Source organism: Biomphalaria glabrata, chromosome 6 (assembly GCF_947242115.1).
Source record: "Biomphalaria glabrata chromosome 6, xgBioGlab47.1, whole genome shotgun sequence".
Classification (NCBI taxonomy): domain Eukaryota; kingdom Metazoa; phylum Mollusca; class Gastropoda; family Planorbidae; genus Biomphalaria; species Biomphalaria glabrata.
This window is the reverse complement of record NC_074716.1, coordinates 28,382,120-28,500,114: the sequence shown is the minus strand read 5'-3', so window position 1 is coordinate 28,500,114 and position 117,995 is coordinate 28,382,120. Positions and strand designations below refer to the sequence as shown.

Here is a 117,995-nt window from a genome sequence, read left to right as displayed (position 1 = left end):
ACCTAATTCCAAGAGCGTATTCAAGAGAGGTTACACATTTCTACCAGTGGCGGGGCTCCAATAATAAAGTGCAGTGAATAGTCATCTGCCGCAATTGAAAAACACTTAATGTGGCTCAAAAAATATGGCTAAGAAAGATTTTAGGAGTCAGTTATAGAGATCGGGTCTAAATCAAGGAAATCCTATGCCGAACTGGGAGTCGACCCCTTAGTAAGATTGTGACAGAGCGTCGCATGGGGTTTGCGGGACATGTTTTCCGACAAAATGAATTACGCATAATAAGAGATGCGATGACATATAGTACAATTTGGCTCCACACAATCATGAAGGTCCTCAGAGCAGGTGGGAAGAGGCTCCAGACATTACCAGTGACAGATGTTTGTGGAAACAGCTTGACGGCAAATGCGCCGAACGGCACGGGAGGGTCTAAGTCAATAAGAATAGCACATTAGGTTTTTGAAAAAAAACTTTTAAATAGCAGGAAAATGCACTGTAGATACCTCAGAATATGCATTTTGCTGCTTTCAATACCAGATATTGTGCTTGGCGGCGGGGCTCCGCCCCGCGCTGGGGGAGCTCCTTGCGCTCCCCTAGACACCCTTGCTAGCAATGGAGGGGAGTCTAAAATTTTTCCACTAACTCCAGGAAGAACCTATGTTAGGCACAATAAGCGTCTTCCGAAAGAATGAAGGGGCAGAATGTAATAAAGATTATGTACACACACATACATACATATAAATATTTTTTTCCGCCGGGAAGGGGGGGGGGCGGAAAAAATACCCCCCTATGAAAAAAAATCCTGGCTACGCCCGTGCTGTACAGTATTGCTTATAAAGACAGTTAAGAGTTCTCTTTGTCTGATAGCAAACAACGGCTTGGATGTGAATTTGTTTTATGAAATAAATTCCTGTTAGTAAAATTAGAGATATCGATTTCTATTGTTATAATTCCAACCCACCAGAAAACACAATTAATTTGTGCCTTGTATTTGCGTTAACTATAAGGGATTGTTATAGTCATTAAATGTCGCAAAGTGAAAATTACTGGTTAGGAAAACAAAAATAATATTGGCAAAGATTAAAATTTTCTGCCCGAGAAATTAATTGAGAATTATCAACATTTAAAAGCAATCGATATAATTATTTTTGACAGTTATTAAAGGGAAACAACACAAAGTGATAAATGACTCATTTCGCTGGGTCTCTACCTTATAATTAATTTTAAATACAACAAGTACAATCATAAAGGATGAAGTAAATATTGTGTAATACTCACATGTCATAGAGATTCAGATGGGTTTTTACTTTTATTAGTTCATATTTAAACATTTAGCATATAAACAAAATAAGTTAGCCGTAAAACTGAGGGAGGTATTTTCTATAAAAACATCAACGTTCATTAGTACTCGAGTTTGCACGGTGTTTACACTATAGTTTACATTCACAGAGTCGCTAATTAATGCTGACAACGCTAAGAAGGGATTGAGAGATGGACCAGGACTTTATTTTTGTGTAGGCAGGTCCAGAGTTTTTATCTTTCCATTCCAATCACTTAGTATTTATTGTAGAAGTGTTTTATCGGACGTTTTGATACTATTGAGGAAGTATCAAGTGTATAACACATTTGGAGGATTTAGTTAGTTCAAATAAAACAGTTAGTAGAAAAGTATTGTGCTTTAGACAATGGCAGGAAACATAAGTAGATCATTGGAAACAACAGACAGCATTCTGTCAGATGAACAATACACTATAACAGAGGGAACACTTTGTTTAGTCCGCGGTACTCTGGCCTGCCTGGGCGTGGCAGCAAATATTGTTAACGTCAAAACATTTATGGCCATGGGGCTCAAGGATGCTATGACCATCTGCTTCTTATCCCTGTCGTTGTCGGACCTGGGCTATCTCCTGACCGTCATCTGCAGGGCAGCCTCCTTCGCTTTCATGACTGCCGAATCGTTGTCGCAGTTCTGTGTTTGGTTTCCAGTTGAGCCGTACGGAGTGTACATCTACTTCGGGCACGCTGGGAGGATACCGTACATCATGTCCAATATTACCACAACGTTTCTTGCCGTGGTCAGGTGTCTGTGTGTGGCCAAACCTTTGCTCTTTAAAAACATGTTCGGAAAAAGGATAACTCTGATTGTCTTGACCGTCTCGGTAACATTCTCTGTAGTGAGTTACCTTCCCGTGCTCGTTTACATGGGCATGACATCTCAGAATGTTCCCGGAAGTAACGTCACAAGGCCTACGCTGTGGATATCCCCCAAGAGAGAAGAGGTCAAAGATGTGGTGTGGGCCATGCGGGACGCTTTCGTTCCTTTCGCGTCACAGGTCATTATTTTGATCTGTCTTCTTGTTCTGACATCCAGACTCAGGTCAGCGTACATCTTTCGACAGAAGCTCACCATTCGCGCCTTGGTTCCTGAACGTCCTAAATCAACAGATAGGCTGGAAAGCGGAAGTGGGGTTCCTTGCACAGAGATCAAAGGTCTAGGAGGTAAGGATCTCCAGGTTGTCCAGCAGGTGGTGCTCATTTCTGTGGTCTACGTCTTCTGTAACACACCCACCATATTGGTCAATTTTGCAGGTGTGATAGAGCCGCAGTTCTCCATAGAGAAGCTATACAAGAACCTGTACCTGACGGTGACTGGCGTCAAACACCTATGTCAGACAATCAATGCCAGTTTTAACATCTTTATCTACAGCAGGTATAATTCTAAGTATAGAAAGACGCTTCTGTCAAACTAACTTTTTCATATGTTTAGTGTTTTTAAATTACATTGCAACAAATATTTAGCTACAAGATTTTTCCTACATCTAAAGGGTGGTTATCGAGTCTAAGATTATAGAAAAAGCAGCATTTCATGTGGCATAGAAAACCCCACTTAGGCTTACACATTGAGCCAAATAAAATGCAAGGCTGTTTTCTTCAAGGAGGTAATTAAGATTGTATTATAAAACAGTGCATTTTGATGTATACAAATAAATAGACTATTAACGAAGTCACATCTTGAAATATCAGAACTTTGAAGGATGCAAGTCCTTGTGGTCTTTGCCCTCAATATGCAGGAACAGATAATTCAGATATATGGCTGTATTTTGGAACATTGCTTTTCATTTGGTCAATTTGCTTTGAAAAGGTGATTAAAAAATTATTCAAAGTGTCTTCCCATTAAATTTATTATATTTTTAAATCTCTATCTTTGGCCATCAAAAAAAAAATTGAAGGTAATTTTGTTAGTGCTTTTACTTTCAATGTGTATCTGGCTCAGCGAATACATCGTGAAAATCACACAAAAATGAACGTAATTAATACCATGATTACTCATTACACTAATTATTCCAGCATTGATCACTATGATAAATATACAGTGGAACAAAACTTAACAAATAATTACTTTTTGAAAAGATGCTTAGACTTATTGAATAAATTGTGGATTCATGTTAAAATAATGGCATATTTTGTTCCAATCATGGTTGCATATTTTTTCTTGACTTTTTAAATAGGCGAAACCTCATTTCCTAAATGATTTTAATTTAAGCAAAAAATATCTTTTTTTATATATATATTTATTTTTTTAATGGAAGTTTTTGCTTTGCCCGTCATTTTGCTGTGCTGTTATCACTACTGCTGGCACGTACAATGTTCTAACTCATTGACTACAATGTCGACATAGGATTAATACTATCTTTTTTAAAATTCAACACAGGACTAATATTGACTACAAGATCCACAATGGACAAACATTGACTACAATGTCGACATAAGATTAATAATATCTTTTTTTAAATTCAACAAAGGACTAATATTGACTAAAAGATCCACAATGGACAAACATTGACTGCAATGTCCACACTGGACTAAAATTGACTATATTGTGACGCTGGGCTAATATTGACTACATTGTGATGCTGGTCTAATACTGACTACAATGTCCACATACTGGACTAATATTGACTACATTGTCCACACTGGACTAAAATTGACTACATTGTGATGCTGGTCTAATACTGACTACAATGTCCACTCTGGACTAATATTGACTACATTGTGATGCTGGTCTAATACTGACTACAATGTCCACATACTGGACTAATATTGACTGTCACAGATGCCATAATAGAATTATTTGTACATTTCACATTTAAAAGAAATATAAACCCTTACTGAGCCTCAGGAATTACCCCACAAATTTAGACCCTTGACAGCACCTCAGGTTTTTCCCAAGACGTGATTATGATGTTTTAAATCTATTGGTTGATTTGAAATTAAACAAAGACATTTTTTAAAAAAGAGTTAGCGCCAGAGAATTGGCGAGAGTAGAGAGAAGGCCAGTCGATAAAATATGTTCATAGTAATCAGTCGGTCTTCTAAGAGCTCTGTTTTAAAAGCCTTTGTGGTATTTTGTATTGATTGATCTGTAACTTGTACATAAGCTGTACTTACGTTTTATATTTAAATAAAGTTCCAGAGTTGTGTTTTTACAAAGAATCTTTTATTGTGATTCCTAGATCGTCATTTATTCAACTATTTTTAATTCAAGTAAAATCCCCGGCATCACAACACATTGTGACATCTTGCATGTAAAGTGTTGTGACATATTTGGCACTCTCCGACTAATAAAAGTTTATGGACAACTTTTAACGAAATTTATTCAAGATCTAGGACCAATTTCTAAACTCTTCAAAGGAACTTCATTCTTATTTAACGGAGGACAGAATTTCTGTGTTTAACAGGTCAGTTGGTTATCGATAATTCTTTTATAAAGATTTTCGTTAGAGTTACGTCTAACTCACGAAATATCTTATTATATGTAATTGGCAAAAGGAATAAGACCAATATACATAATAACTGGCATTATTAAAAGACCAGTAAATCAAATAACTGGCATTAAAAAAAGACCAGTAAAGTAAATAACTGGCATTATAAAAAAGACCAGTAAAGCAAATAACTGGCAATATAAAAGACCAGTAAAGCAAATAACTGGCATTATAAAGAAGACCAGTAAATAATCATTTGTCTGGCACAAAGTAAACAGAAGACCAGATTTAACCAACTGTTAAACCAGAAAAAAAAAAGTACTCGGCTCAATAGATCTATATATCAATCATACGACTCCAGTAACTACAAGTTTACTGTCAAGAATTTATTAGCAAATTGAGGCTTCAAGAACTTTGTCACTATATTATTATTATATCTGAGATAAAGCCAAAATCCAGATATTGAACATTTTGCTCCAATACAAGAAACTAACAAAAAAATTAAATATGGCTTCCGGTTCTAGAACACAACGACTCTTCGAATTGATAGAATTAGCCAAAGAAAAGCAAATTCCAAAGCCAGACCAGTGGGCAGAGAAACAAGAAGAGAAAGAATATCAAGAGCAAGAATCTGAAAAACAAAGGCAAGAATCTGAAAAACAAAGGCAAGAATCTGAAAAACGCATGCAATTAGAAGAAAAAAAATTACAAGACGCCGAAAAACAAAGGCAAGACGCCGAGAAACAAAGGCAACATGAAAAAGAAAAAATGGAATTCGAAAAACAAAAGAAAGAAAATAAAGAAAGCATTCCAACTCAAGGTCACTCAAATATATTTGACAAATACAGATTAATTAACAAAATATCGGCTTTCAACGAAAACATTGACAATATGGACTCGTATCTCATAAGATTTGAAGAAATAGCTACAACATCCGGTCTACCTGAAGCACATTGGTCGAGCTCACTCCTCACCCTTTTGACTGGCAAAGCTGTCAACATTTGCTCACAACTGTCCATCAATGAACGCAGCACTTACTCTGATATCAAGGAAGCTCTACTGCGCCAATACGGAGCAACTTCAGCCAACTATAGAAAGAAATTCTATAATGAAAGGCCACAGCAAAATGATGATCCTCAAATTTTTGTAGCTAATATGTCAATGTGGTTTGATAGATGGGTATCCATGGCCAAAATAGAAGAAAATTACCAAGCTCTTCGTCAACGTATTATTATCGACAACATCACCCATGCTCACTCAGAAGATATTCAATCCTACATTATAGAGAGAAATCCTACTGATATCCAGACATTAACCAAGATCATCAGACAATATAAAGCAGCCTATCCAAACAAGTCAGTCAAACCATCTGTTGAAGAAAATTTTGTCTGCTTTGCTCAAGACAAAAATGCAAGATATAAGTCAGATGACAAAATTAAATGCAACAAATGTCATAAACTAGGGCATTTCACATCTCAATGCCGCAGCAGAACCACAGAATGTTCATATTGCCATAAAAAGGGTCACCAAACTCATGAATGTTGGAAAAAACAGGCAGTCTCCAAAAATCAAAATTTTGATAGACCCACATCACCAACTCAAAGATACAGCAATAGAGAGCAATACAATCTCAACAAAGCACCTGGAAACAATAAACCAGATAACAAATCTCGCTACAGAAGTCATTCACAGGACTCCAGACCACAATATATGCCAAACAGAAGCTCATATAACAGAAGCTATTACAATGAGCATTCAACTATGACAGTCATTGCAAAGTCCAATGGTCTCAAATTTTATCCAGGCTTTGTAGGAGACAAGAAGGTGGAAGTTCTTCGTGACACCGGAAGCACGTCCACATTAGTACATGAACGCTTCGTACACGCAAACCGTTTCACAGGCAACCACGTCCAAGCCACTGCATTCAACGGAACTGTCAGCAAGTTACCTGAAGCCATCATTTATGTTACTACACCATTCTTCAGTGGTCAAACAAAAGCATTAGTAACACCCAATCTACCAGTGGACCTAATCATTGGAAACATAGAAGGAGTTAAAGAATGCACTCCTCAAGAACTTACTGAATGGACAAATGCCATAGAGCAAGGTCAAAAATGTTTGGCAGTAATTACAAGATCCATGTCCAGACAACAAGAACATTTGGCACCTGAACAGGTTAGCCAAAATAATCACATGGCTACCTCAGTTACTCAAGTTATGCAGAATGCAACAGAACCAGTTACTAGTCCAGTAGCCAGCAACAATCAGGAACATTCAACATGGACACCCCCAGTTACATCAAGCCCATCCCTACCGGTCATAAGTCCACCTCCAATTCCCGAATGTCCATTGTTGAACTTTGAAGAACAAGACGACATGCCCAGAGTCTCTACCAATGTTACAAGAACTCTAACTGGTCAAACTGAAGTCCATCAAGACAAGTCATATTTCACACATGATGACTTCAAAGAAGAACAGAAACGAGATCCAACATTGAAAATACTTTATCAGAAGGCTCAAGCAAACAAACAGCTGAATCTACCAAATAAACCATATTTTCAAGATGGCTTCCTGGTGAAGAATGCCATGCATAAAGACAATACCATTCAGCAAATAATAGTGCCACAGAAATACAGGAAAGAAATACTGGCAACAGGACATAACATTCCACACGCCAGCCATATGGGTGTAGTCAAAACTAAAGCCAGAATCCTCAAAGAATTTTATTGGCCAAGTATCATTAAAGACGTCAAGAAATACGTGAAGTCATGTCATATTTGCCAAGTCAAAGGACCTAAGAACAACAAATCACAGGCACCTATTCAAGATATGGAATTGACAGACAAGCCATTCCAAAAAGTCTCAGTTGATTTGATTGGTCCCATGCCAGTAGCTTCAGCAAGAAACCATCGTTATGTCCTGACATTGATTGACACATGTACAAGATGGACAGAAGCAGTACCTCTAGTCAACATTACAGCGCTTGACATCACCAGAGCTTTGTCAGAGATATTTTCCAGAATTGGTTTCCCAGAAGTTATCCTCTCTGACAGAGGCACACAGTTCACAGCTGACATTACCAAAGACTTCATGAACATGTACCACATCAAGATGAAGTTCACAACGCCCTACCATCCCCAAAGCAACGGGCTTTGCGAACGATTCAACGGTACTTTGAAGAGGTGCATTTCAAAAATAGCACACGACAATCCGCAGAATTGGGACTTATTGCTACCAGCAGCTCTGTTTGCATACAGAGAAAGTCCTCAAGAAACCACAGGATTCTCACCTTTCGAGATGGTTTATGGCGCCAACCCACGAGGACCGATGGCAATCCTCAAAGAAGCTCAATCTCATCAGAAACCAAGACAGCGTTTCAACATGTCCAAGATACCAGAAACATAGTCATATCTGCATGTGAAAAAGCAAATGAAGCCACAGCCATTGCAAACTCTAATACCAGAATGAGAGTCAATAGAAACAGAACACTGAAACAATTTGAACCAGGAGATAAAGTATGTCTGCTACTACCAGACAAAAGCAACAGACTATTCATCAAATGGCAAGGTCTATTCCCCATACTCAGAAAGATAACAGATGTTGACTATGAGATAGACATACGCAACAAAAAGAAAATCTATCACGTCAACATATTACAAAAATATAACACAATAACGGTAGGTACCACAGGCCCAGAACAAAATGAAAGAGCCATATCATGTCTTGCAGTCATACCAGAAGAAGATGAAAACGACACGTCCGAATTTGACGACATCAATATGCCACAAACAACTACCAAACAAACTGAATTTTGGCAAGACATCAAACTCAATTCAATGACACCGCAAAAGCAGAAAGAACTGACTACCATTCTCAAAGAAAATTCAGACATATTTACAGATGTTCCAGGCAAAACGTCAATTGCGGAACACAATATAATACTTACTGATTCCAAGCCTACAAAAGCAAGACCTTACCCATTACCAGTACACTACAGAGACTTTCTTAAACAAGAAATTAACCAACTATTAGAGCAAGGAATCATTGAACATTCCAACTCTCCATATGCTGCACCAATAGTTCTTGTCAAACGGAAGCAAACGACAACTCCAAGAATGTGTGTCGACTTCAGACAGTTGAATAAAATAACCCAACTCGACTCATATCCTATGCCAAATCCTGAAGATCTTATGACCAAATTTTCAGAGGCAAAGTTCTTCACCAAAATAGACCTGTCCAGAGGTTATTACCAAATACCAGTCAGACAAGAATGCAAACAGTTTACGGCATTCACCACAGCTTATGGACTATTCCATTTCAACTTCATGCCATTTGGTCTAGTCAACGCCAGCAGCACCTTTAATAGAGCCATTCACAGCATACTAGGCAATCGCTCTGACACAGTGTCATATATAGACGACATTTGCATATTCCATAAGACATGGAACGAACACATCAAAGGACTACAAGAAGTTTTCAGCATACTGAAACAACATGGTTTTACCATAAAGCCTAGTAAGGTAGAACTAGCCATGTCAGAAATATCCTTCCTGGGTTATAAAGTCAGCTACAATTCGCTGAGACCACAAGAGAACATTATTCAACGCATACTAGACATCAAAGTCCCCACCAGTAAAAAGCAAGTGAGAAGTATTTTGGGTCTGTGTAATTTCTACAGACATTTCATACCAGGTTACACAGCACTCATAGCTCCATTGATTGAACTCACTAAGAAAGGACAACCAACGAAGATTCCGTGGTCTACAAAGTTATATACCACTATTGAGAACATTAAAGCTGAATTCTCAAGAGACACTATTCTCAAACTTCCGAATCCAGAGAAGCAATTTTACCTCGCCACAGATGCTTCATCTTCAGCTATAGGTGCATGCCTAATGCAGAGATACCAAGACACTTCACAGAAATGCCAAGAGACTTTGCACCCAGTATTTTTCATCAGCAGGAAGTTGTCAACAGCTGAAACCAGATACTCAACCATCGAACGTGAATGTCTAGCCATTGTATGGGCCATAGCCAAGTTCTCCAGATATCTACTAGGTGCTCATTTCACACTCCTAACTGATCATGCACCACTAGCATTTCTGAACTCAAAGAAGTTAGCGAACAGTCGTTTAACTCGTTGGAGTCTACAACTCACAGACTACCAATTTGAGGTCAAGACAATTCCTGGACGTGAGAATGTCTTCGCTGACACACTTTCCAGATGTATTTAATTCTTTACATAATTGTGTATATATTTTTCTTCCACAGGTGTAGTATATCAGTTTTGTATTGTCATATTTTAATTTCATCATAAAGCACCATGAAGAGAAGTAACTTATTCAATTCAAGATTTAATTTATTCAAGTATTATGCTTTGTACAACTTTTGATATTGTTCATGACAAGCATTGTCTCATTTTCATAACCACTTGAATAGTGTCACCAATAATTTTATTCTCATATACCTGACACTGCATTTACATTTTTTTTTATTGTTATCTCCAAGCTGACTTTATTTTTCAGAGCATTGTCATATGTTACCTAAACCATTTTTCTATAATTTCATGTATGGTATCTTGTGTATATTTAAATATTTTTAGTACATATGAGCATTTCTATTACCATACAAATGCTAAATGGAGGGGGGGGGGTAATATGTCACAGATGCCATTATAGAATTATTTGTACATTTCACATTTAAAAGAAATATAAACCCTTACTGAGCCTCAGGAATTACCCCACAAATTTAGACCCTTGACAGCACCTCAGGTTTTTCCCAAGACGTGATTATGATGTTTTAATTCTATTGGTTGATTTGAAATTAAACAAAGACATTTTTTAAAAAAGAGTTAGGGCCAGAGAATTGGCGAGAGTAGAGAGAAGGCCAGTCGATAAAATATTTTCATAGTAATCAGTCGGTCTTCTAGGAGCTCTGTTTTAAAAGCCTTTGTGGTATTTTGTATTGATTGATCTGTAACTTGTACATAAGCTGTACTTACGTTTTATATTTAAATAAAGTTCCAGAGTTGTGTTTTTACAAAGAATCTTTTATTGTGATTCCTAGATCGTCATTTATTCAACTATTTTTAATTCAAGTAAAATCCCCGGCATCACAACACATTGTGACATCTTGCATGTAAAGTGTTGTGACATTGACTACATTGTGATGCTGGTCTAACACTGACTACAATGTCCACATACTGGACTAATATTGACTACAGTGTGATGCTGGTCTAATACTGACTACAATGTCCACATACTGGACTAATATTGACTTTAGTTAATGAAATTATATTTTACAAACATCCATCTTAGATCGAAGTTACATACCTATAATAAATCCGCACACACACCCACACACACAAGAAAATTATAAATTACTATCGATGCAAATTTACATAACTCCAGTTGGCTTTAAAATAAGTTATTGCTGAGGAAACCTAACGCATTCTTTCTTAACTAAAGCCTTGGACAACTAAACAATTTTTAAGATCGAAGCCACAGCGGTTAAATTTACCAAAAATGATTTTTTATACGCAATTATTACAAACTATATGTCTGACAGCCGTGATTTTTATGTCTAAAGCACAAAACAATAATTTCTTACGCTTAATTAATTTTGAAATTTCTACACAAATGTAGATTTTTTAGGTAATTATCGGAGTAAATGTGAGGAATTATACTTAGATCAGTGGTCATTGTGATTATCAATTTTTTTTCCATCTGTATGAAAGCATGTGTATAGAACAATTTAAAACGATTAGATCTACAATAAGTCCTCTAGTAGATCTAGATCTACAATAAGTCCTCTAGTAGATCTAGATCTACAATAAGTCCTCTAGTAGATCTAGATCTACAATAAGTCCTCTATTAGATCTAGATCTACAATAAGTCCTCTATTAGATCTAGATCTACAATAAGTCCTCTATTAGATCTAGGTCTACAATAAGCCCTCTATTAGATCTAGGTCTACAATAAGCCCTCTATTAGATCTAGGTCTACAATAAGCCCTCTAGTAGATCTAGGTCTACAATAAGCCCTCTAGTAGATCTAGGTCTACAATAAGCCCTCTAGTAGATCTAGATCTACAATAAGCCCTCTAGTAGATCTAGATCTACAATAAGTCCTCTAGTAGATCTAGATCTACAATAAGTCCTCTATTAGATCTAGATCTACAATAAGTCCTCTATTAGATCTAGGTCTACAATAAGCCCTCTATTAGATCTAGGTCTACAATAAGCCCTCTATTAGATCTAGGTCTACAATAAGCCCTCTATTAGATCTAGGTCTACAATAAGCCCTCTATTAGATCTAGGTCTACAATAAGCCCTCTATTAGATCTAGGTCTACAATAAGCCCTCTATTAGATCTAGGTCTACAATAAGCCCTCTATTAGATCTAGGTCTACAATAAGCCCTCTATTAGATCTAGGTCTACAATAAGCCCTCTATTAGATCTAGATCTACAATAAGCCATCTATTAGATCTAGATCTACAATAAGCCCTCTATTAGATCTAGATCTACAATAAGCCCTCTATTAGATCTAGATCTACAATAAGCCCTCTATTAGATCTAGATCTACAATAAGCCCTCTATTAGATCTAGATCTACAATAAGCCCTCTATTAGATCTAGATCTACAATAAGCCCTCTATTAGATCTAGATCTACAATAAGCCCTCTATTAGATCTAGATCTAAAATAAGCCCTCTATTAGATCTAGATCTACTATAAGCCCTCTATTAGATCTAGATCTAAAATAAGCCCTCTATTAGATCTAGATCTACAATAAGCCCTCTATTAGATCTAGATCTACAATAAGCTCTCTATTAGATCTAGATCTACAATAAGTCCTCTATTAGATCTATTCTGTGCTTTGCTAGCTTTAAGATTAAAGACTGCAGAAAAAAAAAGGTTACGAAGATATTATGTGTGGAAACACAATCTCAAAATCGGCCCCCGAAGTGGTCCATCAAGGCAGGTAAAGAGGCAGATTTCAATATTTTCAGAAAGAACATCAGAATGAAGTTCAATCAAAGACAAATGACAGAGGAGAATGGAGAAAGAAGGTTGACTGATCTTGTGTGGTGCCCCAGCAGTCCAGCAGAGCAAAGGATAGGTGAAAGTAAATGTGAAGTTAGATGTGAACCAGGCCTAACTGATGTCTTATAATGAATATCCAATGATCTAGTTGTTTTGTAAAGGGTCAATCTCTTATTCTTTAAGGTTACATTGCCGTTAAAAATATAGAAAAATTCATCTCAATAGTTCAGTTATAGTGCTGCAGTTCGTGCAAAAATATAAAGAACTACTTATTAATTGTTGTTGTCGGATATTCACTATCTTTTCTAGTTTACGAGATCTAAACGGGACGGACGGACGAAAAGACATTGCACACAAAACTAATAGCGTCTTTTCCCCTTTCGGGGGCCGCTAAAAAAAGTAGAACTAACTAAAGGTCGATGAATCGGAGGATGCTTAAAAAGTTAAAGCGTGTCATTGTAATAAAAAATGTGTGAAAGTGGTTGTCTTCGTGTGTGTGAGGTGGGATGACAGTGGAAAAATAATATTAGATTGAATTATTGAGAAGCCAAAGAAAAGTCAGATATTGTACGTAGGGCTTACTTTTTTTTGTCATTGGCGGCAGGGTGGAGAGATTAGTAACAGTGATACTATAATTCACGGGTCATGTGTGCGTGCATGTGTCGCGGAAACGTTATAAAGAGGATCTTTCCAAACCAAGTCAAAAGTCTATGTCGGAGAAATTACGATGGGTATATTTAAAAAAAAAAAATGGGGATCCAGAAAAAAGAGAGAGAGAAGGACAGAGAAAGAGAGAGAAGGAAAGAACAAGAAAGCGAGCCTTAAAATTTCATTATAACAGATATTTTACGTGGTAATGAGTATGTTAGGGGATCGTTTATTTGTGGACCGTGTATTGAGATAAAAAAAAATGAGTACGATGTTTCGGTCATTATGAACAAAATAAAGCTTGGAAGCAAATCAATGGGGGGGGGGGCGTAGTAGTTGGTGTGTGTACTGATAGTTCCTTATAGAGTTCACTTGTTTATTCTCAATTTAAAATTTCTAGGCAAGTTTTAAGTAAACAATGCCCAGACACAATTCAAACAGTTTAGACTATTACAAAGTATGTAGATATCACTGAGATAGTGACCACTTGCTGAAGTACTTGATAGTCCTTGACACTTGGTGTTGAAGTATTTTCTATTTGTTGTCTTTTGAAAGCAGTTCTCCCATCTTTAAATGAGAAAGCGAGGTCACTGTGCTGCAGTGTACTCCCGACCTCAAAGATGCTGATGATGATCTGGTTGACAAACGGCATCACATCATCACGATATACCCAAACCACCTTGATGACCAGTTGTCTATTCGGCGACACCCATAGGGAAAGTCTTGTGGCGTTGATGAGGGCGCTGTATTGTGGGGACATGTCAATAAAGTCCAATACTGGGAGATAGCTTATTACCGAGAAGACTCCGAAGGTGATGAGAAGATAAACGGTCAGTTTGACCCCGAACATGTTTTTAAACAAAATCGGCTTAGCCACACAGAGGCACCTCGCCACGGCCAAATATGTTATGGTCAAATTCGAAAGTATGTATGGCATTCTCGAGACGTGGCCGGAATAAATGTACACGCCATTGGGCTCAATAGTGAAACTCAAGGTGTATTTGGAGGAGGTCTCAAACACCATGCAGAAGAAGGAAGCAGCGATGCTAAAAGTGGAAACTTCATAGGCGAGGTCGGAGGCTGAGAACACCAGAAGCGAAGTAGTCATTCTGTAGTTAACACCAATTTTTACAAAAATGTAAATATTAGCAACTTTACCCAGGGTTCCAAGAAATGCCAGTGTAACCCTTAGAGAGCACATTACTCCATTTAGATTATATTCAACAAAAATAATCTCATCAAGTATACCAATACAAATTTGACAAATTTCTTCGTAAAAATAATGGAATTTTTTTTTTATAAATATAAGGTTTATAAAATTTGGTAACAAGAAATATTTGTCGTTTCACTTGTCAAACAAAACTTTAAAAATTAAGTTTAGATATTTCAAATGCAATGTCACGAGTTTAAAAAGTGAGTTTCTCTTCTTGGAGATCCCTAAAGGAACCAACATAAAAAGTGAGTTTCTCTTCTTGGAGATCCCTAAAGGAACCAACATAAAATCTTTGCAACTTACTTTTAAATTATTTATTTCTGAACAATTAGATCTGTTGATACAAAGATATGATCAGAACGTAGTGCATCAAATTTGATCTTTCTAAAGTGTTGTACTTCTAGTCACGTTACTAAGACACTTGTGTGATGTTTTATATTTGTGACAACATAGTTTCAGTAACATATGCCTGCAGTGTGGTTTGAACATGGAGTCGGTCCTAGTAAAACCATTTTTTAGTTCTATTTAGCAGATACAACTGATGTCGAGTGAATAATTAATAAAGCATGTTAGAATATTTTAATACCATGGTACATCAATAGTTCTTGATAATGATACACTTTTCTAATGATTAAACTTGCAATGTATCTGTAGTGTGAATCATATTTTGTTGAGGTATTAGTCTAATTACAAAAAATGGTTGGGAGTTTGGTTTTTAGTTGTTTTTTTTAGTCCTTAGGGCTTTAATGATTTTGTAATGATTTTTTAATAACTAAGGGGGTTAATGAAACACAGTTTTTATTTATGTAATTAGATTACATTAACTCCCTTAAGTGCATTAGTTCATCCAGTCACATTGATGCCCCTGGCACACGCTATAAGAGATCTGACGATGAGAGTGTTTTAGGAAACGATAATTGCATCAAATGTCAGAGATATATATTGAAAGCATAACATCATCAAATACAGCTTTCAATATAGCCTACCAGGGATTAATTTTTTGGAGCATGGATTAAGTTTTATGCTTTTTCTTTTCTTTTACAATAAATCTATAATAATTAATAAATTAAAATAAATATAATAAAAAGGATGTTGTTGACGGTCTATTTTGTTGGTGATTCTATATGTTAATGGTGCATGCGAGTTCATAGAAGACACACCAACAGAATGAATCAAGAATATACTTGATCACGCAGGCTGATAACTTCAACAATTTAATGAACAATAAAAAGGGCACAGTCCTCTGTCGTCGCTAGCCTAGCGTCGTCCTCCAAGGCGTATTGTCCGTTACTCTTCTCGTTCGTAATCCTGCTCTTTTATTATTCATCACATCACTTAGGAAAAACCCGATTAACCTCAACTTCTACGCATCTTGTGTCATTACAATGTACAGTGCGCTATTGAAATTTTGTGTGCGAGACATTCTGCTAATGTCAGAATTTTAATGTTTTCTACCAATGTAGGCTACTCTGACAAAATTATTATATATCACTGTGTTTCAACATACTTCAATCACACTATTATACTATTAAAAGCTCAGGACATTTACATAATGTATTTTTTAACGGGCCTATTTTTTTTACTGTGGCAATTTCAGAAGCTCATAAATGTTTTTTTGTGTTTTTTTTGCTTAAGTAAATATACAATCTTGCTTTGCTTTTCTACTGGTCAGTTTTATTAATTGCATTGAACACTTAAAAGAATCATTGTTAAACAAGTAGAGTTGATAGATTTGTGCATGAGACCATGTCAGGAAACACAAGTAGATCATTGGAAACAATAGACAGCATTCTGTCAGATGAACAATACACCATAACAGAGGGAACACTTTGTTTAGTTCGCGGTACTCTGGCCTGCCTGGGCGTGGCAGCAAATATTGTTAACGTCAAAACATTTATGGCCATGGGGCTCAAGGATGCTATGACCATCTGCTTCTTGTCTCTATCGTTGTCGGACCTGGGCTATCTCCTGACCGTCATCTGCAGGGCAGCCTCCTTCGCTTTCATGACTGCCGAATCGTTGTCGCAATTCTGTGTTTGGTTTCCAGTTGAGCCGTACGGAGTGTACATCTACTTCGGGCACGCTGGGAGGATACCGTACATCATGTCCAATATTACCACAACGTTTCTTGCCGTGGTCAGGTGTCTGTGTGTGGCCAAACCTTTGCTCTTTAAAAACATGTTCGGAAAAAGGATAACTCTGATTGTCTTGACCGTCTCGGTAACATTCTCTGTTGTGAGTTACCTTCCCGTGCTCGTTTACATGGGCATGACATCTCAGAATGTTCCCGGAAGTAACGTCACAAGGCCTACTCTGTGGATATCCCCCAAGAGAGAAGAGGTCAAAGATGTGGTGTGGGCCATGCGGGACGCTTTCGTTCCTTTCGCGTCACAGGTCATTATTTTGATCTGTCTTCTTGTTCTGACATCCAGACTCAGGTCAGCGTACATCTTTCGACAGAAGCTCACCATTCGTGGCTTGGTTCCTGAACGTCCTAAATCAACAGATAGGCTGGAAAGCGGAAGTGGGGTTCTTTGCACAGAGATCAAAGGTCTAGGAGGTAAGGACCTACAGGTTGTCCAGCAGGTGGTGCTCATTTCTGTGGTCTACGTCTTCTGTAACACACCTACCATATTGGTCAATTTTGCAGGTGTGATAGAGCCGCAGTTCTCCATAGAGAAGCTATACAAGAACCTGTACTTGACGGTGACTGGCGTCAAACACCTATGTCAGACAATCAATGCCAGTTTTAACATCTTTATCTACAGCAGGTATAATTCTAAGTATAGAAAGACGCTTCTGTCAAACTAACTTTTTCATATTGTTTTTTTATTACTCATTTATAAAGCCATTACAAGTACCAGGGGAGGGGAGGTCGATGTATTTTTTTCTTCATCAGGACTGTGTACATATTTTTCTTGTCAAAAAAAATATAAATATTTTGCTGTTGGCCTATATAGGTCGCTTTAAATCCTAGTGGAATTACATTAGTCCTTATGTGTGTCTTTCTTGTAATGGATAGAATTTATTTTAAAGTGCCAAATATTTTGACCGCTTGCTCAGATATCTTTAATATTAACCAGTGGCGTCAATCATATTGTTGTCACAGGGTGCGAACATTTCGTAGCCCCTCTTCCCCCCCCCCCCCAAAAAAAAAAAACAAAAAAAAAACGTTTCCAGTTAAATGTCTTGTAATATTTATAACCATATATACAGGAGATATGTGTTTGCGATGAGTGATTTATACAAAAACCTAGCTACGCATCGATTTATTTCCGTTTTTTATGGTGTAGTATTAATAATAAAATAACCAATTTATTATAGATATAAACATTTTATTTAACTTGGAAAGAGTTTTTTTCTTTACCGTTCTGACCTTACGTGACTTTCGCATAGATCAAATTTATTCGAGTTTAGCTTTGGTATCAGTTAGTCAAAAGTTCATTAAACCTCCAGCCTGCAAAATCTCTTGTGTATTTTTAATTTCATCTAGTGCATATATATACAATATCACAGCATGAAATACTACTTTAACATAACTAAGTATTTCTCTAGTGCAGCCTTCCAAGACTAAGAAAAAAAATACGTTTTCGATATTATGGGTTCTCTGACTCCTACGGAAAACAGGTTTGTAAGTAGGATTACTTTATCTTCACCCTAAATCTTACAATGCATAAATCGTGTGCGCACTTCACATTTATGTGTGTTTTAGAGTCATTACTCGGAAACATACTAGTTAAATAGTTAATATATCTAGATAGACATGCATCTATGTATTGCTAGGTAAAGCTTTTTGTTCATTTCTTTTACTTTAATGTATACATTAAAAGCAGGTAAAAAAACACGCATTTTTAATTCCATCAATAAAACATTAGTTGTTAGCATGAGTTGATCCCCAGTGTTCCTCTTCTTCCAATTGTAATAGTAATACTGGTTGTAAGTTAACAAATGTATTACTTCACACCTAAATAAGCTTCTTAATAGTATGTCAGTTTAACCCTTTAGGTGTCCGAACCCGGTCATGCTACCCTGCCTCATAGTGGCGCCAGGGTGGAAACGATCGTAGGAGGAAACGATTGAGCTAAAGGGTAGCAAAACAAGACTTCCGTGTGTGTGTGTGGAGGGTGCCTAGGGGGTGCGAGAGCATCATCATTGCACTGTGCGGAGTTGTAAAAAAGCTCCCACAACCTTGTCACAATCCAGGCGCCGTTCCTCAAGGGGCCGTTGCATACATGGCGTGTCCTGCACGGTTAGCCTGGTATAGAAAAGGAAAATGGCAGGGGTCCCTGTGCATGCCTTCTCTGGCCGCGAGTCTGACACCCCGCCAGACAGAACAGTGTACACTGTTCCCATTCAGGCCAGTGAAAGGAAGCTCTTGTTCACTTTTGCTGGCCTGGAGTTCCAAGAGCCGAACGCTCAACTCTACCTGACAGTTTCAAGAAGAAGGTATCCGAAAATCATATTTGGCACTGACATATATTATCTGAAGTTTAAATTGTTCCATGTATTAAATAGCTTAGTGCATTATAAATCAGGCCCTGATTGGACAGTATTTCTAAAGAGCTAACGATAGATAATGACGTGGCTCAAGGTTCTCTTAGTTTTGAAGATCACGATCCATGATCAAATCATTCAAATGTTTCAGAAACATATATTGTTAATATAGAATTGAATGACTTTTGCATATAGTCAACTAGACATATGTTACCCGCGACCCGCGGGTCTTTATTTGCGCATTACTTTCGATATTGTCACTGAGAGTGTTTTGTAAACAATTAAACGAAATAATAATGTAATAAGTAAAGCGAGTGTGTCAATGTAAAAATAGTGTGAATGAAGCGATCAAATCAGAATAGCTAATAGACTTAAATCCATTTGTTCAAATTAAAACATTTGCTTGTAGGCCTACATATATTTGATTAAAATTTGAGACGAATAGACTTAATTTTGTATGTTCATGTGTTACAGTATAAAGTAGATCTTTAGGTAGACATAGATCTAAATCTACACTAATCTAGAGGCTTGTATAGAGTTCATTCTGTGTTGCGCATGCTTGACCTTTTTTCATGAATAAATATAGGCCTATCTCAACACGGATACGCAGCTTTATTTAGCGAACAGCGAACGAATGTATTAAAAATGCTTTAGAAAAACAAATTTGAATGCTAATTTGATTAAAATATGAAATGAATGGACAATAATTAGTATGTTTATTGTTAAAGCATAAAACTATCTTTGCGAAAAGAAGTTTTATCATCTTAGAGTTCAATAAGAGTTTTAGACCTAGGCCTAGGAATAGACTCAGTAGAGAGATGTGTTAATCACTGTTAATGTGTAACCATTTGGTAATGTCTAATGAAAGGATGTTCGCCAGACAATACCCGCGGCCTGCGGGCCTAAGTTTGTGTTTACTAATCTAGTGGATTGGATTTAGATGTATGTTAAACTTAACTAATGATCCTTTCAAGTTTTTTCTCTTTCGCTACGAAAATAAAATTAGGTTTGCGAAAATGGGATTACCCGAAGCCGATACATTCATATCTATTAAAAACGAAAAGAGCGATAGCTTTGTTAAATGAATGGGATTATAAAGTGAACAATTAAACGAAATAATTTTAGTACGCGATTCATGAATGAATATAGATCTAGGCCTTTAACTCGGCTTCGCAGCTTTCGTAAATAAATGTAGCTTTAGAAAACCAAATTTGAATGTTTATTTGATCAAAATATGAAATGAATGGACTTTAATTAATATGTTTATGTGTTTAAGTATAAAACTATCTGTGCGAAGAGAAGTTTTATCATCTTAGAGTTGAATTAGAGTTTTAGATCTAGGGATGGGATTATAAAGTAAACAATTAAACGAATTAATATTTAGTACGCGATTCATTACGGAATTGTCTAATGAAAGAATGTTCGTCAGGAAATCTGTAATCACAGATATAAGGAACTAATTAATGTAAAAAATGCTTTTGAAACACAAAATTGAAGGTTAATTTTATTATATAATGAAATCAATGGATCTTCTTTTGTCTTTTCATGTGTCAAAGTAAAAATTTATATGCGCAAAGTGTATTTCTTAAAATGAGATCTAGGTCTAAATCCTTTCTATCTTTTCTCATGTCAACATTGTAGACATGGCCTAGATTCATAAAATACTATAGCTGTAATAGAGTCGGACTACTATATTTTTTTTTAGGGTCTTAAGTTTGTTTTAGTGCTACAATACATACACTACGGTCTAAGTTGGTACCCAAGGAACATTCCTGCCTAGTTTTATCAAGATTGGTCAAGCGGTTTTGATGTCTATAAGTAACATACATCCATACATACACCACACATTCTACTTTATAATATAGATAACTTCCATATAGTATTTTAAACTAGGACTAAATCTGCTTTATTTATCTTTATTGGAAATTTGTTATGATTAAATTTTTTTTTCAATTATAAAGAAACCAACAAAGTTCTCATGAGGAGAATAGATAAAGCACACACAGTTTACAGTACGCCTATATATTTTAAATGGCTCTTTCTTACAAGTAGATTTGTTTTGTTTCTGTATTTAGAGTTCAACCTTTGCCTATTGATATTTTTCTCTTCGGACACTTGATGTACATAGTTGATGACCCAACGCTGGGGAGGGGGGAGGGGAAACTTCTGACTGATAAACTACTCAAAGTAGATCACATTAAGAAGTTTACATTGGTGAGTCCAGTTTTGGCCTCCGCTACTAGATTAACGTATACAAAACCAAAAGAAAACTATGATTTTCTAATTACTAATTGTATTTGTGACAATAATTTGAATTATAAAATATATAACCACAAATACATAATAACATTCACATTCCGGCTGTGGATCAATCACTCAATTATAAATACAATAGAAAAAAAAACAATTCAGAGAAATACAAGGAAGTTTCCTTATTATTATTATTATTATTATTACATGCAAAACAAATGTGGCAGTTGCATTCAAATCTGCACATCTGCACATTTATGTCATATAAAACTAAATTCAAAAGAGAAGCGATTTGAAATGTAAGAAAAAATAATTTCCCACTCGCCTTTTTCTCCAAATAATATCCCCATTGTATTTAAATGAAAAGACAATAGAAAAGTGTTAACAAATATTGAAAGTACACTCATAACGGACCTTTAAGAGACGATATAATGAACTATAGAATATGTTAAGCTTTCCTAATGTCATTACTTTCACTTCATTAGTGTATAGATCAGTGATGTCTACATATTTTATAAATATATATAGGTCTGTTTGTTGGAACAGTTTGGAGTTTGTTTGTTTTTTCATCCTGGCCAATGCACCTTGAAGCTATAAAAGGAAAGACTTCAGCTGAAAGGACAGGTGACGGACATCAGGGATTTGAACCCGTATCGTTTATCATAAGATCCCGAGCTCAAAGTCCACAGCTGTCTTGCCACCTATATTCGTGTGAGACGCTAGAAAGATACATCAGGAACATCCTCAATCGTTACAAAGTTAGGCTGTGAAGGTAGACTCTTGGTAACGTTGGAATAAAGAATGAAACTTCTGAGAAGTATTTTATCATTTCGTGTTTGTGCTTGGCGTGACTGTGTTAGATTATCTCATTCGCAACATCCACTCATAAATAGGCTAGATGCAAGAAGTTTGCTTGGCCATTAGGAATTTAAAAATTTATTTTCAGTCCAAACATAATCCTTTATTTGTTAACGTTAGTTGACCTCAAGTGCTCTGAACTGACCACTCCGTTCCCAATCCCAAGTATCTCTCACTTGATGTCTGGAGAAATGCAGTTTACAAAGCTTACATCAACTATCTCTCTTAGAAAGTGTGTACAGGTTATTTCTGGCACACTCATTCTCGGATCATGTTAAAATTTCGCACAGTTATTCATTGGCATAAATAAGACATAAATCAATAAACAAAATTAATTAACCAATTAGTCAGTTAATTACTAGCCATTTATTATTTTGTTTGATACCTACAAGGGAAGTTGATCCTTCAGCATTCACAGATATGTCTAAATATGTAGGTTTTGGTCCTCTTTGCTAATTGTACACATTATTTCTCCCTCACTCATTCTCTGATCAACTGAAACTTTAAATAATTATTTATAGTTAACAAAAACATGAATTAATAAAAAAAAACAATTAATCAATTAATTATTGGTAAGTAATTATGTTGAAAGATATTTAATAAGAGAAATAACGTCTAGAATATTATTATATTGTTGTAAATTTGAAGTTTCTCCACTTAGATAAGCATTGCTTTACAAAAAAATGTTTATGTTTTGTTCGTTTCATTTTTCTAATGCTTTTGTTTGAAATGAAAAAGTTATTCCATTGTAAACTAAATAGATCTCTTTTTTAGCGGCCCCCAAAAGGGAAAAAGACGCTATTAGTTTTGTGTGGCCTGTCTGTCCGTCCGTTTGTCCGTTCGTCCCGTTTAGATCTCAGAAACTAAAAGAGAAAATGAAAATCAGACAACGGCTACTTTTTTCTTTTCCGAAAGTGAACCCTTTAATTTTTAAAGTTACATATGTAAGCAGAAAAAAATACACTTTTAAATTAAAAACTTCAGGGGAGGTAATTTTTTTTAAAGGTCACAGACTTATTCATTAATAACTCAAGCTTCATTTATAGATTCGGGCATTGGTACAAAAATTTGCATCTAAGGAAACAATGGAAAAAATGTGAACCGATCATTGTAAAATATATTTTCCATTTATTAGCTAAGTCATTGAATAAAATATTGATTGAAATGCTGTTTTTAAAAAAGAATTTTGGTAGGAACTTCGTTTTAATTACAAGTTAAAACGAAAACAAACTCCTTTTATAGCGCGCAGTTTTATACACTTGTCAGTCTAAATAAAACTAAATAAAGCCCAGATCTAGATATATTTATAATATATATAAATGTATTAATAATTTGAACAAAATATTAATTATTAAGGCAATAACTTATCTTTTGACAGCTTAGGGGTGCAGCTTTATTTATAATGTAAACAGTAGTATCACATTAAGAAGTGAATCGGATACGGACAGTATGGTAGGCCTACATTATTACCCGGTACCTAAAGGCCTACTATTCCTGATCATAACATTGGCCTAGGTCTAGTAATTTTAAGATTAAATGTATAAAGTCATACAAATTCTAGTCTAGATCTAGATTCTTTATCAAGATTCTAGATCTAGATCTAGTTCTAGATGTAGACCTATTTATATTTCTAGAACTAGACCTAGATCTAGTTTTAGACCTAGACTTAGATCTATTTCTAGATCTAGACTTAGATCTAGTTCTAGATCCAAATCTAGTTTTAGATTCAAGATCTAGAACTAGGCCTAGATCTAGCTAGATCGAGATCTAGTTTCTATGACAAAAGACAATGAAGATATTAATTTTTATTTAGCGAGGGGAATGTCTGGTCCAAGTAGAGCTACTCCAAGTCTTTCAAGTCATTTCTTGCTAGCTCACTACCGAACTAATATAGGTCAGGAATTTGTTTGTGTTGCCTATTTCTAAATCTTTTTCAGTTTCTTTATTACATGTAACATGTTATTAATTTTGAATGTATGGATAAGGTTAATAATAATAATTATTATTACTAAAAAATATATAAGTGTGCACTAAATGAATATATGGAGATGCTGTGGCTGAAGGGTAAAGCACTTGGTCTATGTTCGAATCCTCGTGAAGACTCTACGTTGACAACGTCGGCGACCGATTTTGAGTTTGTGTTCCCACACAAACTGTCTTTGTAACCTTGTTTTGTTATAACAGGAGATTATATACAAGAATAAAATAGAGGTGCGCTCTTTAGTTAAGGAGGCTAATTTAACAGTGACCAAGGTGTAAGCGGTCTGTAATGATCCGTTCTGTTTCCAAATCATTCTGGCGGATTTGTTAAGTACAATCACTACAGTCTTTAGTCTTGTTATGCTAGATAGTAGACCATGTGATTAAAACAGAAACGTGTGTGTGTGTCGCTCTCTAGGTTTAGGAGAATGCAAGTTTCTACATGTGTGCCGCTCTCTAGGTTTAGGAGAATATAGTTTCTAGGTCAAACATTGGAAGTCAACAAAATCAACTTGCTGACAGCCTACATACAATTACATGCATAAATAACCAATAAATGTATATAAAAAACATTTTTTCATATCAGTCAACAGTGTCCTATTACAAATCATATATCAACTCACTCTGTCGGTCTGTCAGGGTAGATTCTTTTACATGCCACTTCCCGTTTTAGGATCACGATAAAATATTGCACAATTATTCATTTTCGAGTACAAAACACAAATCAATCCAAAACTTAACAAATTAGTTAATCAAATAGTGGTAAATTAATTAATTTTGTTTAATGTAGAAAAAGGTAAGGTAAATCTACTTTCAAATCTAGGTATATAACAGCAAATAAAACGGTCGTCTCCCTTCATTCAATACAAATGTTTTTTGTTTTTTTTTAAGTATTTTTGTATATTTTGCTTGTTTTATTTTATACTTATGTAGCAAACGCTTTTTATCATTGCTCCTGAAATAACAAAACTGAAACAAAATGCCTCACTTCTAGAGCTATAGTGAGTCAATTTACCAATATCTTCAGCGAAAAAAAATAAGCTAGAAATCTTTGAAGACATTGACACTCTATATAGACATCTACATTTGAAAATGTGAAAGTCAATTACACTAAAACAAATGAAGACCGGCATGTCACTGTAGACAATGAAAGTTTGAGGGAGAAATGAGTTCATGTTCCAGTGAAACAATGTTTTCAAAGCCTACATTGTCTTTCGAGTTTGTTTTGTTTTTAGTTCAAGATCTCCACATAATTTAATTACAAACAAAATAAAAAATCTCCCTCATACACTAGTGACAGAAGTAGCAGGGTGAATCATTCAAAGCATATCTTGCAAAATTGAGATCAATATTAGGCATGTCGAGTAGTCGGATCTTGAGAGTTAAAAAAATCTATTTTTGAAGCTGTAACAGAAATAATTGCGACAATGTGTTAATTATACTGACATTTCAGACTCCATTGTTTTCGTTATTCTAATGTCTTTACCTATATTCAGACAGTTTTTCAGAGTCTAATTTTAATTAGTAGCTGTAATTAGTGTTGTTCCTCTTCCTACTCCAAGTTTGTCATTGTTTTACTTCTTCTATTGTTTTACATAACTGATAATTACAGGAATACTGTTTTTAACCTTTAACAACCATACACTATTGACTGAATGAACATATTCTAATTTATAAAATATTGATTGGTTCTCTTTAATTCATTAAATTACAAAAAAAAGTCAATTTTTCAAACAAAAATTAACATCACACAAAATAAAATCATTGCTACTATTTAGTATCTAATAGTTTTAGAGGGAACAATAAGAGGACTTCCCCATATTTAGAATGCACCATCACTAAGACTAAGACTAAGACTAAGACTAAGACTAAGACTGCTTTATTGATCCTTACGGAAATTTGTTGTGCAGAAGACACAGTATGGAATATCTAGTTTAATTAATAATCAATTGTTAAAACTAAAATTGTAAATTTGTACAAAGCTCTATTTGCTTTAGAACCTGTCCACGAAACAGTTTCGTAGTTTAGCTATGTGAAATACACCCAATAATCTACCATGCAGAGAAGTAGGTTAGTAGCAGATAGAAGTATTTGGTTGACATTTGTTTATTTTATTTTAACCTTTATTCTAACAAGTTTACTTCTTATATGCGTCCTCTCTGACTAGACAGAAAAGTCGTATATACATGTACGTGTTCTACACACACGGAATCGCAGGCGTTCCTTCACAATATGGACTAAACATATTTTCACACCAATTCTGTTTCTTTAATAACGTTATGATCTTTGTTAAAAATATGCTGGTTTAATGGAACTAATGTTGCAAGGGTTATCTGTTTTATTTTAATTGTCAATGTTTATCTAAAGTGTCGTGTGGCCAGCTTTAGGACAACCGGTTTTATTTTCACCAACCAATGTCATTCGCCACAAAAATAAACCGGAGTACTACGAGTACTATAAATAGAAGTAAATTACGTATTCAAAGAATTCCTTTGTGACTTTCATAAAGACAAAGATTTTTTTAGTGCTGTTGAAACCATGACAACCTGTTAACCGACTATTCTGCACAGTGCACTATGGGTCGATGCTACGCGTGTCAGCGGCGTGTCACATTTCAAGAAATGTATATGTCCCTCATCGATGGCTGAAAAAAACAACTTAACCTTAAAAAGAAAAACTTAATAGAATCAACACTGTTAAACTTAGTTTTCATGAATTTCATAAAACTTCATTTCTTATCAATATTAAAGGAGAAAAGTTTTTTTCTAACACGACTCGATCTCGGGCTCTCTTGCTTCCAGACAATTGGTCTATCGCCCAAGCTAGACTATTGTAATAAAATGAATTGTATATGATCGTTTAAAATGCTCATCTAAATGTTCAAGTTACTCTCAGAGTTGCATTCACTAAGTCATGGATCACATTGAAAGCATCTACACTTTAACTTCTGCAGATATTCTAATCACAGACGAGGAGTATGTAGTCATTGAAAGCATTCTCTGCGCAGCTCGTGGCGCATTGGCTGTGCTCGGTGTGTTTGGTAATATCATCAACATCAAGACATTTATGTCCATGGGACTTAAGGATGGACTGAGTATTTCCTTCACGTTTCTGGCCTTCTCTGATATCCTGTATTTGTCCACGGTCATAGCCAGGGCAGTTTCGTTTGTTTTTACAACTTTAGAGACGAGGTCAAGCTTTCAGACCTTGTTTCCAATCGAGCCCTACGGACTGTACATCTTTACTGGGCATGCAGGACGTTTACCTTATGTCCTGTCAAACTTGACCACTACGTTTCTAGCAGTGGCTCGGTGTTTGTGCGTGGCCAGACCACTTCAGTTCAAAACGAGGTTTAGCAGAAAGACGACAGTAATGATCTTATTTTTGTTTTTCTGTTTTTCCTTGGCAAGTTACCTCCCCGTGACAACGTTTATGGGCATAAGTTTACAGTATTTTTCTAAACTTAACGTGACCAGGGAGGCATTGTGGGTCTCGTCCAATACAGAGTGGATGGACATCCTTTGGGCCATACGTGACGCTTTTATCCCATTCACAAGTCAGTTGATCATCTTCCTGTGTTTTATCATAATGGCCAACTGCCTTCGAGCGTCCCACTCATTTCGACGGAAGCACGACCTAAACTATTCCAACAAACCTACGATCTGTACAACTAATTGCGTTATTTCTGGTTTTGGAAACGGAAACCGGACGAAGAATTTCAGCCGGAAAGACATTCAGATCGTCCGTCAGATTTCGTTGATCTGCGTGGTCTATGTCGTCTGCAACACCCCAACTGTCCTGATTAACCTGGCCAGGGTGTATGTGCCCCAGTTCACCTTAGAGAAACTCTACCATAACGTCTACTACACTGCCACTGGGTTCAAGCACCTGTTCCAGACTGTCAACGCCAGTTTCACCATCATCATCTACCTCACATACAACACGAAGTTCAGGCAGACACAGAGCAATAGATGTTTTGCCTGAAGGCAACTCTAGATTCTATGAAGGTTAATAGTAGATTTTAAGATTTGATGATTTTATCTAGATAAAAAATTATACATGTCATTTATTTCTAAAACAAATGTCAAATAAGATAAACGTTGTTTATATGTCCTATATGAAGCTGTTAGTGGTATTTAACTTCTTATTCTATTTACTTTTCGTAATGCTTCATTATTGCAATTAGTCTTTCCACTGAGCTTGACCTAATCAAATTATTATATGAACAGTCCAGTTCATTATTGCTACATAATGAGGATGTGACGATCGTCACGTGAGCTTTGCGGGACATACCCTCCGACAAAATGAATAATGCATACCAAGAGTTGCGATGACATGGAGGCCAATACGAGGAAAGCGCAAACAGAGAAGTCATCGTCGCGTATAAGTTGGCGCCACACTTTCATAGGAGCAGACACCAGGTGAAAAGAAACTCCAGACATTGCCAGTGACAGATCTTTGTGGAGACAGCTTGCCGCCCAATGCCACAAACGGTGCGGGCAGATCTAAGTCTAAGCAAGTCTAAGTAAGTAAGTAAGGTAAGTCTAAGTACCGAGACGGCGCGCAAAATGTTTATACACGTCTTTTTATTTCCCTCGACGCTGAACTAAATACCGAGATAAATTCCAGTTGTGTGCTGGGATAACCGCTGAAAATGTGTTCGAAGCATTCAAAATTAAATGACACAATCCATGCGTAATTTAAGATAATTATATTTTTGAAATTACAAAGGTAAAACTAGAGTTATCACTGTGTGGCCATTAAGGAGTTTACTCCCATAAACTTCTACATAAACTGTACAATGTCTAGGTAATATACTAAAGCTCTTTTCGGAATACACGCCCAGTGTTGACCTATTTGAACCCATGAAGAGTTTGCAAGCTTATAGGAGATATTGTTTTGAAAAAAAGAAACATTTTGGTAAAGCTGTGTTTCCTTTGAGTTTTCTGTAGCCGACCTTCTTTTGTTTCTTTTGGTGTTTTGAAATAAAATTAGAAAATCGATTTCATATTGTTCTCAAATATATGTGTGGATACATTAAATATCGACGGACCTTAATGTTTTACATTAGGCAAAGAAATCTTTCCTGTTTCTTGTACTATACAAATATAAAATCTTAACCAACAAATTAACCAATGGTCTGCTGACTATTGAAATTTGAGAAAAAAATGCATACGAGGAGATGAAAGTAAATAATTTTTTTTTACTTGCCCTTGTCTCTATGTGATTTGCATGGCAAAACATACTTTTATTATGAAGTTCAAATTAATTTTGAAATTTAAAAAAAATGTTTTATTGACCATGTTGGACAAGTGTATGGTGGACTTCCAACAAAAGACAAATAATATTTCTTTACAGTCGTAACTAGTAACTAGTATTAGCAAAACGATCCTCAATATGTCAACTGAAGTCAAGAAGAAGTCCTATCCTCAGATATATAGATATATATATACATGTATATATATATTTGAAAGACTTTTAAAATGTGGCCTGTATATTTAACTATTGTAACAGGATCCTGTTTTTACATAACATTTCTATCTTTGAAGTATTACTTGCAAATCTTTAAATCGGCTCACAAGTCTCTAACTATCATTTCATGTAAAAAAAGAACAAAAATGACTATACTTGTATAATATTAGGTTCTAGTGTAATAATGAGTAGTAGAAATTAAATGGGTATTTAAAATCTTGTAACTATTTGACAGTTTACGTATATATTTGGGAACTAATTAATTGACCTCACAATGAAAACCTTGGTTTGACCGTTATAGTTTCTTCAAAATATAATAGTCTTTAAATTTGGCTTGCTTCTTTCATTTTGCACACGACTATAGCGGAAATTCCCGCACTCGACTGTTTCCTTGTATTCAGTTCAGAGTTGGATACAGAGACTTACAAGAACATGTTGCGCACCGTTTTATGTAGCAATCCTGAGCTGGACGGCTGATACAGAAGAACTTGATTAGGCAAAGCTCACTAGAAAAGACTCCTTGCAATAGTAAAGCACTGCAAGCAATAAATAGAATGGAATATTATAGGCAACCACCAGCTTTATAAAGGAGGAATTGATTTATATAAAGATAAACTTGAATCCTTAATAATTACAAGAACAAATTATTAAGAAGTGTACTTGAAATAAATAACCGATATGATGATGACAGCGTGTTATATTCTTTCTGTCCAAGTATCTTGATGTGTTTTATTTATCACCATAGCAGTATAAGGCTTATTGAGTGATCCAGATCTTTCTTTTTCCCCTTACAAATTATCGGTACGCAAATGTCAAAAAAAATAGGCTGACTTTAATAGATAACTTTCATTTAGGGATAATAATCTAGAGGCTGCTCTTTCAAGTGAAAGGGTAACAATTAGACGATTCTGCAGAAAAGTTGTTTGGCGTATACTTTGTCGCTTACCGATACTTGCTCAATGAGAGAATGCTAGGTTATTGAGCACTAGTGGTTGGATTCTAAAACTATACTTCAAGATTTAATTATAAGATGTGTACGTAAATAAGAGAAGGTAAAAAAAAAATTGACAAACGAAACCAACTATAAAAGAGAACCTATCTTTGATCTTGCCTGTATTATTCTAATGGATCGTTGATTGTTGGATGTAGATTGTTGGATCGTTGATTGTTGGATCGTTGATTGTTGGATGTAGATTGAACTAAAACGTCTTCTTCATAGAATTGTATCATGATTGCTATTATAATAATCATTATCATCGATTTCATAAGTTCACGAACATATTTGTACTATTGTTGTCGGTACTTTATCAGATTGTGATCTCAATTCTTAGAATACACATCACTAAGCTTGTATACATGCCTAAGTTTGTTTGTTTATGTATGTTTTAACAAACGAGGTAGACCTAAGACTATCTGAGCTCTTGTCGTGTCTTGATGAAGTAAAACGAAATAGAAAGCTATAATGGCGTTAAATATTTCAATTCCAGTATCGAGAACATTGCTGTCAGACTTTGCTACCACTAGAGACCTCTTGAGTGACAAAGACTACATCATTGTTGAGGGTGTAATCACTGTTCTTAGCGTTGCTCTCGCCTTTGTTGGAGTACTTGGCAACGCCGTCAGTATAATTACATTTGTCTCCATGGCGTCTAAAGATGGGGTGACCGTGACCTTCCTGTTTACGGCGGCCGCAGATTTAATTTATCTAGTTACCGTTATCGCCATGGGCGTATCGTTCTTGCTTTTATCCGTGGAGGTTATATCTGGATATACCATCTGGTTTCCAGTTGAGCCGTATGGAGTTTATGGGTTTTTGGCCATGTCTGGACGATATCCCTACGAGGCTTCCAATCTGGCCACGACTTGTCTGTCTGTCGCGCGATGCCTGTGCGTGGCTAAACCACTACTGTATCGGAGTTCTTTTACCGGGAATGCGGCTTTGTGTATCACTCTAATATTTTCAGTCTTTTCCATAGCCTGCTTTACGCCGGTCTTGGCGCTCATGGAAATGAAGGTCCAATACAGCAATTACATTAATGCTTCAAGGCCCTCCATGTGGATCTCCCCTACAAGGGAGACGGTAAAGGATGTCATCTGGACCGTCACAGACGCCTTCATTCCTATCGCAACACAGGTCATTATCGCCTTCTGTGTTGTCGTCATGAACAGAAGTCTGAAATTGGCAAGCGAATTCAGACAAAAAAGTTACTCCGGCTTGACACGAAGATGTAAATCCTCAAAACACTTCGCAGTGGCACGCCATTCTCATGCAATAACAAATTCAACTTACCCCAATCAACGTGAAGCAGCAGGTAAACTCATGAGCGGGAAAGATCTGCAAGTCGTCCAGCAAGTCCTTCTTATCTCTGTTATATACATCATCAGCAACACGCCAATCATCATCATCAACTTTGCCGGCATGTACAACAAGGAGTTTGCCCTGCAGAGGACGTACCATAATCTGTTCCTGTCAACGATTGGGGTGAAGCATTTGTTTCAAACAATCAACAGCAGTTTTAACATCTTCATCTACTTCAAATATAATACCAAATTTAGACACACGCTACTACAAGTGCGAGGTACTCCTTAAAGTATAACACTGTGTATGTTTAATGTATTAACAAAATGTGTGTTTAAAATGAAGTCTATTTGAAATTGTTATGGGTAATTTACAATATTTGACTTTGGTCTAAGCTGATTGGATTACCCTATTGACATTATACCAGTACTGAATGGCAGTGTATTTGGTTGATATTAGTTGGACAGTATAAACTTTGTATCTCAGAGGCTTAGAATGGTTTGAATATTACATCATGAAATCCAATATTTAAAGATATTCTCTCCTACCAAAAGAAAGATTCATTCATTAAAATTGTACCAGTCGGCGTCGGCATTTTCTTATATTTCAATTTCTTTCCGAATAACGTTGGGCTATAAGTGTCTACGTCTACTGACAAAGATGCTAGCTAAAGTATCTTAGGTTAATAATTAAATTTGATATGTTGCTACCATAAAACAAGTAAATTACCATTCTTGGTATGATATAAAAGATAGATCGTTTCTTATTAGTCACATGATATAAAAATAAACTCCAAGACCAGAAGATTGACAGGGCCCTTAAGAAATTAATATATCTACTCAGAAAAACAACTTTTATAAAACACGAGCAGATACCTGTGCTGCAGTTGAAACTACCTGTAATAGTGTATGTGCAAACACTTCTTAGGACTACCAGCCTTCTGGTCTGCCTGCACTGTAACGCCCACAATACACACACACACACACTACTTTTAAATGGAAACACTGGACCTACACAGACAGAAACTACAGAGTTCTTAGGCCGTTGTATCTTCTAATGGAACGACTGACCCTACACAGACAGAAACTACAGAGTTCTTAGCCCCATGTATCTTCTAATGGAACGACTGACCCTACACAGACAGAAACTACAGAGTTATTAGGCCCATGTATCTTCTAATGGAACGACTGACCCTACACAGACAGAAACTACAGAGTTCTTAGCCCCATGTATCTTCTAATGGAACGACTGACCCTACACAGACAGAAACTACAGAGTATTAGGCCCATGTATCTTCTAATGGAACGACTGACCCTACACAGACAGAAACTACAGAGTTCTTAGGCCCATGTATCTTCTAATGGAACGACTGACCCTACAGACAGAAACCACAGAGTTCTTAGACTCTTGGATTACAAATAGCGTATTGTCTGGTTAGTTGGGCATTAATGTATTTTGACTTATTGCAACAGCATTTACAATGGCATCGCATAGTTATTGTTTCGTCCCTCAGGCGTTGTATATTTGCAGGTACTAATGCAGACAGACCCACATTTTAAACAGTAAATGAAAGACGTCCTGAGCGTGCCTGCGGAACAGTTTGAAGGAAGAAACGCAACAATTTACAATTTAGACCAAAACTCTTTACACATGTAGAGATGCACCTTATAAAGAATAACTTATCTCCACAAATCGTATTAGACAACTCCAAACACACACACACAAAGACACACATTTAATAGGTCATTATATTCATTGTGACATTCTTTTTTACAAAGGTTATATCAACTCATTTTGTCTGTGTCTGTCTGGCAAAAAGTTTTTACACGTTATTTTTCCTACACCCAATCTCGGATCAACCTGAAATTTTGCACAATTATTTTTTTTTACCCGGCAACAAAAGAGTCAATAAAAAAAAAAAAACCAATTATTGGTAATAAATTACTTTGTTTGGTATCTCAAACATGGGAATGAAATAGTACTTGACTGAAGTGTTGGTATAAGCCGAATTAGTTCCCTTCATATAATGCTGCCGTCTCAAGTCTCAGGCTTAGTGAACCCAAACATGAACTAGAAACAAGAGTTAACTAGACCAGGGGTGGGCAACCTTTATGTATCGAGGGCCCCATTAAAAAAAGTTTGGGAATGGCGGGCCGCATATATATATATATATATATATATATATATATATATATATATATATATATATATATATATACCTTATAAAGATACGCTAGCTAAGTGTGTAGAATGCCTTTTAACTGATATTTACACTGTATTATAGTCACGTTTCTTTCTACTTTTGTAACAAGAGTTACCAATTTTTGAAAACAATTTTACGATTTTAAAAAATTGCTGTTGTCTTTAAATATCCCAATATCCCCACAACTCTACAGTTGTACTTAATGTGTGCAGTATTTGACTTCTTACACTCGTGCATTATGTTCCGGAACTACGAATCTATCTTACTAGTTGTTACTCCCTGTGACTGCGGTCAAATTACAGTCAGTCAACATTGACCAGTGATTATACTTGTTTAGTTTCCACAAAAGAAAGCTTGCTCACTGAATGAGACAAAATATGTTCCGGAAGTCAATTGTCGGAACGAGCAAAACCTGCCCTTCAGAGAATGCTGACCATGTCCTTCAATTTAGTTTGCTAAATCAAGAGACCCGAACAAGACTCTTTAAAGACTATTCGGAGAACTGCCAGTTCTGGAAACCACTGCGCGGTTCATCTCAGATATAGAATTGCTGATCTGAACCCTCCAACATGTAAATTGAGAACGAAGAGGAAGAACAGATGTATGTGTAGTGTGTACTCAAATAGTGTGAACAGCGGCAAATTTTTTAAAGTGTGGAAATACAGCTTCTGGCACCCATAAGCCTTGTTTGAAAAGATTTAACAAGCATTTGCATTTCATATATGTAAACAACCAATTGCAAAAGTACATATAAAAAACATGAAATCTGTCTTCCACTCTTCATTAGAAGTATTGGTAACAAAGTCACAGTCAATATCCTTCAAGTAACATAACAGCTTCTTCCTTGAGAATGTATAACTCATTTTACTTTTCCATGCTAAGCTAGCGGATGCATTTTATTATTTTCTTTATAAATCGGTACTACCCGTGGTTTATGTACCTAGCTCTATTGAGTTTGATTATTGTTATTGTAGATATAATTTAATGTTAAAACTTTATGCTGCTTTGTGCAAACTTTCCTGTTAAGAGTTCATGGTTGAGAATTTTTTTTTATTTAAAAAAATATTTTTCTCAAAGATCAAGCTATATCAGTTATTACACTTGCAATCTTGTTCCAAGCCTACCCAACACTCAGAAAGTGTGTCTTGAATCGAGTGTAATGATGTATAGCCAATAAGCATAATCTTCGTTTACTTAAAACTTTTATAATGTGACAGTTTCAATAATTTATATAGATATTATTTTTGATATTTGCATTTTTATATGTATATACTGTGGGCACACCTGATTTCTATAGGTGTCGGCGGGCCGCATAAAACACTTCGGCGGGCCGCATGTGGCCTGCGGGCCGTAATTTGCCCACCCCTGAACTAGACAATGTCCATGTTCTTAAAATCTGAACTAGTGTAGTGATCATTGTGTTGGCTTGAGAAACCAGAGAAGGCTTTAGCTGAAAAGTTCGAATTCAGGTCATTCCTTTTTGTGTTAATTTTTTTTTTATAAATGCTTTTTTAGTGTTTGTCTAGAGTCTAGATCTATCACACATTTAATTACATGACGGATTCAAACTTATTGATACAAGTACGCTTACTATATGCTTTGTTGGGTTTTTTTTAAAGTATTTTTTACGTTTTTCTTGTTTTTTATTTTAGTTTATATTTTTTATTTAGACCCCCCCCCCCGAAAAAAATCCTGGTTCGCCCATGACACACACACACACACACAAGCTGACCTGGACACCAAGAAATTTTGACACACTAGAATAGATCAGTTCACAACACACAACAAGAAACATAAATACACACCACTACCTACATTATCAGTCAGTGATTAGGACCAAGAATTCTATATTACAGAAGATAAAGGAAGACACTCTATAAGTTTTTTTTTCTTAATGTGTATTTCGGAAACTGTCACGTAAATGAAAATAAATGTCCTAATACCTCAGTGTAACTCACAGTTTCTTTGTATCTTTTTTTTTGGTCGCATTTAAAATGTTTGAATGTGTGAGTTGTCTTTTTTTTTTTATAGTTTTTAAATTTTTATTGAAATTTTCAAAAACGTTTAAAGGTACTTGTAGTACTTCACGTCACTAAGAAGACCAAGTTGCAAGGTGCAACACATGCCAGCTGCTGTACTCTATGCCTGTGAAGGCAAATTGGCGCCTTAGTTGATATTTATAGCTCTTCCGCGAAAGGGAAAGGGGCGCTTATGTTAAGCTCACCAAAAAATATCGCTCTAGGATATGGGCTCATCTCTCCATATGGATTACATGAAAATAGTGCCTCAACACAGAATCTTGACTATGGATTTAAAGTAAGTCCCTCTAGTATTGACGCCCGTCTTCGATACAAGAACAAAAGAAACATGCTCACTGTGTGGATGATTTAAAAAAAAAAGATGACAAACTTGTTAATAGAAAATTAGTCTGTATAAATAAGTTGTTCATATTAATTATGACACAGAATGGCACATCAAACATGAAACCATTCACATAAGTCATTAACGGTTTAAGGCTAAGATTTAAATTTGTTATGTGATTACAAGGACATTTATATATATATATATATATATATATATATATATATATATATATATATATATATATATATATATATATATATATATATATAACAACATTTCATAAAATAAAACAGACACAATACACAAAGGAGCTGACGAGATTCTAAGCAGCATAACAAACATTTGGTATATTATGAACAGCGATAACTGACAGAAAACTAAAACATTTCTGAACAGAAAAAAAACAACACGAAAAAATGCTTTAACATTGACGTCATATAAAGTTGTAAAAAATAAAAGCATTGTCCTACAGCTGGTACACAAACAGAAATGTGTACAGTACAACATGATATCTTGGTTTTAAGAAAATAAGAATCAAAGTGAGAGTTATTTGATTTAAATTTCATTCAAACCTTATTTTTAAAAAAGCAGTCTATCCTGAAAACAATAAAAACAAGGTTACAAAAGACAGTTTGTGCGGAAACACAAACTTAAAATCGGCCCCCGAAAAGGTCCATCCAGGCAGGCTTCAATATTTTCAGAAAGAACATGCAAATGAAATTATATCAAAGACAAATGAGAGATAAGAATGGAGAAAGAAGGTTAACAGATCTTATGTAGTGCCCCAACGGTCCCGCAGATCAAAGGATAGGTGAAAGTGAATGTAAAGTTAGATGGGAACCTGGCCTAAGTAGTTCCCCTTTTAGACCTTGTGGTCTATAGGACAGATGATGTAAAGTTCATCTGTTTTTGTGGCCTACGATTAGCGAAGGTGTCATGTAGCCAGCACAACGACCAACCGCCTATACTTTTCCCCAACTAATGTCACGTACCCATTAGAGCTGAGTGGACTCAGAGGCGCCCAAAGATTCCAAAGTTGAAAATCCCAGTCTTCACCAGGATTTGAACCCGGACCCCCAGTTCGGAAGCCAAGCGCTTTACCGCTCAGCCACCGCGCTTCCCTTGGCCTAACTGATGTCTTATAATTGATCCAATTGTTTTGAAAAGGCTCAATCTCTCATTCGAATCCTTAAAAAAAAAATAAAAAAAAAAAAAAAATTCCGCAACAACATTAATGTCTATTAAAAAATTAGGTTTATAAGATTACTATTCATTTTAAATTAGGTCTAACTTATAGTGCATACTAATTAGCTTTTTCTCTTTAAAAAACTGCTTGCATAACTGATTTTAAAAATTAGAGTTTTCTCTTTCAGAAAAAAAAAGTAGCCGTTACATCAGAACTTTGAATGGTCTAAAATATTGTGATGTCGGATTTTCAATATCTTTTCTAGTTTACGAGATCTAAACGGGACGGACGGACAGACGGACAGACATTTTGCACAAAACTAATAGCGTCTTTTCCCCTTTCGGGGGCCGCTAAAAATCAGTTTAAAAAATAATGTTAAGTTGTTTTCTTGAATATTCAGGGATTCACCATTTACAGAGGATTGAATATGTTCAGCTGAGCTACATTTAAGTTTTAAAGAGGATTGAATATGTTCAGCTGAACTACATTTACCATTTACAGAGGATTGAATATGTTCAGCTGAACTACATTTACCATTTACAGAGGATTGAATATGTTCAGCTGAGCTACATTTAAGTTTTAAAGAGGATTGAATATGTTCAGCTGAGCTACATTTAAGTTTTAAAGAGGATTGAATATGTTCAGCTGAACTACATTTACCATTTACAGAGGATTGAATATGTTCAGCTGAGCTACATTTAAGTTTTAAAGAGGATTGAATATGTTCAGCTGAGCAACATTTAAGTTTTAAAGAGGATTGAATATGTTCAGCTGAACTACATTTACCATTTACAGAGGATTGAATATGTTCAGCTGAGCTACATTTAAGTTTTAAAGAGGATTGAATATGTTCAGCTGAACTACATTTACCATTCTCCGTGTGTCAATTCAAACTATCTGGTAACGTTTGAATAGAACACCTAAACGTGCTGGTTTACAAAGCCTTCTACAGCAGACAGAATACGTGACGTTGTCCAGATATGGTAGACATTCTATAGCAGACAGAATACGTGACGTTGTCCAGATATGGTAGACATTCTATAGCAGACAGAATACGTGACGTTGTCCAGATATGGTAGACATTCTATAGCAGACAGAATACGTGACGTTGTCCAGATATGGTAGACATTCTATAGCAGACAGAATACTTGACGTTGTCCAGATATGGTAGACATTCTATAGCATACAGAATACGTGACGTTGTCCAGATATGGTAGACATTCTATAGCAGACAGAATACGTGACGTTGTCCAGATATGGTAGACATTCTAATGTCAATGATGTCTAAGTGGTAGACATGTCAGCGTTCGTGGCTAGCAACTATGGTGTGTGTGTGTGTATAGCTTATATAAAGTTCAGCTAATGACATTACAAACATTTGTGCTATTGTTATAAGGTGTAACACATTTAATTTCAACTAAAGTTTTTTTTTAAATTTTTTCCACAGTACTAATAAACGTATTTTCATTCTGAATATCAAGATGAGATTCAGTGTCATATGAAGCACGAGCAGGCTTAAGATCACATGCACGTTAAGTCACGTGCAAGTCTTCCGAAAGGTTTTGTTAAAAGTTCAATACTTGTTTTTAAATCCTCTTTTTTTTTTACTTCCTACTATTTCAAAGCTGACCAAAGAATGACAGTATATTTATTTTAGCGAAAAAAAATAGTTTAATCATTTTATGAACTTCTGAAATTGTCACAGTAAAAGTATAGGTCCATTATAAACATATTCTAACAAAATATGTTGATCTTTATATAGTAGTACTGTCAATAACGCACGGGCACGAGGTATCCAAACATAGTAGCATAGGGTCACTTCGTCGGGATATATTGAGAGAACGTATTTGAACTCTAGAAGTAAATCGTGTACACAAAAACTAACGAGCACATTGTACATCGTGAGTCTATCAGTTGGAGTATATTTCATTGTTCTTAAACTAAATTGCCATTCGATGTATTGTAATACAGTACTTTGTATAAAGTAAAAGAAAATATTGAAGTTATACATTACACAGAGATTTGAACGTTATGTATATATTTGCTGATTAACTCAGTGAGTGCCCTATACGCTAAGAAGCCATTCAAAGATGTATTTGATTAACAATCATACTCACAATTTATAGCGATGATAATCCTAGAAACTATTAAGTAATTATCGTTGCTTACAAGTGTCATGAAATACGACCATTGTCGGATGTGACAAGTGTCATAGGCATCATAATTGCTGGACGATTTAAAAGCTTGGAAGGGAGTTAATGCTGTTAAATTACAGAGATTAAAACCGATTTTCATTAACTCCCCTAGTCATCTAGTTTTTAAAACATATTAAAGTGCGAAGGAAGAGATTTAAACAAAAAAGATATTCGCCTGCCATTTTATCTAATTGGATATTAAACTCGAGACATGTTTTACTAATACGTGATCATTTTGATGATAGAGGAGTATATGTCATTATTACTATTCTAGTTTATTATAAGACATTTCAAATGTTCTGATCACTGGCTGCTGTTTTTAAATGGTTGCAATTAAATATAAACAAAGGTTGGCTTTTATTTCTCATTCACTAAATGTTCTAGAGTTGGCGTCTGTCGTGAAACTAGTTTGTTATATACACAGCTCTATATAATACATGGTTCATGATCAAAAGTACAGTACTTTTAACAAGTAAAGTAGATGTCCTTTTAGTATACAAGTATCAACAAACGGGAAAAAGCAGTAGATATATACATTTTGAGTTGGCATGGTATGAATAGCACACAATCGACAAGAAAATAAGTCACGTGTAAAACAAAAGAAAAACATAACACACGCCACATGACAACACATAACACACGCCACATGACAACACATAACACACGCCACATGACAACACATAACACATGTCACATGACAACATTTAGAAATATTGACACTCGTTCTTCAGATAGTTTTTTGCTTATCGTCACGCTTTCATTGTCCGAACAAAAGCTCGATTCTTAAATACCTTAACTATTTATCACAACGATGTCCAGTGTTATTTTGCCAAGCAATTCTTCCAATGTTGTCGGTATTCCTGATGAAATTATTACCGATGAACAATACAATCTAATAGAAGGAGTAATGTGTGCTATACGGGGTACCCTGGCTTTTCTTGGAACTCTGGGAAACGTTGTCAATATTTACACGTTTGTAAAGATGGGTCTCAAAGACGGAATGACTATTTCACTTCTAGCACTCTCCATCTCGGACCTCGCCTATGACGTTGCCACTTTTAGCATGGCTGCTTCCTTCTTTTGCATGATGCTCGAGACCTTCTCCAAGTACAACTTCTGGTTCAAAATAGAGCCCTATGGCGTGTACATTTATTCCGGCCATGTCTCGAGAATGCCATACATACTTTCGAATTTGACCACAACATATTTGGCCGTGGCGAGGTGCCTCTGTGTGGCTAAGCCGATTTCGTTTAAAAACATGTTCGGGGTCAAACTGACCGTCTATCTTCTCATCACCTTCGGAGTCTTCTCGGTAATAAGCTATGTCCCCGTATTGGTCTACATGGACATGTCCCCGCAGTACAGCGCCCTCATCAACGCCACAAGAGTTTCCCTGTGGGTGTCGCCAAAAAGACAGCTGGTCATCAACGTCGTTTGGGTATATCGTGACGCTGTGCTGCCGTTCCTCACCCAGATCATCATCAGCATCTCTGTGTTCATCATGATCTGGAGTTTGAAAGCCGCATTCCAGTTTCGTCAGGCCCATTCCGAATGCACTGCTAACCACAGCACTGTGGCCTCGCTGACTAATCTCTCGTACCGAAGGGAGAACGGCTGTCAGGAAATACGAGACAGAAAAAGTTCCAAACTAAGTGGCAAGGACTATCAAGTACTTCAACAAGTGGTCACTATCTCTGTGATCTACATAGTTTGCAATATTCCAACAGTCGCTTGTAACTGTACCTCAGTTATTGAGCCAAGGTTCTCTATCATCAGGCTTTATAAAAACTTATATTTAATAGTCAACGGAACGAAACACCTGTTTCAATCGATTAACTCCAGCGTACACATAATGATCTATTTGAAATACAACTCGAAGTTTAGAAAAACTCTCTTTAGGTCATAAAACTTTTGTATTCAATGATTCTTAAAAACTGAACATTTTGAGGTACTATATTATATGTGTGCGTGCGTGTGTGATGTATGTGTTTGTGGTGTGTGTGTGTGTGTTTATACGTCACTTGTCAGTGTGTAGGTAGACTTATCTTTCTATCGTCCGAAACCTAAAAGCTAAATGCAATTAAATGTCTTTACGATTAACAAATAAAGAAACACCATTCAATGGTATACTAGGGCACGCATACTGTGAAATGGCAAACATGCTATGTCTAAAAGTAACTTAAGTATAGTTTCTGGGCAAGAAGAGTGAAGAGCCTATGTAGCGTTCTTTTCCGGGAAGGAAGGTCTTTGTAATGTGGCCATAAATTTTCAGTTTGGGTCTTCTTGACATTGTTTAGCAGGTCGTAGTGGGGCCCAGACGTTGCGATCCTGTTTGTGATGCAGTTTTTAGGTGATACCTAGCTTCCTTCTATTACATCTCAATTTCATTGTTAGCTTCCTCCTCTCTAGTTCTTAAGTTAGTGTCCAAGATTTGCAAGCATATAAGAATGTGGCCAAGACCAAGGAGCGCATCAGTCTGATTGATTATACCTTTGCCCTTTCAAATTGTTTTGAGCTATGCAAGTGCTGCTGTAGATTGTGTATATCTGGCCAGTAGTTCAGGTTTGATTCCTTCATAGAAACGTTAGTTTTGAGGTATTTAAAACTACTGACACTTGCTAGCTTTCGTCTCCAAAACTGATGTCCTGCTTAAAGCACTGAACTATTAGTCATAAGTTTAGTTTTTCTACATTGATTTGCATATCATATGATGCGGAAGTCTTGTATAGGCGCATCAACAAGATCTTCTTCTGTTCTTGCCAGACCATCTATGTTGTCCGCAAAGAGCAAGCTAGTTATTCTTTTTCCTCCAATGTTTACTGTACATCCGTAGCCCTCAAGATCATCTGCCATAATCCTTTCAATGAAGATATTGAAATGAGTTGTTGAAAGTAGGCAGCCTTGTCTCAATCCAACAGTTGTTTTAAACCATTAGCTTTCCTTTTGAGGTCACATGTGGCTTTTGTAAGACACCCCCGCTATCTCTTTCGGCAGCCATTAACAGCCATATGTTCTAAATTCAAGACCGCTCCCATATCCCATTCAGTGCATGAAAAAAAAAGTTCCCATTTCAGACCTTGCGGTGAGGTTAAGGTCAACTATTTCTTTAGCATGAAAAGGATCTATAAATTCACTGTAACCATTTTTTTTTATTTCTGGATAAAGCGTGAAGTAATATGGATTCTATCTCTACTTACCAATTGTTAGATCTTGTCTGATCTAGATTAGAATCGATGGCTTCTAGAAAATGAGCAGTATGTACCTTCACAATTTTCATTGTCGCATCGCACGAGTCACACACTATCAAGGAATAACTTTTTTTATAGGTAAGTTATACTGAAGCTTGTATTTTGTTTAGTGGAGATGTTAACAATAAGCTAAACAATGTCAAGGACTCTAAATTGAACTTTATTTGAACTTTAATGTTACCAACTTAAAAAAAATCTACAAACGGAAGACGTGTTTATGTAGTGCCAAAAAAAAAGAACAAAAATTATCCTACAACTAAAAGCAAAAACAACTTCTCAACACTTCAGAAATTTTGTACAACAGATATACTAAAAATCATGCTATTTATAGTTTTGCTTCTTTGTACGAAAATCTGCGGTATAGAATCCGTCTGGCAAAATTTGCATATTTTAAACATATCTGTCTTTTTTTAAATCAATAGTGGATAACATTCAACCCCTTCCAGATTATATGCCTGATGAATAAACTAAATTTTTGTGGTTAAAATAAACCTTAAAGCATCTTTAACGTTTCATTTTTTCAATTCATCAATTAAAGCCGTAATTTATTAAAGCATGATTGCAATTGAAAACAAAGGATAACTGTTTCTGAAGAATGTTACATGCATAGATTATGTGAAATACGAATATTATGTGCTTTGAATATTGCATTAGTTCAAGGAGAGAACTGTCCTATTAAATTGTTTTATCAGCTAGGACTAAGATCCAGCAAAGGGAGACGAGTCAGGCAACAGTTTTCTCGATACCTACTGCTGTACTTCCAGTAAATGGCGATGTTGATACTTGTGTTGATCACCTGGAACGTGTAGTTAACTCCGATGACAGTCAGGTAAAAGTTATTCAAAGGCTTACGGAAACCAAATGTTTGTACCGAGACGGAAATTAGGCTGATGAGTATCTCTGGCATGTCACAGATGATGACCACAATGGACATAAAAACCATTTGCTGAATAGCTCTACGTTCTTTTCCGGAAAGACTTTTTAATTTGGCTTTATCAGACGCTTGTTCTGATGCAAAGGAATTAGATTGACTATGTATTGTCAATACTGAAGCTTTTGGGAATGGACTGAGAGACTGCAAGCCAAGACGAAAGTTTACGGAAGTCTTCAGTTTTTTACTCATGTGAAGCACGCAGCAAACTATCACAACCTGACTGGACAATGGCAGAGACGTGTTTCTGACGATCCCAGTGATGACTCTGACCTGTTCTCTTCCAGGGGACACCCAAAAACTTAACCGCGTGGAGTTGACCCGCGGATCAAACAGTGAACTTAGCGTCATGGTCATCAACAAGGGAACATAGCTACCAACTGAAATAATCGTTACAAAACTAAGGACCAAAATTGACCTGGAAGTAGTAAACATGTGTCTAAATTGTAAAGGCGTTGACACACACATGCAACGCGCAAAAGATAAAAATGTGGTCGTCAGAACGACCATCGTATACAAAAGTCGTGCCACGTGACCGAAGTAAAGATATAAGCCAAAAGGCTCCACTGGAAACCAAGTGAAGAACTGTGTAGAGTACTCAACAATAAAAAGTCCGTAGGCAACGCTCCTCAAAAAGATTATTAGAACATGAAAAAGTTCAATGCCAGCTAGTAATGTCATGGACAGAGAAAATCCATCTTTGATGCCCATGGAGATAAATGTCATGATGTTGATGGTATTTCCGAAAATGCCCCAAACTGAAATGACAGCTCGTGCACCACTTAGAATGCCTTCAAACATCACAAACTGATGAAATGTCAAAACATCATCACTACTTTTGGGGACGTTTTCTGCAGAAACATTTCCGAACCATGATACAATTTGAGACGATGCCATTTATGCAAATTTTTTTTTAAATTGTTGAAATTATTCCCATCCTAAAATGACTGTAAAAATCTATTAGATGGATAAAGAATCAAAAAAATTTCAATTGTTCAGTTTTATAGAAATCTGTATTTTTCGAATCGTTAGCTTTACAACATGTCACATAGAAGGATATAGTTAAGATTACAATCAATAATCTATCTTAACATGGCAACAATGGTTTGCAAAAGACATGTTTGAGAACAGTTTGTAATTGTATACATATAGATGTAAAAACAAATGTCTTGAGTCCCACTATTTACAATAAATACACATGTTTACTGTTGTCATAGATCAATCTTGTTCTTTCCTTAAATTTATGCATCTTGAAGTACAAAAAAATGCTTCGATCTGAAAAAAAAACAACGCTTGTTTGTGTATGCGTGTGCGCATTGGTTTATTTTTTGGGTTGAAAATCAATACCATTTGCCGTTCTGTCTGTTTGAAATTCATTAGAAAAATTCTTAGACTCTTGTTAATTTTTTTTTAACCTATGTGAATAAAAACATTTTTCTAAAATCTAAAAACAACAAAGTATGAACAATTAGATTTTTTTGCTTCAAACTCTCATGTGAATTAGAGATTGTCAACAGATTGGGATGTCACGTTGTCCTAAAGATAGAGAAAACACTTCCCATGAGACGATCAATACTAGAGGAAACTATTCATTCTACAGGCTTATTCAGATTTATACATTTGGAATGCAGGACTTCAGACATTGGTTTACACACAATGGAAGAAAAACAAGGAAATTTTTCAAAGAACTTACACAGTTGGAAGAATCTCACTTCGGTTTTGATGTCTATTATAATGCAGAAATAACAAAATTTAGTGGTAATATAAGTTTGAATTGAAGCTGCGAATTTCTAAGAAGTATCATAATATAAAAGTACTTCAGGCAGGAGGATTTTGTCACGTTGCATGAAGTATTATAGTACCGCAGCGAGTTAGTAAAAAAAAAAACACGCAAAATAAAAAAACGTTTTTTAAACAAAATACTTATCTAAGGGGAAGAACAACAAAGATCCCTGTCATATATCCCAAAACTGCGGGAATAAGCTCCCTCTTTCTATATAATGCAGAATAAATTAATTACCACTAATTGATTTACTGATTGGTTAATTTTTGTGTTTGATTCAAGAATTGTCATCGACTTTGAATACTTATTTATAAAATTTCAACTTGATCCGAGAATGTGAACTGGAAAAAAAAAACGTGTACAAAACATATCACCTTATTTATCGGGTTGTACAAACGGATGACAGTGTGCGGGTTATTCAATGGTACGGGGTTTATAATTCATTTATTTTTTACTCATAAACATTGTATAACGGATACTATGTACATACTGGTGGGACTTTAAACCTCCTAGAGTTAGATGTGTTATTGTGAAGTCTACATTAGAAAGCTTTCTGAACAGTATCATTCTAAAGCTCAAGAAAACAAATAGTACTGATGATAGTACTTTATGTACCGGTAGTTTACGACAAGGCATGCTTTGCCCATGCGAGATCTAAAAGGGTGCGATTTGTACGATTTGGTTTTTATGTATTTTGTAATTTGTGCGGGGTTTACGCGCATACGGGTTATACAATTGCGAAAATACGATAAGGGAAAGAACTCCAGAAATACAGCCACATTTCTCAATAAATTCATTTGTTTCCATTTTCGATAATAATAATAATAATAATAATAATAATAATAATAATAATAATAATAATGAATTTTGTTTCCCTTTAATGAAACTCAACCCTGGCTTCGCCAGAGAATGAATACTCGCTCTTTTATAATAATAATAATAATAATAATAATAATGATAATAATAATAATAACAATAATAATAATAATAATAATAATTATTATTATTATTATTATAATTATTTATAATAATAATAATGTTGTCGACAAATGCCGAAAATGTGGAGTCGATTGAAAACATTATGGCAGGATGTCCAGCCCTATCAGAATCAGCCTACCTAAGTCGCCATAACCAAGTTGCAAAGTTAATACCAACACCTGGCTTTGACGCACTATTTGATCGGTAAGGACACTCCTCCTTATTATAAATACTTGCCACAAGAGGCTCTCAAGTCTACTGAACATCTGCTGTACTGGAATAGGTCTATTTTGACCGACAAAACTGTAGATTTCAATCGCCCGGATCTTCTGTTCGTTGATAAAAAAGAAAAAAAAACGCTACCATTATCGACATCGCCGTACCACTGTCTCATAATTTAAGAAAAACTGAGATAGAAAAACAAAGAAAATATGGGAACCTAGGCTTGGAGATTAAGCGTCTATGGAAATTGTCAAAAATAACAATATACCCCATTGTTATATCAATCGAGGGGATAATAACAACTGACCTCACAGACATCTTCAAGGCCCTTAACATTCCTAGGAACATCCTCGTTGCCTGTCAGAGGGCGGTACTGCTGCAGACCTGCCACATCACCAGAAAATTTCTCAGTGAAAACTGTTAAAGGGACTACGATAAATTTTGTTTCTCTTTAGCGAAACTCGACCCTGTCAGCGCCAGAGAATGACTACTCGTTCATTTCTAACATAATAATAATAATAATCTTTATTTTCCGGAAGGAAATTTGTCTTACAATTTGTGCATTACACTAAACAAAACATTGTAACTAGACACAACAAAATGTGCATTCACACCAGACTCACTCATAATTTACATGTGAAAAGTTTATATCAAATTGTTTCTATTTAATAATCTGATTGCCAGGGGAACAAAAGAGTGTTTATGTCTGTTTGTTTTTGCTATCGGTGACTTGTATCTCTTTTGTGATGGTAAAATAAAAAAAAAAAAAAAATTTTTTTAGAGTTTTTTTTTTTTTTATGTTTGTCTCAAACAGCTGCCCAAATGGGGTTTGTTTCTTGCCAATGACTTTACCAGCAGCATTTAGGATTCTATGGAGTTTATTTTTATTTTTAATGTTCATATTGTCATACCAGGCAGTCATATTAAAACTTAGAATATTGCAGATGTGAGTGTGATAAAACATAGCAAAGGCCTTTTCGCTAACATTAAACGAGGACAGTTTTCTCAGTAACCGTAATCTTTGCTGCCCTTTTTTGCTGATATAATCTGTATTTGCAGCGAAATTTAGTTTCGTGTCTAGGATAGTACCAAGGTATTTAAAAGTTTGCACTATTTCAATAGTCTCTCCAGCTACAGAAACAATATCATTTTCCTTCTTTTCCCTACGAAAATCGATTATCATTTCTTTGTTTCTACATTCTACATTTAATAAAAAATTATCTTTACATTATTTTTCAATGTGTTCTATTTCTCTGAAATATTCATTTACGTCTGAGCTCTCTGAGAGCAGGGCAAGAAGGGCTGCATCATCAGCGAATTTTGTGAAGGAGCAAAAAGGACTATCGGATTGAAAATCATTGGTGTACAAAATGAACCAAGATGGCGATGTCACAACCCCCTGGGGCGTCCCTGTGTTAAATATGCGTGCATTTAATATTACATTTTTTACCCTAACCCTATGAGGTTTTTGGGTCAAAAATTCATTAGCCCATAGTATTATAATCTAATCTTCAACTCTTTCATTTTTTCAATAAGTAAATGAAGTTGTATGGTATTAAAAGCTGATGAGAAATCAATAAAGAACAATCTTATATAAGTGTTAGGTAAGTCTAGATGTTTGTAGACACAATTTTAAAAAAATCTTTACCCTTTTGGTAAGCAAATTGTAAAGAATCCAACTTACTACAAATATCATTTAGAAGAAACATTTTAACCAGTTTTTCTAAACATTTAGACATAATGGAAATAAGAAATAAGTGAAACAGGTCTAAAGTCATTCATTTCCTTTCGTTTGGAAACCTTTGGCACAGGTACAATTATAGAAGACTTCCACATAGATGGTATCTCGTGGTTTAGTAAAGAAGTGGAAAAAATCTCTAGGAAAGGTTCAGCTAGTGGTTCAGCACATTCTTTTAAGATTTGCCCAGCAGTTTTCATTGGGTTGACATTTTGAAAATGTTGTAAAATGTTTGTTTGTAAAATGTTTTACATGTTTCGGATGTTCCTTCAGAGTTGAAGATAGTTTACTTCCTAGTCCAAACCTCTCACTGGGCGACGGGGGATGGGAGCGGGCAGGGTTTGAACCCTCGACCGTCGATAAATCCGAACGACAGTCCAGCGCGCAAACCGCACGACCAGGCAGCCATCCTAGCCATGTTGCAGACTTGCTCTTTAGTAATTGCTAATTCTAAACAGTTGTTAACTTTGACATCTTCCAGTGCATTGAGTTTTAGATAATCAAAATCGTTAGTATCGAAACGGCAATAGAAATCATGTAGCTCGTTGGATAATGTTTTGTCGTCTCTTGTAGCGAGATTATTTTTACTTTTGACTTGCGCTCCTGACATTTTGTTCATAATACCCCACGACCGTCTCATGTCACTTGTCTAAATCGAGTCCTCCAGCTTGGTGTGGTAGTTTCTCCTCTCTCGAGAGCGACGTTCAGATTACGTTGTGCTATTTTCCTTTTCTGTCTGTCGCCACTTATAGATGCTCTTTTCTTTTTGATGATTTCCCATTTTATTTTTGCAGTGACCCATAGTTTATTGTCGGGGTATATCTTGATACTCTTAGTACTGTTACACATGTTTTCACAGAATTTGATGTAATTCGTCACTGCTTCGACCCATTCTTCCAGATTTGAAGTGGTCTCTTTAAACAATTCCAGTCGGTGCAATCTAGACATCCCTGTAGTTTGAGAATGTTGTCTCGAGTCCATTCTTGTACGGTTTTCTAATTGACTTTGCCCTCTTTAAGTTTCGTGCAGTAAGTAGGCAGCAGTTGTATTGTTTTGTGGTCCGATGATCCTAGTGGTGGCTTTTCACGAGATGTGAATGCTCCTTTGATGTTACAGTAACTTAAGTCCAGAGTTCTGTTCTCTCTTGTTGGACATGAGATGTGTTGGTAGAAGGTGGATATGTCAACCTTTAAGGTGCATTTATTAAAATCACCCAGTATAACTACTGGTGCGTCCGGTGACCTTGTCTGAAACTCATGCACTACGTCAGCGATGATTCGAGCTGCAACCTCCGTCTTGGCTGTAGGCGGAACATAAACCAGGACAATGTATATTACACAAAAGTCTCGTGGCAAATAAAAAGGTCTAAATGAGAGCGCCAGTAGTTCTAGATCAGGACAGCACATCCTCTTTTTAACTGTTTAGTTGGTACAGTACTTGATGTTGATGTCCACATACATCCCCCCACCTTTCTTCTTCTTAGACTCAGCCGTTCTGTCAGATCTAGCACAAGAGAAACCATCAATAGCAATAGGCTGTCATTGTCATCCTCCTCTAACCATGTCTCTGTAAACGCCATTATACAACTTTTCCTAAAAACGTGGTCGTAACATGCATGAGCACATATCTCATCCACTTTGTTTCTAATTGAGCGGACGTTAGCTAAAACTATCGTAGGAAGTGGTGGGCGAAAACCTCTTCTTCTCAGCCTTTGAAGTAGTCCTCCTTTTTTCCCCTTTTTTCCTTGTACTAACAGAGGAAGGGTACAGACAATTTATATGTGCATAACATGGTGCAAGAGGCTTCCTCTTTGAACGAAGTTTGAGGAGTTGATCTTTTCTATAATGGATAGATCTAGGACTAGACCAGCCGCCATCTTGGGTCGTTATTTTTTTCTTTTATTTATATTATAGAATAAGTAAAGTTGAACAAATCTAGATCTAGCAACACATGTAATGTAAATACTCATTGTGGAGCCCACCTTGAAAGGCAGAAGTCATCATCTACAGAACTAATAACAAAGAAACATCCAAAATGCATCCATCAAAGCAATAATACAATTCAATTTGAAAGCACAAATTGCATGTCGCCACAGTGCAGAGCCATTTTGGACAACCAAATCGAATTACTTGACTAGTCTTAGTTTCTCATATTGATTCATGTTTTGTTAGAGACAACGAATAATTGTGTAAAGTTTAAATTTGATCTGATAATGGGTGTTTGACAAATGACGTGTAAAATAAATAGTACCAGACAAACAGACAGAGAGAGAGATGATATAAAGAAATGATGTAATCATCTAGAAATGTCTCCATGGGAGAATGTTAAAGGAAAATGAGGCCAAATAACGAGGTCGTAAGTCGTTTTTCAATTATCATTAATTATGTGCCATTGTTTGTTGCTTACGATACAATGTAATAAAGTGGATAGCTTATTGTCAGTCCCTTCTACCTGAGTACTTATATGATTTAAACAAGTGATTTAAGTTTCATGTGAAATTATATTCCTTGATTGAGCTTAAAGATATTTCACTATAACAACTTAATTTCAGCTCTGCGTTTCTTTAGAATGCTACTGAATTGCCACCTCCGAAACAGCTCAAATTAATCAAATGAACAACGCAATTCTCAAATAAAAAAAGTGACTGTATTAGATTGCCTCCACAAAATTAGAAGTTAGTTCTATGTTTGTTTGTTGTTTTTTTAATCCTGCTTAGTTCTAATTACATAGAGTTTGTGGAACAAAATCTAATCTTCCAAAATAGAGAAGGAGGTTAAAGAAAATCGTAAAAACGATAATTACTAACAGTAATTAACGGAACTGGAAAAATCTAACTGCACCATGTATGATTAATAGTATGTTTCGTTACTATCTAGTTTTCTGACAAAAACATGAGATGGTGTTTCATGTATCTACTTGCCGAGATTGGTGTCAAGTCCTTGATGTAAAAATGGTTTCCTAAATAGATCTTCGAATACACTAGCATATTTTTTTAACGTCTAAATCCTTAACTTAAATGTGCTAATTTAAAAATATTTATTTAAATAAAAAATAATAATATGAGAAAAACACACTATGTTTTAAATAAATTTATAAACTTATTTGAAATGAGAATATCCAATACCGTGAAGACATTCTTCTCTGAAATTGGCTGATCTCTTAAAGGTTTGTTTTTAATCATTAATGTCTTGTGTCCAGCACATAAAGTTTAGATAGGCAACAGTTGTGTCTGTATCTACTGCTGTAGTTCCAGTAGATGATTATGTTGATGCTCGTATTGACCACCTGGAACACGTGATTGACCCCGATGACCGCCAGGTAAATGTTATTAAGAGACTTACGAAAACCAAAAGTTGGTTCCAAGACTGAAGCCAGGCTGATGAGTATCTCGGGGAGGTCACAGACGATGACTACAATACACATTACAACCATTTGCTGAATGACTCGTCTCTCTTTACCTGTCAGGACATTTGCTTTAGTTTTATCGGACGCTAATTTTGGAGTTTTCAGTCTAGTTAATACGGTTGCTTTTGTTGATTGGCTGAATCCTTGCGGGTAGAGACGAAAGTTTAGGGACCTCTGAAGTTTTTTACTCATGTGAAGCACGCAGCAAACTATCACAACCTGAGTGGACACAGGAAGTGTCGCGTTTCTGGCAATCCAAGTGATGATTCTGACTTGTTCTCTTCCTGCAGTGACCCAGAAAATGACCCTCGTAGAATTGATCCGAGAGTCGTATTGTAACTCCATGGACATAGTCATCAGTAGTGGAGTGTAGCTTCCGACAGAAATAATAATCGCAAGAAAAGTGACACATATTGACTTTGAAACGGTGAACATGCTCTTGAATTGTAACGGTCTCGAGAGACACATGCATCTGGCAAAGGATAAGAACATCGTAGTCAACACGACCGTAGTATAAGGAAGTCGAGCCACGTGACCAAAGTAAAGATAAAGACCAAAAGGCTCCACCGGAAACCACGTGACGAACTGTGTAGAGTACTCAACAATAAACAATCCGTAAGCCACACTCCTCATAAAGATGACAATGACATGAACAAGTTCAATGCCAGCTAGTAATGTCATAGACAGAGAGAATCCATCTTTGTTGCCCATGGAGATGTATGTCAGGATGTTGATTGTGTTTCCAAAAATGCCTAAAAGTGAAATGACAGCTCGTGCTGCATTTAGTATTCCTTCAAACATCACAAACTGATGAAATGTCAAAACATCGCTTCCTGTTTTGATGATGCTTTCTGTAGAATTGTTATAGCCCCAGGAGGAATTTTGGGAATATTCCATATTTTATATATAAATTTAAGTTTAATTTATACGATTTTATTCAACATACTTTGTCTAAACGCTCGCAGAACAATTTTCGTTTCATTAAAAAAATCATTTTTTAAGTTTAAGATTTGAAGATGAAACCTCATTTTTATCGAAGCTTAAAAACGAATATTACTCAATTAAAGAAAACAAAATCCTATTAAAGAGTTCAATATTTTGTTTTAAACTGAGTGTAATTCTAATGGATTGCTATCATTCACAAGGACTCTAGTTCTTCCTTGTACTCACTGCTTCTTGTCTTGTACTGCCACAGTAAGAGAAATAAATACTCAATCTGAACAATACTTGTCTGTGTATGCGAAACAGTGATTTTCTTTTTTTTAATGCAGGTTTGTTGTTGTTGTTTGTTTGTTGGAATACAGTATTATCTTTTGTTTTTTAGATTTTTTTTTCGTCGATAACTTTTGTTTTAAGAAACAATTTTAAAACCTAGAACAACAAAATATGAATAATTTGGACTTGTTCAGCTTCTCATTGGACCTAGAGAGTCAACAATGGAAATATGATTTTGGTTTCAGCCTTCTAGATTTTAAATGGGATTGGTACTTAGGTACTGGAGCACCGGTAACTAGAGCTAATCAATAATGTCATGTGTGGTTTACTTTAAAACCAATAAAGATGAGTCTGTACTAGATAACGTTTTATTGACTAGGTGTGACTTGTAGGATTAAAATGTCAATATTTAATGAAACTAATGTAAATTTAAGCTGAAATCACGAGGTCAATATTTAAACTCTTCATCGTGATTCAGTCCCGAGACCCGAACACAAAATATAAAAAGACAAGGAACAGGTTGTTGGGATTATCTAAATGTTTCTGATGTCAGCACCTACAAGACGGATCTAAGTATATATGTAGAATTAAGATATACGTATGTAACTATAACCAGTGCTTTTTTTTTGTAAAAAAAATAGGTGTCGGTACTCAGTGATTAGTTGCCGGTACTCAGTGATTAGGTGCCGGTATTCAGTAGTTTATTGCCTAACTTTTAACTACTAAAAATTAATAATATACGATAAAATACAAGAAAAGTCATATTTTGTTTTAAAAAAAGTGCTGGTACGGTGCGTACCGTCACAAAAAAAAAAGTCCTGACTATAACTATTTATTTACCAAATACCACTGACTGATGGATCACAAAATCTCTGAAACTGTCGCACGTATCCACATGGAGGCCGGGGAAGAAGTCAAAGTGCTAGTAAAATGAACGGGCCCAAAATATGAGAGCGTGTATGTGTTGGGGGCGCATTTTTGAAGCAAGTCTTTCCAAATCAAGTCAAAAGTTTATTTGGGAGAACTTACCACATTAATTGTTGTCACAGAACGAGACAGCTAGTGGTCACTTTCAAAGTCGGTGGATACACATTTGAGACCAAAAAAAAATTCGCTGCCGAGGACACACGTAAACAGCAAAAGAGAATCTAAACGACCACTGATGGACAACGGTTATGTCTGCCCAGAATGTGGTAAAATATGTTGGTCGCACAAGGGGTTGCGGAGATATCCTCGTTCTTCGTTTATCTTTTGACTTTTTTTTTAAGGAAACCTCAGAATTTGCGCTATTCAGTTTTAGCTTTATCATCATAGGAATCCTTGGGCTTTATGCCTCTTTTCTTTGCCTCTTTTTGGGGCTTTATATGCCTCTTTTGACTTACATTAGATCCTAATATCTCTTTTCGAAATATATAAACACAATGTAATATTTACATTTGTATAGACTTAATTTTCTAGTTTTATAAATGATTTGTAAAATTTACATAATAATTACTAATTATTTAAAAATGCAATTAATTCCTAAATTCTGTTTTTATAAACAAAACATTAATCGCCATAATTATTTATATATATCTTTTACTCCTTTATATTTTTGTAAAGTCAGGAGATGCTAAAGGAGACATAATCTTATTGCGAGGTTTGCAATGAAATAATTAACAATAGGCACTGTGAGTTTTAAGAATGAGGTATTCTGGTATTGTATTTGTATTTGTTAAGTTATGATTAATCACTGAAGATCAGGGGTTCTCAACCTGTGGATGCGCGACCCTCTTGGGGGGTCGATTGACGATTTGTATGATGTAATTATTTATTTTTATTATTATTATTTGGCCTCCTTGAGTCGTAGAACGACTATGGTTCATCTCAGAGCACACTTCCTCGTGTGGCTGTGGAGCCCTATTTCGGAGAGACACTCCCGTCCAAAAGGTTAAGGTGGCTTTTGCTTCGGTGGTAGAGGAGCTGGCCGTTTTTCACTGTCTCTCTCCATCTGGTGCGGTCTAGAGCTATGTCTTCCCAATGGTCATTATTGATGTTCACTGATTTGAGGTACCGTTTTATTACATCTATGTAACAAAGGTGAGGGCGACCAGTTTTTCTTGTGCCAGTCGCGAGTTGTCCATAGAGGATGACTTTTGGGATGCGCTTGTCCTCCATCCGGCGAACATGTCCAAGCCAGAGCAAACAGCGTAGTCTGAGGGCTGTAAAGATGCTGTGAATATCTGATTGCATACTTTTTCTTTCCATGTGATTTTCAAGAACCTACGGAGACATCTCAAATGGAATGAGTTCAGTTTTTTCTCTTGCTTTGCGTAGGTGGTCCATGATTCACTGCCATACAGCAGTGTACCCATAACGCATGCCTTGTAGACTTCCATTTTGGTCACCGTAGTTAGCTTATGGTTTTCCCAAACTCTTGTCCTGAGTCTAGCGAAGGTCGAGGCAGCCTTCCCTATGCGTTTTTTTTAATCTCCTCTTCTAGAGATAGATCATCTTTAATTGTGGATCACAGATTGCAGAATTCGTATATTGTAATATAGTATATTATAGTGTAAGAATGTAGTTTACTATTTTCCCGATTACTGCCCGTGCTCCGTCATACTTTTGAAATGTGCCTATAAGTATGCAACATGGAGTGAATAGTAATAAGGTGACTTCCAGTCTAGAGACTAACAAGGAATGCAGTGTTTTCCCAAGACTACGCAGGCACGCAGCTCCAGTTGCGACCTACATACCTTGCCACATCCATTGCAGACATAACCATTGTCCGCCGGTGGTCTTAAAAACGTTTTCCTGTGGCACCATGGAATATGGAAAATAAGAAATAGATAAGTAAATAGGTGAAAGGTCAAAAATTCATTTATTTGTAATGTGATGATATGGAGAAATATCTATTTGAAGAATAAAGTTTCGGCAATGCACATCAGATACTTCTATGAAATGTCCATTTTATAACTAAAGGAAAGTTACTTAAGCTTATGAATGAAAATAGTTTTGCGGTTTAGGGGGAGGGGGAACTGATCGACACAGAGTGGGTAATTGTAAAAAGGGGTCGCCGAGCTAAAAAGGTTACTAGTACTGTAATTTAGTAGGCAAACGCATCAAGAAAAATCTCGTACTAAAATCGCATTTCTAACGAGCGCCCTTCTAAGCCGTGAGTAAGCAGGGCCTAATTTACGTAGCTGGAGACCCCAGGCTGAGCTTAATCTTTATTAAGGCCTGTACACGTTTTCAAATACACTTAATCATATCAGAGGCTTATCTAGGCTATTTGATACTTAATGCGCCAGAGCCTTTCAATGATCTCATAGGAACATAAAAACAAAATAAAACGCAGAACATTTTTTTAAACAGACGTGTGTTTCAGTGTTTACATGTGATGTGACACTTGCTTACTGGTTATAAAAAAACAATTTTCATTTTCATTTATGTTCTATTAAAAAGAATGAAGTTATGTATGCATATATATTATAAACTATTCTGAAACACTATCCTGCTATTCATATATCTACGACATTCATAAATACTGTCATAGAGGGATAGGAACATTTAACCTTAAATATCACCTCATAATGGCTGAACAGCACGTCAATAGAAACCAATAGATGTTGTCTTTGGTTTTTCATTATCAAGATAAGCTTTTTGCTGTGTCATTAAATAGCTTTGTTCAGTAAGTGACCTACATTTGTTTATGTAGTACACAGTCGACCTTTTGATGCCAACACAGCTGTTGATGTGTCATCCATGATGTGTCGTTTTACTTTCATTGTATTCTTAGCCTTGGGTTGCCCGTACAATGCAGAATTTACTGACTATTTCGGACAGTCGAGGCTAGTCTACGAATGGACGACAGTGGACTTCGTGTGGCCGTCATCAAACGACAGATCTGAAGCTTTGAGAAGTGGCAGTTTTATACCTGAGCGAAATCTTATTGCTGGGATTAAGGTAAATCTCTGTGTACAGTGTAATCCCGAAAGGAAATCTTATTGCTGGGGTTAAGGTAAATCTATGTGTACAGTGTAATGCCGAGAGGAAATCTTATTGCTGGGGTTAAGGTAAATCTATGTGTACAGTGTAATCCCGAGAGGAAATCTTATTGCTGGGATTAAGGTAAATCTCTGTGTACAGTGTAATCCCGAGAGGAAATCTTATTGCTGGGGTTAAGGTAAATCTATGTGTACAGTGTAATCCCGAGAGGAAATCTTATTGCTGGGGTTAAGGTAAATCTATGTGTACAGTGTAATCCCGAGAGGAAATCTTATTGCTGGGGTTAAGGTAAATCTATGTGTACAGTGTAATCCCGAGAGGAAATCTTATTGCTGGAGTTAAGGTAAATCTATGTGTACAGTGTAATCCCGAGAGGAAATCTTATTGCTGGGGTTAAGGTAAATCTATGTGTACAGTGTAATCCCGAGAGGAAATCTTATTGCTGGGGTTAAGGTAAATCTATGTGTACAGTGTAATCCCGAAAGGAAATCTTATTGCTATGGTTAAGGTAAATCTATGTGTATAGTGTAATCCCGAGAGGAAATCTTATTGCTGGGATTAAGGTAAATCTCTGTGTACAGTGTAATCCCGAGAGGAAATCGCCTGACCTCTTCAGTTCCAAAGATTTTCTATCAAACAAGGGGAAATGATTGTATGCAGTTACTAAAATTTGATTGCAACTTATTATATTTGTTTTATATATTTGTTTAGAGCTTAATCATAAAACAAAAAGCAGAACTGTTACCGTCTCTGGTTGAGTTTTATGATCTTCAAATTGTCTCTAAAATTGTATTTATTATACACATTATATAATGTTCAAAAAATATAGACTCTCTATATGACGTTTCTTTTCTTCACTCAATCGTTCTTACCCACTTTGGAAATATTAGGATATCTTTACTCAGTCTTCTTCTATCTACTGTCACTATGTTGTGGACACGATTAATGCTGCTTATCTTTATGCGAAACTGTAGACTCCATGAAAAACAGAAGTCTCAATAATAAACTGCATTTATACTTTGTAAAGGAAATCTGTGTAGAGTTAATTTGAAACTAACCACCTTCTATTTTCATAAGCACTTTTCTGACACAGTGATTAGTGTGTTAGCTTGAGGAGGCTTGCGCTCCGAGTTCCAATTCAAGACGTTCACATTTTTTTTTTATTTTATAAATGCATTTAAAGGCGATCGGATCGATGATGTGGAAGCAGATCTGCAACAGTTTGGGGTTAGGGCGTGGAGACGAGGGGCCCGGGAGAGATCGGAATGGAAGGATGTGTTGAAGCAGGCGCCGGAGCCCTCCATGTGCTGCGGCGCCACTGGGACGGATGGATTTAAGGGCGATCACGCTAACACTCACGAGTGATACCCCTTCTTTCTTCTCCACCTCTTTTCCCAAATGATACTGACAAGTGATAGAATCATAGCGCATTGAGAAAAGCTAAAAGCAAGAAATAGCGCTAATCAAAAACAATTGATTTTTAAGAATATTCTAATCCCATAGATTTATTATTGTTAGTATACATCTATTAAAAATTTAATTACATGACTGATTCAAACTAATTAACTTAATTATAACATATAGTAGCGATGTTTTTTATTTAAAGTACTTTTAAAAATATTTTCTTGTAATTTTTGACAGGTGTACAAGGATACAATATATCTGACCATACCTCGTTGGAGATGGGTATCAGGACAACCAGCTACTTTGACCAAAGTCGTTGAGATAGGCGGTCAGGCCAAACTTGAACCCTATCCCAGCTGGGCTGAGCAAAAAGTGGGTGACTGCAATGCACTCCAGTACGTCCAGAGCATGGAAGTGGACACCAATACAGGACTTATGTACGTCATTGACACAGGCAGGGTCGGCATACGCGGGAACGAGACCACGTCGACAAGGTGTCCGGCTAAGATTGTCGTGTTCAACCTTGAAACTGACCAGAAGGTGAGCAGCTACGAGCTCCCGGAGAGTTTCGTGAGCAGCGATAACTTCCTCAACGACATCGTCCTGCAGTACGTCAATGGCAAGGTCAAGTACGCCTACATGAGTGACGTGATTGAAGGCCGCCTTCACGTCTTCGATTTCGACACCCTTATGGGTCGCAATTTCGAGGATCAAAGTATGAAGCCAGAGCCAAATAACGGAACCTTGATTCGCGTTAATGGCGTAGACTATAATTACAGAGCTGGCCTGGACGGCATTGCAATGTCCTATGACTTTAAATACATTTACTATTGCCCTCTTGGCGGGTATAATGTGTACCAGCTGCCTACAGCGTCACTGACTTCTGCTGAAACTCCAAAGCCCAGATTGCTGGGCAGGAAAATCTCGCAAAGCGACGGACTGACCTACGGGATAGATAGGCTCTACTATGGAGCCCTGGGGCTTAACGCTGTCTATTTCTGGTCGCTGGGTCACGCCATGCGCGTCCAGGGTCTTCCGGCGGACAAGGTCGTCATGGAGCAGCAGAGCGAGGTGGTTCGCGGTGACATGGACAAGCAATGGCCGGACACGTTTGCTTGGGATGACCAGGGCTACCTCTACTTTGTGTCAAACAGGCTGCAACTGTTCAATAGCAACACGATGGACTTTAGTGGGCATGACAGAAGTAACATGAGAGTCTGGAAAGTCTGGGTGAATGACACAAGCTATTTATACCAGGCGAAATTTCGAACAGAGCAGTCCATTGTTGGTTAGTTCTGTAAGTCACTATGAGATTATGTGTTGAATAGATCAACGAATTTTACTTGACTGCCTAATCGTCCTCGTATTTTAAAGTTCTTAATAGTGGCCTACAGAACTAGACGTTTGTAGAAGTGGAGTTTTAGACTCATTCTTTTTTTTATTTTTTAATATTATTTGATTGACTAATTGTATTGAAAATAATAAAATAAATATTTGACTGTTTTAAAATAGCTCCTTTTTTTTTATTAAAGAGCATGTTGTGTATGTCTGTTCTTGTTGTGAACTGATCTGTTCTTATGTGTCAAAACGTCTTGGTGTCCAGGTCAGCTTGTGTGTGTGTGTGTACAGTGTTATCGTGAATTGTTTTGTCATTCTTGTTCAATAAAGCCTAGGATCAAGACAAGTCTTCTTGTAGTGTTTCATTAGGTTACTACAGAGCCTTCAATTATTATTTTTTTTAAATCTTAATTTAAATAATATTGGTTCACACAAAGCGTTGATACAAATCTCTTAGTGTATAGCACACTCCACTATTTACGTAGAGAGATATAGCAGAGGTCATGATGCTAAATGTAAGAACAGTGACGGCTTATATCAGACTATCTTATCTTCTAATAAAATACAGACGTTACTTTACAAAAGAAGATGATAACTTCCTAAGCGTCATGCATTTAGTCATGCATGTCATCCAATCAGGGCCGGTCTTAGGCCACTGCAACCTATGCGGTCGCAGTGGGCCCCGCACTTTCATAGGCCCCGCGCGATGTGAATTCTAGGTGTAATTTATTAAATTAAACCATTTTAACTTATTATTAAAGGGTTCCTGAAATTCTCCTGAAAGTATAAAATACAACAAAAAGTCATGAAAATGTCCTGAGATTATTAAAATCTTCTGAAAACTGATGCAAATCTTAAAACAGACAAAATTGTCATTTCGATGTGTCATTCAATATGGAAAACGCCAATCCTACTTGCGATTCAAAAAATGGCATTGTCAGCTTTCATTTAATAAAAATGTAGATATAATAATAAGGCGAATTTTAACCAAAATAAGAACAAATATTTAATTTACTTCAATAGTCACTGGCATACAAATAAAGATCTAAATCTATCTCAACCGCTTAAAAAAACAAAAACAAAAGCGATATTTTGCGAATCGATAGTAAATCTAAAAGGCAGATTTGAATGTTTATCGGATTTTTGTTGGAAAACTACCATCTATTGTAGATGGCTCGTAAAGTTAATTTTTAGTAAAGTATGAATAAAATGCAAAGACGAATTTATTTTCTAATTCAAAATCTTAATTTTCACATTATCCTTATCACAACCCAAATTAGGCCCCACGCACTCCGTTTCGCATAGGGCCCCGCAACCTGTAGGACCGGCCCTGCATCCAATGACCTAAATTCTGTCACGTATCTGGTTTTCCTGGCTAGCTCAGGCAAACCATTCTATGCTCTAATAGCACTAGGGAAGAAGGAGCATTTATACAAATTTGTCCTAGCCTATGGAACGAGGAATGTGCCTTTATAGGACTGAAATAATGCGCAAAGTGACGACAGAGCTGAGACGAAACCATTTATGAAGAAAACATAAGAATAGTCCAAATGAAATGAATTGTTTAATACAGAAGTAAACCAAGACACTAGATCTAAGAGATAGATGATTGGAAGCTGACCATTACATTTTTTAAACATTATATATCAAAGAGAAAAACTCTTTTGTGTTGACAAGTAAACTGTCGTAGTATTTACAAACATGTTGAATACAATCTTGATATTGGCGAACAATTCAGTCTGCTGTAGAAACATTCAGTAAACGAATTTGAATGAATTTGTGAATTTCCGCCAAGATAATTTAATTGAACTGTTCTGTGTATTGTTCTGTTAGAAAGCTGTAGAAAGATGTGACTAAGTTTGTTGAGCCAGGTAGAAGTTTTGTCTATATCTGCTGCTGTATTTCCAGTAGATGATTATGTTAACACTGGAGTTGATTGACTGGAACACGTGGTTGAGCCCGATGACCGCCAGGTAAATATTATTGAGAGGCTTAAGGAAGGCGAACGTTGGCACCAGAACTGAAGCTAAGCTGATAAGTATCTCCGGGACTTCGCAGGCGATGACCACAATGGACATAACAACCATTTGTTGAATGGCTCTTCTCTCTTTACCGGCCATGTCTTGGACTTTAGTTTCATTGGACGCTAGATTGGAGACCAGTGTATCAGTGCTGGAAGTTTTTTCTTTACTATAATTTGGGGACTGTATGGTTTGGTGGAAGGATTGGGATTTAAGTCTAAAAAGAGCTGATTCCATGAGTCTCTTACTCATGTAGATGACGCAGCTGACTATGGCAACCAAAGTGGACACAGGCAGTACAGCATTCCTCACGATCCAAGTGATGGCTCCGACTTGCTCTCTTGCAGGCGTGAGGTACAGTCTAAACCTGGTGTAGTTGACTTGTGGGTCAAACTGCAAGGTCATGCTCATAGTCAGGAGCATCGGCATATAGCTTCCAACTGTAGTCGCAATAATCAGACACACGATCACAGCGGACTTCGTAGCCATGAACATGTCCTTGAAGTGTAAAGGCCTTGACACGCACATGCATCGAGCGAAGGATAAGAATGTGGTGTTCACCACAGCCATAGAGTAAAATATTCGAGCCACGTGACCAATGTAAAAATATATGCCAAAAGGCTCAACCGGAAACCACGTGATGAAATGTGTTGCGTACTCAACAATAAAAAATGCGTAAGCAACACTCCTTAAGAAGATAATAATGAGGTGAAATATTTCCATTCCAGCTAGTAATGTCATGGAGAGAGAGAAACCATCTTTGATGCCCATGGAGATGAATGTCAAAATGTTGATGGTATTTCCAAAAATGCCTAAAACTGAAATGACAGCACGCGCTGCACTTAGAATTCCTTCAAACAACACTAACTGATTAAAAGTCAGAATATCAGAAGTAGATTCCTCTTGAATCACTATGGAGTTATTTGACATTGTAAACGTTAAATTTAGTTATATTTTAGTTTCACAGTTTTAGATTTAAAACTAATAATTATCAATTTTGTAAAAAATTTTTTCAACTGTATTTTTTTGTAAGTATTTTTTTACCAATTTAAAATTTACCTGCTGGGTATCAGACATCAGGCATAGAAAACTAATGAGTTTTGTACTTCTACAAGTCTACACCTTTGCTATAAAAAAAGATAGGAAGAGATGAAAGCTGAGCTGATTTGGTCCTTTTGTAAGTCATGACTTTCAAAGTCATCCTTCAAGTTACAGTGGAGGGGGCACAAACAAAGGGTCATCCAAAGAAAAACTGACTGGACAACGTCTAAGAATGGCCCGTTTCTCTCTTGATAACCTACTAAGAATGGCTTCTGGCCAGAGTGCGGGTAATTATTTAGGCACAGCAAGAAAGTCATGGGGCAGCTAAGATGAGATGATTTACTTTTCTCTAAAGTAAGTATCTAACAGCTGACCTAGAACTCTGTCTATTAGCTTTGCCAACAAGTCAGTAAACAATGGTAAGGATCAAAAGGATAAGTTCCAAAATGCACCACGTTTCCATTTGTCAACAAGTTCTACTGATCCATGCTTAGTGTTAGTACTAAACCTTGTTGGACCTGTTCAGTTCTACACATTTAAAACGAAAGAGAATAAGTGATTGATTTTATGTATTGATTCGATAGATAAAGAAAATGTCAACATTGAAGACTTGTCATGCAGTTGTTCTTTCGTTTAGTCAACAGTGCAGAGAGCCGTACAAACAGAGAGAAACAAACGTGTCATTGCTTTTCAGACTCGTCACTGTCATTATGATTGTATTATCTAATGGGAGTGAATAGAATTTGAAAATCATTGATAAAACAATGTCTATCCCTAATTGTCGCATGCACCTAACCCATATTTGTGTAACATGTAGTCGCAAGGAACCAGGGAGTGTAAAAAAAAGTCATAATCTAATTTTGTTTTTATTTCGTAAGATTGATTTCTAAGTTTGGATTAGAATAACAGAACAAATCAATAGTGTGCAACTGAAAAAGAAACTCTTTTCTTGGTCAATTTCATTTACTAATGGGTTGGAAATAATATTTATTTGTGTGGCAATCTTGAAAACACATGCAAAATTAAATTTTTTTAAAAAGATAAATATTTGAGGCTTTTAGATATTACTCACATATTCTAGAATTAAAGAAAAAAATATTGGGGTAGAAATAGAATCAAAATATGGATTTGCCAGTAAACTGTAGCGGAACAAAATAATACCGACCTATTTAAGAATCAGAGGTAGGACTTGAATACCTAGTACATAATCTGATGACGTAGATCTAAATACAAGAAAACAATTTCCTTTTTTTATCCACTAAAATTTCTTTAAAGATAAAACTTGATTTACTGTGCAGTAGAAAAAGTTGTTACTTCTTTATTTTTAATCTAACAATGACTTTACTATTCAAATCAGTAGATCTATCGAAAGGACGAGATCTTACACTTGCATGTAAGGTGAAGTCAATGGCTGTACTCCCTGTAGACATGGCTTTAAATTATACGTTGTTGTTTTTTGGTTTGTTTGTTAATTTTACCACTGTTTTTTATTTTTTGGTCTTGACTAGAGTTAGAATACTGTTGAAAGGTTACAGAAATTGTTTACATCCTATGACAACTTTTGGCTACACTAATAATTCCAATGGGTCTTTTGTTATCTTTTGTCATCGGTCATGGATGGATGTCAATCTCTTTAGAAGTGAAGTGTCTTAGGAGACACATTAATAGGGAGGAGGTAGGTAGATTTTTGAAACAAAATGTCGAATAGGGCCAAATAGTTCTTAGTATAAAGTTTATCATATAAGGACTACTTTGGAAATGGAGTACTCCTATAGCTTGTTTCTATTTTATATGTATAAAAGGTTAAAATAGAAATTAACATATTTTTATTTTGTTTTAGTTATTTATTTATTTATCGTTTTTATTTTATTATTCTCTATTTGTATTTATTTTTTCCTAGATGTTGTTTTATTCAGTTACCGTTCTTTGCTCAGGACCTTTTGGTTAGATTTTCAAAAAGGTAAATAGCAGCTTTACGGGAATTGCCACAATTGGATTAAATGAGGGGAACTAAGATAAAGATTCCAGTGTAAAGTTTGAGTTTCAAGTTCCAGTGCAAATATTATGTAGATCTCACAAACACGTTGGTTAGTAGGAATTCTTTGATTGGACACCTAAAGATGACCTGCCATTCGGGATCTCAGTCAACTTGAAATAGTTAACTTAGAGAACACTGTTGTCAGATGTGAAAGTTAATATGAAATAATGAATATGAAATGCAGACATGTCTTGTTTTATGACAATACTATCAACTCTTTGACCAACGAAATGCAAAGCAATTTTTTTATAAATTTATCAAAAGTGAAATTTTCTATTATCCTAGTATTTATAAGATCTTCAAGTCTAGTACAATGAACTATATCACTTATTGCAGATGAATGTAATAGTCTTATGAAACTCTCTTACCTTACAGGTGTCTACTGCTCAACAGATTATGTCGACCCAGACAACAGTTTGGTCTGAATCTGCTGCTGTATTTCCAGTAGATATTTATACTGAGACTAGTTTGGACAGCTTGGAGAGCGTGGTTGATTCCTATGACCGACATGTAAATGTTATTAAGTGGTTGAAGGAAACCGAAAGATGTTTCGCAATATGAAGTGAATGAAATCAGTATCCCAGGAACCTCTGAGACGATCACAACAAGGGACATAACCAACATTTGCTGAATAGCTCTTTTCGCCCTTTCCCTGTCAGAAGCTTGTTAGTGGATCCATATGAGGCTAGTTTTGAGGCATTCATCTTTCTATTCAAACTTTTTTTAGGATATCTTTGAGGTTTCATAACTTGGCGAAAAGGTTGAGATTTAAAACGAAAAATAACAGAATGCGTGAGACTTTTACTGGTGAGAAATACGCAACTAACGGTAGCACCCAGAGAAGACACTAGAAGGGTTACATTCATGCATCTTCAGATGCTCGTTCTGACTTGTTCTGTAGACGGGGTGATCCATTTAACAAATCTGGTGTCATTGATTTGCGGGTCATTCTGTAGGACTAGGATAATTATGTTCAATGACGAAATAAGAAATCCAAGTGAAGCAAGTATCATTAGACACAGAGCTGCAACGGATTTTGAAACTGTGAACTTCTTTTTAAAATGTAACGGCCTTGACACACTCATGCATTGAGCAAAAGACAAAAATGAGGTCATCAGAACAGACGTCGAATAAAGTGGTCTGGCTACCAACTAAAACATACAACTCCAAAAGGCTCAAGCGGAAACAACAAGTGATGAAGTGCGTAGAGTACTGAATTCTAAAATCTCCGTAAGGGGAGGTATCCCTGAAAATCTTATTTTTGTTATTTCTAAAGCTAGGCCTTTGAAATTTGTTATGGTAAAATATAATGATATTCTAAAATAAATAAGGCTAAAAAAAAAGCTTTTTGAATGATGGTTGCCATGGTAACGGCGGCCATATTGTTTATTGTATACAAATTAAAACTCTGAATTTTGTAAAAACTATTGATCAGAAATACATTAAATTGAATTAAAAGATAAGAAAAAAAGGATCCTCTAATTGGTACAGTGCTGGAACTGAAGATATAAGTATGTTAAATTTTTTTAATAAATAAAAATTAAAAATACTTTTTAATAAAAAAGTTCTTAAGTCACAAAATTGACATGTGACCCAAATTAGTGACAATAACATTGTTTCGAATATCGAATATTCTATACACACAGTATTGTATTGACAATGTATTGTAAAGACACAATGTACCGCAATAACAATGCATCCAAGAACTAGCCTAGACATTTAACTACTAATAAGCTGCTATTTTGTTTTAGGAGAATCTCCAATGCTGATCACTTCGTAGTGGCCTAGAATCAGATCACTCTTCAAACCTTTCAGTCGTGTGAATCTCTATGGTCATGTTGCAAAAGTGTCTGGTCCCTGCTTTTCACTACTACAGTAGGTGATGCCCCTTGTTCAAGTGGTGTTTGTCATACTGTATAAACTTTGAGGGATGCTCGTCCGTCTTTTATATAGTCATTATTTATTTTTATTTCTTGATTGCATATAATAGATATTTTAATGCCATAGGTAATTGACACATGTTTTTTTTGAAAAATTAATAGTTTAATTTTTATGAATTTTCATTTTTTAAACTATATTTTTGTCATTATTTTTCAGATAATATGATTTTTTTTTCATGAATATTATTAGACATAGTGAAAATGTTTGCTTTCTATCCTATGGTATACTATCAATAAACTACATGTGAAAAATTAACTTATACAGAGCTAATGATTTTGATATTATTGCGGACAACATGCACATAAAAACACATTTTGAGAAAAACGCGTTTTTCAATGAAATATTTATTACATATGTCGCTACCTGGTTTTGGCTGTAGGCGTAGCGGCGTGGGTGTGTCCGTGTGTTGTAGGTACCTCTTCTGGTACGACTATAATACTCCTCTTAACGATGTACTTTATTAGACGCACTAGATTTGCAAGTGCGCAACATTACTAATATACTAAGGTCTCCAATGACAACATTTATAATTACTGATGAACACACTGGTAGCAGACTCAACGTTTATTATATATAGGATAAATTACAGAAAATACTGGCGACTTCAGCCGTCACAAAATATACACCAATAAATACTGGCTGTCCATGCCATGTGGAATAAGTAATCACATCAATGAAATGTTCAAAATATAAGTCCGAAGAAAAACTCTCAAGTTAACATTAAATCAGATTCATTAAGGTACATATTACAGACAGAGAAAATCGTACATCCACTCTCTGCTGGAGTTCTTTACTAACTAACTTTGACCCTTATTTCAGAGTCCTTTAACTTATTTACATAACCTCGTGCTTGCCCGCACGGAATGTTACAATAGGTGACTGCGTGTCACTTCATGTCACAGAGGTTCTAAAACTGGACTGTGACATACGCCCCACACTCCAAAAAGATTTTTGACCAAAAATCTTTGACAAATATATTCCACATTAATATTACTGTACAAATCTATATGAGCTTAGTCCATTATTCTATCAAGTGCTGTAAGTTCACTTCAATTGCTCATATCATCTTATATAATCTTAGTAATTATGTATAACATCATATAGATTACTGAGTCCAAAAAAAATCATTTATATACTTAATTCACTGAGAGCAAAATCACTGAAATATCACACTAATTGTAATGAAAAGTACCTCCATCAAGTGTTAACAAACTTTATGCATACATTTGTACTGAAAAAAAAATTTGTACAAACAATCACATGCTACTCAATATAAAAAAGAAAAAATATACAAGTTATTCCACATCCAATGTTTTACTATAATTGTAGGTGCACAACATTATCAATGTGTATCATTTGACACACTGAGTAAATTTACTCAAAATGATTACAGAAAAAAAATTTCATATTTATTTACAACTGTGATGTGCTGTGTCAAAATATTATTCTAAGTTTTGCCATCATCAAGAAAAAGAAAAAAAAAAATTTTAGATACATGTCAATCCAGTTCAAGGTTGACCTTGCATAAGACTACTATAAATAGTCTGAGTGTAGTATTGAAGTACAATAGTAAACAAATTTCCATGTTTATAAACATTCATTGTAGTATTCAGGTGTGTAAAAAATTTGAGACAATATTTACATCTGTGAGTTGTTATGAAAAAAAATTTCAGGTCAACAGTTCAAGTAGTTCACTGTTGTTTACATCTCATTGTTTACATTGCTGTGCACAATCAGTAATGAAATACAATATATACACACAAAATAAACACATCTGGTATTTGTCATATTACAAGTTGACAATAAAATACAATGAGTAGAAAATAGATGATCTGTTATTGATCATAAGCATAAATGTCATCATGACCCAAAAGAAAATAAAGTGTAACAATAAAGTGTCATAACTTATTTTAAAAATGTGTAGAATGTTAATTTAACTTAGTTGACTACTACTACTTGTTTCTAAGTGTTTTGTACTGCTTATTTACTCTGTCAGAATGTCCTGGCTAATGTGTTTAATGTCATTATTTTCACTTGTTTCATTTTCATGTATTATGTATCTGGATAAAAAGTCAGCTATTACATTTTCATGTCCTGGAATGCTTTCTAAATCAAATTTGTAATCTGAGAGAATGAGTGTCCATCTGTTTATCCTGTCATTTTTTAGATCTTTTCTTTTTAGTGCCAGTAATGGTTTGTGATCACACTTAATGCTAAAAAATCTACCTAACAAGTAATTCTTGAGTTTTACAACTGACCATACAATGGCTAATAATTCTTTCTCAATCACTGAGTATTTTTTTTCTGTTTCAGACAGTGTTCTACTGATGTGTACTATTGGCTTAAAAAATGACTCTCTTTGCTGTAGTAAGCATGCCCCAATACCAGTGTTGGAGGCATCAGTGTATAGTGATAGTGTTGATGTTGGGTCAATACTGGCTAATTCTAGTTTCTCATTAAATTTATCTTTTAAGTTGCTTAATGCTAGTCTACTTTTTTCATCTATACAAATTGTGTTTCCATGCTTCTTTTTAGTAAATTCAACAAGGGGCTCAATTATCTGTGCATAATTTGGAATAAACTTTCTATAAAAGTTGCAAAGTCCTAATAATGATCTCATGTCTTTCTTAGTCCTAGGTTCTTTTATGTTTTTAATCTTTGTTAGGTTTGTTTCAGTGGGTGTAATTTTGTCATTGGTAATGCAGTATCCTAAGAATTGGATTTCAGGCTTAGCTAGGTTTAATTTCTTGGGGGCTAATGTCATGTTGTGTGTTCTTAGTCTTGAAAATATTTGCTCTAGTACATGAATGTGTTCCTGTTGTGAGTTGGTGAAAACACAAATGTCATCTACATAAGACAATACATTATTTATGCCTTCTAATAATTTTGACATGCATTTCTGAAATGTGGCTGTACTATTTATTAAGCCGAATGGCATGACATTCCAGACATAGATACCTTCTAGGCCTGGCATAGTGCATTTGAATGCTGTATATTCCTTAGAGTCAGGGTCCATTTTAATCTGCCAGAAGCCTCTGTTTAAGTCCATTGTTGTGAATAGGGATGATTTACTTAAAGTTGTAATTATGCTGTCAGTGTCTGGTAGGGGTTCTGGGTCTATGACTGTGCATTTATTTATTTCTCTAAAGTCACAGCAGATTCTTACTCCACTGTCTTTCTTTTTTACAATGACCATGGGTGATGCATATTTACATGTTTCTGATCTCTCTATCTTCCCATCTTTAATTAAGTTGGTCATTTCTGTTCTAACTAAGTCCTCATATGCTTTGGGGATACTATAGGCTTTTGTCTTAGTTGGTAGTGCTTTGTTGAGTTTTATTGTGTGTTCTATCAGATTGGTACATCCTAGCTTTTGTGTAATTACATCACTATATTTAACTGTCAAGTTCTGTAACATATCATTTTCAATGTTTGGACTACTGTTGTGTGTGGTGTTTATGGTGCTTACTATATGTTCTTGTATGTTGTGTTTGGTTTCTACATCAGGTTCAATTATATCTGTGTCAGTTATTTGTCTCTTATCCAATTTTACAAGTTTGTCAATATTGAGTTTGCATTCTCTACCATCTTTATCAATGATGTACACTTTGTTATTAATTCTCTCTATAACTTTAAATGGTCCCTCATTCTTATCTTTACAGTGTTTGTTTTCTATCTTAACAAAAACTTGGTCACCTACATTTAGTGTTCTTAGTTTTCTATTTCTGTTTTTTATTTTCCTATGCCTTTCTAGATTTTTGTCCATGTTTATCTCTGCTAGTTTTATTCCTTGTCTAAGCTGTTGTTTGGTCTGAATTATCCAAGGATGGTACTGTTCTATGTTTTCTAAGTCTAACATGTTGTCAGCCCATAACTCTAACGGTCCTTTAGGTTTTCTGTTAAATACAAGCTCATAGGGGCTGAATTTGGTGGTTTCATGGATGCTAGTGTTGTAGGCAAATATAGCATAGCTAAGAGTCTGGTCCCAGGTACTCATTGAGTCTCTTTCTAGCTTATATATCATCTGTTTTACAGTTCTATTCCATTTTTCTATGACTCCATTTCCCTGTGGTGAGTAGATAGTGCTATGGACTAGGCGGATGTTAGTCATTTCTGCAAATGCTTGGTTAAGGTGGGACTTAAAGTTTGATGCATTGTCTGACAGTAACTTATTAGGGAATCCAAATTTTAGAAAAAGTGTTTTTAAACAATTACATATGTCAATAGCCTTTATATCTTTTAGAGGAAATGCCTCTGCCCATCTAGTGGACATGTCAATGATACCCAGAATATATTTATTCCCTTTACTGCTGGTTGTTAGGGGTCCCATTATGTCCATGGCAATTTTGTCCCAAAAATAGTGAGATTTATCTGATTTCTCTAATGGGGCTCTAGTTACTGTTTTTTGTTTGGCACATTCTGTGCAACTGTTTACATAGTTCTTAATGTCCTTTCCCATCTTTGGCCAGAAGAATTTGTTGGCTATCTTAGCATATACTTTCTTTTTTCCTAAGTGTCCTGCTGTGGGGTCATCATGTGCCATATTTAATATTTTAGCTCTTAAAGTTTTAGGGATTAGTATTTGAAGTCTAGTACAGTTTTCTTTCCTGTTATATCTAATGGCTAAGTTGTTTATTTCTATATGGTGGTTATTTAAATTTATCTTGTTATAATCTTTGCTTAAGAGGTCTTGTATTGTGGTGTCATTTTTCTGCATATCTATTAGTTCCTCCCTAGTTATACCTATTTCATTGAGTAATACAGTGGGGCATTCTATTTCTGGTGTTATTTTTTTATGTGATCTGGTTTGAGCTAATAGTGCCTCATGTTTAAATAGGGAATATTTTTGTCTATCTTCCGCCCATTGCATAACTTCTTCTAGTGTTGGATCTTTTACACCATCTACATTGCCTATTATTAGATCTTGTGCTGGGGTGTCCATGACTATGGCTTCTAGTTCTCCTGTAATCCAGGGTGATTCTATTAGGACTTTAGCGGTCTTGCAAATATCGAATTTTTGTATATTTGCATAGGTCACTTTTACTGTATCTTCTAGATACTGTCCTGGTTCGACTAAAGAGGCTTTAACTATTATTGCCGTGGCTCCACTGTCGCGAATTGATCCTACTTCTTTAGAATTAACATAGGATGGAAAGACTTTTATTTTGGACTTATTTGCTTGCATGTAGGCTACATTTTCCTCTCTATGGGTGTTGGTGTTATTGCCACTGTTGTTTCTATTGTTTCCTCTATTGTAGTTGTTTGGGTGGTTGTTTGTGTGGTAGTTATATTGGTCCCTTCTGGATTGCCTGTTTCTGTTATAGCTATTGTGTTGGTAACTGTTTGCAAAACTTCTTCTTTCATTGGGACTTGCACTCTGGTGTAGTCTATGTGGTCTATTATTGTAATTATTGTTGTTTTGTTTGTAGCTGTTTGGGTTGTAGAAACTAGTGTAGCTTCTGTATCTGTAATTGTTATTGTAGTTTATAGGAGCTTTGCATTGGTTTTTTACATGACCTTTTCTCCCACAATTGAAACAAGTCTTGGTGTTGGACCATTTGAATTTGTCATTGTTGTTGTTGTTGAATGTTGTTGCTGTGGCTACTAGTTGGTGTAGGTCTCTTTTGTCAATCGTGTGTCCAGGGTGACTGTCTTTAAATAGATTTAGATTCGTTATCAGTTCAGTCTCTGTCTTGATCTTTTTTTCTTTAAGGAAAGTAAAAACTAAGTCTGTCACGTTGTTGAGGACATTGTCAATTAGTAGCATGTCTAGGATTTGTGTCGGGTCTTTGATGTCACATTTTGCTAGCTCTAACCATTTTATCATGTTGGTCCTCATGTCGAATATTATTCTGTTGAAGTCCCCATCTTTTTTCAATTTAGTGTCCCTGAATAGCTTACGATAGAAATCTGAGTTTTTTCCAAAGTGTTCTAGTAATCTAGTCTTTACTGCTGCATAGTCTTTCTTTTGGTCTACAGTTAGAGTGGAAATGATGTTGAGGGGTTCTCCGGACAAATTTGCTAGTAGGTGTTTGGCCATGTCCTCATTGTTAAGACTATAGGTTGAGGCTATATGCTCAAATTGGACTAAATAGTTTTCAAGTGTTTCATCTTTTGCATTATATTTGTGGAATTTAGAGATGAATGGCTTTGTTGTAGACTGTTGGGTATTGATGTTGGGATTTGTTTTGGCAGCTTCTAGTTCTAGTTCTTTTTGTCTAGTTTCTAGTTCTTTTAATGTTTTCTGATGAGCTCTTTCAGCAGCTCTTTCTTCCCTATCTTTATCCTTTTCAGCCCTATCACTAATTTGTTTCTTTTCTTCCCTTTCTTCCCTTTCTTTCCTTTCAGCCTTTTCTAATTCTTTTTTGATAAATTCCTTTTTCTCATCCCCTTCTAGTTCCATGATTTTCACTAGCTCTAATATTTTGTCATAGGACGACATGTTTAATGCTTTGTGTAGTTAGTTAAGTGAGAAAAGAAAAATGTACTGTGTTATACTTGTCAATACAATGTGTGTCAATTATTTAACATGTGTATATTACACAATAATATAATAAATTCAATCAATGGTTACAATGTAATGAAAGAATGTAGTGATAATTGTCCAATGTATAGATCTAGATCAAAATTTACTCAGTTGCTCAATTATAAACCATTCAAATTCAATATTCACAAATATCAATATATGTTATACATGTGTGCTGTTGTGCCAGAGTAAAATAGTAAAAATGTAAATTAGTAAGAGAAAGAAAAATATATGTACAGTATAAGTAAAAAGGACAAACACAGAAACAATATAGAGAACAACACAGTCTGCTTTTAAAGAAATTAATAAAAAGTAGAAATGTGACAAGAGAGATACAGATATGTGGATACAGGACTTTTAAACAAACAACAATATAGATACAGATTAAGTACACTGACAGAAATACAAACAAGACTCAACAGCTAAATAAATATTTTCCCACTATATTCTATGACCTCCGTACCAACAAGGAGAGCCTCAAACGCATTGGGCCTTATAGAGGTTAGAGAACAAATAGGATAGACCCTAATAGATCCTATTGTTATGATAGTTCATACAATAGTCCCTCTCCAGCCACCCTTAAAAGAACACTTAGAAAAATGAAATCAAAATATGGCTCCAAAATGCCAAGAGTTATCAATTACTAACTCTACTAACAATCAAGTTTAATTACTGCTACATCAAGGCAAAATCCATGTACTTTATAATCATATGCATGTATTTAATTTGTTAATAGTGACTTACAGACTCTTTTCTTGTCGACTAGTGTAGTTTAATCCTCTTATAGCTCGGGTAGTTCGCTAATAATCCATGTATAGGTAATCCAATTTAAGAATGATAATCCATGTCCATGTATACTATAAGTAATCCAATTTAAGAATAATAATCCATGTATAAGTAATCCAATTTAAGAATACACGTTACTATGAGCATTAAAGTGGTGGAAGAAAAATAATCCAGTTCAATGCCATAAGATGGCTCAAATGCTCAAATGCTCTGTCAAGTAATCTAAAATAATAATCCACGATGATTGGGAAGATCACAAGTAGGTACGACCATATCAAGGTGCGAGTGTGCCAATGATGAATAGTGGCGAGCACTCTAGTGATGAAGCGGTGTATCTGTGATTAGTGTCATCAAGCGATGTCTTGACTGGTATGGCTCTTTCTTTCAGACGACATCTGTAGCTCTAGATAGGAATCGAGTCGTCTTCTGTTTCACACCGGACAGGTGTCAGAGGTAGATCTAGGAATAGGGTTGGCGTTGAATGGATCTCAGGATGCAGGTGTTACTTGAATGGATCTTGTGGGCAGGCTGGATTTCGTACTTGTTTAGTTAGCCGCCATCTTGAAAAAAGTACCGGTCTAACGTGTAGTCTTGCGCTGTTTACTATAGAGGCGATTGAGATCCTTTTAAGACTCCTCTACTGGTCACCAAAGGCCAAATGTCACCTATGTTGTAGGTCCATACTGGCTACCAAACTGGCCACCAAATGTCGCTACCTGGTTTTGGCTGTAGGCGTAGCGGCGTGGGTGTGTCCGTGTGTTGTAGGTACCTCTTCTGGTACGACTATAATACTCCTCTTAACGATGTACTTTATTAGACGCACTAGATTTGCAAGTGCGCAACATTACTAATATACTAAGGTCTCCAATGACAACATTTATAATTACTGATGAACACACTGGTAGCAGACTCAACGTTTATTATATATAGGATAAATTACAGAAAATACTGGCGACTTCAGCCGTCACAAAATATACACCAATAAATACTGGCTGTCCATGCCATGTGGAATAAGTAATCACATCAATGAAATGTTCAAAATATAAGTCCGAAGAAAAACTCTCAAGTTAACATTAAATCAGATTCATTAAGGTACATATTACAGACAGAGAAAATCGTACATCCACTCTCTGCTGGAGTTCTTTACTAACTAACTTTGACCCTTATTTCAGAGTCCTTTAACTTATTTACATAACCTCGTGCTTGCCCGCACGGAATGTTACAATAGGTGACTGCGTGTCACTTCATGTCACAGAGGTTCTAAAACTGGACTGTGACAACATACACCAAAAAAAAAGAAAAGGAATTTCTACATGAAACAAAATAAAAGTGAATAAGAAAAGAGCTATTGATGTCAATGACCTGATTGATCGGTTAGGCCTTCTAGTACCTCTGTCCGGTGCTGTTGCTCAATTCTTTTTTTTCCCCACGTTTTTGTCTCCTGAACACCAATGTAATTGATCTTTTTCTGACAAGCTGTAGTTTAACATTTTGTTGTTGTTGCTTTCTTTCACTAAAAGAAATGTTCTTTGTTGCCCAGGGAATTCAAAATGTTTCCAAAACTGATTTGATGCCAACAGGTTCATTATTGAAGGTTAAAAGCAGCGAGGAATGTCACAGCCCTAACGGGTAACAAATTCTGTTTTGGGGCATATTTGTTGAATGAGGAAATGGCACGATTCATTGAGATTTTGAATTCCCATAATAGAACATGTTTTAACAGTTCTGTGTCTTTTAATCTTTGCATTATAGGAAATACAAGTTTTCCTATTTTTGATGTGATGGCCTGATTATGTTTTTTGTATGGCTGCTTTAGTTCTTCCGAGCTCTTAAAGTGACAACAAGATGTAGTGCTAGTAGGACACAACCTGTGACTGTGATCTCATCATATGAAAAAATGAGCCCATAACAACCAGCTTCATTTTTTGAATGTCAGGAGAATTTTGGCGCAGAGCTTTAGAATAGTAGTTAGTTATTTTTCCATTTTTGGCTTTGTGAGCCTATAATTTAGCTCTTTTTTATTTGACATTTTTAAATTGTTCAAAGCAATTCAGTTCAAAGTATTCTTTTTGAGAAATGTGGTTAATGCAGTCCTCTTTCAAGATTTCTACATCATATCTTGAGTTTGTAATGGCAGATGAATGCGATGAATCACCATCACACAGCATTGTACAATAAACAAGTTTTCTGGATACCACAGTGCGAAAAAAAATGTTGGATGCTGCAGCGGCCTCCGTTGCATTTGCTGAGCCACTGATTTTTTTTTTTTTGCACATATGCTTAGAGGCATCAAAATTTTGTTCTATAGAGTTTGTATCACAAACATGGCAATAATTTGATAGCACTTTAGCTTCAAGAAAAAGTCCAGTCTCAAAATCAATAACTGTGTCGATTTCTGAATGAGATGAGTTGTGCCCCTTTTGTGCCATGTCCCATCAAAAGAAATTGTAATAACAGGAAAGCCTGTGGTTTTTATCCTAACATCTGAAGTTAATTGCTGTGAAATTTTTCTTTCATGCACAAAAGCAGAGGCGCGGTGGCGAAGTGAAAGCTCTTGGCTTCCGAAGTGGAGGTCCCGGGCTCGAATCCTGATGAAGACTACAATTTTTACTTTTGGGATCTTTAGGGCGCCCATGAGTCCACCCAGCCTTAATGTACACCTGACATTCGTTGGGAGAAAGTAAATATGTTGGTAGTTGTGCTGGCTACAACATCTTTGTTAATCGTGGGCCACAGAAATAGGTTACATCATCTGCCCTATAGATCCCAAGGTCTGAAAGAGGAACTTTATTTACAACAATAACAACTAGTTATACATGCCTCACCAGCGTTAACTATAGCCGCATTGACTTTGTTAGCTAAGATTGTTTTAGGTATTTCTGTGCATGCAGGGCATGCTCTTTAATCTACAAAACGTATCAATTTTAGCAAAGGAGATTCCACATTCTTTTAATGCAGTGACAGCATGGGTGTTAACGTTATTCTTTTTTGAGGTCCAGTCTGACCACAAATGCGTTTGACATTTGGGCACTGGATTTTAAGCAAATGAGCCTTAACTTTTTATTTTATTATGTTCTTATTAAAGCAATGTAGACAACACAACTTGGAGACCATTGTGGTCAACTGCATTGAATTTATCATGACGAACATGAAATCTTCAGGCTGCTTCTAATTGCTGTTGTCTGTGTTAGTCACTGCTGTTAGGGATATTTTTCGTTCAGCTGCACTTGCAGGCTGCATTGTTGCTGCTTCAGAAATTGTAGCTCCAGTTGTATCCAAAACAAAGCTGCAAACAAGAAAAAGATTAAAAAAATAATTTCTTCTTTTAAAAACAAAAATTCAATAGTCTGGAAGTACACTTGTCATATATAAAGCAGGCTCTTAAAATCTATGTACAGCATGAAGATTATTTACATTTTATAAGTCTTGAGAATGCAGTTTGGGAATAATATATTATATTTATCATCAAAGTAAAATAGTCTAGAAACATTAAAGCATGTACTTATATTTAACTATATATATATATATATATCTAAAAACATGTCACGTGCAATGTAGGCATAGGATGTAGATCTAGATCTGTACTGAAATACAAAGACTAAGTTTAAGTGGGTACATAATCTAGATCTAATGTGAACTACGCAAGATCAACCTTAATATGCTTTTAATCCAGATCCCCCAAAAATATAGATCTTTAAGTTTGCAATCATCTTAATCTCCATAGATGTGGTCATATGATAAACACGTCAAAGATTGATGAAGGTTTGTCACTTTGTGTCAGCACAAGCTGGACTAGATCTAGTAAAGAAACAAAACAACAAACTCTAGCCTAGACCTACACTTACATTTCTATAGTGATGGGCAAAAGTTAACTAAAAAGTTGCTAACTTTTAGTTTAACTAAAAAAAATTAGTTAAGGCCAAAGTTTAATTAAAAAAAAAAGTTTAGTTAAAATCCTAGTTTAATTATTATTTTTTAGTTACAAACTAAAAAGTTTAATTACAAATTTTAAAAACTTTTTTAACATACATACCAATAAATACTTAGAACTATGTAATTTGGAGAATATATATAATGGATAATAGAGAGGAGAATAAACTAGAGGGTGCACAGGTCACTAGAAAGCCTTTTGACCTTTACCCTATAATGGTCGCTATTCCCGCCAATTCAAGGTATTTGAAAGGCGAGAAAAATAAACGTGTTCATTATATTTCTAGCAAGTTTCGCTGCTTGATAAATCCTGATAATTCCTTGCCTCTATAGATCTACATTTTGCTGCTTTTTATTAAATACCAGTGTGTTCCTGTATAGCTGCAGGAAAAAGAATTTTGCTTTACTATAGATCTAAAAGAAATGTCGACCCTTTTTTATTTTAAAATTTTACTAGATAGATCTAGAGTTAGAGCAGTGTTTCTCAAACTGTGTGCCGCGGCACACTAGTGTGCCGCCGAAGATTTGCTGGTGTGCCGCGGGAGTTTTCAGAACGCCACCCGTGTAGCGTTACACAGGTCTACCAACTATTAAATTTTTATTTTACGTTGCGATGATATCCTCATTTGCAAGGACCAGTAATAGTAGTGGATCGCTCCATCTTGACGGAAAGGGGTGCTAGCTATTCAGGTTTTGGATATGTCCATTATACATAATATATTATTATAATGACTCAAATGTTGGCCTCCTTAGCAGACGCACAGCACTGACAGCAGTTCTTGAATTGGTAACGACAATAATAAGCGATATGTTTCATGTAAATTGTTTAGGTGTATTCTAATAATAACAAATATGCATTATTCATTGTTATCCATGAAGAAATACGGTAGCAAGAATGAAACTGCGAAAGTGTTAAATGAAAAGCAATGGACCAAACGAAGGTACAAAGATTAATCGGATATGTTTTCATAAACTTTCATATCTTCTGGACCTGAAATTCTGTTTGATCTGCAATGCAACTCTGTCGAATGAGACGCTTGTTCCAAGCAAATTGAAGAGGCACTTGAAAACAAAACATGCAGCAGTAAAAGCGCAACCGAAGGAATACTTTGAAAATATCTGGGCTCAACAAAATAAACAAGCTAAGAAACTTACGAACTACCTAAAGCTGCTAGAAAAGGGATTGATTGCAAGTCTCAGTTATAAGCAAAACGCAAGAAAGCATACACAGAGACTGAATCAGTCATTGCACCAGCTTTAGCAATAGTTGTTGAAACTATCCTTGGACCCGATGCCGCCGAAAAAGTTAAAAAAGTTCCTTTGTCAAATGATAGTATCTCGCGCAGACTTATCGTCAGATTTACAAGATCAAATCTGCGAACACTGACGATGAAGTGTCTCTGCTGTGGTCTCTTCAAGTTGATGAATCCACTGACGTTAGCGGCAAAGCCCAGCTGCTAGCTTTTATTCGGTTCATAAAGGATGAAAAATGTGTCAATGAATTCTTATTTTGCAAAGACTTACCAACTACGACCAAAGGCGAAGATATTTTCAAAGTGGTGAACGAAAACATTTTGCTATTCAATCTACAGTGGAGAAAAACTGTGTCAGTGTCCTTCCAAGCAGGGAAATAGAAAGGGATTCGTCACTTTTGTGCGTCAAGAAAATCCAAATGAATTAGTTGTTCACTGCATGATCCACAGAGAAGCTCTTGCCTTCAAATCTTTGCCGAAAGATTTGATGTCTGTTCTGGATCAAGTGATTGAAGTTGTAAACTCAGAGCTTTGCGAAGCAATGGATTCAGACTACAAATGTCTCCTGTAACACACTAACATTCGATGACTCTCCAGGGGAAAAAGTGTTAAAGCGTCCAACTCAAGGCTGAGCTAATTTTATTCTTGGAGGCTGAAAAAAAAGACTTAGGATTTTCTATTCATGACGAGATCTGGTGGGTTAAGGTGACACTTCTCTCTGATTTATTTGACAAATTAAATTCATTGAATTTAAGTCTTCAAGGACCATCGGAAACCATCATCACTGCATCCTCAAAACTGAAGTCATTTGGTGAAAAAAATGTCTTTGTGGCAAAGTAAGATCTTGAAAGGTGTCTTCGCTTCTCCTACTTACAATGAATGTGCTTCAACTAAAGAAATTATCCCAGAAATGCTGTACACTTTGACACACCTGCAGTCAGAATTGCAGCATTACTTACAAACAGCTTGAAGTAATGAGTATGGATGGGTCAGCTATACATTTGGAAACAATGAAGCTACAAATCTTACAACTGAAGAAGAAGAGCAACTCATTGATTTAAAAAAAACGATGCAGTTCTTAAGTCAAGTTTTGCCGAGAAAAGCCTGGATGTGTTTTGGATTTCAATCAACAAGTTATATCCTGCAATCAGTTTAAAAGCAATCAAAATAATTCTTCATTTGCATCTTCATGGTTTTGTGAGTTTGGATTTTCAGCACTGACTGAAATCAAGTCTACGAAAAGAGAGAGACTTCTTGCAATAGACGATGAAATGCGAGCTTGTTTGTCGACTTTGGAGCCTCGATTAGATCGCATTTGCTCTCAAAAACAGGCACACCCTTCACATTAAATGTAATACTTAAAAACAGGTCAAATCTTTTTTTTTTTCTTTTTATTATAAAGTAACTATTGCTCTTCGTGGTGTGCCGCGAAATTTTTGTAGTTTTTTTAGTGTGCCGGCAGACAAAAAAGTTTGAGAAACACTGAGTTAGAGTCTAGTGACAGTCTAGTCTATTAGTATTAGTCTATTACTACTATTAGATCTATAGTCATAGTAGTCTATATTTAATTATTTTAGTCTCTTAGTCTTAAGTAGAGTCTAACTCTTAGTAGTCTTAGATCTAGATGTAAATTTAAAATTATAAGTCAATAATATTAAATATAGTATTATAGATCTATTAATTAAAATCTATATTTTTATTACTTTACTTTATTAGACTAGATCTATTAGTTTAGAGGTTCTACTATTCTAGAATTAGAGTCTAGATTAGATCTAGATATATCTAGATTACTTATTATACTAAGATCTAAGATGCATAGATGATAGATCTATAATAACTGTAATACTAATAATAGTCGTCACTATACTAGATCTAATACTAAATTAACTAAATCTAGACTAGATCTACATCTACTTCTATTATAATTATACTTATATCTACTATCTAGATCTATTAGATCTAGTATTATCTACTAGAGTAGATCTAGATCAGGAACAGAAACTTGGCTGCATCCTGAAATTTATAATGCAGAAATTTTCAATAGTAATTATGAAATTTTTAGAAAAGATAGGGCTGATAATCATGGAGGAGTTCTTTTAGCAATAAAAAACACTCTTATAGCAGAAGAAATTACCTTACCTAACTCAAAAAATGTAGAATCAACATTTTGTAAAATTAATACCACCTCAACATCCCTAATAATAGGCAGCATTTACAGACCACCAAATTCTAGTTTAGAATACATGCAGGAACTATGTAATCAGATTACTACACTTAAAGAGACAAATAAAAATGCAGTTTTTTGGATTATGGGTGATTTCAACCTACCTGATATAAATTGGAAAACACTAACCATAGATAAACACCAAAACCTTAAGGACATAAATGAGCTTTTCATAGAAACTTTACACAACCTAAGTTTAGATCAAATCATTAAAAAGCCAACTAGATTAAACAACACATTAGATCTCTTCTTAACCAACAGACCTGGATTAGTAGTTGATTATGAAATTATCCCTGGTCTATCAGACCATGAGATCATAAAAATACACAGTCAGATAAAAGCAGTAGCCAATACAAAACCCAAAAGAAAAATCTTACTCTGGAATAAATGTAACCTAACACAACTACACCAAGCTGCACTAAACTTTCAACAAACATTCTTATTAGAAAAAGACATTAACCAACCAGTCGATGACCTCTGGAATTTCATTAAAAACCATCTTAAAAGCATAATAGAAAATCATATACCAACTAAATACACATCAAACAAAATAAATAAATGCTGGTTTAATAATAGACTAAAGAAGCTTTGTAAACAGAAGGAAAACCTCTATAGAAAATTTAAAGAAACTAATGCAGAAAGAGTTTACAAAAAGTATATAAAAATTAAACACTTAACCCAAAAAGTAAGCAGACAGCTGCAGAGTGAATACATAAACAATGTAATATCTAAAGATAACAACAAAAACCTATGGTCATACATTAAGTCTAAGAAAATGGAAACAACAGGCATAGCGCCATTAAAAGATGAACATAACATAATACATAATGATAATGAAACTAAAGCAAACATTCTAAACAAATACTTTGCATCAGCATTCTCAGCCCCAGGAGACAAAGACATATTACTGAATTTGAACCAAGTAGACAACATAGAAGATATAGTAGTACAAGAAAATGGAATTCAAAAACTATTAGCCAACACCAAACCAAATAAAGCTTCTGGACCTGATGGTATTCCAGCTAGATTACTCAAAGAACTAAGTAATGAGCTAGCCCCAGTGTTCAAAATACTCTTTCAGGCTTCACTTAACCAGGGCAGAGTACCAAAGGACTGGAAAGAAGCTAATGTCACCCCCCTATTTAAAAAAGGAGAAAAATCTGACCCAGGGAACTACAGACCAGTATCACTTACCAGCATCACATGTAAAATCCTAGAACACATAATATGTAGCAACATCATAAACCACTTAGACAAACATAATGTCCTCACACCATACCAACATGGCTTTAGGAAATATAGATCATGTGAAACACAACTAATAGGTCTAATTGATGATTTTTCAAAAGGTTTAGATAATAGTGAACAAATAGATGCTATCTTACTAGATTTTTCTAAGGCTTTTGACAAAGTTCACCACCATAGTTTGCTTAAAAAATTAAAATATTTCGGCATTAATGGTCCACTGCATCAGTGGATTAAAGACTTTCTGATAGGGAGAGAACAAACTGTAATAATAAATGGCTCTAAATCAACACCGATAACAGTAAACTCAGGTGTACCTCAAGGTACAGTCTTGGGTCCACTACTATTTTTAATTTACATAAATGATTTACCAAATTGCATTAGTTCAGGAACAAAAGTCAGATTATTTGCAGACGATTGCATAATATATAGAACAATAAAAACAACACAAGACACAGATATTTTACAAAGAGAATTAGATGAATTACAGAAATGGGAATCAAATTGGAGCATGTCTTTCCACCCAGAAAAATGTCAGTTGTTAAGAGTAACAAAAAAACTAAAACAAATTAATTCCACTTATCTTATTCATGGCAAACCAGTATCACAGACTAAAAACGCAAAATACCTAGGTGTTATAATAAATGAAAAACTATCATGGAATCCACATATTGATGAAACTACAAAAAAATCAAACAAAGCATTAGGATTTATTAAAAGAAATTTCTATAAATCAAATAAGAACATAAAACTAAAATGTTACTTAACCTTGGTTAGGCCAATAATAGAATATGCATCCTCCGTTTGGGACCCCTCAACTCAAGAAAACATTAAGAAACTGGAACAGACACAAAATAGAGCAGTGAGATTCATAACAAACGAATATTCACATTTGACTAGAGTAACACCTTTAGTAAAATCACTAAATTTAGAAAGCCTTCAGGACAGAAGGCTCAAAAGTAAAGTAGCAGTCATACATAAAACACTGAACCATAATCTTCAAATACAAAAACAAAATTTAATAAAATACTCTGAAAGACACAAAGATAAAGGCACATTCCTCGTCCCATATGCTAGGACAAATTTGTACAAATACTCCTTCTTCCCTAGTGCTATTAGAGCATGGAATGGGTTGCCTGAGCTAGCCAGGAAAACCAGTGACTTGGCAGAATTTAAGTCATTGGTTAATATGCATGACTAAATGCATGACGCGTAGGACGTAATCATCTTCTTTTTTGAAGTAACGTCTGTATTATATAAGATAAGATAAGATAAGAGTATATAGATCTAAATACCCATATCTAGTTATAATCATAATTATTATAATCTAAAATCTCTAGATCTAGAGTTATTAAGATATATACTAGACTTTATATTTTAGATCTACATCTAGTAGTAGTAGTAGTAATTAGTATTTCTTAGATTATTTTTAGATTAAAATTATAATTATTTGATCTAGGTCTAGTAGCTAGATCTAATTCTAGATCTAGATTATATTTCTGATCATTTCGTTTGTAGAAGATATTAGATCCAGAATATTCTAGAATCAAGAGTTAGTTAGAGAGTCAACATGCAGTTTTATCATTACTTCTAAAGGTAACTTGTATTAGAACTTGGACAATTACTTCTAATTTCTTTCTATCTAATTTCTTTCTAAAATAGTATCATTCTAGTGATTCTATTAAGATCTACATCTAGATCTATCTCATAAAGACATTTAAATCTTTTTTCATGTGCACAAATAAATGTTTATTACATTTTGCTTAAGAGATTGGTTGTGCTTTATATTTTTCATGTTTGGCTGTTTCGTCCTTAAAAAAGGTCAAAATAGTTAGTAAAAGTTTAACTAAAGTTTCTTAGTTTAGTTTAACTAATTTTTTCAATTTGTGATTAACTAAAAGTTTAATTACTTCTTTTTAGTTCAAACTTAGTTTTAGTTTAACTAAAAAAAAATAGTTTAGTTCCCATCACTACATTTCTAATTATGCATTTATCTTTGAAGCATGTCGTCCTCTGGGCTTACAGGGACGTTTTTTTCCTTCTCAAACATATAACCTTGGCATCTCTGGGTTTCAAATAATCGAGTGAAGAAGTAATAGAGGCCTTCCAAATGTTTACAGAAGTAAGACCGGTTCAAGTCATGTGCGCATGCGTGTAAATTTTGTAGCCAACGAAACTTTTTCAATACCCATGCGTGGATGTACAGTTACCACAGTAGCATTTATAGTGCGCATGTGTTAATAGGGCATTGTCTGTGTAGTAGTGACGTATTTAAAAGTTTCTTGTCGTACGAGTTATATATTGAAAGGGATATCATGCAAACAAACGGAACTACAAAGGTAGACCCTTGTTTCGATATAATCTATTAGAAATGAGCTTGTACGTTAGTTTATTAACTTTAGCTTACAAAATGTTGATTTCTTTTAAAATACAAAATTGATGTATAAAACACAGTTTTTATAATATTCTGTTAGAGAATACGTATTCAGCACATTTTAAACTATTAAAATCAATTGATTTAAAAATATCTTTATTTTTTTAACCATCACTCCTGTAGCCGTGGCACGTGAACATAAACCATGTGTTAGCAAAGGGTTATAAAATGTTGCAAGGCTCTTAGTTGATGATGTATTGTTATGGGTTTAGAATGTTGATCGGGAAAATGACGAGACTAGTTTAGACGGAACTAGGGAATGATGGGAAATTAACAAAATAAGGAATTATGGGAAGATGACGGTTAAGTAAAAACTCACTCTTTAGCAAGCAAGACGTTAGTTGTGTTTTAGAACATTAGGACTGTGACTGTGCTCTATTATTGTATATTAAATAATATTTCTTAAGTTTATAAAGTTTTATCAAGTTTTTCATGGACTTTAGGAAAACAACGACAACAATGTTTAAATGTACAACTTTTAATTGAAAACAACCTAGTTTCTGAAGAAAGGGATTTTATGTACTAAATGTCTGTTTCATTGACATTGTGTATATCTGTATGTTGTTAGTATTTTAGCATTATTCTCCTAGCAATTGAACACAGGGGCAGAAGACTGTGTTGGTAGTGTAATGTAGACCGCAGGCAGACAACGGCTTTTTATGTGCAAAATGCTGAAAAATATGCAGGTCGGGTAGTTTGCATAATAATGTGAAACACTGAACTCATCCTTAATCTTCAGAATTAAAGACATTGCCATTATTATTATTATTATTATTATTATTATTATGTTAGAAATGAATGAGTAGTCATTCTCTGGCGCTGCCAGGGTCGAGTTTCGCTAAAGAGAAACAAAATTCATCGTAGTCATTTTAACAGTTTCCACTGAGGAATTTTCTGGTGATGTGGCAGGTCTGCAGCAGTACCACTCTCTGACAGGCAACGAAGATGTTCCTAGGAATGTTAAGGGCCTTGAAGGTGTCTGTGAGGTCAGTTGTTATTATCCCCTCGGTTGATATAACAATGGGGTATATTGTTATTTTGGACAATTTCCATAGACGCTTAATCTTCAAGCCTAGGTTCCCATATTTTCTTTGTTTTTCTATCTCAGTTTTTCTTAAATTATGAGACAGTGGTACGGCGATGTCGATAATGGTAGTGTTTTTTTTTCTTTTTTATCAACGAACAGAAGATCCGGGCGATTGAAATCTACCGTTTTGTCGGTCAGAATAGGCCTATCCCAGTACAGCAGATGTTCAGTAGACTCGAGAACCTCTTGCGGAGAGTATTTATAATAAGGTGGAGTGTCCTTACCGATCAATTTGTACGTCAAAGCCAGGTGTTGGTGTATTAACTTTGCAACTTGGTTATGGCGACCTAGGTAGGCTGATTCTGATAGGGCTGGACATCCTGCCATAATGTGTTCAATCGACTCGCCCACATTTCCACATTTTCGGCATTTGTCGACAACATTGAGTTTCAGGATATGTTTCTCGTAATTTTTTGTCCTGATTACTCTGTCCTGAATTGCTGTAACAAAGCCTTCTGTTTCAGGTAGAGATGACCTGCTTTGAGCCATGTTAAGGAAGCAGCCTTGTCGATGTTGTTCTCATGTAATGAAGCCGGAAATTTTTTCTTCCCATTGGCGAATCTCATGCCCTACGTCGTCCAAACCGATAATGACATCAGCATTGTGTAGGTTCAGAGGGGTTGCATCGGAGTCGTATTTCCGTAGGAAGGAAACCAATTTGTTGCTGGAGGCGAGCAGTTTTGATCGTATTTTTAAAACTTGCATCTTACACAATTTGAAGATGTTCTGCAATCCACGACCCCCATCCTTCCTGGGCAGGTATAACCTTATGGTGGATGACTTGGGGTGTAGGCATCAAAACTTGATTAGTAATTTTCTAGTGAGTCTGTCAATGTCATGTAGGTCGGTGTCAGTGCATTTGATCACACCGAACGTGTAAAGGAGCACTGGGACGGCCCAGCTGTTTATTGCAGTGATGATTACTGCCAGACAGTTTGGTGTTGAGGATTTTATTAACTCTTTGCCTATATTTACCAAGAAAGTCCTCTTTTAATTTCTTATGGTTTATCTTGGCATTCTGGTTTATTCCAAGATGCCACACTTATCCAGGCCAAAAGACACACAGATATCGTCACTAAAGCATTTTACCGTTTTGATTAAGGTGTGTAATTTTTGCTCGGTTTCTGCATATAGCTTTAGATCATCCATGTATAATAAGTGGGACACACATTTTGTACATTTAGTGTCAACCCTAAAACCGTTTGTAGAGTCTTGGAGTAATGTAGATAGAGTATTAATCACTAGGCAGAACCAGAGTGGAGATAGTGAGATATACCTCTTCTTATGTGCACAGAACCTAGTTTATCACGATTAAGGTGCAGGTTTATCTTCCAATTATTCATACAGATTTTCAATAGTTGTTTTATTCTTGGGTTGATTCTATGAATATCCAGGGTTGTTAATAGCCAATCATGCGGAACTGAATCGAAAGCTTTTTTGTAGTCGATGTAACACATGTGTAAATTTCTCTTTCTTCTATTAGCTTGATAATACCATCTATAGTTAGCTGTACCTTACAGCCCATCGACTCTTCAATGCAACCTTGTTGTTCCTCTGCTAGTAGCTTATGGGCAGAACAAAATTTATACATTTTACTTTTTAAAAGTGAAGTTAATAGTTTATACACCACTGACAGACAAGTGATAGGGCGATAGTTCGATGGTTGGTTCGGATCCCCTTTTTTGGGGAGGAGAGATGTTCTCCCTTCAGTGAGTTTTAACAGCATTGAAGACGGTTCTGATATAAGCTCGTTAAAACTTGATGTTAGTGGTGCATGTACGGCCGTAAGTTTTTTCAGCCAAAAGTTGTGTATATTGTCCGGTCCAGGAGCAGTCCAGTTGTGGGTTTTTGATATAGCTGCTGAGACTTCCTCAGCTGTGAAATCCTCATCAGGCATTTCTGGTATTAGGTTGTTTTTAGTTTAGATTTCCTCGATCCAGTCAGCCTGCACATTGTAATGTAGCGGGTCGGACCAAAGCGCCGCCCAGTAGTCGGTAAAGGAGCCGTGTTTAGTGCTATCAATGGTTTGAATTTTGTCAGCACCATTATCAGTTAGTTTACGAAAGAACTGTTTTCTTATGTGCCTAAATAAAGCGTTATGCTCCTTTCTTTTGGTGGTTTCGTTGTAGCGCTTTAACCTAGCTCCCTTTAGTTTAGCTTTCTGTCTCAGAGTGCGTGGCATTCATACTCTGGCGCTGCCAGTGTCGAATTTCGTTAAAGAGAAACATAATTCATTGTAGTCTCCCTTTAACAGTGTCTAATGAGAAATGTTCTGGTGATGTGGTAGGCCTGCAGCAGTACCTGACAGGTAACGAGAGTCTTCTTAGGAATGTCAAATGTCTTGAAGGTATCTGTCAGGTCAGTTGTCATGATCCCGTCGGTTGATATAACAATGGGGTATAGTGTTATTTTAGATAACTTCCATAAACCGTTTATCTCCAAGCCTAGGTTCCCATATTTTTATGTTTTTTTCAAATTTCAGTTTTTCTTAAATTATGAGACAGTGGTATGGCGATGTCAATAATGACAGCGTTTTTTTGTTGTTGTTTTTTGTCATCAATAAACATCAGATCCGGGTGATTAAAATCTACTGTTTTTCAGTCAAAATAGGTCTATTCCAGTGTAATAAGTGATTAGCAGACTCATGAGTTTGAGAAAATTGGTATTTGTAATAGAAAGAATTCTTTTTATTAATCTAATTATGTATCAAAGCCAAGTGTTGCTGTATTAATTTTGCAACTTGGTTATGGCGACCTAGGTAGGCAGATTGTGATAGGCTGAACATCCCGCCATTATGTGTTCACTTGACTCACCCACATTTCCACATTTCCACATTTTCCCATTTCCACATTTCCACATTTTCACATTTCCACATTTCCACATTTTCACATTTCCACATTTCCACATTTTCACATTTCCACATTTCCACATTTTCACATTTCCACATTTCCACATTTTCACATTTCCACATTTTCACATTTCCACATTTCCACATTTTCACATTTTCACATTTTCACATTTCCACATTTCCACATTTTCACATTTCCACATTTCCACATTTTCACATTTTCGACATGTGTCAACAACATAGTGTTTTAGAATATGTTTCTCGTCATTTTATTTCCTAATTACTCTGTAACAAAGCCGTCTGGTTCAGGGTCGAGATGACCTGCTTTAAGCTTGTCAGGGGCTGTCAGAGGGAATATTTTACTTCTTTGTTGATATTGTGATATGAACGAGTTATATCCCTTCGTTTAGATCCCTAGGTATGAATGTGACCAGTATACACGTGATGGTCTTGAGTGTGTTCGTTTTGTCGTTCTATTAACACTCAGTGATTCAGGCAGTTACTTTTGGAGATGAGTAGAGAGAGGAATACAGGAAATAGTGTATTTTGAGACTTAAAATGTCTTAGTCATTATGTTCATACATGGATGTATTCAGTGATAACTATTGGTATGGCCAGCGGCATATGGCTGAATATTATTATTATTATTGATTCTACTCTTTATGTTCATTAAATCAAATGTCTGTATCGGCCTTTTTTTTTGGTGTATCGTAACGACTTGTTAAAGCTGTAAGTGAATTACAGTTCAAGCTTCACGCCGCGCAACCGCAAATGTATAACCTACGCCAATGTCAACCAGTAAGACAGTGCATTATTACAAGCAATAGGACGAGACATGATGGTAGCTACAACTCAAGTTCAATCCAAGTTCTAGTTTTCCCAAGTACCCCTTGAGCTAAGTAAAAAATACATGACAGAGCCATGCTAAGGAAGCAGCTTTGTAATTTCATCATGCAATAAAGCCGTCAATGTTCCGTGTTATCTTTCTCCATTTGTGACTCTCATGCTCTGCATCGTCCAAACCAACATTAACAACAGCATTGTTTAGGTTCAGAGGAGTTGCTTCGAAGTCGTATTAGCTTAGAAAGGAAACTAGTTATTATTATTATTATGTTAGAAACGAACGAGTAGTCATTCTCTGGCGCTGCCAGGGTCGACTTTCGCTAAAGAGAAACAAAATTCATCGTAGTCCCTTTATCAGTTTCCACTGAGCAATTTTCTGATGATGTGACAGGTCTGCAGCAGTACCGCCCTCTAACAGGCAACGAGAATGTTCCTAGGAATGTTAGGGGCCTTAAAGGTATCTGTGAGGTCATTTGTTTTTATCTCCTCGGTTGATATACTTGCTTTTGTAAATACCATTAAGATTTCGTAATTTTTTAACATAATACTTTATCTGTTCATTAAATTGCTAAACTTTCGCATGGGTTGTTAAGTAGTGTCAGTTCACTTAGTGTTAACATTAAGAGTGTTCTTGTTGAACAATTGCCGATGATTTACTGTCAAGTTGACTAACATTTATTCGGTGCTCGTACTTCTGTATGTTACTACCTTTTGGTTCCTGCTTTATACTGTTCAGGGTGGGGATACGGGACCGTGATATCATACCCTATCTAAACAAATAGTCCCCCCCCCCCGACAGCAAATACTCGGTAATTATTATGATTATTATTATTATTATTATTTTTATTGTTACTATTATTATTATAATAATATGTTGTGCTATGTTTGTGTTCTGCTTGCCCTGGGTCTAGCAAAATATGTAGGTCACAGCGGTGGCTGCGTAGCCACGGGGAATACTGCATTTATCATTAATCTTCTAACACGAAGACAAACCTTATTATTATTTGTAGTGTAACTGAGTTGATTTTCTGCGTGCGTCCAGCGTGTCTGAAGGTCATGGCCATTGTTGTGTTTCATGTCCAGTGTGTGTGTGTATATACTGCATCAGTGGTATGCTAGACGTGCTGGTTTCATTCACTGTTTACTGTAGTCTAATTTTGTCGAATAAAGCCATGTTATTGGTATTCTAGTCGTTATCATTTCATTACAATTTATTCGACAAAATTATGTATCTGGATTAGTGTTGGATTCCTTAATCTACAATGGATAAATTACTCAGACCGAAAGAGTTGGACATTGATCCTAATGCTCCTCTGGCCTCAGAAAAATGGACTCACTGGTATGACACATTTCAGAATTTTCTTTCGTCCATCAAGGATATTAACGAAGACTTTAAACTAAAGTTGTTGAAGAATCACGTATCTGCTACGGTTTATATGCTCATCAGTGATGTATCGTCCTATTCGATGGCCATAGACACACTCAAGACTACTTATATTAAGGTAAAGAATGACATTTTTGCTAGACATTTGGTTGCTACATGTAAACAGCAGCCGGGCCAAACGGTAGAGTCCTTTATGCTAAAGTTGCGAAGCCTGGCCCGGGACTGTGACTTTAAAGAAGTAACTGCTGAACAGCACAGAGACATTTGCATTAGAGACGCCTTCATAACGGGTCTGGCATCCAACACTATTAGACAGCGGTTACTGGAAAAGACATCTCTTACTCTACAAAGCGCTTCTGACGAAGCTAGAGTGTTAGAAACAGCGACAAAGCATGCTCAGGCTTACAATTCAACGAACGAAATCTCCTGTGGGGCAATGAAAACACCAACAAGCTCCCATCTAGAAACATACATTTCTAATGAAGACCAGGAATTAAATGCCATTAAGTCGCTATGCTACTTTTGTGGTAGGAGGAGACACTCTAGAACTGAATGCCCTGCTCGAAATGCATTATGTCATCAGTGCGGTAAAAAGGGGCACTTCCAAACTGTTTGTAAATCAAGTAAAACAACAGCCAACAAAGCTGACAGCAAAATATCACTGACCAGTGTGATAACTCCATGTACCTTGTCATCAACGCATTTCTCTGGGCTTACACAGTCTACGGCACAAGTGAACGTCAACGGGTTGCTGTTGCAAGCTCTCATAGACACTGGCAGCTGTGAAAGCTACATATCAGAAGCCATCGTCAAGAGAAATAAATGGCCAGTACGTCCGTCTACAAACAGAATATTCATGGCCACTACACATCTTTCTGAAAAGACATTAGGACATACATTTGCCGATGTCCAGTACAAGGGAGAACACTACAAAAAGGTCAAACTTTCTCTACTTGCTGGATTGTGCTCGGATGTAATCCTTGGTGTAGACTTTATAAGTCTTCATAAGGAATTGACCATACCGTACGGAGGAAAACGCAATCCTCTACACATCTGTGGTCTTGAAGCAGCACGAGTCGAAACACCGAGCCTATTCAGTAATCTAACTTCTGACTGCAGACCAGTGGCTACTAAGTCCCGAAAGCACTCAATAGGTGATAACAAATTTATTGAGTCTGAAGTTAGAAAACTCCTCTCGGACAAAATCATTGAACCTTCAAAGTCTCCCTGGAGAGCACAGGTGCTTGTGACAACAAACGAGAGACATAAAAGAAGGATGGTCATTGATTACAGTCAAACAATAAATCGCTTCACCTTACTGGATGCATACCCAATGCCCCGAGTCGATGAACTGGTAGAACGGATATCCAACTATTCCGTTTTTAGTACTCTAGACCTCAAAAGTGCCTACCACCAAATACCAATCAAGACTGAGGAAAGACCGTTTACTGCATTTGAGGCATGTGGCAAACTCTACCAGTTTTGTCGCATCCCTTTCGGTGTTACCAACGGAGTTGCATGCTTCCAGAGAACAATAAATCAAATTATTGAGAATGAAAAGTTGCAGGACACCTTTGCATACGTGGACAATGTAACGGTATGTGGTCATGATCAAGAGTCGCACGATGAGAATATGCAAAGATTTCTAGATGCTTCTAGAAAGTATGGGATCACATTTAATGAAGACAAAAGTACGATAGCCACTGACAAAGTTTGCCTATTGGGATACGAAATTTCTAAAGGCCTTCTCAAGCCAGACCCTGAAAGATTCCAGGCTTTAAGAAACCTTCCTCCCCCTCATGATATGCGCTCACAAAAACGGATCGTGGGCATGTTGGCGTACTACTCACAGTGGATCCCAAATTTTTCTAACAAAATAAATGTTTTGGCAAATAACACGTCGTTCCCTCTTTCAGAAACAGTAAAGACAGCCCTTAACGAATTAAAGCAGGAGCTGGAGAAAGCTGCCATCTTCACCATCGACTATACTCGACCTCTGACGGTTGAAACAGACGCTTCGGATGTTGCAATAGCTGCCACCCTCAACCAGGATGGCCGCCCCGTGGCGTTCTTTTCAAGAACACTCTCGAAAAGTGAAAGGCGGCACTCAGCTATAGAAAAAGAAGCTTATGCCATTGTAGAATCTTTAAGGAAATGGCACCACTACTTAGTAGGAAATCGCTTTACCCTTGTCATGGATCAACGCTCTGTGGCCTTCATGTATGACAAACAGAGCAAAGGGAAAATAAAGAATGAGAAAATTCAAAGGTGGAGACTGGAACTGAGCTGTTTCCACTACGATGTCTTGTATAGACCAGGCAAACACAATGTAGCGGCTGATACGTTTTCTAGAAACGGGTGTGTGTCAGCTATGAGTCGAAATGAATTGAAACTGCTCCATGACTCTCTGTGTCATCCGGGAGTAACAAGACTATGGCATTTAGTGCGAGCGAAAAACTTACCTTTCTCTTGTGAAGATGTTAGGCTGGTTGTCAACCAGTGCAGAATCTGTGCCGAAGTAAAACCCAGATATTTCAGTAATTCTAATGGAACTCTAATTAAGGCGATGCAACCTTTCCAGAGACTAAGTATAGACTTCAAAGGACCGCTCCCTTCTACATCTCGGAACACATACCTGCTAACTATAGTTGACGAATTTTCAAGATTCCCGTTTGCATACGCCTGTTCTGATATGTCGGCTTCAACAGTAATCAGATGTCTAGATAATTTATTTGGACTATTCGGAATGCCTGACTATGTACACTCTGATAGAGGTACCTCATTCATGTCAAGAGAGGTGCAGGAATTTTTACACGAGAGAGGGGTGGCCACAAGCAGGACGACCCCTTATAATCCCAGAGGGAACTCTCAAGTAGAAAGGCTAAACGGGTCATTATGGAAAGCTATAACTCTGGCCTTAAAAACTCAAGGACTCCCGGTTTCCAAATGGGAGCAGGCGTTAAACCAAGCCCTGCACTCTCTTCTTTCTCTGCTCTGTACCGCTACAAACGAGACACCTCACGAGAGAATATTCAAGTTCTATCGCAGGTCCACCTTCGGCAAATCACTCCCGACATGGTTAGCTCAACCAGGAAAAGTGTTGTTAAAAAAGGGAGTCCGTGCATCAAAATATGACGATGGTACAATAGCTGTGGACTTAATTACATGCAACCCACAGTATGCCATTGTAAGACTTCCTGATGGAAGAGAAGAAACAGTGTCATTACGACATTTGGCCCCCGTTCCAAGAGAGGGAGAATCAGAGGTGTATCAACATATGGAACATGAAGACTTTGAGCCGGAGACAAACCCTATAACACAGATGCAGGTGCCTACTGACCATGTGACTATAGAACCAATGGCTGCTCCTAACACATATGTACAACAAGGGGAAATGGACATCAAGAAGAAGTAAATGCAGGGGCTGAGTCTCCTGTTAGAGAGCCGCCGATGTCACCAACTCCAAGCGACGGCAGTATTGGTCCTGGTAGATATAACCTAAGACCAAGAACAAGCAGACCTAATTATAAGATCTAACATTTATTTAATTATTTTTCCATATCACAAGTTCTAACTCAGTATCTGTAGGCTTAATATGACACACTTTGAACTGATCATTTTATAGTGTATAGCTTTTCTAGTTAGACTTTTTGTATTGTATTACTTATTACATTATTATTCAAGACAACTGGTCTTAATATTTGTATGCATAAGGGACTGATAATTTTATAGTGTATAACGTGTTTGTTTATAGTTATACAATGCTTTTCAATAGAGTAAATCTGTAAGTATTCTGTAGAGATACTAAGGCCTCTTATATCGCTGTCCTTCACTATTATTTACATGTTTATGTTCCTATAACTTTTAGGCGGGGTGATTGTAGTGTAACTGAGTTGATTTTCTGCGTGCGTCCAGCGTGTCTGAAGGTCATGGCCATTGTTGTGTTTCATGTCCAGTGTATGTGTGTATAGACTGCATCAGTGGTATGCTAGACGTGCTGGTTTCATTCACTGTTTACTGTAGTCTAATTTTGTCGAATAAAGCCATGTTATTGGTATTCTAGTCGTTATCATTTCATTACATTATGATTATGTTTGTGTGTTATAATAAATCGACTAATCTCTGGTGTTGAGTTTTAGCATCACTTATTACAAAGCTTCTATCAACTCACTCTGTCTGTCTGGTAAAAGTCTGTATACGTTATTTCTCCGACACCCAAGTTCGGATCAAACTGAAATGTACAATTATTTCTTTTACCTTTACAACACAAAAATAAAAAAAAATATTAATCAATTAGTTAATTAACTATTGGTAATTAATTATTTAGTTTGGTAGCGCGAAAAAGGGAAAGAAATTGTACTTGACTGAAATGGTGGTATAAGCTGAATTAGCCTCCTTTATAGGTCACAGCTCTAAATTGAAACAAACTATATATAACTATACAATCTTTTCATATGTACCTCACTAGCAGAGTGATTACAGTAAAATTCACACAGATATCTCTTTCTTTCTCCCCCTCACCACTTTCCATTTTCCCAACTTGTCCAGGCAAGTGATAGGATCACAGCACATTGAGAAAGTTAAAAGCATGAAATAACGCAAAACAAAAACAATCGGTAAAAATATTTGTAATCGTAAAGATTTATTGTTGTTGGTCTAGAGTCTAGATCTAATAGAAAGTTTATTGCATGAATGATCCAAGTGAGCAAAGTGTTTGGTTGATTGTTTATAAATGACATGAATTTTTATTCAGAATAAAAAAATAACTGTTGTGTTCACCTTTAGAATGGAAATACAGATAGTGATTGTCACGTACACTGTATCTATATTTAGCTTGTCGGCAGAAGTTGAGCTGGCTCGGGGAAAACCAGGCATGCATTTACTTTCAGTTTCAGAATGTATATGATTGGCTTCGAAATGTTAATTGTTGTATGTTAAGCTGCATTTATTGGTTGGTCTTGCAGAGTAGAGTTGTTGATCACGTGATTATGCTCTAGTACCCGGGCAAGATCCAAAATCGCATCAGTCTTGTTTTGGAACGTGTTAGTGATAACATCAATCTTGTATGTAACGTGAAATAGAGAACATGTACCTTTTGTATTAGGACTCAGTTATATTATTGTGTAGATCAGTTATTATATTCAAGTACATTTAACCATTGTAATTATTTGTGAATAGCGTTTCCAAGTTCTGAATTAAAGTAATTGTTTTTAGACGAAGAGAAGTTTCTTCATTGAATACAATAAAATACTTATATCGTATTGTCAAATAGTAACTCCTAGATCTAGATGATCCTCTTATCAACTGGCAACTTCTAGATGATCATCCAATCAACTAGCAACTTCTAAAAGATCATCTTATCAACTGACAACTTTAGAATCCTCGGCAATCACGATCTTTGATGGTGTGATACAGATCAAGATAATCTACAACGTGACATCCACTATAGCATACTCATAGATCTTGACATCTGACATCCACAATTGATAATCGTAACAGTGATATTTATTTACTAAAAATGATTAAAACATTCAATATCTTTATTCCTAGAAACTAATTCCGTTCCCCCCCCCCCCCACACACACCCCAGAAAGAATCCTGGTTAAGCGAATGTATAGGTCTACCAGACTGTATAATATTCCAATAATAGGACTTTAGATCAAGACTTAGAAGACGATGCGCAAATGTTTCTGAACTGACTAATGTATTAAGCTCTTCAACCAATAATTCCTTACATTCGGAAATTCCCGAACGCGATAGTCCTTTCAAGAACGCGATGGTTCTTTCAAAAGATTTTGGATCAAGATCTAGACCAAGTTGTCTAGCTAAATTTAAATGTATTTCTTTTTTTTCTTAAAAAATTATAACTGTCGAAATAGAGTTTTCTCATTTTTCTAGAAATATCGTTAGAGCCACTTTCAAGATTTGTTTCCAGGTACACTACATATTTGCACACAACACTGCTTCACACAATTCTCTATAGAGAAGTGAGTTGATAAGTTACCTCTGTATCTGAACTGACTTTTTTTACTTTCATTGTGTTGCCTTAGAATTGGAGGGCATTCGAGTTGAGGTCCTCAAGCCATTACGACTTACTGTGTGAAATGCTTTGATGAGATCGATCAGTTGCACTGGGCAATTCCAAGTTCTGCTCCCTGCATTTTACGCATGAAAAAAATCATTTCTGATGTGCCTCTACCAGCCCGGAAAGCACATTGCCTACAATGGAGTTGGTCAATCGGTCAAAGAGTTGTTTTTTTTTACTTTTGGATTTTTCCAAACAAATTTTTCTATACTCACATTAAGGTAAGTCACGGTAATTGGAGCAGTCGGATTTGTCGCTTTTTTTTGTACAGGCATAGGATGGTGGCATCTCAATATTCTGGCGGGATAGTACATTTGTCACAGCATAAAGTGAAGAGGTATGTAAATCTTTCTGTAAGAGCAGCACCACCTATTTTAAAAACTTCTGCTGGAAGACTTCTCAGTTAGGTAATGTATTCTTGAGGAATAAGATATTGGCCCTTTATAAAACAATTAGATCAATTAAATATTCATTATAAGACATAGTTAGGCCAGGTTCACATCTAACTTTCCTTTCATCTATCCTTTGGTCTGCTGGACCGCTGGGGCACCACACAAGATCTGTTAACCTTTTTTTCTCCATTATTTTCTGTCATTTGTCCTTGATAGAATTTCATTCTGATAATATTGAAACCTGCCTTTTTACCTGCCTGGGTGGACCACTTCTACGTCGAAAAAAAAACTTTAATATCGTGTTTTTGCCTCATTGTAAAAAATACAAAAGCAATTTATTATTTTAATGATTTTTAATCCTATTTTAATTCTTCATGTTTGGAACATGTTATTGAAAACACCTCAGTCACCGTACTATTAGGAAATTTGGAAGATTTGTTCTATTGGATGTTTTACAGTAAATGAAAGTCACGCGCTCAACGCAGAACGTTGAGCTAGGCGACAGTGCGCTCTATACCTAGTGCTATATGTCCAGTAAAGGGCGACATTAACGCTAGAATTTACCACCTGAAACATGTGGTTGACCCCTATGACCACCAGGTAAATGTTATTTAGAGGCTTGAGCAGACCAAAGGAGGGCACCAGAATTGACGTTAAGCTGATGACTATCTCTGGGACGTCACAGGCGATGACTACGACGGACATGACAACCATTTGTTGAATGACCCTTCGCTCTTTCACCACCAACTTTGTTGCTTTCTTGGCGTCAGTAGCTAGAGTGTTTCTATCAGGGGAATGGTCGTTTAAGTCAGTAGCTAGAGTGTTTCTCTCAGGGGAATGGTCGGTCAAGTCAGTAGCTAGAGTGTTTTTATCAGGGGGATGGTCGGTTAGGTCAGTAGCTAGAGTGTTTTTATCAGGGGAAAGGTCGGTTAAGTTTAGAGACTGCTGTTGATGACGAAAGCGGTAAGAAATCAAAAGGTGTTTACTCATGTGGAACACGCAGCAGACAATAACAACCAAAGTAGATAAGGGAAGTGTGGCATTTCTGACAATCCATGTCCAAACTCTGGCTTGTTCTCTACCTGGAGCTACCCAGAAAACAAATCTGGTTGAGTTGACCCTTGGGTCAAATTGTAGGGTCAACGTCATAGTCATTATTAATGGAATGTAGCTCCCCACTGAAATTGTGCTGAAGAGACTGATGACCAAAATGGCCTTTGAAACAGTAAACATGCTCTTAAAGTGTAACGGCCTTGACACACACATGCATCGAGCAAAAGACAAAAATGCAGTCATGAGAACAGTCATAGAATAAAGTAGTCGGGCCGCGTGGCCGATGTAAAAATATAAACCAAAAGGCTCAACCGGAAACCAGGTGATGAATTGTGTTGAGTACTCAATGATAAAAAATCCAAATATAACGCTCCTCATAAAGATGACAATGACATGAGAAAGTTCAATGACAGCTAGTAATGTCATGGACAGAGAGAATCCATCTTTGATGCCCATGGAGATAAATGTCATAATGTTGATGGTATTTCCAAAAATGCCAAAAAGTGAAATGACAGCTCGTGCGATACTTAAAACTCCTTCAAACATCACAAACTGATCAAAAGTCAAAACATCACTGATGCTTTCAGTAGGATCTAGCTGTAGCCAGGAATTATTATTTGACGTTTCCATTTCTTTTAACTTGTAAAAGAAAAATTTGGTCTAAAAGACACAGAATAAAAATACATGCAATAAAGGCTTACCCGTTCTGAGATATTTAATATTAACTAGAGAAAGTCTAGTTTTCAAGTAGTATTGTAATCACAAAATGCACATTAGTGGTAAATAATGATCTAAATATGTATCAATGCAAATTAAACTAAATGACATCATGACATTCAGAAACGTTTCAGCGTATCTCCCAGCCCCTTCTCTAATCGCTAAGTCAAGAGAGATGTATCAATGGTAATCACGTCCGTAATAGTCACTGTGTGCAAACACATTTTAGAAACAAATAGAACTTTATTCGAGTACTATGTTTAAATGACCTTGGTTTTCAATCCTTGGCTTCGTCCATGCCTGATATTTGTTCTTTTTTTTTTGTTAAAGATCACAACTAAGAGCAGATGTATAATTGTTGTCAAGTCATTTCCCAGGAAGATTTACAAGTACAAACGGGTTTCCCAAACGACTTTTTTTCACTTTTGAAATCAATGTAAATACTGTAATCATCTGTTGCCAGTGGCTATTTTGTATTTAAATGACAATGTAATACACAGTTTCAATAACAGTAATACATTAATATATTTGTGCAAGGTAGCGGTTAGTTTTTCAAGCACTGTTAATTAAATATCTAAAGTCTCACCTCTAGTTGCGCATACACATACCGTCAGAGTCGTGAAGAAATCTTTATTTTATTTTCATTATGTAATAAAACTTTTCTTTTGGACTTTGTATAAGCCGCAAATAATTTATTACATTTGGTTGCTTTTTACTTACAGTAAATCAACTGAAAATCCAATCAAATTATTCAATTAGATAATTAAAAAAAAGGAAATCTTACGGAAGAGCTTCTAAGAACTAGTCTTTAGGGTTTTCCGACTACAGAAAAGCCTTTAATTTAACACGTGTTTCCAGTAGCGTGCAACAAATGTGTATGAACCTTTTAGTGTTATCTAACGTCCGATGGTCACAGCAAAAATCTTTATCAACATCAGATGATCTCAGTGAACGTCTTCTTGTCAAAGAACGTCACATATTGTTTGTTAACGTCACGTCTCTCTGATGTCAAAGAAAGATAATGTTCACTAGCGCTTGCTGTGTATGAATGTCAAATGCTGTCGATAAACCAGAAGCGTGGCTAGTGGTGTTGCGGTTCCCGTGGGACATCATGTGGTGAGAGGCATCAAAATTGCCACAAGTATTAAGTTTCTATTCCTTAGAGCTCTTCTGTACAAATTACATTGTACATACATATATAAGAACAAACTGTATTTTTTAAAGCGTTAAAAAAATGTATTAGGCTATATTTCGCTAAATTCTTTATTATCTTTAATGTAAGTTGAAGAACTGCTTGAATTAAATTTACTAGATTTGTTGAAATCTCTAAAGGAAACGCACTTTTGACCGCTCACTTTCTTGATACACATGATACACATTGCTACTTCATAGTTAACAAAGTGATGATGATTCATTTTTTACTCCATTGTTCCAAAGTTTACAGCTAGAAAAAGATCGCAAGTTCTAAAAGGAAAACTTTACTTACTACAGAGTTTGAACCTTAAAACAAATTGTAGTATGCAATTGTTTTTCAGAGAGCAACTTTTTCATAGAGCTATAGTATACAGATAATTACTAATAACAATAAACACATAAAGAAACATACATCTTGTGATTTGTGTTAAGTGCAAGCTGTCATCATTAGCAGCATTGATGGTGTTTCTTTTTTTTCTTTTAAATAAACTGTTTAGATAAAATTATTAATTTAGCTATGATTACTTAGACTTAGGTCCTCCCGCGCCGTTCGGCGCATTGGGCGGCAAGCTGTCTCCATAAAGATCTTTCACTGGCAATGTCTAAATCCTTTAGCGATGCAAGAATGTATTATTTATTAACAATAAAAATAGATTAAATCAGGGGGCGGACTGGCTATATGGGCAAACGGGCTAATGCCCGGTGGGCCGGCACCAAATGGGCCTGTCTGGTCGCGACCAAAAAAAAATAAAATCCAATGCAGACAACTTTAAAAAAAAGTGACAGCAGCAAGACACAAAGGCCCGAACACGTTTTCTTGTTTTTGTTTTAAATTCTCATTACAATTAATTCAACAAGAATATCAACAACAAAAAAATACACCATACACTGTACGTATTATCATTTGCAAAATGTAAACCAGTACCTTCTGCTATGCACAAGCGGCATGGACTGCTTTGATGTATTCAAGGTTGTGTTTGGCCTAATCATTTTGCTGGTTGGCGTGGGCCTTTGATGGCACTACCCGTCTTTTAATGGTTCCAATTAAATTTATCCAAAAAGAGGGATGAGAGAGGTTAAGTTAGAAAACATTGACATAAAGCAGCTAGAAAAAAAAAATAGGCGCGACAATTAGCTCTTTAACAATACTTTATAGAAATTAACTTTAACAAATACACACAGCCGCGAAATTGCAAACCACCCAATAACTTATTCATAGCTCAATATGAATATAAAGCTCTACTTTCTGCGATTTGAAAAGAAAAAGTAAGTTTCTTTTTGTTTATTTTTAATAATATAGATTTAAAAATACTACACTTAAGGCTTACAAAAAAAATATTATTTAACTAAAAAATCAATCTAGATCTAAATCAATTTTTATACTATTATAATTAATGGCAAACTTATGCTTAGTATGAAGTCATTCATGATAAAAATTAAAAATTCTTACAATAATTACAATAATTTATATAGCGCTGTCACATCTGATATTTAATGAAAGGAGATTTATATTTTAAATAATGGGTCATGGTATATTCATATAAAAATCGCGTTTTTGAGAATGTACTAGGGGGAAGCAAGAGTTTTGACATTAAGTAAGTGCGTCTCTAACCGTTCTGCTTTTTCTTATCTTTTAATGGAATGGGTTGCCTGAGTCAGCCAGGAAAACAAATGATTTAGCATATTTTAAGTCACAGATCAACATGCATGACTAGATTGACACATGAAATGTGTAAGACGTAACAATCTTATTTTTTGAAGAAACGTCTGTAATCTATAAGTAATAACAAAAAGCTTCAAACTCATTAGGCTGCTATTGTATTGTTTATAGTTTTCAGACTACATACATGTATAAATTTAATAAATAGAATACATTATGTAATCCTACGAATGCATAGCTCCAGTTTTCGATGCGTTATCAAACTTTATATATTTTGTAGAGAATTAGCCTTAATCCTTTAATATAACACATGGGCGTAGCCGGGAGGGGAGGGTCTTCAAACCATCACTTGCTTCAGACCTCATTGTCTGAAAGGGAAACTTTACTTACTGCCCCAGTGCAGCCAACTTAAGCAAACTACAGTCACCAAATTTCATGAGCGTAGCCAAAAGGGGTTTTGTGGTTTCCCTTCCCCCCTCCAATACAAAAGCTAAAGCATAACTATAGGTACCATTTTCTACCAGTCGCTGGACTCCATTGAATAGCAGATTTGGTTTTTGAATTTTTTTAGCAGAAGAGTAGCAGGCTAATTGCACTGTAGATACCTCAGAATATGCATTTTTAAAGCTTAAAATAACGAAAATTATGCTTGGTTCCGGGGCTTCGCCCCAACCCCACTGGGGGATGCTTACAGCGCTCCCCCGGACTCCCTAGCTGCCCTTTGGCGGTGTGTACTGTTTTTCCACGAAAGATCAGAATGTAATAAAGATAAATTACATATACACACACACTAATATATATATATATATATATATATATATATATATAAATTGCGGAGTGGGGTGAAAATCCCCTCCACCGAAAATATATGACATGCCATTTTTGGGCCGGTTTATAAGGTAATGCCCGGGCCGATTTGGATACCCAGTCCGCCCCTAGATTAAATGATAAACACTTTTACTACATTTAAACACATATTTACATAAGCAAATTGTTACTTGAGTCATACAGCTCGTTTACCTACACTCTTGCCAAACATGTTTTGGAAGTACACTTAATGTACGTTGAGTGTGGTGCTTCCATTGAGAATAAAATGATGTCTATATCGCGAGCAGTACTTGTAGTAGACGAGTACACTAAAACTGGAGTTGATAGTTTGAAACAGATGTTTGCATCCTGTCACTGACAAATAGATGTTTTGGTAGACACTGTCTATAGAGAGTTTACGCTCCAACAAACTGGTTATATTGATTACTATGGTGGGAGTGTTACAGATAAGGTAGACGCTGGTAATAAGCAGAATTTGTCGCAGGGCCTGCAAGTCTTTGCCGTTAAGCTCAATAGTAGAAATTTTTAGTTGGCTATTTGACTTCTTTTCAGGAGGAGGCATTACTAGAGCTGACATGTTATTTGAGAAATGATTAACGGTACCATGTCGGAAGCTGTGGGATGACTTCAGATGTTTGATCATGATGACCACACAAACTGTCATGATCAACTGAGTGACGAAAGGCAGGAGAGCGTCTCTCGCAGTCCATATCACGTGTTTGACTTCTTCTCTCAGAGGAGATATCCACAAGGCAGGTCTGGAGCTGTTCAGTCTGGGGTCAAACTGCCAGGTCATTCCCATGAATAGTAGGACTGGGAGGTAACTCGTCACAGCAAACAGAGTCAAAGAATTAACCAAGACCAGGGCGAGTGTTCTGTTAAAAGCTAAAGACTTGAAACTGAAAGGCCAGACGACACAAAGACATCTCATGATGGCAACTAGGGTAGTGATCATATTAGAAAGGATGTATGGAATCCTCCCAGCGTGGCCGACGAAAATGTACACCCCATAGGGCTCCACCGGGTACCATATATAGTAACCCGACAATTTTTCAGACACCATGAATGCAAAGGCTGCAGATCTGGCAATGACAGTAACCAAATACGAAATGTCAGACAATGCCAACAACATAAATGACGTCGTGACTCCGTCTTTGATCCCCATGGAAATAAACGTCAAGACGTTGATGGTATTTCCCACAATCCCAAGCAACGCTAAACACGAACGAATGAGACTCATCAACCCTTCCAATACTATGTACTCATCATCTGTCATAAAACTTTCAAATAGAAATTCCTGGGAACTGAGATTCATGGCATATGATATATTCTTTAACATTTTATTAAAATGTTTTAATATACTATAGAAAATGATAAGATGCCCACCTCTTTTAACAAATTATTCCATTTTATTTTAGAAAAGTGAAAGCCATATGTGCTAGATATACATTTGTCATAAAACATAATCTTTGTGAAATGAGGTCATTAAGTTTAAAACGAATGTATCACATAAAGGAAAAAATGTAACTTATAAGACAAGAGAGTGACCTACGAAATGTGATTGTCCATATTATTTGTTTAATTTCTTTTGTATTCAAATTAATATCAAAGTGAAATATTCCAATCGTCACTGTTCCTATGTTAATACAACATGAACAAATTAACAGAAATTTATTTATTTCTACTCCAAAGTGTTCATTTTAAGAACAGAATTTGGTATCGAAATTTTATACAATGTAAATATTAAAACATCTCTAAATATTCAGATGGTCGAAATCCATCTTTATTTAGATCAATTAATGTCAAGATAATCTTACACATTTAATTCCATATATCCTAGACACCTCTGTTGTAGACATAAACCCACATAGAGTTGACATATTTTACAGGTTGTTTTTTTTTCCTCTTTTTTTTTGTTCAAGTTCAGCGTGCAGGGATATTTAAAGTAGAATACGTAAAATGAATGTAATTGATATCCTTCCAGGTAGATCGAATAAAAATGATTGAAGTTAAAATTCAGTAAAAAAATTAAATTGATATTTAATAAATAAGAAAAGTTTAAATTACTAGAGAATATTTGTTGATTCACAAAAGCTGGTTGTAAAGTAAATGTTAATTCTCTAAGTAAACACTCTTCAGGTCGTTTGGTACTGTTGATTTGCTATTGATTGGACTCACAATACAGTTTGAAACGCAAATGTTTCAGTGACTTTGGCTAATCAAGTCATACTTGGGTCAATGAAAAAACGGAAGAAATGATTCCGCGATGTGTTTTTTTCACGTCTATAAATATATACAATGATATTTAACAAGAGCTGATTAGACTTTATAGAACCAATATTGATACAGGTAGATTATCTGTGATATTTTTTTTTTGGTTTTGAAATAAATAAAAAAATGAGTATTTTAAAAATGTTTTAAGCTTTTATTTTAGAAAGAGAGAGATTGAGTAAGAACAGAAGTGTCGTTGTTGAAGCTGTATTAAATCTAGTTTAAATAGTTTAAAACACTTGGCTTAACCAGAAAGTTTGTCACAACGAAAATTGCAATGCATGGCCAGATCTTTACCTGCGCTTATTTATTAATTTAAACGTAATACAAAACATTTGCTTGTATCCAAATCTAAAGCCATTTTTGTAATAATCAAAAGGAAAGTAACGAGCCGCACAAGTCAGGTTACTACAAAACTTGTATCCACTCTGCTGTCTGTCTGGTCAAAAGTTTATACACGTTATTTCTCCAAAGCCCAAGCTCGGATCGAGCTGAAGTTTTGCACAATTATTTCTTCACATGACTACACGAGAATCAATAAAAAAAAATTAGTTTATTAACTATTGGTAATTTTGTTTGGTATCTCGAACAAAGGAAAGAAAATGTATTTGACTGATGTTATGGTATGAGTTGAACTAGCCATCTTTATACTTTGTAGGTCACCGCTTAAAAGTTTAAAGCTAACAAGAGATAACCATAAAACCTTCATTTTTTATAAGCGATTATCTGGCAAAGTGGATAGTGTATTGATGTTAGTGTATTGGCTTGAGAAAGCTTAGCATTCAAGTTTGAATTCAGGTTGTTCAACATAAAAAAAAAATTCATTTAAAAAGCGATCATCCAGAAACCCCCTTCTTTTCCACCATACCCCTTTGAAACTGGTCCAGACAAGTCATAGGATCATAGCGTATTGAGAACAGCCTGAAGCTGCGCTAACGAAAAAACAATTGATAAAATATTTGTAATCACACAGATTTAAATACATGACTGATCCAAACTTAATTGATAAAACTACTCCTACTACTATAAGCTTTGTTATTTTAAATAGGCCTAGTATTTTTTATGTTTTTCTAGTTTATATTTTTTGTGGCTTATTTCTTAAAGTAAAGACATTAACAGTAATAATAAGACCAATTGAGTTTTAGATGGATCCTATGTATTAAATAACACAAACTGTCTTTAAATCTTGTTATGAGAAATGTTTTTTTAATATGTATAAACAAAGTGCGAACCTTGTGTATTTTTTTAAAAACAAAAATGGTACACTTCCATAACAATATAACTACCTGTTGCCGATGTAAAAAGTGAAGCAACTCTTAAGTTTGGTCCCTCCATCTTTCGTTAGCGTTTACTTGCAAAAACTAAAAACTAAAAATGGTTTGGGGGGGGGGGGGGTAATAATTAATAGGTGAAAATAAGATTAATATTATTTTTATATATATAGACAGTTGCATTATTTGTCGAAAAAAATGATACAAAATGATGTTTCGTCTATGACAATATTTACCTATAAGTAGAATTTACTATTTATAGCACGTTTAAATCTTGTTTTTAAAGGTGGTGTTCGTATAAAAAAAATTTACTAAAAAAAAAATGGGTTTGATATTAACTACAGTTTTTGGTGAAATCAGTTTTCAATATCCCTCTTAGTTTAGTGATCTACAGGTTGAACACGGACAGAAAGACGGGCAGCTGGGCAGAAGGATTGTACAAAACCCTAACGGTTTTCCATTTTAAGAAAGTCGCTTAAAAACGCTTTCGTGTGAACTGTAGCTAAGCTACATCAATCTCGTGCTTAGTTCTGTGGTCCAAAGATATCATAGGAATATAGCCCACACTATTTAGTAAGTATTAGGTTACGGGACAAGAAGGAAACTTTACCATTAAAACATTCAAGGGAGACTAATATAATAGTGTAGAGTGGAGGTGTGGTGACAGAGGGGTAAAACGCTTGTACTCAAAACCGAGGGGCTCGAGTTCTAAATTTTTATCTTCTGGATTTTCCATGACGTCTCAGAGTCCAAGCCTCTAATGGGTACCTGAGATATGTGTGTGGTTATGTTGTTGGTAGTTGTGCTGGCCATATGACATCTTTGTTATCCATCGGCCTTTACATCATCTGCTCCCTTATATCGCAACAAAAAACTTAAAATACTTTTTTTAGTAACTTATGGATAGAGTGTTAATCTACAGTCACAATACAAATTTGTATATGCATATCAGTTAGTGTAATAAAAAAATACTATCTAAAAAACTTCATATTCTTAAGCGAGTTTGTAACTGCATTTATTGGACTCTGAGGTGAATATTCCCATTGATAATAAAATTGTGTCTGTATCTAGAGCTGTACTTGTAGTAGACGAGTACACTAAAACTGGAGTTGATGGTTTGAAACAGATGTTTGCATCCTGTCACTGACAAGTAGATGTTGCGGTAGACGCTGTCTGTAGAGAGTTTCCGCTCCAGCAAGCTGGTGATGTTGATGAGAATGGTGGGAGTGTTGCAGATGATGTACACGCTGGTAATAAGCAGCACTTGACGCAGGACCTGCAAGTCTTTCCCGGTAAGCTCAGGACTCGAATTTTTAGGTTTCATAAAAGTCCGCGTCCTAATTGAAGAATGCTTGTTACCCCGATGCCGAAATCGATAAGATGACTTCAGATGTTTGTTCATGATGACCACGCAAGTTATCATGATGACCTGTGTGATGAATGGCAGCAGAGCGTCTCTCGCTGTCCAGACCACGTCTTTTACTTCTTCCCTCTCAGGAGATAGCCACAAGGTGGGTCTCGATGCATTAAGCCTGTGGTCGAACTGCCAGGTCATACTCATGAAGATCAGCACTGGGAGGTAGCTCAACACAGCAAACAGAGTGAAGGAGGTGACCAAAACAAGGGCGAGTTTTTTGGTAAAGGCAGATTTGAAGTTTATAGGCCAGGCCACACAAAGACACCTCGTGACCGAAACTAGGGTCGTGATCAGGTTTGAAAGGATATAAGGAATTCTGCCTGAATGGCCGGAAAACTTGTACACCCCATAGGGCTCCACCGGGTACCACGTTTGATAATCTGACAATATTTCAGACACCATGAATGCAAAGGCTGCAGCTCTGGCAATGACAGTGACCAGATACGAAGCGTCGGACAATGCCAACAGCATAAATGACGTCGTGACTCCGTCTTTGAGCCCCATGGAAAAAAACGTCAAGACGTTGATGGTATTTCCCACAATCCCAAGCAACGCTAAACACGAACGAATGAGACTCATCAACCCTTCAAATACTATGTACTCATCATCTGTCATAAGACTTTGAAATAGAACTTCCTGGGAACTGAGATTCATGGCATAAGACATTTTCGTACAAATGTATGACAAGGAAACAGGTAAATTCTTAATAACAGGTTTTTTTTTGTTTTTTGAAAGACAATTATTTTTACGCAAAAAAAAAAATAATTATGTCGTTAAACTAATTTGATGTGAAATGAAGTCGATAGAGAATTTTTTTTATTTCATATGCCAGGGTAAATTTGTATTAGTGCTCTTTCTTTTCTAAACCATAGAACGAGTTGCGCGAATCAGAAAATCGAAAAGTAAAAACTAGTTGAGTTTAAGTGTGTAATTATATTCTAAGATGAATACTCGTACAAAGTAATTCGTTTCTTTTGAAAGAACGTCTTTTGTTTTAACACAAAAAAATTTTTTGTCTTTTTTTTTTGTTGTTGTTAATGGCTAGAGTTCAATTTGACAGTCCTTATGATTTTTTTTCCTCTATATTTCTTCAATGAAACTTTAGTGCGATTGAAGCGTTTAAGTCAGTAAGTACATAGGTTAAAAGGTTTTTCCCAAATTAACGAGACATGTAGGTCTGGTCATTTTAGTTTCAAATAGTTTGTCCTAAGACTAAAATTGTTATCGATAATACTAAACGTTAAAATCTGTCTTATTGTATTAATGATCTTAGTTCGATTTAATTTCCTCGTATTGTTTTATTTTAATTTTTTTTCTAGTTCAGGTTTAAAAAAAACAAAGAAAATGACAATGTTTGTTTTAGAAATCCTGATACAAAATAAGGTAGGTCTTTAAACTTTAAGAAAATAATTTTCTTCGTTTGACAAACAAAAAGTGTCTTTAAACATGTGTACATTGCACAAGTAAATATACCTGGAGGTCGTATGGCACAGATAATGCGGTATTGATTTAACTTAACTAACACTGTTACGCCAATATTTAAGCGACTTTGGCAAATCAAGTCATACTTAAGTAAATAAATCGAAATGTAAAATCACAAAATAACTCTAAAGATGGAAGCATTTGGATTTTTGTTATTCTAATATGTAATAGCAGGTGACTCGGTGGCATTGATTTGGGAAAGATATTTACCCGAACTTATTTTGGAAACATTAATGTAATGACGACAATGAGTGATCGGGGAAAGGAACGACCTATTCGATTGCTATTATCTTCTGCTACCTCTAATGTCATTGTACATGGAGATTAGAATAGAAAGGCTCTTAAGTCCTCCTACAGTCTACAAAAACCGCAGAATAGCATCTTTTGAATAAAAACTATTGGCCTGGAAGAAAGTCTTTGCAGTGTAACTTCTCAAAAGGTTACGTTCTGACATTTAATTTTATAGCTATATATTCATTATGGCTTTAGAATGAAATATCAAGTGACGCAAATCTCTAGGTTATAGGATAGAACATGAACTATGTAACAATGGAGAACTTTTCTCTCTTAGTCTTAAAAACAGAGCGCTAATATTCTAAAATGGTTTCATCAAATGCAAAAGTCAGAGCAGTCAATTCTGAATATAATGTTAACATTTTTTTAAAAATGAGTATTAATATAAATTATAGTAAATTACCAACAAAATAAAATATCACCCTGCTTATACTAAGGTATCTAAACTTTGAATATACGGTGGCAAGACAGCACTACAAACAAAAATGCCTTTGCGAAAGCCGGTATGGACAGCATAAAGGGAATTTTGTATTGTCCGATAGTTATTAGGGACGAGCGTGCGCCAGCATTTATTGGTGTACTGAAAGTTGGTCGGCGTAACAGAGGAGCCCCAAGGTAACGTAACAGAGGAGCCCTACAGTAACGAACCAGAGGAGCCCCACGGTAACGTAACAGAGGAGCCCTACAGTAACGTAACAGAGGAGCCCTACGGTAACGAAACAGAGGAGCCCCACGGTAACGTAACAGAGGAGCCCTACAGTAACGTAACAGAGGAGCCCTACAGTAACGTAACAGAGGAGCCCTACAGTAACGTAACAGAGGAGCCCCACGGTAACGTAACAGAGGAGCCCTACAGTAACGTAACAGAGGAGCCCTACAGTAACGAAACAGAGGAGCCCTACAGTAACGTAACAGAGGAGCCCCACGGTAACGTAACAGAGGAGCCCTACAGTAACGTAACAGAGGAGCCCTACAGTAACGTAACAGAGGAGCCCTACAGTAACGAAACAGAGGAGCCCTACAGTAACGAAACAGAGGAGCCCTACAGTAACGTAACAGAGGAGCCCTACAGTAACGTAACAGAGGAGCCCTACAGTAACGTAACAGAGGAGCCCTACAGTAACGTAACAGAGGAGCCCTACAGTAACGTAACAGAGGAGCTTTACAGTAACGTAACAGAGGAGCCCTACAGTAACGAAACAGAGGAGCCCCACGGTAACGTAACAGAGGAGACCCAAGGTAACATAACAAAGGAGCCCCAAGGTTACGTAACAGAGGAGCCCCACGGTAACTGTTTGAAAATAACAGCATAATTAATGTTTTCTCAGATATTTTTTTTAGTGTTGTAATATAATATTAATAAACCTACCAAATTTAGAGCAGTCTTCTACAACATTTTTCAAAGCTATACACAATCATTTGGACACATGGTTCACACATTCCTCCTTGACGATGAGCACATCTTGTCCATATGGTTTCAAAGAATTGAGCAGTTAAAATGTCTTGGAGTCGCCGTCTCCTACCATTTCAGTGTATCTAAAGTTATGGAGGCTTAACGATCTGTTCCATATTACTTTAGCTGCTTCAGGCTCCATCATAACACTAGGGCCTAGGAAAAGTAGAAAAAAAAAACTCAAACAAAGAAATAACAACCTTTAAAATATAGTTAAACTAATATACTTGATAAAAATGATCCATACCTGTAAAAAGAATGCTGCAATTATCTTGTTTGTGCTTTTCCAGCCAAGTCTGATAGAATGTTGGTCTTTTTCGTTTCATGATTTAGCCTGTTGTAGTACATTTATGGCAGTATAGACAAACTACATGATAACCTAGTACTAATCCACTCAATATCTTTATGACTCTGCCCATGCGACAAGAGAGGAATGCCCTCGGGTCATCCATGTTCCGTCGTATCTTACAGCTATGTCAAGTGGTGATTCTGAGTCATGAATATATAACTGTCTGACGACAGAACCTGCCTTGTTGAAAAGCTAAGTCTTTGATTTTATCGAAGATTTATACGTGATTTTAGCGGTTTTTTTTTTTTAATTTTATGGATTATGCTAGACATTTTTAGAGGCTCACAAAACTTGTTGATGTTGTTGAGGGCCGATATCAACATATGTAGCAGCTTTTATAATATCTTGATTGATTTTAAAGCCTAATTGGTACAAGGATCTCAGAGCAGTGGACACCAGGTGGGACGAGGCTTCAGACATTGCCAGTGACAGATCTTTGTGGAGACAGCTTGCAGCCCTATGCGTCAATAGGATCTAAGTAAGTAAGTAAATTGACTAACTGGTGTTTTTTGTTATTGATTCATGTATTTTCTAAGCCAACGAATAATTGTGATAAGATTTAATTGGATTCAAGAATGAGTGTGGCAGAAATAACGTGCTCAAAAGTATTCACCACACAAACAGACTGAGTGAGTTGATATAAGCTTTGTAATACTTTAAGCTATAGATGTAGATCCATTCCTTATTAGGCTAACTATTCTTGACCATTATACATAAAATTGCAATCTAAAAAAATAAACAGATTTTCCGTTACTAAATTAAACAACTATATATAACATTACAATAGTCACTAAATATAGGAAACCCTGCTCGTATTTTGGAAAGTTGGGTTTCTTATATTTAAGTCTCTTGTATTTGACTTCAACACATATCAAACATTGATTCTAATAAGTATATATAGATTTTAGACTATAAAGTTCAGTTTTAATAATTTCAAGTTTTGTTGTTGGCGTGATTATATTTCTAGTGTTGTAGATAGGAAAGAAAGGTTAGAATCTAGGCTTTTTGAAGAAAGGTCTTTATAGATCAGAATCTAGTCTTTCCACAGAAAGGTTTTTATAGATCAGAATCTAGTCTTTCCAAAGAAAGGTCTTTATAGATCAGAATCTAGTCTTTCCAAAGAAAGGTCTTTATAGATCAGAATCTAGTCTTTCCAAAGAAAGGTCTTTATAGATCAGAATCTAGTCTTTCCAAAGAAAGGTTTACGGAATCGATGCCTAAATAGCAGGCTGTTCTATCTTTGCAATAGTTACAATTTCACTTTGTGATTAAGTAATTCCTAGCGAATCAGAGTAAAAGTTATTTTTCGTAGTCATAATGTGTGTATAATATGTATAGTACGTACTATGTATCAGTACTAAAGAAAATGAATATTTGAGACTTTTAAAGGACTAGCTTTGGATATACTTTACACAGTCGGCACGCCACGCCACTGTAGGAATCACTGTATATTAAAACTCGATTTTAACTGGGGATGCCTAGGGGATGCGTATGCCCTCACAATGTACAGTCTAAGCTTTTATACAGAAAAATGAACGTTTACTTTGTACTGTTAGTAGAGAATGTGCTTTCTAAATGGAAGAGTGCTGCTGTTACAGACGGTCGAATTCATAAGGAAGTTGGGTCTCAATGTAGGGGAATAAAATAAATCAAATAGTTTCTTCAATGTTTTTACCTACTATGTTTAGCATTCTTCCCACAGAGTTCACTCAAGCGCATCCCCAAAATCCAAGTTTGGAAGGCAAGCGCTTTCCCCTCAGCCAGCACGCCTCATAGATGTGAATTACGTTTGAGTAATGTAATAACAGTACCGACATCTTGTAAATTGGAAACTTCTCATAAAAAGATGAACGTTTGAACTAATTAAGATGACTTTTGTCAATGAACAAATATCTTTATGTTCACTGCTGTTTCCAAGACATTATAAACAAAGATAGCATATTGATGGGAAATAACAAAAGATTTCAGGCAACTAGCAATACGACACATGCGATGTTGAAATCAAATTTTCAGTAGCTCTTTTACATTGTTCACAAGTTAAACATGAGAGACGGACAGAAAGACTTTACGAAACCATAGCGACTTTTCCCAATAACTTTTAAGTTTTTATTGCAGCTAAGACATATTTTGTGAACTTCAATATATAAAGAGATTGTACCACAATATTTGGGTACATACGATAACAACATAGATGTCCCAAAGGAACATCACCTACTTGGAAATGCTTCTAATAATAGAACCATGTTGCTAATGAATATGAACTTAATGTATGTTCCGACGTTTTGATTTTTGACAGACGTAAGAGAGCCTCATGGTTAAGAAGAATACATCATACATGTTTTGTTGAGGATTTTGAACGTATCTTTAAGACTGCATTAGATCTAATGAAGTTACTGGGGTAGAAGAAGAATTTATATATATATAGCTCATCCATCGTCGTTCGATAATGACCAGTGGGGCAGAAGGTTTGCACAGGGGTCTTATGCCTCCTCGTGTGGCCAATGTGACCTATGTGAGCCCGTAATGTTTAGCTGCAAACTGGGCAGGTTATTGCAGCTGGAGCTAGTGTCATTGGCCAAATTTTCTTTGACGCTTTTCTTCTGCCAGCGCTGCTCGCTTGTCCTCTGCAATTTGTGCGCCAGTTTTCACAGTTTCCCCATGATGCATTGTCATGTGCTTCCGTCTCCCAGGTGGCAGGGTCAATGCTGAAAGGCTTTCAGGGAAGCTTTGATGGCGTCCCTGAAGCGTTTTTTTTTTGTCCACCCTTTAGCGCTTTTCTTCTCTTATTTGGCCACTCAGGTGTCGCTTAGGGTTGCGTAAGTCTTCCATTCTGCATTTGTATATGTCATGGGTTATTATTATCTATCGATGAGGAAATCAAACCTATGCAGGAAGTATGTGTTATTCTTCCATTAGTGTACAATAGAAGGTGCATGAAACAACTCTTGGCATGAACCTGAAAGCACGAGCTAGATGGAAACGTTATTATGTATATATGGCTCCTTTTGTCTCGAAAGGCAATGGATGCGCCCAAATGAGTCACTGGTTTTGGCTTAATCTTGAGACGGGGCAGAATCTGGTGTGGCTAATCAAGCCAATTCTAGAACGGCAGACTTTGCCACAATTCGTACATGTGTATGCCTCTGATTTAGGGCTAGCAGACAGGGCAGCTTTCTTTTTATCCCTCTTGATTAAAGCCGCTTCAATTCTTTTGTTCTCAGCAAGGGTTGTCTCAGCACGCACAGTCTGTCTCCATGCACTCCGGTCTTTGGCTGTTTTCCCACATACTTTCGCTGATGCCTGAGGCTCTCATGTCTCGCTTGCAGACATCTCTATATGTTAGTCTTGGGCGGCCCTTGGGTCTGACTCCTTCCACAAGCTCAGCATATAAGATATCTTTCGGGATTCTGCCATCTGGCATGCGGGTGACATGTCCGAACCAGCGTAATCTTCTTTGTGTCAGGAGAGCATACATGCTGTTCATATTGGCCAATCTTAAAACTTCCTGATTGGAGACATGGTCCCTCCAAGAGATGCCCATTATGCGTCTCAGGCAGCGCAAGTGGAAACTATTCAATCTGTGCTCTTGGTACATGTATTTTGACCAGCTCTCACTGCCATAAAGGAGAGTGCTCACAACACAGGCGTTGTAGACTAGGATTTTGGTCGCTGTGGTCAATTTACCATTTTCCCAGACGCGCTTGGAGAGTTTTGCCAATGCTGTGGTAGCTTTTCTTATCCTTTTTGTCAGCTCGATGTCTAAGTCTAGGTTACTGACAATTGTTGAACCCAAGTAGGTAAATTCCTGCACCACTGAAAGGGTGTGGTTCCCAATTTGTATTATAGGTATTTCTGCGACTTCTTGTGCCAGGATTTCGGTCTTGGAGAGACTTATAGTAAGGCTAAACTCTTGACAAGCAGCTGCTAAGGCGTTCACTAGCTTCTGTAGACCTCCTTGTGAGTGAGATACGAGTGCCGCGTCATCGGCAAACAGCAGCTCCCTTATCAAGATACGACGCCTTTTCGTTTTGGCTTTAAGACGTGCCAGGTTAGAGCCTTCCATCGGATCTGCTATGGATGTATATTCCGTCTTCCAGGGATTTAAAAGCACTGGCCAGTCGGGTTTCTTGCAGGGCTGCAATGTCGATATGTAGCCTTTTTAGCTCGTTGTTTATAACTGCCGTCTTCCTTGCATCGTCGATCTGCCTTAGATCATCAGTGAGACCAGGACACATTGTCCTGACATTCCAAGTGGCCAGTCGCATGACAGGGATTTTCTTTATCAGTTTAATTTTTCTTCTTTTGTTGCTTGGTGCAAGTTTCCAGCCTACTTGTCGTTTTAAACTAAGCTCTAAGCACCCATTAGAGCAGGCAGGCTGTGGCGGATCAGCACCTAACTGACTGGTGGCTGCCCAGGTTGAGGCGGGCGGTAGCTGATCAGTGAGGCGCGAAGACCTCTCCCACCGTCAGAGACAACCCGTGGCGTCCATACATTACGCCAATCAAGTTGGACTTATAACCCGTAACTGTTGTCTCCCGTGTTGTTTTAGCCGCTTTGCAGCAGCACCAGAGTTTCCTCTCCGGGGCGCATTCCTGGGCCTTGGATAAAGGGGTCATGGGTGGCCCATGCGTCATGATCCCTCTCTCAACCTTGCTGATGTGATCCAAAGGAACGCATCGCATTACATTTGGCACCAACTCAGTTGCAGAAGCTGCCGGAGGGAATTTCGCAGCTGATACTCCCAACGCCTAAGGGGCTTCACTCCTGATTTCTCCTCGAGGTTTTCTCCTGAAGCCTCAGTACCGCAAGGCAGCGGGGGTTTGAAGTCAGAGTACCCCTCTCCTAGATGAACTGCCTTACTAGGCTGACGAGCTCCATCTGCCCGAAGCTCCCGGTTTTGTGGCGCCAGGTATCCGCCTTCACCCCTTCACCTGTTAGTAAGAGCAGTTTCGCCGGGCTTAATATCTAAGCCACACGAGCAGGCCAGGTGCTGGACTTATTTGTCAGAGGCTATTTGAGACGCATGCCATTAGGAGTATTTTATAGACAATGGGAGCTTAACCCCATTGACACCCCTGGCCATGGACTAATGGACTGTATGTAATAAACATTTATTAGGTACATTTTGATTACATGTGTCTGTGTGCAATGGAACAAAATTTGCCCCTCCCCCTCTTTCCTGTCCATCCTGAATACGCCCATGGTACTAATCAAGTCTGTTTAAAAGTACGCACAAGGTCATAAAAACAAACTATTTAACATGTTATGATTACTAGTTATAATTGAAATAATCTCCATGTAGTTTATAGCCAGAATTATTCGAGGTTGACCTGCCCAAATGTTGGACTTATCCTTAACATTACTGTTCAAAGTAGGTTACATGATGATCCCAAACACAAGCAATTAAAAAACAAAACAAATAGGTTATATCAGAGGGAAAGAGAGCAGGCCGTTTCAATCCAATGTAACAGATACTAGAATCCACAGGCTAAAAAGTTTGTTATGGTAATGTTAACATGCAGACCGTTTATTGAAAGTTAAAAAAAAAAAAGATGGGATATTCCGGCCATTAATAAACGGTAGATGGAAACGTTATTATAAATAATTCAATACACGGTAAGAAATGTTGAATATCAAGTTTGGGACATGAACTATAAGTTACTAACATGAAGTACCGCTAAACATTTCTTTGTGAACTATAACTAAGTGACAA

General features: G+C 36.1%; 8 protein-coding genes and 1 long non-coding RNA gene across 9 annotated transcripts; 3 read left to right on the top strand and 6 right to left on the bottom strand.

Annotated features, from left to right (window-relative positions):
- The first annotated feature begins 1,682 nt into the window (after nucleotides 1-1,682).
- On the top strand, nucleotides 1,683-2,747 carry LOC106068025 (uncharacterized). Its single transcript, XM_013227313.2, has one exon. It carries the CDS (start codon nucleotides 1,683-1,685, stop codon nucleotides 2,745-2,747), a length of 1,065 nt encoding a protein of 354 aa, XP_013082767.2.
- Nucleotides 2,748-13,893: 11,146 nt separating this feature from the next.
- LOC106068026 (uncharacterized) lies at nucleotides 13,894-14,559 on the bottom strand. Its single transcript, XM_013227314.2, has one exon. It carries the CDS (start codon nucleotides 14,557-14,559, stop codon nucleotides 13,894-13,896), a length of 666 nt encoding a protein of 221 aa, XP_013082768.2.
- A 1,851-nt stretch (nucleotides 14,560-16,410) lies between these two features.
- Nucleotides 16,411-17,475, top strand: LOC106068027 (uncharacterized). The gene has a single exon (XM_013227315.2). It carries the CDS (start codon nucleotides 16,411-16,413, stop codon nucleotides 17,473-17,475), a length of 1,065 nt encoding a protein of 354 aa, XP_013082769.2.
- A 4,191-nt stretch (nucleotides 17,476-21,666) lies between these two features.
- On the bottom strand, nucleotides 21,667-40,375 carry LOC129926594 (uncharacterized). The gene is made up of 3 exons (XR_008778296.1): nucleotides 39,888-40,375; nucleotides 32,009-32,185; nucleotides 21,667-22,767 (listed from the first exon to the last, which is right to left on the bottom strand). It is a non-coding gene; the product is annotated as an uncharacterized LOC129926594 (long non-coding RNA).
- Nucleotides 40,376-43,901: 3,526 nt separating this feature from the next.
- On the bottom strand, nucleotides 43,902-44,495 carry LOC129926856 (uncharacterized). The gene has a single exon (XM_056033319.1). The coding sequence runs from the start codon at nucleotides 44,493-44,495 to the stop codon at nucleotides 43,902-43,904; it is 594 nt and encodes a 197-aa protein (XP_055889294.1).
- A 7,550-nt stretch (nucleotides 44,496-52,045) lies between these two features.
- Nucleotides 52,046-53,167, bottom strand: LOC106068032 (uncharacterized). Its single transcript, XM_013227319.2, has one exon. It carries the CDS (start codon nucleotides 53,165-53,167, stop codon nucleotides 52,046-52,048), a length of 1,122 nt encoding a protein of 373 aa, XP_013082773.2.
- A 3,979-nt stretch (nucleotides 53,168-57,146) lies between these two features.
- Nucleotides 57,147-60,387, top strand: LOC106068023 (protein yellow-like). The gene is made up of 2 exons (XM_013227311.2): nucleotides 57,147-57,430; nucleotides 59,114-60,387. Exons 1-2 carry the CDS (start codon nucleotides 57,230-57,232, stop codon nucleotides 60,167-60,169), a joined length of 1,257 nt encoding a protein of 418 aa, XP_013082765.2. The 5' UTR covers nucleotides 57,147-57,229; the 3' UTR covers nucleotides 60,170-60,387.
- Nucleotides 60,388-62,067: 1,680 nt separating this feature from the next.
- Nucleotides 62,068-63,165, bottom strand: LOC106068033 (uncharacterized). Its single transcript, XM_013227321.2, has one exon. It carries the CDS (start codon nucleotides 63,163-63,165, stop codon nucleotides 62,068-62,070), a length of 1,098 nt encoding a protein of 365 aa, XP_013082775.2.
- A 45,136-nt stretch (nucleotides 63,166-108,301) lies between these two features.
- Nucleotides 108,302-109,369, bottom strand: LOC106068035 (uncharacterized). The gene has a single exon (XM_013227323.2). The coding sequence runs from the start codon at nucleotides 109,367-109,369 to the stop codon at nucleotides 108,302-108,304; it is 1,068 nt and encodes a 355-aa protein (XP_013082777.2).
- Between the last annotated feature and the right edge of the window lie 8,626 nt (nucleotides 109,370-117,995).

Excerpts from the sequence above, each read along its gene's own strand:
- LOC106068025 (XM_013227313.2), top strand. The coding sequence starts at position 1,683 with ATGGCAGGAAACATAAGTAGATCATTGGAAACAACAGACAGCATTCTG.
- LOC106068026 (XM_013227314.2), bottom strand. The coding sequence starts at position 14,559 with ATGACTACTTCGCTTCTGGTGTTCTCAGCCTCCGACCTCGCCTATGAA.
- LOC106068027 (XM_013227315.2), top strand. The coding sequence starts at position 16,411 with ATGTCAGGAAACACAAGTAGATCATTGGAAACAATAGACAGCATTCTG.
- LOC129926856 (XM_056033319.1), bottom strand. The coding sequence starts at position 44,495 with ATGACGCTAAGTTCACTGTTTGATCCGCGGGTCAACTCCACGCGGTTA.
- LOC106068032 (XM_013227319.2), bottom strand. The coding sequence starts at position 53,167 with ATGGAATATTCCCAAAATTCCTCCTGGGGCTATAACAATTCTACAGAA.
- LOC106068023 (XM_013227311.2), top strand. The coding sequence starts at position 57,230 with ATGATGTGTCGTTTTACTTTCATTGTATTCTTAGCCTTGGGTTGCCCG. Across the intron at positions 57,431-59,113 it reads ATCTTATTGCTGGGATTAAG|GTGTACAAGGATACAATATA; the intron begins GTAAATCTCTGT and ends AATTTTTGACAG.
- LOC106068033 (XM_013227321.2), bottom strand. The coding sequence starts at position 63,165 with ATGTCAAATAACTCCATAGTGATTCAAGAGGAATCTACTTCTGATATT.
- LOC106068035 (XM_013227323.2), bottom strand. The coding sequence starts at position 109,369 with ATGTCTTATGCCATGAATCTCAGTTCCCAGGAAGTTCTATTTCAAAGT.